A 118,043-nucleotide genomic window follows, 5' to 3' on the forward strand; every position below is an offset into this window, starting at 1 on the left:
GTTTTCTTATTCTAACACAAGAAACAAAATTTTACTTTTAAAATACAGAAGCAATATACAAAAAGGTTCCTACTGATTTTTTTTTGTTTAAGCAACGCAATAGAGACGAGATGGAATATAACTCTCACCTGTTTATTACGTAGATTTAGCACACGGATTACTTTTATCTTCTTTCATAGCGATGTAATAAAATTCAGCTTAAAAAGTACCTAATAGTTACCATGATCCTCGCGTTCAGCTATATTGAAATATTCCTTGAGTTTATCAGGAAATCAAAATTTAACTTTATATTTCTATTTGATAACTTGACTATAAAAAGAATAAATGAAATGAATCGTCATAAACATAAATAATCTCATAAAAAATTTGCAAGTAGAGCGCGGCGGACGAGGCGTCTCATTTTAAATGTATCAAGAATTTACTAAGAGTTGCAGCTCTGGCACCGACGACGAGAGTGTCTGAAAACAATCCCAACTGCGTTAATCACTTATTTACTTCCCGGGTCCACTTCGTCGGAGTATTTCTAATGAACGCTGAGAATTCTAGGGAATCCTAATGAACCGTGGGAATTTCGATTGTAATGAAGCGACTCGACTCCGCGGTGACTTTTCAACGGTTTCGTCAAGTATTATTGCGTAGTTTAATCGGACATTGTTGGCGTGCATCGAGAGCAACGCGGGAAGCAATTCCACCGTGTTCCGCCGGATATATCTCCCAAGCGCAGAGACCTACGACTAATCGGTTTGTCATTTCCGCAATCGACCGCCACGACGGCGTTTTGAATACTTAATATTTATCCTTTGTTTACTGTCATTGTTCTTAGTTTTGATATTATTTTCACTACCATCGTCACTCGAAGAAATGGTTCTTTACAATATTGTGTACTGTATATCTTAAATCTAATTGTATCGTTATAAAAATATAAATTTAAAAGCTTTTCTACCGTTTCGAATTAAGAATAAAGGTATAAAATGTGTTATATAATGTTTTACGTGACAGAATTGAAAATTTTGTAAAATATTCCATAATTTTTTCGTTACAAACCAACAACTACATTTACTAAATATCACTTTTTAAAATCCAACTAGAGAATAGCTTAGATGTCTAGTGTTCTTTTGTTCGAAAACTTCAATCGACACTTTAAAAATTTAAGACAAACGCTTTTAGCGAAGCATGGTAAGGGAGCAGTAAAAATAACTTGGGACTCTTAAAGCTCTCGAGGTGCATCGACTTCGGTCGAAACATCAAACAGAGCCGTTGACTAAGCCAATGGGGTTATTGGATAGATAAACTATAAACTAAAAGTCTCGTACTCACCCCTGGAACTGTTTTGACATCGGTTTCTTGTTAGTTTAGTTTGAATATGAGTTAGAAAATCTTGGAAAATTACTGTTCAATTTTCCCGACTTGTTAAAAGTAGATTATATTAAGCTTTTATATTTCGTGCAATCCTAATGGCAATTCATGCCATTGACAATCTCTAAGTCAAATACTTCTTAACTTTTCTTGTAAAGATTAGAATGCATCAAGAACGCTCGAGTACGTTAACTTAAAACAATATAAAAGTATTTAACTCTTTTCGAAAATTGTCATTATCATATTTAATATAAAAAATGAAATATAAAAAAAGCACCAAAATTTGTATCAATTTCTTTCAAATATAAAGCAAAACGTGTTCTTTTGATATGTCAGAATTACATATCACTACATAGTATAAAACAAAGTCGCTTCTCGCTGTCTGTATGCTTAGATCTTTAAAACTACGCAACGGATTTTGATGCGGTTTTCTTTAGTAAATAGAGTGATTCCAGAGAAAAGTTTATATGTATAATACATGCATAATATAGGAGAGGAACACTGATAGTTTTAGCACCCGTGTGAAGCCGAGGCGGTTCGCTAGTTTCTTATAATTTAAATTTATATATGTTTTTTGTTGTAATACTTCGTCTATTAAATTTCTTACAAATATATTAATGTTTTAAATCCACTGCACATATTAATGTTTTCAAACAATAACACAACTAATTTTTTTTTCAGTTATTAAAATTTAATAAAATGTGCATAAAATTGACATAATAAAATACACCTTATGCTACAGATATCTATTACTCAGATAAATTAAATGCAATAAAAATTTATTTAACATAGTTTAGTAGTTTTATTTACTTTTCTAATGTTGGAATAACTTAACGAATTTAATATCTGTTCACAATTTAGCCTACAAGCATAATTAAATTATGGCAATACTTAGTTAATTTTTTTGACTTAAAAATAGTAAGTATATTAAAAATATGTTATATTTGGATAAATTGTACGTTTCATATGCATATATTTGTTAACGTTTTTATTTGACTGCTAAGAAGCCCTAAAGAGGAATAGGTTTTTGACCTGTATAATTGTGTCGCACCCTCCCTCTTATAACTTTATTTAAGCTATCATCGTATTACACACCTCTTAGTAAAGTAAATAACTTCAATATCACTTTTTAAATACAATTGAGATTTCCACCTCCACTCTTTTCGCTTCAAGAGGCTTAAATATAAGTCTTAAAAAGTATGGGTCGTAAGGGTCATACGATATTAAATGTTACGGTTACTTTTGTGCATTGATATATGTGTAATACCGAAAGTTACTTTGATAATTATAAAATAAACAAAAAATAAATAAATCACCCTAAGGAGGAAATTATGTTGATGGCGATAAAGTACGAAATAACCACCGTCACACCCGACGTTATTGCACCAGGCGTCTCGAGTTTCCAATTATATCTTGCAGTTTAGCTAACTCATATAAAAGTTTCGACCCGTGTCTTTAACTAGATCCCAGCGACGCTTCGTCTTAGGTTATAATCATTAAAAATTAATCCATAACTGTTCAAGTGCACTCTGAGTGTGTTGTTTAATTACACTTGTACTTAATCTTGTTTTAATTTCTTCGAACGCACTCATTCATAAAATTAATATAAGACAGTGATAAAGTGCAAATACGAATGTAAAGTTATACTATTACTATTAAGTACTACCTATTAGTTACTACTGCGTACTATTTAGTTTCTTTGTATTATGTGATTAATGTAAATTTAATTTTCCAGTTTTATATTTCAACATTTAAGTGGTTATTCTTTTCTACTTTTGCTAACGTAATTTCATTACATTGTCAGCAACGTCATGGAGCGAATATCGTGACAGCCGACGCAAACCGGAACCGCATTAGCTACACGGTTATGAATATCAAAAGTGCTAACGTTGTTCGTCGATGCAATCATGTCACTGAAAAATCGTTTCAATTTGGTAGCAGAACTCGGGCGGAAAATGGCGGCACAGGCGCGAGCGCGGCAGCAGCGAGCGGTAATATGCTATTACCGTCGTAACAACGTTACTCCCGACTTAATTCTGCCCCCGGCACTGCACCGGCCAGATTCGCTAATTTCTCTTATGTATATGAGACGACGAACATCAATACCCAATTTGAATACGAGTATATCTTAAAACGAATATTTATTTAAATATTGTTATTGTAGAAAGATTTTTTTTCAGATGTAAAATAATTGGATAGATATTTTTAAATTTAACGTCAAGTATGTACGAACCACAAAAACAAGCATTTTTGACCGGCTTCAAAAAAGGAGGAGGTTACTCAATTCGGCCGTATATATATTTTTTATGTTCGGGGATAACTTCGTCGTTTATGAATCGAATTTGGTAATTCTTTTTTTGTTGGAAAGGAAATATCCTAAGGGTGGTACCACGATAAGGAAACCAGGATCTGATGATGGAATCCCAGTGAAATCAAGAGTAACCCTCGAAAATCGTAGTCACGACTAGTGCTTTTTTTTTTTGTCTACTTACGTTGTATTACTTATCGATGTAATTGAAGGCCATTTTTTTCGTTTGCTAGCAAACACAATTATGTAATCTCAATTACTTATTAATAAAAGTAGGTAACGAAACCTAAGCACTCTTAAAAGTCCCTTTCTTTATCGTATAAATAATATATTTTCTGGGAAAGACTAATTTACAATTTTCATTAAATATAATCGTTTGTGTAGTAATAAAATTTACAAAATGTTTTAATTTATCTTTTGTAAGTATTTCACTAGAATATTATCCGTATTTTCTTTCATGTAACGGTAGCAATATCAAACCTTATTCAGATATCCAACTAAATCCCGAAGGAACATCAATGATTCTCTACAATGCTACAGCGCGGCTAGGTGCTGGCTGTCGGCCACGTCACATTCAAAGGAGCTATTAGCAAAGCACACCAATAATCGTCAATTGAGTTTAAATGCCTATACAACAGAGTTGTATTAAATCGCAAAGGCAAGATGAACCAAGTCAACTAGTAAAAGAATTGTGTACTAGTTCACATAGTATATTATGGTTTGTGCTTTTTAACATGAACAAATATTTTTCTCCTTAAAATACATTTATATGTAACAGAATTCTATGAAAACCGAGCAATAAAATTTTATCTGTAACAAAGTAAATGAACAGACTATTCTAGGTTCCTGTAAAGCATTTGAGCGTGTAATTTCAAAATGAAATCGCTCCATTCAGAATCGGTATTTTCTTATATTCATAGAGTTGCTGAAATCCCTTCTCCTCCAAAGAATCAAGGAAATAGTCTGCTATTGAAGTCCCTGGTGAACATCAATGCCTATTGCCACGTCGCTTATCTGCAAAATACGACGCGCGGCATGAGAAGGGCGTTCAGGAAGATGGGGCCGTCTTAGGGAGAATATTATAAGCACAGAACAATTATATCTTACATTGACAAAAACATCATTAAAATTATTTCGTTTTTAACATATGTAGTAAATAAATGATAAGTTCTTTCATATTAAACCTTAAAAATACATTCATATCTAAATGTTTTAGGTAGAAATAGACTACATTTTTTTATTATTATTAACAAGTAAGATAGCGGCTCCATATGTCGACGGAGTTGACAATCGTTTTGACAAGCGACCGGTGTCGGGGGGCGCCTGGCACGCCACAGGGGACTACATCCCACTGACGTTTTATTATTTTTATGCTAATTTCCCCACTCGAACCGTGAAATAAAATGTAATTTTAAAACTCTTCTTTCTCCGCGTCCAGTCATCGCCATCTAAATATTTTCACACACAATTATTTTTATAACATCTTAAATTGTAGATTAAAGAATAAAATTATATTACGGGATGTAGAGACCAATGTTTTATTTAAGTCGCGACATCTTTTCTAGCGCCGCATAAATGTTACTCGAAGCGGGCGAGAGTGCGGACGAATAATTTTAATGGCTCGCTGACACATTATTTCAGAAAATTAAATTTTAGCTCGTTGGACGCAGGTCATAAAGTTCATGCTTACAAATCTCTTTGTTATGACATCGTAACGAGATTATGTCCATTTCGTCGTGAAGACGTCGCCATGTCGTCATGATATCGCATGTTTTATTGTTTCATGCTATAAATACTGCGTCCGTTTGTATAATAAATATACTGAAATGGTTCATTAATAATTGTTTCATACTGTTAGCGAAGGTTTTAATATTTTTCATTGCTACCATTATACAAAAATTCAAACGTCCAATTAATTGTTTTTGTACCAAATTTGTTGTAGAAAAATGTTAAGAGCGGCACGTCAAGGTTCACACAATCGGTCACGTGTTCACGTGGCATCACTCACGTTTCTCAACCCTTACTAAAACAGGCTTCTGTTTGCCAGTAATGTCAAATAACCCCAACGTGCCCTGAAGTCCTTCAAAGCCACTGGAAACTTATTCGTTAGCTCACGCGTACTTAGAACGAAAGTTATTACCAACTCTGCTTTTCACGTTTCAAATTCATTATGATGTTTATTTGGCTTCAGTGGATGTTGCAATGAAACATTCGTTTAGTTAGGTATAACGTTTTTATTTAATGAAACGGGTAAGAATAACAGAGTGTTTTGTTAAAATATTTTGTTTAGTACAAAATAAATGCTACATCATTCAAATTATTTAATAACAAACTTCACTAACTAAATTTTGGATACTTTCTGATTTAAATTACACGCACAAGTTAGTCTGCATTCAACCACACTCATTATTTCGACGCGACATTACAACATTAACTTTGAAATGTGGTTGCAAATTTCATTCAAAGTTTGCAATTAACTAGTTGATGTATTGCGTGTACGAGTTTTGTTAATATGGGAATTATAAATTTGGGACCTTATTATCCCAATGCCTTTAATAAGATACTTAAAAAACTAAAAAATAATATGCATTTTAGTATTGAAACGAAATAAGCGTTGAAACTAAATTTGTAGCTTGCAAAACATAGTTTATAGTCTCGTCCATATTTCCCTAGTGTCCCCTAATAATGTTATTAAAATAATTATTAACTACAGCGACGGTCAAAAGCCGCGTCGGTTAGTTTTAATTACCCACGAAAGCAATATTTTATACAACAAAACTTTGTCCACAAATATAAATACGTTATTATAAATATGGTATATCGAATCGGCTGGTTTATGAAATACGACATAAAATGAACTCATGTAACAATTTTTTCCATATTGAACTGGGTCTCTAATGAAAACTACGTTCAGGCCTAATGAGATCACTCAGTGAATGTGACAACGCATAAATCCAGCGTAATAAACGCAGCATCCGTTAAATAGGACCGAGGCAGTCAAATTGTCCACAATGCGATTATTCCATTACGTGAAAGCTGCTACAACCACAGACTGAAATACACACTAGAGCGTTGTACTTACGGCCTGCGCGCTCGTCTAAGTAACAGCGTCCAAAGTTTTAATCGTTGGAAACAGCGTTCCTGACAATATTTACTTACGATTAATACATTAATTGTCTTGAAAATACAACAATACTGGACTAATTTAATATATTTCAAATTTAAAAATTATGATTATTAACAATACCAATACTACAATACTTAAAAAAATAAGAATACAAAGGAATTATTATTATTATTAATAATAAAACTGTTTAAAGGTAAGTTTTACTCACCTACGAATTACGCCTCCGTCGTATCTTATCCATACAAATAAATGAAATTGGAGTGTCTGTTTGTAATATTAACATAACAGCTTTTTACTAAATGCATATGGATGTATACACGGTTCCATATACCAAAATAACATTATTTACAATTTTTGTCTGTCTGTCTGTGTGTTCGGGCTAATCTCTGATACAGCTGGACCGATTTTGACGGGACTTCCACTGGTAGATAGCCGATGTAATAAGAAGTAACTTAGACTACTCTTATTTTAGAAATTTATTTAGTTTGTAACTCTGAGCACTGATCAATATTTTTTAAACATTCCACGCGGACGAAGGCGCCGTCACAGCTAGTTTATACTAAAGCTCGACAATGTGAAGCGTTGACCCAAGTTGTAAATAAATTCAAAATACGCAGCCTTAACAATATCTTTAAATACTTTCTGTGATGCATTCCGACTGTAAATGCAAGACCGTACAAAGGATTCGTTTTATTTCACACATTTGTGATACTCTTGTTTAACTGTTTTATGTTCTTAAACCTAGGAAATAAAAGTGCACTATTTCTTTATACTTGGTAAACTCAAATGCTATTTTAATATTAATATTATTATGAATTAACTATAATTATTTAAATGTTTTTTTTTTTTGTTTTTAAAACATTATCAGGTATATGTTTTAAAACAAAAGAAGATATACCTAGATCGTTTCCTTATTATCACGAATCAGAGTAACTACCTAACACCACGTATCTATTGATATGGAGATTGCGTAACATTTTATTTTTCTTATTGCAGTCTATCGCAAGTACGGCGACCATCGCAGCTGGACCCGCACGGTACAAGGAGCGTCCTCGCGCGCGCTCTCGACGTGTGGGAACAAGCATCAAGATTGACATTTACAGAAGTCAACTCGGATGAAGCTGACATTGTCGTTTCATTCGCGAAGTAAGACTTTTATTTTATTTTATATTCGCTGACCCGACAGACGTTGTTGACCTGTTTAAAAAGCTGTCAAAAGCATTAAGCTAAAATAATCATTACTTGTTGTTTTAGGTTCATAGGTTGATCTTAAATACCTACTATTTTTACAGTTTTAAAAATTCTATTGAGGTTTTAACCGCTAATTCACCGAACAAACTCCGCCGTGTCTTCCCCATCTTACGTAACATTGGCGAGACCATCTTTGCCATCTCGGCACTAGTGAAAGCCATTAATTCTAAATTCATTCATTTATTATCATTACATTTTCTGAAATCTTCCAATTGTCTGCTCATTTTTTTTATTTTTCGTTCCATAAGAATCTTCTACAAAGTTTTAAAAAACTACGAAAGTTCGGCTTGAATTGATAAAGCCGTTGTCGAGTTTATCGCTTAACAACAAATTTAGGGATTCATTTTATTTATTTAGAAGATAAGGTCATTTTCATATCCGTCGTTCAATGTTATACTACACAAAGAAAACTATTACATGACTTTTGACTTACTCTAAATAATATAATCAAGCTCACGAAACAAAATATATAGAAAGAACCATTATAATAGGATTAAGAAGTCGATATTTGTAGATTATTTTAGAGATTAATTGTATAGTAGCTCACATAGGGGTGACATGATCACTTCGTGATCAAACTCCTTAATAAAATAAAGATTAAAAAAAAAGCATTATTATATTACTGTGTATTGGAAGTCGACTTCAGTTGCATTTAAAAACCCTACGCAATTTTCTACCAATTCAGTGTGTTCATATCAGGTATAATATCGCTTATAATATTCCTAGAGCTCGAGGAAATTTTCAAAGAAGTCGCTTTTAAAAATAACTCAAATACGTTTCTTGATTCTTTGTGCTGATAATAAATAATAATCAAGTAAGGATTTGAGGGACACGTCCTATCCATTTAAGGGGATTTGCGACATTCTCGTGCAAGGCATCACAATAAGACTCGAACAAAATACGGCCATAGCTTTTAAATTGTAGATCTGCTATCGAACATTATATGCGAAATTTAAAAGTTTTGTTTCGTAAAAGTTTTATTTATAGAAATTAAAGTATAATATTTTTTATAATTAACCTTCAGAAAATTATAAATAATTAGCATATCACCTCTGAAAAGTTTCAGCAGATTTTTTTTATAATACGCAAGAATTTTAAAAATGTGTGTACTGCAATTAGATTAAAAATAAATATATTATTCTTCACGAAATAAAAAATAGATTATCCATTTCTACAAGAATAGTCCAAGCATAAACGATAGGTACATATAGTCTACCGTTTTCGATTCAAGGCGAACCGTTTCTACTATTCAGTACCGAACAAACGTGACTTGCTAAATTCACTTTACTATTAATCTAATAGGTCCTTTTCACGGTAAATTGCGATTCAATGTGAGAATTGAACAAAATATTTTTAAAATCATGAAGAAATTGTAAATAACTCCTAAAATAGCTATATAAAGTTAACTCTATCTATCCAGCCCATTATAACGTTTTCTTGATTTTATTCAAGTCGTAAATCATAACGAAAATAATTTAAGTAGTACAAATTCGGAAGAAAATGATCCCACGCAATGAGCAATACAAAAATACAAATTACGCCAAGTCGAAGACAGGAGTTGCATATCGAATGAGCGTAGGGCGAAGTTTCGCTTATTAGATCACCGTCAACGACGATATGAGAAAGCACCGGCGACAAAAACCTCGACCGAGGACATATTGCGGCCGCCATATTGCTGGGAACGTTGCAAACTTGCAGCATAAAGTTTACTGTGGTCTACATTTTTTTTTCTTTTTTTTTTCTTATAAGTAAGGCGAGCGGCAAGTTGCGATCACGCTTACTGTTTTATTAGTTGCGACGGGATACTTCCAAATGCCCGACACGAGCTCTGATATCGTATGATAACATTTCCGAACTTTTAGTCGAGTTACGGGCTTCTTATTCGAAACAAAGACAAAATGTAACAGTTAGGTAATTTTGCTAATGTTTCTGTTGAAGTAGTAATATTTTCTTGAATTGTATGTTCATAAATTGTATATGAAGTTCAGATCAAGTTGCACATAATAGAATATTATTACAGAAACCTGACTTATAAAGACAAAGATTTAACAATACGGCGTGCAAATGAGGTAGTTAACAAAAAGACTGATTTAACTGAGGTAGGGCACAGCAGGAAATATCCTCCTCAAAAAGTGGAGCAGCCCGATTGGGGAAGTCCTACAGAAGATAACAACTAAATAGTATTACTTTCTGGCAGTGTCTGATCGGAGTAGGGGTGGCAATGTGTTTGCGATGCTTCTGGTGTTGCAGGCGTCTATTATACTCGACAATCGCTTACCATCAGGTGAGCCGTACGTTTGTTTGCCGACCTAGTTGTATAAAAAAGAAGCGTTAAAACTTATTTCTATTATGAAAGACATATAGATTTAGTATCTTCCCTTCTTAGCGATATATATTATACCAGGCTCCCGAAACCTTTACGTTAAAATCTATGTTATATTCACAATTTTATCTCGGCTTTTAAATATACAGCTCATCCTAACTCATTTTTTCTTTGTAAATATGGACATCACTTTTTTAACATGCAAACAATTAAATATATATAAACTAAATCACAAAAAGTAATTTTAAACGAAATTTTTGATAATATTTCAGCTAATGTTCAAAATAATGGCGTGAATACACAACTACAGCGTTTTACTATATGCATCTGCAGGATTTATTACGACCATAAATTGATATGACCCAAGCAATAAAGAATTCATACAATTTGAAAGCTTCTAGATAATTCTCAACAAAATAAGGCTACATAAAATTCTTGGTCATAAAAATATAAAGTTTTCTTACCTATTAAAACATTTTTATACCAATTCGCTGGAAATATACAAACGGAAAATGTAAATGAAGTGAGGGCTGCAACGAACTGTTATAACGGAACTGTCCATCATATTGAACTGATACGATAAACGTATAGCGCGGCCGAAATGATTGATCTAGGGATTATAGCAATATCTCACCGCATATCTCACAAGACTAAATTATCGAGATAAGTTGTATTACTTTTACTTTAAATTGTTGGTCATTTGCGTTAACATATACATATGTATAAGTATACTTATATTGTTTCAAACATGAATCTCGATGTAAATAGCTCATAGAACTAGAGTTCGAGTATGTACGTAGATAAAATATTATGTCTATCTTTATACTACTATAGCTAGTGGTGTACGGTATACACCGTCAACGCAATAAATCATCCTGTAACTCGGAAACTTTCCATTTGAACCCATTATATTGATGGCGTATGTCAGCACTACGGTTTCCAATCTACAGTGGTATGAAAAGAGTTTTGTATAGACGCAGCTAGTTAACTTGTTTTAGGTACATAAAAAAGAAAAGTATAAGCTAATTTTTAACCGACTACGACAAAGTTAAACAATGAGTTTACCTATCATTTCAGAATGTGTACATATGCCTTCAGTTTCAACATATCTTCTAAACATCTCAAACATATCATTATTAGACAAGTACGATAATTTTAGAAGCGTCTAAGGGATTCGTCAAATTTTGATTTAAGACTTTAGACAGACTTATCCCGTTTTATTTACCCGCGACCTGCAAGAGACACTCGTTGCACGCTTGGTAAATTTTAAATTCACTCATCAAAGGTTATTGCACTTAATACATTCACCAAAAATAGAAGTAATCTGTTGCATTTTTGTCAATATTCTATTAATAATCTTATTTTATTTTTTACTTTTCGCATTCAGCCTGTAACATCCCACTGCTAGACATAAGCCTCTTTCTCGGAGAAGTACTCGTCGAAAAGACAAGAGAGAATTTAAAAAAGAATTTAATTAATATAATTATGTTATAATTTTCTTTTTAATGTATGTAACTATGTAATGTTAAATCTCTAAATCTTTGCTATAAAGGAAACTAGCAAGCCATTCCCCAATACCTTTTTATTACTTTTTGTACTTATAATAAACAAAAACTGACACAGTTTTGTGGCAAAAATGCTATTACAATTATTTTGTCCCCATACGTACTAATAGAGGAACTTTTTCATAAAAACTTTTACTAATAATGCGTGAAATATTCATGAATAAAGTCTTTCCGCTATTTTGTTTGTACGAAAAATGATTAGATTGGTAGTGTCCGAGGAGATCCCGGGGGAGGCAAGTTTGATTGCTGAGCAGACTCGGCGTCCACCACAGTTGTCTGTTGAAATGAATACATTAATCCATTTTCATACGCCAAGCTCATCGTGGACTTAACATAAATATATACCTACTATTTTTAAAAACTTTCTTGATTAATGTATAATGTTGATAAAATGATAAGTTTATAAAACTCAAGTTATCCTTAAATAGCTAAATACGAAATTTTCCTTACAGATTAATAGTTAGTCTCTATTTGTATATAAATATGTAACTACACTACACCAGCAATATCTCGTGGTTTTACCGGCAAAACTCTTAATACGTTTAAAAATATACATATAATTTGTCAGCCTTCATACTATGGTTCATTCTAATCATTGTAGAAGAAAACTATTGCGTTAAAGACTAATTATATATCCGCCCTCACAAATTTTTGCACATATAAAATATAATAATGCACTTTGTAACACTTAATGTACCTATTAGTAAATTTAATGTGAACTATTTTAACGATTTTAACAGCAACGTATTAAGAGTGCGATGACTCCCCCAGCGCCAAGCAATAAGCTTATAACAAAATATATGAAGTAACCCGTAGATATTTGTGCGGATCGACATCACTAGACGACTTTATATCGATGTCATCATCTCTGAGCACGTTGACTGTTTAAATAACTTTATTTGGGCTAATTTTAACCAAAAAGGGCTTTTTTGTAAAAGTAAATATTTACATGCAATAATCCTACACATATGTAACAGGTATATTACCTATGATAAAATTAACTGAATAAAACACCGTACTATATTACGTAAAAAAACAAGTTTCATTAAATTCATATAAAAGGTGAAGAGTGAACTGAATATATTCCAGTACCTATAACTAATTCTACTATCCTAGAAATAAATTGTTAATAAAAACATAATTTGGTTTAAAGTTGGAGCAGCTGCGTTTTATACTTTCGATAAATAGATTTTTAAGGGCTCTTGATGAGAACGCCAAAGGCGTTTATATTGCATAAGCATTTTCTAGTAACTTTGCATTGTGTATAGGTGGTACTTTACATGAAAAAGATTCTATATATGCAAAATATCAGAAACGCTTTGATTACATAAACATCTTTCTTTTCCAGACGCTACCATGACGATGCATATCCTTTCGATGGACGCGGATCAGTCCTTGCGCACGCCTTCTTCCCAGGAACGGGCCGCGGTGGTGACGCCCATTTTGATGACGACGAGTTATGGTTGTTACAGCCAAATAATGACGACGAGGAAGGTAAGAACGAAATAATTTTACTTTCAATTTAATTATAAAAATTAATAAAATTTAAATTGTTCGAGAAATTCGAAATAGAATTGAATTTATCATAATATTCTTTTGAATTATCCTAAATAGAAAGGTATATAAAGGATTTAACGTGTTTATTATAAGTATTAATGCTACTCATTTTAGTTTATAAAATTCTTCTTTAATCGACAAAACGACTGTACTGTGCAAGAATCCACTAGATGCTAATTATTATTTTAGCCGCACTATGAATAAATTTTAATTTTTAAATTAATACATTTATAAGCTAATTCACAAAGACATTTGAGTACCTACGAAGCATTGCAAGATGCATAGGCAGTTAATCAACCTGGATATTAAGCTTAGATACACTATGTTAGACATGACATTGTATATTCTCAGCTAAGAACCTGTAATACCTACCTATTAAATCATGTCATCATCAAACAATAGATGTTTCCTTATTAAATTTGTAGCGCTGTTGTAAGTTACATAAGTAATATTTACCTAAGTAAGTTTTTGTATTGGCCTTTAATTGAAAACCAGTAACAGTTTATTTTACAATAAGTTAAAAGCGTCGTTATTGAGCTAGCTAGTTAATTAACCTGTATCGAAGCGGTAGGTTTTCCGCGAAATTTCGCCGGAAATGAGCATGTCGCGGTCAGCTGTTTTGACACGCAAAAAGCTAGGTTGGACTATCAGAAGTACCTATGAGACTCGCGCATTGTATTATGTGTAGTTACATTATAAACAAAATTTAATTGAAGGGTATAAATAGTTAGTAGTGTATAACTACGAAATTGTATGGCTTAAATAAACGGTTTAGGGTTGTTTTTGCTTTTTTTTTACAATCAATAGTTATACCAGAAGATGTTTGGAAATAACAATAAAATTTTCCAAAGCGGGTAATATTGTATTAAGTCTAGACTCTAAGCGATTATTGTAGGTATATCACTACAGCGCCGACGTAATCCCATTCGATGCATGTATTACAAATACGATCGGAACCCAATACGAGGCTCAACCGCAGTGCCGACACACTGAACACAACTACCGTGCTAAGGTCGGCCTGTAACACCACACGCGTGATAATTCACCCGAACAACGGATATGTCCACGCTTCGTGTTGTATTTCCACAAACATGTTCAAACATTTACCAATATTAACGCAATGTTTTATAGGAACGTCGTTGTTCGCTGTTGCCGCTCATGAATTTGGACACTCGCTCGGTCTCAGTCACAGCTCAGTAAAAGGAGCGCTTATGTTCCCATGGTATCAAGGGATACAGCCAAATTTCGTTTTACCCGAAGACGATAGAAATGGCATTCAACAGATGTATGGTAAGAATAATCATTTTGTAAAAAAATTCTATATCGACGAATGGTTCTTAATGATCATGTTACTTATTTTTTTTTTAGGTCCTAAAGTAAAGAGAACGTGGGCAAAGATTCCGTATTATCGACCGGTAGAAACTCCACCTCCGACAACAACAACGACTACGACTACAACTACAACAACAACGAGGAGACCGTATATATACCAGCATCACCCTGAACGGCATCCAAACCACCGTCCTTATACTCCCTATCCACGCGCTCCTAGTAAATACCCGACATATTATCCCGAAAGACCAAGCTACCCTGACAGGCCGCATTACCCTGACAGAAATTATCCAGATCGGAATCCTTACTACCCCGATCGTCGACACTACAACACTACTGAAGAACATCCTCGACGAACTAACCACAACCACTATCCGCGGCCTACCGAAACTACTACACATGGAACTACCTACCGCCCACGATATCCCCATGTTCGTCCCGAATACCCAACTCATCCTAGGCCCAATTATCCAACTGACTCTGGCCAAGATTACCCGAAGAAAAAACCTTATTATCCCGTGAAAACGACTACCGTTAAACCCACTACACCATCAGACAAGGATAAACCTGATACCTGTGACACTACTTACGATGCTGTATCCCTTATTCGCGGCGAACTTTTCATTTTTAAGAACAGGGTAATTATAAATCTTTTCTCCTTTACTTTTATATGCATTGTTAATATTTAATTATGTTGAATAAATTATAATGTATTATTATTTACAGTATCATTGGAGGATAGGAGCAAATGGTCGATACCCTGGATACCCGATTGAAATATCAAGAATGTGGCCAGGACTACCACGAAATCTCACTCATGTTGATGCTGTATATGAAAGACCTGATCATAAAATCGCTATTTTTGTTGGTATGACATACATTTATACATTTCTAAAAAGGCTGATTGTTATGTCGAATTTCTATTTTAAATCACAACTTATTTTTAGGTAAGCAACTGTACTTGTTCGATTCACAATATTTAATTCAAGGATATCCTAAGAGCTTAGCGCAGCTCGGTCTACCCGAAAGTCTGGAAAAATTAGATGCAGCTATGATTTGGGGGCACAACGGGAAAACATATTTCTATAGTGGTTCAATGTATTGGAAGTAAGTATAAATTGATTATTTTTCAAAAAAACCTTTCTCGAAGTGTTGTTGACTTGACTATTATAATAATTTTAATTCTTTTTTTTTTTAAGATTCGATGAAGATATTGGTCGAGTTGAATTAGATTATCCTCGCGATATGGCGATGTGGAAAGGCGTTGGTTACAACATAGACAGTGTGTTCCAATGGAAAGACGGTAAGATTAAATAACTAAACTTCTAATTAGTATACAGAAAAACTATAAATCATATCACAGTAAAAACTGGTTAAAAAATTGAGGATAAGGATAAATTACCACACAAATTTAAAATAGTATTTACATAGCTTACCAACAAACAAACTCACCACATAATTACATACACACTCATGACACTCTCGCACACTCAACACACACTCACACACGCATACCTACATACATAAACAAATATAATAAATATAATTCATGAAACAATTTAGATTAAGTTAATGTATATCTACTTACCATCTTAAAAACTAATAAGTATATTCAATTCATTTATAAGATTATTTTGCTTGGTACCGATTATTGTATAATAAATAAAAACGCGAGATGCTGATAGCCGAAATACAGGCTTTGCCTAGTTCGGCTACAAATGCTAATCTCACTACTTTTGATATTATTGCCACATCATCATATAATATAGACTGAGAACCTAGGAGGGCCAGACTTTCGTCATTTCATTTTCGCAGTGCATGGTCCCAACACCGATAGAAGCAATGGCCAAATATGAAATCTAACTCATGGTTACTTTGGCACTTACTTCACACTCGCAGCCACTGCCAACCTAAATATTTGCCTAGGTCGGGATTAGAGCTATCAAAATTGACCGGCTATTGAAGAAAAATCTTGTAATAGGTACCCAAATGACACGTATAAAGTTCAGTTATATACTATGACGTAAGTTTAGTTACAAAAGTTTGTGACTAGTTAACGTGTAATCTAATATTATTTAGAATAGAATATTAAAAAATTACGCATTAAGAAATGACGTAAGTTAGTTGCCACTTTGTATCTAAGTTGCCACTCTAGTTGCCACTTTGTATCAAAGTAATCGTAAGTTAAACTTCATATTTGGCCATTGCTACAACCTGTGTTGTGAAAATAAAGATATTATTAGATTACAAACAAACAAATTATGAAATATTGTTTTTAGTGAACTAAAAATTAATGTAACTGACTTTATTATTTTTTCTCAGGCAAGACCTACTTCTTTAAAGGAAAAGGTTTTTGGAAGTTTAACGACCTTCAAATGCGCGTAGAACATGAACGACAATATCCTTCGGCACCGTTCTGGATGGCGTGTCCGACCGAGCGCGCCGGCCGCAGAGCGCCTTTCCGCGCCCCCGCCGCGCCCGGCTCCACGCTCCGTTCCCCCAGTGCCGCGTCCACGCACGCCTATAACGTCTTAATATACTTCGCTTCTCTATTTCTAATTGTCATACGTTACTGTCAATTTTGATTGTAAATAAAATTTTAGTAATTTCTAAATTGTGTGCCACTATCAATTTATTAGTTTAAGTTACGAGATGGAGGAAATATCATGCGTGTGAATTAACTAGTACATATCGATATCGTCTGAAATGAGACTGTAATAAATAAAATGCGCAAATAATGCACTGCCCGTCTTAGTAAGTAAATTATTAAATTTTGTATATAAAGTAAAATACATGTAACATTTAGAATAATACTAGAATTGAGGCATTTTGTTATTATTTTAATGTTGTATGTACATTTTGATCTCAACATGATCGCGTACTTTTATTCATGTAAGGTATAAAACACCATTTATTTAGCTTCTGTACAGATTGTATTGTCGGTTAATGTGTTTCAGTATTTATGTAATTTAAAATATATATTTAACTAATACTCGAAAATGTATCACAAGTCTTATATAATCATTATAATTATTTGTAAAACTGCTAAACTTAAAATGCTGTAAGCTACGAGTTATAATCAAAACATAATTGTTGTAAAAAGAATATTAAATCCACACGTATGCCTTAATAGGACTAATATATGATCTGTAAAGTAAAATAGAAACATGAAATCTACATACTTAATATAGGTACAGTGGTTTTATAATAACAACTATGCTGGTTAGAGGTTCACATACTCGGTAATTTGTAAATTTTAATAGTAAAATATGTATCATATAACATATATTGTATAACTATACTAATAAATTATAAATAATTATAAAAAATATTTTTATCACATAATAAAATATATTGTAATATTATCTTTGTAATAATCGTAAAGCATAAATGAAATTTATATTGTTATACATACAAATTATTCTAAGGCAGATGAAAGTCCCTTCTTAAAATTATATTTTGTCTTTATTGAGCTATATACCAAAATGCTATATATCTATAAACAAAAAATAGAAATGTCGTAATTTGAGAAAAATCCTTACTGTCTTTGTGAGTTTGAACATATATACAAAAAAAATCAAAAGAACACATGACCTGAATGATAGCCAATGTATGAGTGAAACAATTATGAACTATTCAGAATGAAAATGGTGCTTTTCATAGTTAGTTATTGTACAGAATAAATTGAAGTTAGGTATTTTTATATGCTTATCTTAGAGTCCTTAAAGTATGGACATTTAATATTCTTAAAAACTTATTTGATAAAGGCAATCTTCCATTATAATCCTATAGCGTTAAAGCATTATAATATTACCTTGTGCAATAAGCTAAGGAGATAGGCATATATTAAATTAAAAACCCAAGTACTGTTGAAGAAGAATGGAGGTTCGTTATACCTCATATCATTCATACTTTATAGACTAGTAATGTGTTTTCAGTAACTTGTCACAAAAATAATTTAATAATAACTGTGATATTTACTTTATTAAAATATGCCATTGGCAATAATAATAAATCAAAATTTGTAATGTTTTAAAAAAAATGCTACTCAATAAATTGTAACTGCTGTATGAGATAGAAGGTTACTCTTAAGCTTATTAATTAAGAACAAATAAAAAAAATATCATATTAATTTTTTTATTGAAATTCCTAGTACCCGTTTTTTAACCAAAAATAAATAAATAACATTATTGACACATTGTCTTTATAATGTGTCAATAATGTTATTTATTTACTTAAAAGTACATGTCACTTTTACAATTTACTTATTTTAACCAAGACTGAGATCTGAAAAGGTATTGATAATTTCTACAGTTAATTATAAACCTGAACACAAAACTAGACAAGACTTGGTTAAAGATCTTAGTACCCAACTTTCCCTGTATTTTGATAATTTCCAGATTGTCAGACTATAGAATGTTAGTCTGGCTCTCAAATAGCTGAAAGTGAACAAGATACCAGCAGAAGATCTAAGCAGAACTATTAAGTTGCAAATAGACTTGAAACTCTTTAAGATATTCCTTCTAAGATTTACGAGGTCATACTGCAAAAAAGTAGTAATTCTATTAGAATGTGCAAAATTTTATTTAAAATTATAGATAGTGGCATTATATCATAAGGCAACTTTGCTTTAGAAATACAAAATAACAACAATATACTAATTAATAACAAAAAAGGCTAAGATGTCATAATTAATTTGACGTTTGATGGTAATATTATTATTTATATGACTTTGAATCGAATAGACTAAAATTAGTAAGTAGTGGGTTAAGTAAAAAAATATACATTTAATATGGATTTTTTATTAAAATCAAAACTAACTAACCTATGTTAAATACGACAGTCACTTGTTACTTCCTTTAACTTGCCCCTCGCCTTCATTAAAACCTAATTTAGACCAATCTTCTTTGGCCATGAGGTTGTGTTCCATACGACATGCTAGGTAATCTTTGGCTTCGGATCGGCACATAGAATTATTGCTATTATTATCAAATATACAGTTCATGTACCTTATCATACTCTTCTTGCAAATACCCTCATGGTCGAGTGGAAAACTACCCTTGTCTGGCGGTGTCGGAATAAATTGTTTTTGTCCAAATGTCATCGCAGTCGACATTTTCAAGTAACTATACTGTATTGTTTTTAAATTAAATAACACATATATGACAATAATGACACGAACTGAAGTCAAATTCTACAATTTTAATGGTCAGCAAAACTATAAAAAATATAACTATCAACAAAGACTTCGCAAATAAATAAGGTGACAAATGACATCCATACAGCATTTGACGGTTTGGCATAATGACGTAAAATAAATTCTGCCAATATTATAAAGAAAAATTATGTGGTGTCATGGGACACCAGGAAAGAAGTTCCTTCGGATAGTATAGAAGCAACACAATTTGAAGGAAAAAAATGTTGAATTTTATATATATTTTTAGTTCTTGATTTTTTTTTAATTTTGTTGATTGGTTTTTAATTAAGTACACACTCGCGTCATTTTTGACATGAACTTGTGGAGACCTATGTCCAGCAGTGGACTGCGGTAGGTTAAAATGATGATGATGATGAAATTTTACAAACGAAAAAAAAACATGTATCAGTAGAATATAATGTATACCTAAGTATAAATATTTTTAAAAAATAACTTTATATTGTACCTAAAGTAAGATAACTTATTTTCTACAGCCATGAGCCGGACAATGCCCATGGTGGAGAAGTCTGGCCTTGTCGCCGAGGCCAGCCTGTCGCTGGAGGGATTGCCTGGAGATTTGGGACCCTCCAATTAAAGTGGCTGGAAGCTCCCCGCAGGGGTTTGGTCGGTGGGTTCCACTGCGATACAAAAAAATAATAATAATAAATCTACAGCCATGATAAAAAACACGTTTTGGATAGTGGATGATCCTGTCTACTTGGTTTTGTCTAAAAATACTTACCGTTTTTTTAATTTTTTCTAAGACTGTTTAGAATCGTTAGGACGGTCCGACACTGACAGCTTTTTGAAGTTACAAATATCTATACAAATAAATAGTATTAGAGTGTCTGTTTGTAATACCAAAATGAAAAATAACATTTTTTACCATTTTTGTCTTTCTGTCTGTTTGTTCCGGTTAATTACTGAAATGGCTGGACCAATTTCGATGGGACTTTCAGTGGTAGATAGCTAATATAATAAAAAGTAACTTAAGCTACTTTTATTTTAGAATTTCATTTATTTTATAACTTTGCGAACTGAATATTAACTTTTTTATTCAATTCCACGTGGACGAAGTCACGGGCACAGTTATTCTTTTAAAAATAACCTAATTGATTAGTTAAAATGTATTAAAATAATTTATTGAAGAGATATTAGTAAAAATATTGTTATTTAGTGACATTAAAAGTAACGTTATCAGTATCTCTCCTTCTCATACTACTTCCTTTTATTCAAACTCCTTTTCTGTTAAAGCTGTACAACTTTGGAACTCTCTTCTTCTCTCTGTAAGAAAAGCTCAATCTCTTGCTTTTTTTATTATTATTATTATTATTTTTATAATTCCATTTCCCGATAAAACAACGTTAAAAACGTTTCTACTAAACGTTCTTAAAATGTTTTACTATTAAAAGATATAGGAAAAAAATTAATGCTATTTAGCTGTATTTTACCACATTTTACAATGTTAATTGGTAACGTTACCAATCCCTGGTTTATATAGCTACGCATTGTATATTTTGTGTGCACTCTGTTTTCCTGTTTTGATTCTGTATATTGGTAGATTGGTAGTTACCTACAAAAAAAATTACTTCTTCTTCTTCTTCTTTTATAATTGGACTCCCATAGGAATTGCCAAAGTCAGAGTGTTTTCCATCAAAAAAAAATTACTTTAATGAAATGTCAAACCATTGCCAAACTCACATGTTGAATATGTCAAATTAATACTGTATACATACGTTTGTCAAAACCTCAAAGTTTTCACGTGCTAATATTTTTATTGTATTAGTAATTGAATTAATAATATTTTTATATAGAATGTTATCATTTTAAATTTTCATTGGTCCTATTTTAATTTAAGAAGTACATTAGTTTATGTTGTGTAACATTTTTATTGAGCCATGTCTCGACTTATCGTAAAAAACTTACCAAATAAGGTAGGATTGTGTATTATTTACTTGCCTATTTTAAATCTTACTTAGTTCATAATTCTAAACTATTTATAATGCTTAATTCAAGGTAACCGTAGAAAAGCTACGGGATATTTTTAGTGAAAAGGGTGAAGTAACTGACGTTCAGTTAAAATACACAAAGGATGGTAAGTTCAGAAACTTCGGTTTTATTGGATACCGGACAGAAGAGCAGGCTTCAGCTGCTAAAGAACATTTCAATGGCACATTTGTAAATAGCATGAAAATTAATGTTGAAGTTTGTGCAAACTTAGGCGATGAGAAAAAACCTAGAGCGTGGAGCAAGTATGCTAGTGATAGTACAGCGTATAAAAAAATACATAAAAATGATGTTCCTGAAAGAGAAAAACCCAAGAAGGGCAAAATATCGAAAGCAGAAAAAAATAAAAATAAAATTATGGATCTTCTAAAAAAGGTATGTTATTTCATCTTTATAATGACTGTATTTCTTAATACACTCCACTTTTAAAATTTTAAAAAATTTACTATGGGATAGACTAAGTGATAAAGATGTGTAGGTTCTGACTACTAAAAGCAGAATTAGCTGACTTTTATAAAGAACATATAATTAGTTACTATTGTAATGATATGACAACAATTATAATCACGTTATTGTCATCAATATGTCACAACCATTCTGGTGGTATAGTGGTACTCACCCCATGGTGTTGTAGTCACCTACACAGTGGCATTGCACGATCCACAACTTCTCGGGTAGATATTTATATTTGTACAAAAAAAATCTGGTCTAAATGTGTTTTCTTTGTGTCTACTAATGCTAATGTACTGTGGGGATAGATATCCCCACAGTTCCTCGCAACACACTCAAAGATGTGACTTGTTTATTATCATAGACACTTAATAGTTATTGTTACTCGCGGGTGAGAAATTATTTTCCAACCAGCTGTAGCATGGTGAAAGTAAGCTCGGTATAAGAAATTCTACATAAAGAAAGAAGCCTTTGCCTAGCAATCGAATGTGAAATGGAACAGGCTGAATAAATTAATAAAAAATAATGATGAATCAATAATCTTTGGAGAAGTAGCTTTTTAGTTTCAACACAATTGACTTAAAGCTGCTCACTAATTATGATACTTGAACAGGGTAAATTATTTTTTTGGTTTTGATTTCTCAATTTTTTAACTATAAATCTTTTTTTATTAGCACAAAGGAGATCCATTATTCACAGAATTTATTGAAGCTCATATAAATGAAAAAACAGCTTGGATCAAAGATGCTCTGGAAGAAAGTTACAAAAGTGATGGTGATAGTGGAGTTGAAAATGAATCTTCGGATAAACTTGAAACAACTGAGAAAGATGAAGCTAAAGCTTCTGATACTGATGATAAAGAAAAAGAGAGAGTTGAAAAAGTACAAAAAGCAGCGGATGCACAGATAAGTGATTTACAGGTATGTGAATAAAATAAAACTGTTTTTCATTATTTTTTTTATTTTGAAAACAAAAATGTAGTATGGGGTTTTCTTTGCAAATGAAAAAACTGACTTCAATTGCATCCACAAGTAATACAACATAAGTTGACGAAAAAATTGTAAAGTAAATACAAATTATAAAAGATTACTCAAAGAGTAGTCAGATCTCAATCAAATGTAAATAAGACCACGACTAGCATCAGCTTCCGAAAAAAAAAAAAAAAAAACATCAAAATTGGTCCACCCGGTAAAAAGTTCTGAGGTACCATACATTAAAAAAAATACAATCGAATTGAAAACCTCCTCCTTTTTTGGAAGTCTATTAAAAATTATTATAAATATTTGAGCTAAATTGCTCCATGGTTTATTTAAAAAACTATTTAATTGCATTCTTGTTGTGTTTTAGTATATGAAAATACTAATGAAGAAAGTGGATGGCTTTACAGAAGAAAAAGAAAAGGAACAACTTGATGAAGATAAACCTAAAAAAATTAGAAATAGGCCTTTATTACATGTTAAGGTAAGATCATTTAGATAATGTTATAATAATTGTTTTTTATTTAGCTCATGTTCCAACACTAATAAATTATATTATTTATTTTACAAAAAACAGAGTTCCAAAGAAGAACTCTTTCTCTCTGTAGATACACGTCATTTGCCAGTGTTCTATACATGATTATATTTTAGCACTTAAATGTAATGCAATAGTTTAATTTTTAGTTTAATTTTAATTTAAACTTTATTATTTTGTTTTTAATAAGACAGTATCTTCTTTTAGGTAACAGGTTTACCGTTTAAATGTAAAAAAAAGGATATAAAGGAATTCTTTAAACCTCTTGTCCCATATTCGATAAGATTTCCTTTAGGAAAAGGCAGAAAGCTGGCTGGATTTTGCTATGTCGGTTTCAGGACTGAAAAGGAATACAAGAAGGCTCTCAACAAAGATAAGCTATTCATAGGTATGGTATATAGGTATCTTTTTGTTTTATATACAGCTAAGGTGGCAAACAAATGCACTGTACTTATGATAGTAAAATGTTACCATAGTCTATAACTAGAAAATTAGATTCGTCACGAGCATATTGCTATTGCCCTGAACCTTCCCAGAAGCTCTTGCCACCTTTTTCTACGCAGGAATACAAAACTACTCGAGAGCAGTATTACTTAAATTTTGTGATACTCTTGAACATTCACAAGGAAAAGATTAATTTGTTTTTCTTTTTTCTTTTAATAATTTGATTCAAATATTACTAGATAGTAATACAAATTAGAATTAACAAGATATATTGTTCATCAAGTGTGTTTTTCATATATAAAAAAAATTATTTTCATTTTCAATATAAAAATAGAGTAAACTATGATGAGAGGTTAGATATAAGATAATGAAATAAGTTGAAATCGTTTGATTTAAGGTAAACATCGCTTGCATGTACAGAAATATGAAGATAAAGCTAAAAAAGCAGCAGAGGAAGAAGAACAAAAAAATATCAAAGAGAAGCAAGAGGTATTTTATTTTTATTCAGTAACTAGCTGTGCCCGCGACATCTTGCGTGTGGAATTTAACAAAATAATTATAGTTCAGTTCACAGTGTTATAAAATAAAATAAAAGTAGCCTAAGTTACTCGTTATTACATTAGCTATCTGCCAGTGAAAGTTTCAGAGATTAGCCGGAACAAACAGACAGACAGACACACAAAAATTATAAAAAATGTTATTTTGGTATATGTACCGTGTATACAAACTGGAATTTAGTTAAAGGCTAGTAATTTTAAGGTTAAGTAATTTTTATATTACAAACAGACACTCCAATTTTATTTATTTGTATAGATAAACATTACTTAAAATTAAATACAAAAACTAATTTATTCAAGTAGGCTGTAAAAACATTTAAGAATGTCATTTTACAAATTAAAATTATTACTATTTATTTATACTTGAAGTAAAGCTAACCACTAGTGCGGAATGTAGATTCTGCAGAGAAGTATTGGCAAGAAACTCGCCAGTTACTTAAGAGCCATTTCACAATTTTACGCTCTGCAAGTTTAGGTAAATTTGGTCGCATCGCGCGAGTCGTACGAGCCGCGCGATCTTTGTGCTAGTACGTATAGTGTGACAACCAAAAGACCATCGTGATCATTTTCTGATGTATAATAAAAATTATAACTATGGTATAAAATGTTTTTTACATAATTAATTTGTTAAAAATTTCAAGTTTGTTATATAACAACAGTCAATAAATTTAAAATAAAATTAAAAAAATCAATTTTATCAAACAATTTTTTTAAATTGATTTAGTTTTTTCAGTTTACGAATGAATCTAATATTTACGATATGAATAAAAAAGCATTTAATGACATCGACACCGACAAACATATTAATTAACAAATAACAAGACAAACAGATTGAAATGCCTATTTGTATTGATAGTGTGAGAAAAGAAAATTAAATTATACATTTGTTTACAGAAATTATCATTATATTATTTTACAGTCATTTTCGTAATATGTTTATTTTATTTATATTTTATTATGAAAGTATCAAATGCGTTTTATCCGCTATAACTACAGGCGCTTGGCGCGTGTGAGCGAAAGAGACGGCTGCGCAGAATTTGGCGTGGACCTTACCTCTAAGAGCGCTAGCGCTCGACTGATTTACCGGGCTTGATGCGTGGCAATATATACTATCTTTTTACTATTTAATATAAAATGTATTAAAAATAATTACATCTTTTAATTATTTTTTTTGTATTCCTTAATGATGTAAGTTTACTTTGATGAAGATAGTTCGTTAAAATTTCTTAGTTTTCTAAGAGAAATATCGCTTTTAAAATTGTACTTATTTGGAAAATATTCGTAACTTTAAATTTTTTTTATCGTTTAATAGAGATACAAATGGAATAAAAATCTATGATAGTGGACAACAAAATTATATTCCACATATTATGATATTTTTTTAAAATGGTTTCAACGTAGAGATTATTGAAAAGTAGGACTTCAAAGTATACATTGCGACCGTTTACCCAGGGAGGAGGCTGATGAAAAGGTTAATAATTTTATACACATAATATAAATCAAAATTCTGATCTGACTATGGACTACGACAAAGGTTGCTCTATTATATTTCAAGAATATAAATTACATTATTGCATCTAACACTGAGATTAACGACGTCAAAATATTACAATTTCGCGGATTGTTACCAATTTTTGTGAAATGGCTCTTAAATATCTTCTATTTGTATCTTTACCTACTTTGATAATTACGATTTTTATTTAGCTTTAAGTAGCAATTTAATGTTTTATAGCTCATCACGGTTCCACATAAATTAATTTTATATATTTAAAAATAAAACTTAGATGAAGTAAAGACAGTTACTGTTTGTAATTATCGCGGTTTATTGTTATTTTTTACATTCCCGACTTTTCGGATACTTTACAACAACCATGATCACGGGAGGACTGAGGTGTTAGTTGTCCTAATTTTACAGTTATTCGAAACTACCCTATATACATCAATATTTTAATTAGTCCTTACTATGCAGATAGCACTGAGTCTTTAATCTGGCATATTGTGTTTTTGCTCTAATTATTTTAGTTATGGGATCCCAAGAAAGTGGTAATGGCCACCCATCTTCTCTATTGTGTTTGTTTTCTTTTAATTTCAAAAGCCTCACGGATCATCCTTTGTTGGAATCGGTATTCTTTTGCGAGGACCTGTGAAAAAAACCTATTGAGGGGAAAGAGGCCTATGCCCAGCAGTGGGCTGAAGTAGGCTGAAGCGTAATGTATTATTGGGATTACGGATGAACTAATACATCTAAGAAAGCTAAAGAATTATTTGCCTCTAATTAATTTGATTGAAAAAAATTACCAAAATTCCACACTTCAACAAATTTAAGTATAGGTACCTCTTTACTATCATATTTTAAGAGTATATTTGTAAAAATATATTTATTTCTCCTTTTAGAAAGAAGGCAATGAAGAGAGTATAGGTGAGAGTGGCAGTATCTTCGTACGGAATTTACCCTACGTTGTTTCCGAACAGGAAGTCACCGATTTGTTTGAAAAATATGGTAAGAACATTAAAATTTCACTAATCATATTTTAAAAATACATGAGAATATTTCTTTTGTACATAATAACATAAATAAAATAAAAAGTATGTCAGCAACACACAACAACACATGTCAACAGTCTACTCCTCATCTACTCCTTAAGAGGAAAGGGTACCGGCTATTTCTCCATACAAACGTAGTCGACTGTTTTCTCCCTGGATAATGACACTGGATCAAATATTTTTGTGACATAGAACTCTTTGCTGCCATGGCCATGCCCCTATGTTTTGATTTTTTTCATATTCTTATTATCATAGGAATTAGGAGACTTCAAAAACTCGAAATATTGCATAATTTTTTGTACATTTTCAGACACTCATTAAAAAAAATATATGCATATTTTCAAAAAACTGAGAACATAGGGGCATAGCCGAAGTCTTTTTTTATTTTCTAAAAAAAAATTTAAAAAAAAATTGCCATGTTTTGAGGAGAAAACAGTCGACTACGAAACACTGTTTTGGTCAAAAATTATCTACCTAAAACGGTCTGAGCTACAGTTGTCCCTTTCTTGCTTTTTGGGGGATAGGTCTGGGGGAGGGAAGGGTCAAAGCAATACGTATATACGCCAGCGAAGTGATGCCTCATAGTCGATAATTATATCGATACACTAGTGATGTAATTTTTAGTCGATATTTTCTAAAATTCGTATTAACAAAATTAAATAATTTCTCTTTTCATAACTACAATAAAACTGTATTTGTTTAAGCGGTTTTTATTGTAACACTGTGCAAACCTGGGCTAACGAAGGGTTTCGCTAACAAATAACAATGATAATTATGGTAAATAACTGTGTTGTTTGTTTTTGGTATATAATTAAAGGGCTCAATACAAGGATTTCAAAAAAGTATATTATGATTATTATTACCGTAATACTAATAAAAAATACAATAAGAAAGTTTAAAAAATTAGAACTCTGCTCTTTCCCATGCCTATGCCAAGCAAGCTGCGAGCAGCGCTTCTTCCTCGCCTCCTAGGCGAAAAACAACTTCGGGGTTTACTCTTTCCAATATATTTCTTTTATCAATTTCGGAATACTCTGTAAAAAGCTATGCATGGTCAAGCATAAATAAATATAGGTACGTGGCGACTTTAGAACCTCCTCTGTTTTTTTTTCATCGGTAAAAAATTGCTTAGTTGTTTTCTTGACATTACTGAGGAGCAGATTATTAAATTTGGTCGAATCTATGTACCTATGCGATTCATATTTGGACTTCGCAAATAGAATCATATTTCTGAATTGCGTAAAAAACTCAAGTGGCACCACTGGCGTAGCATTCCTTGGAACCCCGGGAACCTTGGGGCCCTGTATCAAAATTAGTGGGGGGGGCAGGCAAATGATGGGTAAAGATTTCTCACAAAAAATGCTTGCATTGAATTAAAATAAATATTTATTGATTATAAGTTATTACTTCCTCCTAGAATAGACAATAGTGAGTGTAGTCTACTGTAGCTGTTCCTGTTCCATCGAAATCCTTAGGTAATTTTTTTATCAGTTTTAGTTTTGAAAAACATCAAGTTAATACCTCCGGAAAACTGGATGCAAGGCAATTGAATTTTATCAGTAATAATTCCATGAGTTCTTTAATGGAATGAATGTTTTGAATTTCGGATTTTAAGCTAATTTAAAGAGCTTGTAGTTCCAAGCTGGAGAGTTATTAGCCTTGACCTGCAGATGCCTATGAATCTTCCGCATCTATATGGGGGATTCACAGGCGCATAACCTGAAGAAGAGATTCAACGCTGCCTCCAGGTCTTACAGGTAGTAAATCGCTAGGGCAAAGTTCAAACACAGCAGAATTGGCGAGAGACTATTGGGCTTTCCAAATGGAACCCGTGCCTTTTGTTTCTTACAAAAGCTGTCGAAGGTAACTTTTTTTAGTCTACACTTCCATCATTGCGCGAACCTGAAGGCTCTCTGGCACATTATGCGAAAAAGTAAGCGAAAGTTCTTTGCACTCTTTTTGCGTCGAATTCAACTCTTGACGATGACCTAGTTAAAAGTTCTGAAGTAACATATATACAAAAAAAAAAAAAGAAAAATACAGTCGAATTAAGAACCTCCTCCTTTTTTGGAAGTCGGTTAAAAATCAATCTGATACGTATTATTATTTTCTGTTGGTGTACAATAAAGTGTATTGTTATGTTATGTCATGTTAATCAACCACTCTTTAAAAAAATTCAATCGATTACGTAATTTGCCTAACTAAAAAAACATAAATAAAATAATAATTGAAAAAGTCGCCTTCATGATTTTTGTAAGTGTACAGTACGTAATGTGTGAAATTGGTGTGATTTATTTAGCTATCTTTGTGTAATTATTGAATTTTTATCTTGTTCCAGCCTTTTCAATTGACTTTCTGATAGTTGTTCTTCACGCAGGCGGCTTTTCTTGTTTTTTTTTTTTAATTATAATATTATTTTTAACCATTGTTATATCGCCGCAATTATATGTTAATTAATACATATAACCTATACCTATGTATTAATAACTCCGACAAACATAAGACATTACAAATTATATAGGTACTATGACAAACATTTTATACTATGTATGTACTACATTACATATATATACTATACTTACACTTATACTATGTACTACATGTAAGTATACACTATAATTATGTATGTATTTCATTACCCATTCTTACACACACCTCAACCATGTAATTACATACGTAATTCATAAATGAAGTACCTAAGTATTTCGATAATTACCCACAAAAATATAGACATGTATCAAGTCACAAAGAGTATCCAAGTCAAAATAATAAAACATAATAATAAGTAGTTTACGAAATTCAATAATAGTAAGTCGAGTCACAGCAATACGATGCAGAACAAATTCAATAAAACAAGCCAAATTCAGAAAAATAGCACTATGCGCTATATGTACTCGTAGTCAATCACAAACGAAAGATGCGAATACTAAAATATCGTCAACAATTAATAGCTGAATAGCCGGCGCACGCACACTAACAACGCAACAGGCACACATAGAAAAAACGGAGCGGAGATGGCGCGGGGCGTGGTAGCGGCATGCAGCGCGACAGAAACATTTTATTCAATTACCTATTTTTGAAAAGTCTCTTCGGTACCCTTTCCTCTTAAGAGTGTATGATACCTCAAATTGCTTATTTTCCACTCGGCAGGTTGTCTATATCTTCCAAACTACTGAATATTTAAGTTTGAAATTTATGTATGGTAAAGTTCAGGACATAAACTATCTTTCATATGTTTCGAAAACACGATTCCATAAAATTTTCTCGATACAAAAAAATCGCAAAGTTACCTCTATTTTTGTATTAAAATCTTAATATCTCAGTAAATATAGAAGTTATGGACTTGAGATTAAGCATGGTAATTGAAATAAGTATGAAGAACATGTTAATGTTGCGTTTTTTAAAAAATAACTATTGATAATGTTTGTGGTGAGAAAATACATATAATTCGCGCGATGAACAACCAAGCGCTCTCAATTCTCATGTGTATATAGTACGGGTGAAATCTGAATTCGAGCTGAAGTAGTGTAGCCCCTTAAGAATGATTACCGTGATATTGCCATTACACAGCTCTTTTTTTTCATACCTTACACCGTTTCGTAAGAAGTAAACTCCATAAATTTGTAAAAGTACTCTAGAATTCTTTTTCCCTTCCTTAGGTCCTCTAGCTGAAGTAAACATGCCTATAGATCCAGTATTGCGTCAACCTAAAGGTTTCGCAACGGTTACATTCGTAATACCTGAGCATGCAGTAAAAGCGTATACAGAGCTGGATGGTACGGCTTTTTGTGGGAGAATGCTGCACTTAATGCCGGCCAAAGCAGAAAAAACTGTCGATGAAGACGAGGACGGTAAGTTAAAAACACGCTTATGATAGGGATAGGTATATTACCATTCATAAATTAATTTTTTTTTCAGTATCAGTAACATTCAAGTTAACATACGCTAATTTATAATTTGAAGAGTTTATTTGTTATAAACGCGCCTTTTTCAAAATCTAAATTCTTCTTTTAAAATTATTATTTTGGTAGCAAACTCGTATTAATGTTGGTTATAACTATAACTTATTAGATAAAAATATGTAATAGGTGCGTGTATAACATGGACGTAAATCATTGTGAAGCTAGACGTGGGTAACTCATGAGTGAGTGATACAAATGAAACATATCTTTTCAAGTGAGCTAATCTCTCATCAGCTCACTTACGTTTCAAATATATCTCCAGCTCACTAGTCTTATGATTCATTTTCGAGAGACTGACGTACTGAGCGGGAGTAAACAAGACTGAGCTAGTGAGCCACTCGATCGGACGATGGCGTTTATCATGCGAAAGAGAGAGATAGTTAGCTATGGCTCTGTATCTTTTCGATTCATATTTCACAAGGTCATAGACTCAATCGTCTTGCTTTGAACAAGCGAAAAAGTATTTTTTACGACCAGATAAGGTTGCATTTTGGTTGCATTATAAAATTATTTTACTGAGCTAAATGAGCTGAAGAGCTAAATGAGTGATATATATCCTAAGATCAAAATGAAATATATCTCTCTTTTCTTTTCAGTGATATAAACTTCGCATGGCTAGGCATGGTAGTAATTATATATATATATATATATATATATATATATATATATGGATTTATTTTTTAATTTTCAGAAGGTTTATCATTTAAAGAAAAGAAGGCGAAAAAACTGAAACAGCAAGCAAAGTCATCACACAACTGGAATGTTCTGTTCCTCGGAGTAAATGCCGTGGCAGATGTCATTGCAGCCAACTATAACACAACTAAGGAAGATTTACTGAATGATACAAATAAAAGTAAGTTTGAACAAAATACATCTAACATATTTATTAGTATAATAAAATATGCTATCATATATACCTATTAAAATTTATTATTTATTTATCAAACCGTGTAAAATAGCATAAATCTCTAAAAAGTATAAATAGTTTTTAAAAACACAAACTTATAATTTACATACTCACATTTCTAAAACTTGATCATCAAAGCTTTAAGTGCTACATACAAATGCGTAAAAAGAATAATTTAAAAAATTTATTTACTAATAATTGTTCCATTAAAGAAGAGACTCCTAAATGTGTATGTTTCTATCAATTTTCAAACATAAGTACATCACACGTACATTATTTCCATATTATTTATAAAAATCATGCGTGCAAATTAGTCTAACCGCTTTAAGTAACCACTTCCTCAATCATGATCAATTGTCTATCTGCGTGAACCATTTGAACCATGTATTGCTATAAAAATAGCATATTAGTTATAATTAAGTTCAATATGTAGGTAGGTATTTTTTAAAATTCCTATTCGCAACACCTACTGGATAGAAAAAAGAATCCAAGTGAAAGAAAAAATGTAGAACCATGAACTTATGATATACGTATAAAATTAACCCATTTAAGATAAACGCAGATGACAAAGATCGTTTTATTTTATAGCTACTAATTGTACAAATAATTCTAGACTCAAGTGCTGCTGTCAGACTTGCACTAGGAGAAACCCAGCTCGTCGCCGAAACGAGGGCATTCCTAGAAGCTAATGGAGTATATTTGGACGCCTTTAACAGGGTAAGATTTTTTGTAACAATTAAGCACCTTTAATAAGTTCTTAAAGGATGACACGCAAAATCGTGAAACGTTCCACATTTTTATAACTATCCAACGACAGGCTTTGAAATACACAGGCCGAAGACGGGCAGCAGCGTCTTCGGTGCGACAAAGCCAGCCCTGCGGTCACCAACCCGCCTGCCCAGCGTGGTGACTATGTGCAAAACACATGACTTCACGCCATTTCTGGCGTGAACTTGTCGGAGGCCTATGTCCAGTAGTAAACTGCGAAAGGCTGCTGTGATAATCATGATGGTGATGAATTAGTTCTTCTATAAATCATTTCATTTCATTCAGTTTTTTTTTTTTTCAGCCGGCAAAAAAGAGATCAAAAACGTGTATATTAGTAAAAAATTTACCAGCAGGCACAGATAAAGAAGAAATCAAATCGTTATTTGTAAAACATGGGCAATTAGCGCGATTCTTGATGCCGAACCACGGTATCACGGCACTTATAGATTTCATCGAACCATTCGAAGCTAAAAAGGCGTTTACCAAATTAGCATACTCGCAGTTTAAATCGGCACCGCTTTATTTAGAATGGGCGCCAGAGAATGTATTTGTCAAAACTTTAGACAAACCACAGGAACGTACAGAAAGTATTGCTGAGGAAGTAGTAGAAAAAAAAATAGAAACGCCTCAAGAAAAAGAAATTAGTAATGCCATACCAGAAAGCAATGAAAAAAATAAAGTTAAGGAACCTAATGTTGAAGATGAGCAACCAGAAAATGATACAACGCTATTTGTTAAAAATTTAAATTTCAAAACCACAGAAGAATCTTTGAAAGAGGTAAGTTAAAATTTAAACTTGATTAAATTCTATGCGTGAAAAGTTATTTTGTTTGTTGTGTTGTTTGTCTTTTACCGTAAAATATTGTGATCGCCATAATTAGTAACTGACCCAAATTGTCGTTTCAACCAAAACTCCAGTGTTACTAAAACTCGGTAGGAATTATATATATTATATTCAAATATATTGAAGAGCTTTTAAACTATTGGCACTAAATTGTCCGAGAATAGTCCATCACCTTTATAAAGACATTCGTACTCAATTTATATCATTGCGTTGCCGTACCCTCCATCTTGATGCACAGTAAAACTCAGTACTATAATATTAGCAGTAGCGTAGCGAGGGGGGGAGCAAGAGCCATCACGCCCCGGACGCTACTCAAAAAGTCCGCAACACAAAAAATTACTGGACAAATTATATGGATTTCGAATGGAGGGGTGGCTAAAAAGCTGCTATACAGTACAGTGTGCCATAATGTCTTGACATTATAAGAAAAAAGGCTCTACGCTTTATAGAAAGAAAAGTTATTTATTGGCCATTATATAATAATGCATTATTTTTACAGCATTTCTCCAGATGCGGTAAACTACACAGTGTAACTATCGCTAAGAAGAAAGATCCGAAAAATCCTGGACAGTTCCTGTCAATGGGTTATGGATTTATTCAATACCTCAAAAGGGAACACACTAACGAAGCTTTAAAAGAGCTTCAAAGCTCCGTTCTTGATGGCAAAACGTTGGAATTAAAACGATCGGAAAGAGGGAATACGTAAGTGTTTATAAAAAAGTATGTATAATGTATGTATGTCTGTGTTTTAGTATTAATCGGCTAGGTTAGCTACATATTTTTTTTATTATTAATTATAATTAATAAATAACAATATAAATATACACATTACACCCAGACTCGAGCGGAAATTGACACAACACACACAACACTTGGAGCAGAAAGCAGGTTCACTGCAAAGTGCATTAACGGGCTAGTAAATGTTTGATATCATTGTTTATAGACAAACGAATATTTACAGTTTCATTTCTTTTTGTAATCTAAAACATTTTCCAAAATAGGCCTAGTAAATACCGAAATCAGCGCGTTTAATGAAACTTTGAAATATTACAAGAAATTATCTCTACATTTATACATATAAATAAAATTGAAGAATTAACATATAATTGAAATTGAAGTATAGTTCGCGTCATGTAAAAAAAACGCTGAAAGAAACTGGAGGGGGTGCGTTTGCGCATGGGTATACTCGCGCACAAAAGTACTACTGTTTTATTTTTTAATTAGGCTTTCACTCGCTGCTTCGTATAATGGTTATTGGTAGGTACATTAAAAAATACTAGAAATACCAGTGCGAATAATTTGGACTAAATAAGTATAATAATTATCACTTTACAAAATTACAATTTCTTTTCAAACAAAAGCAATAACAAATTTTTTAGTTATTGAAATGTCGTATTCAAAAATATTAATTATCTGAACTCTCGATATTAGTATCTTAATAGTTTTTATGTGTTTAAAATGATAAATTGATATTTGTTTTTTAGTGAAATAAATAGTAAATGGAGTTTTGCAAGTGTCCGTATGCTAATGTGTTGTGAAAATGAGTGATAAATGCGGAAAAAAAGTGAATTACGATTGACAGTGGTTTATTTACCAAATAAGACTGTTCCAATAAATGGACAGTACGAAAAAGTTTTTTCAAGAGTTGGCAACACTGTAAATCGCCTTTGCGCATTTTGACAACCAGCGTTCTTTTTACATGACGCGAATTATATTGCCTGTTGCAGCTGATGCAAACTTTATTTTTATATTTCATTTATTATGCTGTTAAAACCTTGTATTAGTGAGCGAAAGTGTAAATAAATAAATAAATTAATAAATAAATTATATATTATAAATAATTTTTCTCACTTCTCTATGTAAAACTATTTCGTAATTTAAAACTTTTGTGCGCAATGATATTTTGAGTCGACGTCGAACTGTCCAACCAATAGCACACCGGCAAGCATGCGACACGTGATAAACTCTCCCGTCCCCTACCCCATACCACCAAATAGACCGATAAATCGCTTCTGCGCAGCTTCAAGGCCAGTGTTCTTTTTACGTGACGCGAACTATATCTGTTTGTGATTTCTAAATTACTATCTTTTTGTGTGTCCGGGCTAATCTTCGTAACAGCTGAACCGATTTGTGTGTGTGTGTGTGCACGCACATGCGCGTGCGCGTTTGCGTGTGTGCGTGCGCGTTTGCGCGCGCGTGTGTGTGCGTGCGTGCGTGCGAGCGAGCGTGCGTGCGTGCGTGCGTGCGTGCGTGCGTGCGTGCGTGCGTGCGTCTGTTTGTCTGTCTGTCTGTCTGTGTGGTGTCTATCTGTCCCTGTTAAAGTAATTGACCAATAAATGTTAAGCATCTATTATTAAACTACTACGATTGTTTCTGATATGAATTAAAAATAAATATCGTACTAGAAATAATCATAATAATTACAAAATTTTTATACTAATACGCTTTATTGTTTCAGTACTGAAGTGAAATCGTCAAAGAAAAATACAAGAGACACAGTGCAAAATGGTACAAAAATTCTTGTGAGGAATGTGCCCTTCCAAGCTAATCGAAGTGAATTAGACGAAATATTTAGGTGACTTGTTAATTTGATAATATTTGACTTAATTCTTGTAACACATATCTTGATCTAGATAATGTAAAAAATTATAACCCATTAAGTAAAGAATTTTATCGGAATTCCACTAATTGTTTTATATCTTTCAAATTAAATCTGATTTTAAAATGTATTGTTATTAGTAACCTATGTTTTCATATCTTATAAACAAAAAGGCAACAAAAAAAAGAACATTGCCATCTTCTGCGGTTTTGCCAGTGATTTTTTATAGAATATGTCATTAATAAATTATGTAAGGTTTAGAATGATGAAGACAAAAAGTACACATCATTTTTTAATTATTTTTTTTTAATACAGAGCATTCGGAGACATCAAAACCTTGAGGTTACCAAAGAAACTGACACCTGGCTCTGAACAACATAGAGGATTTGCCTTTGTTGACTTCTATTCTAAAGCAGATGCGAAGGTACTTTTTACAAACTTTTTACTAAACTCTTTTTATAGGCAAGCAACACTTTTTTTACATAAATAAATGATAACATGGGTAAAGTATCACACCCCTATTTTTAAACACTAATAAATAAAAATAACAACTTACCGCAAAACGTTGATGCGTGTAACTGATTGCACCCACTCCAATTAGAGAATAGGTTGAGCGATAAAATTAGACAAAAACAATACCAACTATATATTAACACCTTTATTGAGTAGTCAGGTGAGATGGGTCACTGTTGTTATCTTCCTAAGGTTAAAATTAGTATTGATTTATCGCTTATACTATCTTTATACTTTCTTCCTTGTGTGCATTTGTTTCACTCTAATTTCAGTCTGCTTTTGAAGCACTCTGCCAATCAACTCATCTTTACGGAAGGCGCTTGGTGCTTGAATGGGCAGATCAAAGCGACGAGACAGAGAATGTCAATTTATTGAGAAAGAGAACAGCAGATGCATTTAACACTAAAGTATCTGGTGGCAAAAAGTCAAGAAAAGGAGCAGTTGATGTTGACACATTTGTAGATATTGATAAATAATACCAATTCTTAGTTTATTGTAATAAATATTTTATTGAATTTTTTTTTAATTCTTATTTAATGCGTATCCTATTGCGAAAAGCTTTATTTTAGATTTGATAAATAAGAACAAAAGAATTTTTTTTTAAAGAACTCGATATAGCAGACTTCAACAAATGTTGAGTTAATTATCATAATCAATTAAATTCATTAGCATACCCTTATCATAGAAGTCTACAGCTGCAACTTTCAACTATATAAAAAATGTTTTTTAATAAAAAAAAGTTGTGTTAATGGGAAAGAAATAAATAAATCCCCTAAAACTATTCAGTAACTTGACTGACTTTCAAACATAATACATTAGAAAGGCCTTCAATTACAGGCATAATTTTTTCTGTTGATTAAATTTCTACAAGCAAATTAATCTTTCTTTCTAATCGTCATAGTTTAAAAATGATCAAGATTATAGTAAATAGATTAAGTATTTAAAAATTTAATATCTGTGAACTTTTGATTTATTTGATATTTTATATGTCGTAAAAATGAATTGTTAAAATAAGTATTAATGAAACTAGGTTGAATGAAATTTAATTTCATGTACATAAGTCACCTTTATTTTTGATAATATTTAATAAGATACAGTAAACCTGGATGGCATACACATCTATATATTTTTCATCTTACCACACAAATTAAATAAAAAATAATGCATTATAATTATTTCAGTTGAAACTATTTCTAGTGTATATTTACATAATTTAAATTACTCTATGTATTACTTACAAAGTGATTATGTCTTAAGATTTTTTTCTAAATGTTTCAACAACACTGACTTAGCAATGAACAGTAATAGCATTGTAGGTTGTGATAAATTTTTTTAACTTTATAAGCTTGTAATCTTCATAAAGATGAACATCATAAACATGATACATACTTAGATATACTATATTAGGAATTTGATTAATATTTATATTTACAAACTTACATATTAGGATGTAAGATATAGGTATGTATATGCAAGACAATCAAACAACTTTTTCAATTACACACATGATATTTGTGAAATAGATTATTACTAATATACTTATAAATAGCACATTATAACAATCACATGTTATTTCCTCGCATTCTAAATAATAAAAAAGGTTGATTTCAATCTCCATCATAATGGTCACAACATTCAGAAGTAAACTAGAAGAACATTACCATAAACATAAAAAATTAAATAAAAACAAAACGACCAGTACCACAACATTATTGGGAGCAATTATTATATATATCAATGGTTCACATAACCTTATATTGGTTATCACCACAATACTCTAGTTACACATTCTGACAAAACCAAATGAAAATTAAAATAATACTTTTTTATGATTTTGATATATTCAATCAATTTTAACAGTTGAATATATTTTTCTCACAAATATACTTGTTCCTATATAGCCAACAGTGCCACAAATGATGCCCAAGGTTAAACTAAATAAGGCCATGTATCCAAAATAGAAAGTTGTTTGAAATAGTCCATACATCTTGGTTTTAAATATAAAGTAGTAGAATGAATAGAGATACACATACAGTGCTGTGCTGCCTGCAGAAAGGAAGCTAGTCCACTGCCAGCGATAATCTTCTGCATTCAACAAGAAGTAAGTACATACAATAGTCACACACACCGTCACAATCATGAGAATCAAGAAGACTAGCAACATAAACCCATACACATAGTAAATCTTATATGCCCAAAATGATGTAAAGATAAAGTACATCTCAATAAATATAGACCCAAATGGCAGTATACCTCCCATGATGATAATTATAAAAGGTTCCATAAACCATTTCTTTTCAGGAATAGGTCTAGGTACAGCATTGATGCGGCACGGGTAATCAGGCTGACCGGCCAGGTTACGCCCAAGTACTGTTCCAACTAGAGTAAGTGGTAATATCACAAAAGTGCAGATTGACATTACTGCAATCATGCTGCCAAAAGGTATAGCTCTCGATGCATGATAGTACATAGCTATAAAGTTTATGAAGAAAGCTGTGCCACATACTAGCACAGGTAACAAAAAAGCAGAGAGTAACATCTGCTTGATCCACAACCTCCCACCCATTCTAGCATACAAAGATCCACCAAAATACCCATTGACTGGGGAAGTAGCTGCATAAATAAATATAGCTGTTGATAGCAAAGAACCTCTTTCAGTATAGAGTTCACCAAAAATGGTAAAAATAATAACTGCTAGTGTGACTACAGTTAGTTGATGTCCTGCTCCTACAAGTGCAGAAAATAATGCCAAATGAGGCACCGGCCTAAAAACGTCGCCATGCACCTGCTTCCAACCATACTCATCACCTAAGTCTTTCTCTAAATCATCAAGATCATCGTCTTTAGAGTATCTAGCATAATCTTTACGAAGAGTTCTCATGAGTATCATTGATACAAGACCTACTAGGAATATAACCATCATAAAACTATTGAAGATACTAAACCAATGAATCCTGTGTTGAAAAAAATTAGGGTCAAGATACTTATCAAATCTGTCTTCAAACTTAATGTTGCTTTTCTTCCAATTTACTTCATATGTGAAGGGAATTTTTGCATTCGGCACGAGTCGTTCTTTATTTTCGGCAGTCAAATTAACTTCCACTATCCTATTTCCATTATATCCAATGTCAAACTTCTTATGGGTCCAAATGTAGTAATTGTCACCATCTATTTCTCCGACGATACCCCATATTGGAAGGTCATCCACATACATTTGGTACCAATAATGATTTTTAACAGCATAAACTAATGCCTTATACGATTGTTCATCGAGTTCAATGGCACAAAATTGTTGTGCTGGTACATTATCTTTGAAGGTAATATCTAAGCCACTTAGTTCTAATTCGACGCCTTGAAGAGCTTCAGATAAAGTCTCATGATAATGACCAATAGTTACTTTTGTGCCCGCACAGAATGGAAGAGAGAAATAGGCGTAAGTTTCTTGGCGATTGTGGTACGGGCCTACGGTGTTCATCCATAGCACCACTTGTTCTCCATCTTTATATGTATGTGTATGCTCATCACAGTAAACTATATGCCACAAAATAAATAAAATGAATAGAATTTTCATTTTAAGTTAGTGGAATAGAATGCTTTATAAATAAAACGATAAACATAACACGTAAGTTAAAAGCCGACGTCAGACATATGTATAAATGTTGCTATATTTTTTTTTTATTAGATACATACCGTAAAATGGGGTGAATAGACACAACTTTCAACTTTAACACTGATTTTCTTACATATTTTGTATAGAAGCTTATTAATAAAACATTGTGAAATCGTGAGTCGTGTTGTAATATACCAAATATGAATCCCAAAAATTAGCGAAATCATGTCTATTATTTGTAAATTGAAAAAAAGTAGGTGGTTTCTATTTACCCGGAAACTGGGGTCAAAAGACACGAGGGAAGGGGTGAATAGAGAAAAAACACTAGGGCTGTCAAATTCAACTTTAATTTATTTATTGAAATAATAAGTAAGAACAAAGACAACATAAATATATGTATATATTTTATAAATCAGTATATATATAAGTATTAAGTATTTTCACATATATTTAGAACATTTAATTAAATAATTTAGGAATATAAAAATGAGCAGTATATTTTACAAGCAAACAAGCTTAAAAAAATAACAAAAATATAAGAATGTTTAATTCTAACATAAACTATAAAATTCTAAAAAAAATTATATTTGGTAAATAATCTAAGGTTTTCTATAAAATGAGATCAAAAATCACAATTGAAAATAAAATTGGGAACATTGTGATTATAGTAGCAATATAATTCACTTTTGGGGTTTAGTTTTGGAAATTAAATTGGTAACTTGTTATACTACCTATTTAATCTGAATCCATCAGAGCATTTAATATATCATCATCACACCTATAATAAGTGGGCCGCCTAGAAATGGTTTTCGTTGATGCTGTCTCAACAAATGTATTTGACAATGTTTTCTTTAATTCTGCATCGCTCAGAAGAACAATTCTTTAGAATACCTTTTATACTTCTTGCCACGAGGATCTGGTTTATAAATCCATGGCATGGCGAACGCAATACGATGTAGTGTACCTGTTTGAAATAAATATCAATTATTTAGACTGATATCATTATTATTTACTGAACAGCAAATACAGATAATTATTTAATTTATTTTAATGTTTGAATTTATATTTAAAAAAAAAACAGATAACTACTTAAAATGGTTTTCTAATAATTAATTGATACTTATAATATTTTTAAAGCACGTAGGTAGCTAAGTATAATGAACTAGTCTACGATAGACAACCCTAAAAAACGTGTTTCTATTAACCCCTTTCTCGTTTCTATTAACCTCTCACTCGTATCTATTCACCTCTTTCTTCGTGTCTATTGACCCTAAAGGCGTTTCTGTTTACCCCTTTCTCGTATCTATTCACCTCGAAATTGCAGAAAAATGCCTGCATCCTGATTTCACAAGAAATAAGAAAGAAATAATTGAATATTAACAACTTACCTTTGTATTCCTAAAAGATTAGAAATGTATCTTTCCAAATAAATCAATTCGCTAGGTGAAATCTTCAAAGAACTCAATATTGAGCAAAACTTTTCGCAAGGTCTAAAATCACTCTTCACACACGTTCACTTTAACGGCTTTTTTCTTTAAACCATTAAACTTTACGTAAATTTGTGTGTTGTCAGCATAAAGGAAAAATATTGCTGTGTAATTAATAGAAGAAATGAACCTTCAATAATAAGCTATAGATAATCTAGAGATAAAATAATAAAACTTCCAGTTTTGTTTCTATTCACCCCGCGATTTCTATTCACCCCATTTTACGGTACTAAGGCTTGGTATGTTACCAATTACATATAAAATACCGGTAAATAGCACTAATTTTGAAGTAAAACTTCTTTACCCACGCTTGACTTGGAAGAGTTGGTGAATGCGTGACGAGAGCGTTACGAAAAGTATAATCGGGTAAGGCGAACGGAAGTTGAGATGGAGATATAAGTTAATGAAGATATAAAGACAGAGAGAGTTAAGTTTTGTATATTACTGTAAGAGCTAAAGAAGTTTTACTTCAGTCGTGTGGTCTAAAGTTTATTCGTTTTTCTCCTACACCATTTTTAACGTTAATTAGATAGAGCTTGGAATACTCGGACAGTACTTTTATGAGCTCGCTATTAGGCTATTTAGCTATAGTCCTATAACATTGATGTTTGAATTAAAGATACGTGAGTGGCTTGAGTCAATTGAAGGTAGTACCTACTTTTGTTTGTGTTAATTTGATTGCATAAACTACTTAGCAATCTACTTAGCAATTAAACTAATTTCGCACGAAATTTATTTATGAGTAGAAGTTGTAATAATTACAACAAGTTGTTTCTGGACTGTGATATATTTAATCTTTCATTGACCAAATTTAATTCTCATATTAAAAATATTTTGTCTAAAGGTAACCGTACTTGAAATTATAATTATAATTATTACTATCACTCTTGTAACATTTTTAATTTAAAATTTAAAATTTTAGTTAACATTCTTATTGGTCGATACAATTGTTTTATCTATATCTATCTTAATCTTAATATATATAAAAGCGAAAGATCACTCATCACGAAATCTCCGAAACTATAACACCTACAAACTTGATATTTGGCAAGTAGGCATAGATATCCGCTAAGAACGGATTTTACGAAACTCGACCCCTAAAGGGGTAAAACGGGGCTTGGAAGTTTGTGTGAAAGTCCCACGTTTTTGAAGTAAGAGACTTGAAATTTAAAATGTATGCTCTATAGATGGTGAGATGGTGTCCAAATAATGTATCTTTAGTAATCAACTCCCTTTTAGGGTTAAAACGGGGGATGACAGGTTGACTCACACATCACAAAATCTCCGAAACTATAACAGCTATAAACTTGAAATTTGGCAAGTAGGTTCCTTATAAGGCGAAAACATCTGCTAAGAACGGATTTTACGAAACTCGACCCCTAAGGGAATAAAACGGGGGTTGGAAGATTGTATGAAATTCCAGTGTTTTTGAAGTAAGTGACTTGAAATTCAAAATGTATGCTCTATAGATGGTGAGGAGGTGTCCAAATAATGCATCGTAATCTATATATATAAAAGAGAAAGGTCACTGACTCACTCATCACGGGCACTTAAAAACCGCTAGATGGTCCATCCATCCAGGATGGACAAAGATGAAAATTGGCAGGGAGGTAGATCATAGTTAGTATATGTTCGCTAAGAATGGATTCGGTTGGTTTAAAGGAAAATAACTAAACATTTATATTGATCACTTATAAGTAGTACAAAAAAAATATATTCTTTACAATACCTAACCTGTACATTACCAGAATACTTTTTTATTTACCCCTGTCGTCACGAAGTCTCGGAGTAGCATGCGTTACGCTATTCCGTGGCATATATTTACGTAGAACCATATGAAAAACTAAATTGCATGCAGTATATTTTAAACATATTTGTACTACAATACATTATTACTAAATTATTTCATACCACAATTCTAACCAATTCAACAAACTATTTTGTTCGACGCGACGCGCGCCTCACGCGGACGTCGTCGCGGGCAACAGTTAGTGTAGTATAAAACATAGTACCTAAAAATGTATGTGATCGATTCCCTCAAAATCTACTGAACGGATTTTCGTGCGTTGTCACCAATGGAGAGAGGGTTTCAAGAGGAAGGTTTACGGAACGGTTAGGGCGATTTTGATGACAGTTTCACTGGAAGTTTGCTGGGAAAACTTTGTGACACACTGATTTCAATGCGGGCGTAGCCGCGGGCACAGAAAGTTTATTATATTTTTAGTGTAATCTGTAAATTAAATAATTTCACACTCTCTCTAATCTCATTACTCATCTACGCCACGTACTTATTATGTATTATTAGTCATTGGAAACTGTTCTGGTGATGATTTTCCAAAGGTGTGCTTTTTTATAAAAATTATTATATACTGTTTGTTCCCATTAAAAATAAATAAATAAGTCTTATCAATGAATACTAAAGAAGTAAGGCGCATTCAGTTATAATCTAAGAACCAAAAAAAAATGGTACTCAATTAGTACTCAATTATAAATTAAATCTGTCTCTTTCATACATTGTACGAGTGTAATAATTTCGTTACCTTTATAGATAACAATAGCAATTAACGGTAACGGTAGAGATATGAATGTTAAACATAACGTTAAACGAGTTAATACCGGTAAAAAATATACCGGTATATTTGGCTTTAAAATAACGTATATTTAAGGTATATCGTTCCATAAATAATGTTATGTCTGCCAAGACAAATTAACGTTGCCGAATTTTGTACGGTATTCTAAGCCCTGGACAAACAGTCGTATTTACAGAGCGATAAATTCCCGGGACTTCATGACAAATTAAGTTTTACACCAACCTATGCAAAATATTTACTCACAACGTGAAAGCGTTTACTTCCTGTCAAGGCCAAAATATCACTAGCACATTCACTTCTTCTACCGCTTTTAGATTATGCAGACTCTTATTATCCTGATCTTTCAGAGGAATTGCTAAACAAACTTGAACGACTTTAAAACCTTTGTATACGTTTCATATATGGATTGCGTAAGTTTGATCATATATCCGAATATCGAGTTAGACTTAAGTGGCTACCTATCAGACTGCGCCGTAATCTCCACATGCTCTCCCTTCTTTACTCCATTCTTTATAATCCCTTATCTCCTTCTTATTTAAAAGAACGTTTTGTATTTCTTGGCTCAAACTCTGACCTTCACCTAAACCTTCGATCACGTAAAGACAATCGGCTGAAGATATTGTTACGCAATCGCAAGTGTACAGCAACTCTTTTACGATTAAGGCTGCGAAACTATGGAATAGCCTTCCTGGAAATATTCGTCATACTGATTCATTATCAATTTTTAAGAATCGCTTAAACAAATATTATCTATCGCTTTAAATGTTTTTTTTAAATATTATTTTGCGATATCCATTTGTGTACTTATGTTGTATATGTATGTATGTATATATGCATGTATGTATGTATTTTGTATATGTTGTAAGTATTTAATATGTGTACCTATATTCTTACGTATGGTTTACGTAAATTTATTTATACCCATGATTTTGTATGTCTATCTTATTCTTCTATATGTGTATGTATATATGTTTTTATGTATTGATATAATTCTATTTATATTTATCTACTTTTGTATAATCCCGCACTTTATTACTAATAATCTCTTTTTACCTAGGGTTGTCTAGAAGAGATGGGTAACTTAAAGCAATAAGACCGCCTTTGCATGCTGTTATTGTAATTACTTTCTGTTTAATTTTATTTCTGTACTGCTGTTTTTTTTTTCTCCGTAAAAGTGTTTGATTATATTTATGCAAGTAGTAATAAATAAAAAAATTCACCCCTTAAGTTGGCCCCCTTATCAAATACATCTTAATTTTTGTTGCTTAGATTAATAAGTTTTGATTAATTATCTTTTAGTACCCGGGTGACCGAGCTAAGCTCGGTATTTTTAGTAAATCGTGTTTTTTGGAAATCATAAAGTATAAATACGAATTACATATTGATAAAATATGAATAATATTTTTCGATTTTACCGACATAATAATAAAAAATAAGAACAGTCTATTTAAATAAAAAATAACGAGTGCAATTAGAAAAAGAAAAAGAAAAAATAATTGATCAGGGACATGTGGATTTGAACCATGATCTTCTCGGTTGATCCCGAGCGGCCGATTTCCCACCGAGCTATTTCAACTACATTGACTTCTGCGAAATTTACCTTCGTATTCTAACGATATTTTTTTCAATTCCTAAAAACAGGGATAAAACGACATTTCCTGAAAATGAATCCTAGCTAGATAGATTTATCTCCCCCGAAACCCCCTAAATACTAAATTTTATGAAAATCGTTGGAGCCGTTTCCGAGATTCAGATTCTATATATATATATATACAAGAATTGCTCGTTTAATAGTATAAGATTCGACCATTGTTGATGATTATTATAAATAAATTAAAAACGAACAAACAATATGATAATATTGTTCGTTCGTCAAACAATATAATATGAACAAATAATTAAAAATAAAAATCAAATCTAAAATCGAAAAAAGTAGAGTCAAATTGCAACAGCTGCATCTTTTCCTACTGTATAGGCAAGTTATTTTACTCTTTGATGTTTTCACCATGCCGCCATATTCACACTCTCCAAGCTCCATGCACCTGACAGCGCCCAAACATACATGTTCCACATTTCTTCTACACTCCATAGTTCCACATATATAATTCGCCTGCAACGCCCGCGGCGTTTTTTACGTCAGTGGAATGGCAATTTCAGCGGTCGTGGTCGATGGCGTTGTGGGCCTTCAGTCGAACGCACCATATATATTTTTGACAGTTGTGACCATAGATAATACACTAATATATGATTAAGAGGTTGTGACAAGACTAGCAATGTGATTTTGACTTATAAATTTGGTTATATTTACAACAAAAATAAATTAAAATTAATTATAAAAATGGAAATAGATAATGACTTGCCAAGCAGTGTCCAAGCTAGGTTTAAATCGGACACTGGAGAAGAAACTGGTAGTCCCTTGGATTTACCATTAAATATAAATAAAGACCAACTAACACTGATTTGCAATGCTTTATTAAAAGAGGTATGAAACGTATATATTCTAATGCACTTTATAGAGGTAATAAATATTAAAAAATATTCCAACTGTAATGAAAATTAAATCTTAATATTCTTTTTAGGAAGACAAACATTTTTTGTTTTTTGTCAAAGATACTGAAATAACGTCAACTTTAAAAGAAGCTTTAGACGTTGCTACATTGAATTCTGAAGAAGTTGTAGAAATTATATATCAACAGCAGGCAGTGTTTAAAGTAAGACCAGTTACACGATGCACAAGGTATACATAAATATACTTAAGAAATTGATAATGAGATGCTTAAATTTTTTTTTTTTTTTTACCTATAAACAACTTTATTTTTAGCTCCATTCCTGGTCATGCAGAAGCTGTTATATCGACCAGCTTTAGTCCATCAGGAAAACATTTAGCCAGTGGTTCTGGTGACACAACTGTAAGATTTTGGGATTTAAATACACAAACACCACTACATGTCTGTAAAGGTGATTGTTGGAATTATGTTGGGTACAATCATTTGTGTTCTTGAATCATTAATTAATAATCTTTTCAGTTTTATTTATTTAGTAATACTACAATAGTTTTTTCTTTAAAAAGTATTAATTTTGCTTTCTGTAGCTCACCATATACTTTAATATATTAACTTTACAGTTTTAGTGGATATAAAAAAAAGATAATTTTAATCCAATACTTATAAGTGTCTCTTCTTAAAACAAAGTTAATGATGTAATAAAAAACATTATATTATTAAAATTTAAGGTCACACAAACTGGGTTTTGTGTATAAGTTGGTCACCAGATGGCTCAAAGCTTGCGTCAGCTTGTAAACATGGCAGAATTATACTTTGGGATCCAGTAACAGGGAATCAAGTTGGCAAAACTATGATTGGGCATAAACAATGGGTTACTGCTTTGGCTTGGGAGCCTTATATCAGGTATTAATTTTAAAACAACTGAATTTATAAATAAAATATATTTCTCATCTTTTATTTGTTTTAAAAGATGAACTAATGGTTCCTTTTGCTTAAGGAATTATTTTAAAAATTTAGCCTAAAATTATAACTGTATAATGAAAAAGTAAACATTTAAACACATATTTTCTAATGTTTTAGAAACCCAGAATGTCGTAAGTTAGCTAGTTCATCAAAAGATGGAGATGTCAGAATATGGGACACAGTGACAGGACAAACAATTTTAAGTCTAACAGGACATTCTAAAGCAGTGACTTGTGTGAAGTGGGGGGGAACAGGACTTATTTATACATCATCTCAGGATAGAACTATAAAGGTATTTTGCTGTGGTAATCATTAAATGGTTACTTACTTTATCACAACATTAATAATAATTTAGTTAATTCAGATGACTTTCAAAAGTGGCTGTGGCTTTAACATTTTTTTTTTTTTAACCAATTAAAGATCATTTTTGGTTGTCCTTATTTTAAAATAGACTGTTACACATTAAATTACTTTCAAATATTATATCTTAACAAATTGAGTAAAATTTTAAATGACTGATCGTGAAAATTACCTACTGAATTTAGAGCCTTTTGCTGATTAATATTTTTATTAAAAAAAAATATTTATCAGGTTTGGAGAGCAGAAGATGGAATACTTTGTAGAACTTTAGAAGGCCATGCTCACTGGGTAAACACTTTAGCTCTGAGTACAGACTATGTACTTCGAACGGGTCCTTTTCACCCAATATTAGATAGACTTGATGCTACAAATGATAGTAAGTTTTGACCTGTTACATAATTGGGATTAATTGAAATAAAGGAATTAATAATAAAACACAAATAAATTTTTTTAGAGACCATCTTACAACAGCGTGCACTACAAAGATATGAAGAAACATGCTCTCGGGGTGATGAGAGGCTAGTTTCAGGCTCTGATGATTTTACTCTGTTTCTTTGGCTACCAGAAAAAGAAAAACGACCCTTAGCCAGAATGACTGGCCATCAGCAGCTTATCAATGATGTTAAATTTTCACCCGATGCTAGGTAATTCAAACATTAATAATAATTTTGTTGTGATTGAATAAAATCTATGTTGTGTGATAAATTGAATCAACTAATTTCTGTTCAGGATTATTGCTTCAGCATCATTTGATAAATCTGTAAAATTATGGGAATCTTTAACTGGTAAATTTATAACAACTCTAAGAGGACATGTTCAAGCAGTGTACATGGTTGCTTGGTCTGCAGATTCTAGACTTTTGTTAAGTTCTAGTGCTGATTCAACATTGAAAGGTAATCAATATTTATATTAAATAAAAATTATATCATTCACTGATATACTTAATTTGATTATTTGAACTTTACAGTGTGGAGTTTAAAAACGAAAAAACTTGAGTTAGATTTACCAGGACATGCTGATGAGGTATATGCAGTTGATTGGTCACCTGATGGTACATATGTAGCTTCAGGGGGAAAAGATAAAGTGCTTAAACTGTAAGTTCGTATAAAATAAATATTAATAATAGTTATAAATAAGAATCTAGATGAACGTAATTTATTTAAATCTTATTTTTTTAAATTAATAATTATTTTAATAAATTAATTAAATAATATAGTAATAGTACCTGAGGTGAAGCAATAAGCTAATAACAAATACATAAATATAAGTGGAAACAACAGCTTGTCCAATTAAGTACAAAAATAACTCAAAAGTATACAATGCAAACTATTAAAGTAAGTATATTTAGCTCTAAAGTAGTGATTTTGTTTCAGGTGGCAGCACTGAAGAAAAAAGAATCAATAAGAACAAATTATTTTATTGAGAAGATACATTTGTATTATTTCTTACTAATATAAAACAAAAACTAAATGTTATTTTATTTTAATGCTCTTTTTAACATTAGCTTTAATTCCTGATGGTTCCCCACCATATTTAAATACCTCTGTTCTTGGTTCCCTTACTGCACCCTTCCTCCTTATTTTAGCCTTTCTATATTTAAGCTTATGTTTAACTCTCGGGTTTCGCTGTTCCTTCTTTCTGTGAGGAGTTAAGCCCTTATTTTTAGCAATCTGGTAAGTTATTTCCCTCTTATCGCCAACTTCTGTTATTAGAGCTTCAGGTGAATTTGATGGTTTATTCAGATCAGTTCCTATTTCATTATTATCAGAGTATCCACTTTCTTCTGACTGATCAACAATCTTGTTAACATTTTCACTTTTACTAGTAATTAAGTCATTTGTTTCATATTCATTATCATCATCAGATACTCCAGTATCGTCAGCATCGTCTTTTTCAATAGCTTTAGTTAATTTTAGTTTTTTGGTTGGGTGCTCATGTAATTGCTTGCCAGACTTACGTTTCTTACTTTCTTCCTTATCCTTAATTATTTGCAATTTTAAGTTATTCTTAACTGTATTCAATATTTTATCTATTTGTGGCTTTACTATTTCAAGATAAATAGGTTCCATTTTTTGCAACATTTGTCTATATTGATAAAGCCTTTTTATAACTGGATGATTCTGAATATTGATTTTTTGACTTTTTAGTAAAAGGTAGAAACTAATGTTTGTGCAATAATTTAAAATCAAATCATAATTGGTTTTAACAAATTTAGAAGCTGAACAATTAGGTAACTTTCCACCTTTTACAAGTTGTAAAACAGGTTGCAAGTCATCTTTAGCAACAGTTAACTTTGACTTGAAATCATCAATAAGACCTGCAAATTCCGGACTTTCTTTTTCAAGTAGTTGAAGTTTTTGTCTCTTTGACATTTGACTGATATCACTTTTTATTGTTGTCTCCTTCTCATCACTTTTTGTAACATCTTTATCAAAGAAATTAAGCGAGAAGTCATCTTCCCCAAGTTGTTCAATTAATCTTTTTTGTATGTTTTTTGCTTCTTCCTCTTCCATTAAAGCATCCTCTTCGTCTTCACCAAACCCTCCATAGTCTTGATCCACATAATCTGTAGAATAGTAAGATCTTTTTTTCTTACCCCAAGCTTTCGAGTCTGGCAAGTCATTATCTGATTTTTCCTGACCCTCCACATCACTGTCTGCCATCCCCAGGTCATTTTTATCATCTTCATCGGATTCCGAAAATCCGTATACTTCATCTTCACTGACCGAATCTTGACGTTTTCTTTTCCGTAATTTTTGCATTATCTGCTTTTCTGATGTAGAATAGTCATCTTCAGAGTCTGATGGCTCATAATTCTCTTGAAGATCAAATTTGGAATCAATTCTGCAAACAACGTGTTATTATTTATTTTTGCATTATTTAATAAATAATCACCATGCTACTAAATTACTTGCTTAAGAAAATTTATGAAAAAACGGTACAAGTTTTGAAAAAATAGAATATTTACCTTATTTTGTCTTCCATAATGTTAATTCAAATTTCAACGCAATATGTAAAAGCATGGAAAAGAACTTCCTAATAGGTTATTCAGACAATTCGTCGCATTTACTATAGATATCGTAACTCCGGTTTGAATATTCATAAAATATTTAAATTACTTTTTTCTTTAATTCAAACTGTTTACAAAACTGTATTTGTATTGAAATACTATTTAATTACAAATATTTCCATGATCACATCAATTAATTTAGTGACAAAATGACAATTGACTGATTGATGTTTTATATGTCAAAGTGACTTATCAAATAAAAAAAAATCAGAAAGTATAATTAAAAGTTTAACGATTTCATATTCGATTAAATTTAATTTTAATTTATAAATTTAAACTGTAATAATACTAAAAAAAAGAAACAAAAACTGTACCGTATTGTAGTTCTAATATTATTTAACTTCATTATTTTCCATTTTTGTCTGTTTCAAATGTTCAGTCGTTATGTTTACTTTTTTATTAAGTTTAGATAATATCTGATTTACATAAACGAAGTCGTTCTCGATTACTTTTCGATACATATTAATCACGATTATGTTATGTCAGCATAAGATTTAAATGTAAGGATTTCATATATTGTAACTTGCAACACTAATGACTACAGAGAATTTAGAAGATTCTCTTTTTTGGCGGGAAGAGAAACGCGCCATTTTTTAAAATCGTCTCCACACAACCACAAACATTTCGAGAAGTACTTCAAATCATTAAGCAGACGATTGACGAGGAATACTCTCCCTACATTGAATTAAGGTGATTTATACAGTTGGTGCCTGGGATTAAATCGATTATTAAATGGAAAATTTTCAAATTTTAATAGGAATGACCATGTTAAAAAATAAGCATCCGATTGTTATAATAAAAGACGAAAATAAACAACAGTTTTATAAATTCTATATGGTACTGGTGTTTTATTTTTAAACCCTCGATTTTATGTAAATATTAGGTAAAATAGAATTAATTTGAAATCAAAATTTTAATACGTAACTCAAAAAAATATTACATATTCTTAATGTACATACTTGTTACTTTTTGATGAAAATTAATGATAAATAGATATAAAATACTTTTCACACTATTTCCACCAATTTATCAATACAATCTGTTTATATTAATAAATAAGTGGAAAAAGTGAAAAGTACATACAGTATATTATTTGAATAATAATCATTCTGGTAAAAAAAAAGAAATAAACAGCGCCATCTGTAGTATTATTATAGAAATAAAAGTGTGTGTGCACGCCATCTGTTGGTGGGGGAAATCATGATACATGAATTTTAATTTCTGAGTGGCGTAAGGCGTTTCTATAGTCTATACCAGCAGTGATGCCATATCTACCAACTTTTTGGTAGATCTACCAATTTTCACTTCAGTCTACCTATCTACCGCCTTAGACCTAAAAACTACCAATTTTTGTAAATTAGTTTGTCATATCACCACTGAATTATTTTTAGGACTATGCCCAGAAAACATAACCGAATTGGACAGAGAGTGGGAGACATTTCATTTCACAGAAAAAAATGTGCATCCTACACCTGGAGAATTCTGGGATCATGTTTCATCCATTAAAAAAGGAGACAGGTCTCCAATGTTTCCCCTGCTATGCGAATTCGTGAGAAAATTACTCGCACTTCCATATAGTAGCGCTAACGTTGAGAGATTGTTTTCTGCAATTAATAATATGAACCGTACCGTAAACAGTAGGCAAATTCTCGAGCACAGCCTCAAAATGGCGATCCATAATAGGGATGCGAATGTTATTGACGATGTGCTCGCGAAACTGGCGGCGGGCGCTGTTTAAGAAAAATGAGAGTGGCCGTCGACAATGCGGTAAATTAACAATGTAGAGTAACACAATGTGAAGTATAAAGCTTGTAGTGTGTTATAAAATAGTAATGGAGCATGTAGCAAAAAAAAAAAAGAAAAAACCCATAGCTGTAAATAATTATCTTAATTATTAATCTACATAAATATATATGTATATATAGGTATATATATCTCTCACGGTCAGTTTTGGATTCACCATCGAATTAGAGAAAATAAGCTTTAGTTCGTAATTTGAAGCATGCAATGTTGAAAATAATACGCCTCAACGCTTGAAAATTAAAAAAGGCATGGGCACTCAAGAGTCTATAGATGTTAACATTAAAAAAAAAAAAAAAAAAAAAAATATATATATATATATATATATATATATATATATATATATATGAAAACCTTCCAGAGAAATATAATTTGCACGGATACTCTAGAGGGATCGTTGCGTACTAAAAGATTCATAGCAAACATCGGGCAGCCTAGCGCAGAACATTTAAATTTTTCAATAAAAATATGTATAATTTCCAAAAATAAACATTTTTAGAACAGTTCATGCATTTTTAATCTTAAAAAATCTTCTACATTGAGGTGGTAGATCTACCAATTTTGCATTTTACATTCTACCAACTTCTACCAACATTTGGCACATAATCTACTAATTTTCTAAAATTCGGGTTGGCAACACTGTATACCAGTATATAAGTGTCTACAAAAGTGTCTATTTGTCTAATCTATATTATCTATGGGCTGAACTGTAAATTAACTAATTTGCATTTTGCAGTAATGTACTAATTTTATTACAAATAAAAATTAACCTATATAATATTTTCGCCGAATTAAATAGGTTATTTTTCCGTTTTTATTACTATTGTTATTTAAGAAGTATCGATGAACTTTATGTAAAATCATAGTAACTATATCATTTATTTATATAATGGTGTTTTTTACAAAAATAATTGTATTTTACATATTTATTACTGGTTCTAGTATTTTATCAGACAAAAACTTAGTAAATAAAGACCAATTACATTCAAATAAAATTGACGAATGTCAGCGATGTAAAGTACTGACGGATTCTTTTAAAAAATGGCTAGATGAAACATCTCGAGGTAAACACGAAGGTGGTGACGCTGCCTGGGAGGAAGCGAAACTAAAATCCTACGCTCGAAGCGAAATGAGATTAGTTGAAATACAGGAACAATTGTGTTCCGAATTAAAAAGCCATCAAGATGAGTGTTATGCTCTGTCAGAAGAAGCGGAAACACTCCTAGAACAGTGGTGGTTCCACGAACATCAATCCTCTTTAGACTTATTCACTTGGTTGTGTATAGAAAGCTTACAGTACTGTTGTCCTACAAACCACTATGGTGAATTGTGTAGTCCTTGTCCTCATAAAATTAATAACAAAATATGTAATGGAAACGGAAAATGTAATGGTGATGGTACACGTAAGGGTGATGGTAAATGTATCTGTAAAAAAGGATTTACAGGAGCTGGTTGTGATGAATGTGCTGCAAATTTTTACAATATAAGTGAAGAATGTAAGCCTTGCCATCGAGCATGTGATGGATGTTATGGTGATCGAGAAGATTCTTGTATGAAATGTGCTACAGGATGGAGCATGGATTCGGGTGTATGTGTTGATGATAATGAATGTTCAGATTCATCTATTTGCAATAGTAATGAGTATTGTATAAATAAAGTTGGGTCATATGATTGTAAATACTGTGATAAAACATGCCAAACTTGTGAGGGTCCCAGTGCCTCAAGTTGTACATCTTGCTTTCCCAATCATGTTTTATGGGTTGGTGAATGTATAAGTAATGAATTTTACAGACAGGTTTTAATAAATACTGTTATACGAATAGCTTCATATATAAGCTTAGTGATATTAGCAATATTCATTTTTAGAAAAACTAAATTTTTATCTGTTATTATTTTAATAGCATCAATGGCAATTGTTTACCTTGAAGATACTTCTAAGATTAATTTATTTAAAATTATCAATACTTTTATGCAAAAACAAATTTAATAAAACAAGTTCAAAAGGTGTATTAAAAATACATTTTATTGTGAAAGGTACATAACTACATTTTAGTATCAATTATATACAAAAATTAAATAAAAATAACCAAAGTTTAATTACATTACAGCATATACCTGCCAAAAATTCATAAGTGTAATACAATACCAATATAGAATAAGAAAAGTGACAGAAAATTAATACAATTATATTGTGTACACAACCATTCCTATCTAATGTCTTATGTAATTAAATATTTGTAAATAAACAATTTCAGTTCAATTATTTATTCGGCGTTTTTTTTCACTAAAAAAAATTGTAAATCTCATTATTGGGAAAACTAAATTAATCATGAAATGAAAATCTAAACCATTTTAATTTTACCATTAAGTTTACAATAATATAATATTTTTTTTTTTTTTGATTTACATACTTATACGACCATCCATTTTAAAGTTTAAATTACCAATAAAAAATATTACACCCCAAAATACCTATTTTTTACCTTGACAAAACCAATATATTCAATACCTAATATATATTTTTTTGTTTTGCTTTAAACTTTAAAAAATAAATCTTGTTTGAGCTGCTATGTGGCTTTGAAGTCCATTATAATTTGAATTCATTATCGTGGTTGAAATTCGCGTAAACATTAGAAAATACTGCATACACTTATAAAATATATGAAACATGAAACAAAATTAATTCTAACTTATATAAAATATTTTATCCGATTATACTTTTCAAACATAAAATAATTAGGTTTTTATTTGTTGAAAAAGGAATAATCAAATGGACAAGATGAACTTGGTACTTGCCTGCAGGGAATCTTTGGTGAGAAAAATCTCAGTACATAGATAAAAAGAAATGTCTTCTAAACTAAGGGACAAATAATTATATTACTCAACGAAATAAAAATACATATTTTTAACGTTAATGATTATCAACAAAATCTCTACAAATTCTAAACGGAACAAACTCTAAAATTTTCGTATTTGGTAGATTGTCATAATTACATTAAGTACTAATTTAACACCGTAAAAACTACTCGTGAATAATATTCAAGAATGTTATGCTACCAGTTTTAACCTTTTAACATGCAGGCAGTTTCTTGTATATTACTATTTTATTTATTCAAGTGAACATAATACTATCATATGCACGACTAGTCATTTAATGCTGTTATATGGAATTGAGATGACAAATACAGCTCAAATTCTATTATTTACGGAGTTTACGTTTCATTAACCGACTTCAAAACAAGGAAGAGGTTACTAAATTCGACCTTATATTTATATTTTTTTATGTATGTTCGGGGATAACTCCGTCGTTTATGAACCGATTTTGATAATTCTTTTTTTGTTAGAAAGGAGATATCCCTAGTTTGGTACTATGATAAGGAAACCAAGATCTGATGATGGGATCCCAGAGAAATCGAGAGAAACTCTCGAAAATCCGCATACATTTTTACTGGGTACCGATTTTAATGATTTTTAATTTAATCGAAAGCCGATGTTTATCATGTGGTCACATTTAAATTTCGTCGAGATCTGATTACAACTTTTGGAGTAATCTTTGATAATGCGAATTTACTTGACTATTTTTTCATCTACCTACGTTGTATTACTTGATATAATTGAAGTCAGTTTTTCTTCGTTTGCCTGCAAACACAATTATTATTACATTATAAAAAAAAATAGCCTACGAAGTTATTAATATCAGTCCGTTGTATTAAGCTAACGTTTTAAATTTTCGGTCCCTTTAAAATACTTACTGAGCGCAAATAAAGTGTTTACACATCATAGGTATATTTCCTACAAACATTAGCGTTCAAATTTACTTGTTCAGTTTTTGTATGTAGTGTTCATATGTTAAGTAGGTAACTTTAAAATATCAAATAATGTACTTAAATATAACGGAAAATCGTATTCATAAATGTAGTGTCTAATTTTTTTCTAAGTTATATTATTTAATAAGCGGCAAATAGGTTGTAGATAAATCATTGGTTCAATAAAACATAGTTACCTACTTTCCACAGAATCATAATTTTGTGCAAAATATATCCTAGAAGATACTACATTACTACGTTCAGTCTGTTAAATTTTTATGGAATGTAAAAAACGATTGCAATATAAAAGGCATGCAAATATATATAATAGAAATACAAATATACTTACATAGTTGTATACATAAGATTTTTTAACCTTGTCACTTAGCATAATTATGTAAAAAAAATTATATAAATTTAATAATTTACTATAGCTGACCTTTACTTAAAAAAAATACTATCAATTATTATTAATTGTGGTTCCTTATGTGATTATTAGAATTGCAACTGTAATGTGACAGAATTGACATTCATTTATAGTTTTTCAAGTCATGTCAAGGATTTAGAACTTTTAATTATTTCGTAATAAATTATAATAGTTTTAATAATACTTGTAATTATATATACTTTTAATGACTTAGGATTTACATAAGTAAGACCTTTAAGATTATCTAAAATTTAAAAGACTAATTACAGTGAAACGGTCAAAATTGGTATTAAATGGTCGAACTAAATTCTTAAAATCTATTTTCTTTGCAAATGCTTTTACCGTAACTCTAGTAACAGAAAATGCAAAAACATTTGAAAGTGTTCCTTACTTCCGTTGTTTTAGTTTGTTATAGAAAAAAACCATAACTTAATGTGATACATATTGTAAGTACTGTGAAAAATGTTGGGGATTCGAAACACACTATATATCAAGTAATTTTATGCATAAAGATGAACACTTGGATAAATTTCGTTCATGGTTTCATATATATGGTTAAATGACACAAAAAAAAAAACAATTAAAAAAATAACTGGTCTGGGCTGTTTGATAATGAATGATGACTTGGAGCGTTTACAGCATACCTAACAGATGTAAAATCTCTGTTTGCTGCTGTTCATTTCGTCAAGAACAATTAGTGCGTGGATGCGTACACACACAATCAAAAAATATAGTAGTCACACGCTTTTGGTACGTTGTTTGTTTATAAAGTTAGTCATCAAACGACACACAACTTTGTCGCGAAGTGGTGAGTTAGTAAATAAAAAATTTGCGGGGAGCAGTCGCTGCAGCAGCTCATAGGATTAATAGATTATCCGTCGCAAATAACTCAAGCAGTTTATTATTTCTGATGCATGTGACATCGTAGTTGTCATTTTTTTATTCGTTGTTACATATTCTGTTGTTGATTCTTATGGTTTCAACAAACGAATGCGGAGTTAACTATTCGTTACTTCTCGTTAGTTATATTGAGGAAGGAGTGGATAGGTTAGGTAGGTACCACGACGGTGCGGTTCAGTCGAGCGGCGGCGGCGGGTTGGCGTGCGGGCGGTGCGCGGACAGGTGCTGCGCCAGGTGGCGCTGCTGCAGCAGCGTGTAGAGGATGCCGGCCTGCGCCATGGCGTCCACGACGGTGCGGTTCAGTCGAGCGGCGGCGGCGGGTTGGCGTGCGGGCGGTGCGCGGACAGGTGCTGCGCCAGGTGGCGCTGCTGCAGCAGCGTGTAGAGGATGCCGGCCTGCGCCATGGCGTCCACGACGGTGCGGTTCAGTCGAGCGGCGGCGGCGGGTTGGCGTGCGGGCGGTGCGCGGACAGGTGCTGCGCCAGGTGGCGCTGCTGCAGCAGCGTGTAGAGGATGCCGGCCTGCGCCATGGCGTCCACGACGGTGCGGTTCAGTCGAGCGGCGGCGGCGGGTTGGCGTGCGGGCGGTGCGCGGACAGGTGCTGCGCCAGGTGGCGCTGCTGCAGCAGCGTGTAGAGGATGCCGGCCTGCGCCATGGCGTCCACGGTGCCGGCCGCCAGCTGGTCGGCACGCAGCTTGCCACCCGCCAAGCTAGGCCGCAGCAGCGTGGGCCCGAACACCGTCGCCAGGTTATGCAGCGACATCTTGTTCTCGCTCTCGTGCTGGTTCACCCTGTCGTCGGAATCACCACCGTAATTACATAAATGCTTTAAAGAGATACGTGAGAATATATTCAATGAGATTCTCAACTAATACATTATATTCTTATATATTCACTTCAGCCTGTAATATCCCACTGCTGGGCATAGGCCTCTTTCCCCATGTAGGAGAAGGATCAGAGCTTAATCCACCACGCTACTCCAATATGGGTTGGCGGATATATTCTCTTTTACTATGAGTAACGATCGCTATCAGGTGTACATGATACGAACCGAGACCGACGGCTTAACGTGCTCTCCAAGGAACGGTGGGGAGTCCCACAAGGACTGCACAAACACTCAGACCGCGGCCAAAATCCGTATGGCCTATACAAATGTTTGTCATGTGCGGAGACCCGGCAACTATCAGCGCAACAGCTACAAACCAGTGCTGTGACTGTTGCGTCAACGCGTAGTCAACAAAATAACAGTACAGTACGCCTTAATTATATTAACAAGACTAATATTAGCTACTTACTTGACAAAATGGTTCAAGAGGAAATCGATACAATTCTTATTTAGATCTGGTAGCTGAGCGTAACATTTAAGGAGTGCATGACGGCGTGTGTGAGCTGGCCCTGAATCCGAGGAAGCTCCGGCCCCCTAAGTGTAAAAAATATATCTAAAAACTTTATATTTATTGTCAAAAATATAATAAATTTACTTTTATATCGAATGTAGTTCAGTAATCAAAACTGTAACTTTTATAAAAACACCTATAAGTAATACTTGTTACAGCACAGTGCTTCTACAAGATATATTATAATATATATATCTACAAGACATATTTTTGATAAATTTTGTAATAACCAAATATCCAGCAAATTGAAAAGAAGAGAGATAACATGACATCTGGGTAAAGTATCTTCATTTTAGACTATTACAAGATAGTACAGAAGAGTAATTAAAGAATGTATCAACTTCATGTGAAATTAGTATCAAATAAAACTAATTCTTTGAGTTGTAAAACTAACCTGCGTGGATCCCCAAGCCCGTAGCAGTTCAGGATACAAGGCGTCAGTGAACAATGCCTCTGGCAGTTCACGTAAGTACAGTTTCAGAATACCCGTCACGGAGTGTACATCAACTTCTTTTAATAGCTGCTCTGCTTCGTATGCATCTAAAAATATATTAATTATTATACAATTCTTTTCTAGTTTCAGGGTAGGATACCTAAGGTAGGTAGTATGTATGTAACTGGTAGGTACTGACTGGTCTCGAAGCTCTTTTTAAGTCGGTTGAGGTCGGAGGCGCTGCCGGACACGCGGTAGATGCCCACCTCGCTGATGCCGCGCCGTTCCACCTCGCGCACGCACGCACTTATTATGAACGGGATGTTGCGCTTCTCACGCCTGTGGAGGGTTTTATAATTATACTAGCTACCCGGACAGACTTCGTTCTGTTAAAAGTTAGTAGTAAAAATATTTTTACGAAGTGACTTATGACTTTTATGAGGATTAATAATTATGCCTTTTTTTCACTGGGAAATGCTTTTACGCACCCCGCCGACGAAGCCGGCGGGAGTATGGGGCTCCCGGAACGGAGTAAACTAAAACCCAGCGTTGCCCTCATCGTCATAGCGGGGCCCCATGCATCGCCCCAAAGCTGCATCGCTTTCGCATGCTACCGTGACGCCTCGATGAGGATTATGTATGCCTAGTAATAATATGCTTAGTAATAATATGAACGATTGCAACTATGACATCATTACAATTGACGATAACAATAATCAGAGAAGGGAAGAAGGGAGGAATCAGGAAACAGCCAAACAACCTTACAGAAGATCACTGCTTAATAATACTACTAGTGTGTAAGGTGGCCAGAGCTCCCGGTGGATCGGGGGTAGGGACGCGCTTACGATGCTTCTGGTGTTGCAGACGTCCTTAGGCTACGGTAATAGCGTACCATGAGGTGAGTCGAACGTTGGTTTGCCGACCTAGTCGTATAAAGGACGGGCCAGTCGCGGAGCGGCACTCACTTGGCGACGTGCGTGATCTTGGCGCCGAAGAGCGCGCCGGGCTTGGCGCTGGGCACGTGGCGCGCCGAGCGCTCCGGCGGCAGCAGGCGCACGCGCAGCGGCAGCGAGCCGCCGCCCACGCACACCGCGCGCGACACGCTCTCGCCCACCCACTCGCGCGACAGCTGCCACAGAGGGACAACGCACCGGTGTAGGCAGGGTTCGAGAGCAGTGTCAAACAGTTCAGTCGGAAAACAACTCAGTGGTCAACTCAAGTATAATGATTACTGAGCTAGGGTACGGCAGGAATTTTCTGATACAAATATGAAGCAGCCCGACTGGGGTAGTACCTCGATCCTACAGAAGACCACAGCTAAATAATACTGTTTTCAAGCAGTTCTGTGTTCTTGTTGGTTAGTAAGGTGACCAGAGCTCCTAGGGGGGAGGAGGGACCGGAGATTGGGTCGGCAACGCGCTTGCGATGCTTCTGGTGTTGCAGGCATCTATAAGCTACAGTAATCGCTTGCCGTCAGGTGAGTCGTACGCTTGTTTGCTGACCTAGTTATATAAAAGAAAAGGAAAAACCCTTGGTAATCTTTTAAAAATTTAAAGTCACATACAAGATAAAACGCAATAGTAGACCATGAAATGATCAGGACAAACACGAGACAGCCAATCGTGCATGCCAAAACCACCACATGCAACCGGCTCACAATATTTGTAGCTGTATCTATTTACAGGACGGGCGGGTCAAGACATAGTCGAGCTTTATTCAATCCCATGCCTTTTCATCATTAAGGTATTCATTGGTGTTATTGTGGCTTTACTGCATAAAGCTCCCTGAGTAATTATTTTGAAATTCATTAAAGGCAGAGATTGAAGCGCAGCCAGAATCTTATTATATATTAAGATAGACATTCCTATAAAGCAGGGGTATAAATAAGAAAATAAATAATAAACTAAGAGATAAATTATTTTATAGTGCCCCCTTTGAGCAATCTTTTAATGAATATAAGTTGATGTTCACAAGTTGTAGTCGAGAGTCCTTATAGATTAAATGACAAATAACCCCCCCAAGCCTCTACACAACGTTACCATTTTTTTTTTAGGTCTCTTACCGGTATTTAGTATTGTAGCGCCCACAAAAGGGGGCGTTATCGCCCACTTTGGGAAACACTGCTATAAAGGAACTACTTTTTTCCTGAGCCGGCATTTAGAAAATATTAATTTGATGTCGTTCCTGAGTATTACATCATTTGAGGCATGTCGATCACTACGACTAACAAATAAATGCTTTTTCCGTATGTACATTATATTTTCAAAACAAAACTGCGATGCAAAGGTCAAGATGTTGATCTCTTTAAACTTCTCCTTTCAGTGATTTTTTACATCCCATTTTGTATATGTATATAATATATAATATTTTTAATATAATTAATATAAGATTTGATCACATCTCTGGATACCGTAATAAGCTAGGGTGGCAAGGTAGCTAAGATCGGAAGTTCTATTTTGCCCTTTTACCCCTCCTGTCTTCTAAAACCCTTCGTGTTTTAAGGTGATAGCCACAATCTTCCTAAGATTATCAGATTTTTTTTTTGCTTAAAATGCTCTTCCATTGAACATCAGAAGTGCAAAACATATATATATATATATATATATATACACACGTCAGTAGTAGGTAGTACCTTGAGTGTGCACTTCCCGCGCAGCACGGGGCGCGCAGCGTCCTCGTAAAGCAGCAGGCGCAGGTTCTGCGAGCCCTCCAGCTCCAGCGTAAAGCTCTCGTTCCAGCGCGGCTGCGCGCTGCGGCACACCAGCTTTGACTTCGCCTTGCGGAAGTAGTGCCCGTATGAGTCCACCTCCACCACGATATAGTAGTCTAAAAGTGGAATTTAAGTATTAGTTTTAGATTAACGCGATCAAACTGCACGCGTAACATTATTTTATTGTATGCTACGTTTTTCGTTTCGCTGTTTACGTTTGGTGACGTTGATGGTAATATATTTTCTTGGAATGTAACAAGCATCTTTTCCAACAATAGTTTAAGCTGATAAAGTAATATAATAGAGATAAGAGCCGACATAGTTACATACATACATACATACATAGAATCACGCCTCTTTCCCGTAAGGGTAGGCAGAGACCACTTCTTTCCACTTGCTACGATCCTTACATACTTCTTTCGCTTCGTCCACTTTCATTATTCCCTTCATACATGCTCTTCGGTTTAGGGTACTCTTGAACTGACCTTTTTTCAAGACCTCCCTTATTTGGTCTCGGAACGTCCGCCTAGGTCTACCCCTTCCAACCCTTCCATCCACACTTGCCTTATACACTTTTTTCGCCAATCGTTCTTCACTCATTCTCTCGACATGACCAAACCATCTGAGCATACCTTTCTCAATTTTTGTCACTACATCTTCTTTCAAACCACAACGTTTCCTTATCTCATTATTTCTTATCCTGTCACTCAGTTTAACTCCTATCATACTTCTTAACGCTCTCATCTCAACTGCATTTATTCTGCTTTCATGTTTCTTCTGCCATACCCAACTTTCACTTCCGTACATGAGTGTCGGAACCAACACCCCCCGTGCACAGCCAAACGAGCCTTGTTAGCACCTTCCGACTGCTCATAAATGAGTGCAAAGCGCCATTCACCCTGTTTCCTGCATTCACGCTTCTTTCAATATCACTCTCACACTTTCCATCTCTTGTAAACTTTGATTTGTTCATCTCCCATCACGATATTGCAGTCTGTCACTGCCTCATCTCTTTCAAACACCATCACTTTCGTCTTCTTTACATTCATCTTCATTCCCTTTCTTACAAAGGCTCCACTCATATCAGTTACCATCTCCTGCAACTCCTCGGGCGAAGACGCAAGTAATACTTGATCATCAGAATAGAGAAGACATTTGACGAGTAACTCATTCAATCTCAACCCATTTTCATTCTCTTTTAAATATGTCAAACAATTGTCCATGAATAGATTAAACAGCCACGGTGACGCTACACATCCCTGTATAACACCTTTTTCGATATTAAACCATTCAGTGTATGCTCCATTTATCCTCACACAAGCACTAGAATCCCTATAGATTGCAATGCTCGTATGAGGACACTGCTCACGCCATTCACAAACAATGCTGACCACAATTCATTCCTAATCACTCTATCATAGGACTTTTCTAAATCCATCCACGAACGCGCAATAGACTTTTTTGTTTTTTGCCAAACACTTTTCGGCTATGCACCGCAAAGAAAAGACCTGATCCGTACATCCCATTCCCTTTCTAAATCCCGCTTGTTGCCGACATAGTTGAAGAAAAACATACTGTTCTGTCACTACAAGCACTGAAATATCTCACCGGCAGCGGTGTCGAGAGGCGCCGTCATGCCTCCGATGTGCAGCTGTAAGTCACCCAGCAACAGTGAGTCGTCTCTTCCACTGCGCAGCAAGTAAGAACCCATGTCGGTCTGAAGGTAGCTGCGGCACGCCGTCACCCAGCTCTGGAGCTCCAGCATTGATACTGTACCACTCCCAGCGGGGGGCGCTGACGACGCCTGAGACATAATTATGAGAACGACTTAAAAATAGTTTAAAATGCGTTTTAAATGTTAATTAATGTTACAATTATAAAATTATAATAATTTGTGTGGATAATATGGCAATGAATATCCCCATTCAAAAAAACATGAATTTTATTTAGGTTACTGTAGTGCAGAGGTTCCCAAACTTATTTTGTCTACTGCCCACTTTGAGAATAATTATTTTATAGTGCCCCCATTTTTTTACCAACTTATAAACTACTATAAATTCAAATTAAATTAATTATTGCAGGCTATATTAGTGGAAATTAAACATTAATTCTAAACGAGACTTACTATAACCCGCAAGAGTTAACTTGAGACCTGAGCGCAGTAAGTAGTACACAGCTTCAACAGGTAGTTCATGTTAACTCTTACGGGCTACGCCTGCCAATGAGAATGATTATTGAAACGCCACTTTATAGTATTTAGACAGAGTATATTTTATTCAAAATAAAACAAACATAATTGATTCAAATATGAAAACTAATATGAAGGATGATTTAAATAAAGCCTCTACACAACGTCACCATTTTATGCCTGGCCTTTTATGGCCTGCAGCGCCCACAAGGGGGCGTTATCGCCCACTTTGGGAAAGGCGGCTGAAGTGCTTTATAAAAAAAAAAAAAGAACGTATCATGTATCCGCCGGCTCGTTTCGGAATCAAATTGTATAGATGAATGTTTATCAACAACTCTGTCCTATTACAATTATATATTATCAAACACACGTTTACTTAACATAAATTTAATTTAAATAATTGTGTTTGCTGGCAAACGAAATAAACCGACTTCAATTACATCGACAAGTAATACAACGTAGGTAGACGAAAAACTAGTCAAGTAAAAAGGCATTATCAAAGATTACTCCAAAAGTTGTAATCATATCTCGATGAAATAAAAATATGACCACATGATAAACATCGGAAAAACTATATATATATATATATATATATATATACGGTCGAATTGAGTAACTTCCTCCTTTTTTGAATTCGATTAAAAAATGTGTTCAAATATACATGCCAGCTCACCCATATCTGTACTACTATTACAAATCTGAGAGAGTTTGTTTGTTTGAGCACGCTAAACTCGTGAACTACTTGCTCGAATCGTTTTTTTTTTTTTTTGTATAGTACATTTACCGAGGAGGGAGGAAGGGAAGCCTGTAGGCTACATATTTTAGTAAGTCTTTTCCTCAAATTAACGCAATTGAAATCGCAAGGCATGGCTAGTGTAAAGTACTAAGGCGTATTTCCATTCCGGGCTATTATTGAGCACGTGTGGAGTGCGGAGGTAGGCTTCTGACCTGCAGCGCGTGTATGGAGTCGACCCACTGCGTGCGCTCGTACTCGGAGCTGAGGAAGAACACGTGCTGGCGCGACAGCGCGGCGGCGCCGGGCGCGCGCGCGCCCACGCGGAACACGAGGTTGGGCGACGCCAGCACCAGCTGCCCCTCCAGCTCCGCCAGCTTCTTCCTCTGCTTCTCCGCCGCGCCACGACCGCCTAGTCTGATCTTCTGCAGATTCGATAGCAAATTGTGTACATCTTTTTTTCATACGACTAGATCGACAAACAAGCGTACTTGATGATAAGAGGTTATCGTGGACAACGGAAACGAGCGCGTTGTCGACCCTACCAGGTGGTACCAGGAAGTTCAGGTGAACTTCCCGCGGAGCTCTGGCCATCTTACGCACCACAGGAACACAACACTACTTGAGAGCAGTATTACTTAGATGCGATCTTCTGTAAGGTCGAGGTGCTTCTCCAGTCGGGTTGCTACAGATTTCGAGCAGGACATGAATAGACCAGTACAGAACGACATACATTGTTTTTAATATACATAAACGACCTATGTAACTTTCAAATAGATAAAGGACAGAATTATTCCTATGCAGATGGCACAGCATAAGTCTTTTATGGCAAAACTTTGAAAGAGGTTCACTGTTCTGCCGAAACTAGCTTAGGAAAAATACTTAGTTAGCTTAGGTCTAACTTTCTGACCCTTAACACAAATAATCCAAGCTAAAAAACTCAACCTATATCATCAAAACTACAAATTCATCACTGTCCCGTGTATAGCTTAATATTTACGTGTCCTACCATTGATAAAATAGATTCAACCAAATATTTAGGTATAGTCATTGACCAAGGATTATCTTGGTATGAGAATATCAAGATAATATGAGAATATAGAACTATTATTATCTGGCAGAATTAGAAAACTTATTTATATCTTTAAAACTCTAAGACATGTAGCAACAAAAAACGTTCTAAACCAAATTTATACAGCCCTTGTCAAATCATCATCATCATCACCATCATTTCAGCCTATTGCAGTCCACTGCTGGACATAGGTCTCCACAAGTTCGCGCCAAAAATGGCGTGAACTCATGTGTGTTGCCTATAGTTACCACGCTGGGCAGGCGGGTTGATGACCGCAGGGCTGGCTTGGACGCACGGACGGACGGACAGACGGACGGACGCACTCACTCACGCACGCACGCACGCGCGCACCCACGCACGCACGCACGCAGGCACACACGTACGCACGCACGTCGTGTCAGGATTTTATATATACATTATTTTATTAGTATTAGGTATTAGGTTGGCGTATTGTACAAACCTTATCGTCCTGTGAAGCGCGTTCCTCTGCGAGTATCTGATCGCGTACTGTACAAGCTTGTGACTTAAGCGCTACTATATTGGCCGGAGAGGTCTCTCTTTCAGTCACGCCTCCTGAACCCTCATCTTCCACCACTACAATGTCCGGTAATGGTATGAACCACTTAAGCTCGAAGGTGAATTTATCTCTACCGGAAGCCTAAAATTTTTTTGTTTATATAGAAATGTTCACTTAAATTAATAATAATAATATATTCTTTATTGTACACCAAAATATAAACAAACAGTAGTAATTACAAAATAAAAGATGTACAAAGGCGATCTTATCGCTGAAGAGCGATTTCTTCCAGATAACCTTTGGGTACAGGACATGATATAGTAGTGACGGATAGGAAGTGTACAATATTCTTAAGGATGAATAAAAATAGTGTATGATAGATTCATTAATTCATACAAATACACATATAAGTACAAATATCCATACATAAATAATCAAAATAGTATTAATATACGTGTATAAATGTAAAATATATATTGATAATATAAAAAAATATATATAAATATATAAATATATATATAAATTATTGTAATCAAAGTGAACCATCTTAATACCTTATATTTAGCACAGGCAATAACGTCATTAAATAGAAATAGATGCCTCAACTTTCGATGTCCATCAGACAATTCAACGATAAATGAATTCTTTACAAGTCTTCGTTGTGCTCGGTCGGCATTCTGTGAAAAAAAATACAATATATTATTGAAAAAATCCTAACATGCAAATATTTCAAAAAAAAAAAAAAAATATATATATATATATATTTACCGGAAACATAGATTTCGTTTGTATAATATTGAACTCGTCCAAGAAATGCTGTGTCATATTTAACGCCTCTGTTAACATCGCATGATCGGGATGACTTGCTGGAGTATATTTTATGAGATCCTGAAAAAAAATACTGCAAATGAAATCTAAGGGTTATCATTACACAATTCGTCAAAGGTTATATAACAATTTTATAATAAACAATTCCACCAGTTAATTTTTTTTTTTTTTACTAACTCGCCACGGGCTTGTGCAGCAGGTCGTCCAGCGACATGGGCTGCCCGCGGCACGCGATCTGGCGCGTGAGGTCCGCTCATTACGGAACATTAGTGTATACGTACGTGTAGCACGAGCGCGTTCTTCTGCACGCGCGCCACGGGCTTGTGCAGCAGGTCGTCCAGCGACATGGGCTGCCCGCGGCACGCGATCTGGCGCGTGCGGTCCGCTCAGCACGGAACATTAGTATATACGTACGTGTAGCACGAGCGCGTTCTTCTGCACGCGCGCCACGGGCTTGTGCAGCAGGTCGTCCAGCGACATGGGCTGCCCGCGGCACGCGATCTGGCGCGTGAGGTCCGCTCAGTACGGAACATTAGTATATACGTACGTGTAGCACGAGTGCGTTCTTCTGCACGCGCGCCACGGGCTTGTGCAGCAGGTCGTCCAGCGACATGGGCTGCCCGCGGCACGCGATCTGGCGCGTGCGGTCCGCTCAGTACGGAACATTAGTATATACGTACGTGTAGCACGAGCGCGTTCTTCTGCACGCGCGCCACGGGCTTGTGCAGCAGGTCGTCCAGCGACATGGGCTGCCCGCGGCACGCGATCTGGCGCGTGAGGTCCGCTCAGTACGGAACATTAGTATATACGTACGTGTAGCACGAGCGCGTTCTTCTGCACGCGCGCCACGGGCTTGTGCAGCAGGTCGTCCAGCGACATGGGCTGCCCGCGGCACGCGATCTGGCGCGTGAGGTCCGCTCAGTACGGAACATTAGTATATACGTACGTGTAGCACGAGTGCGTTCTTCTGCACGCGCGCCACGGGCTTGTGCAGCAGGTCGTCCAGCGACATGGGCTGCCCGCGGCACGCGATCTGGCGCGTGCGGTCCGCTCAGTACGGAACATTAGTATATACGTACGTGTAGCACGAGCGCGTTCTTCTGCACGCGCGCCACGGGCTTGTGCAGCAGGTCGTCCAGCGACATGGGCTGCCCGCGGCACGCGATCTGGCGCGTGAGGTCCGCTCAGTACGGAACATTAGTATATACGTACGTGTAGCACGAGCGCGTTCTTCTGCACGCGCGCCACGGGCTTGTGCAGCAGGTCGTCCAGCGACATGGGCTGCCCGCGGCACGCGATCTGGCGCGTGCGGTCCGCTCATTACGGAACATTAGTATATACGTACGTGTAGCACGAGCGCGTTCTTCTGCACGCGCGCCACGGGCTTGTGCAGCAGGTCGTCCAGCGACATGGGCTGCCCGCGGCACGCGATCTGGCGCGTGAGGTCCGCGAAGCGCTGCGAGCTGGCACAGCGCCTTCGCACTGCGTCCGTGGCGCGCCCGTAGTTGTGCAGGAATGCCCCGTATACGTTTATGTTCTCAGCCTAAAAATATTATTCAGAGTATTTTTTACAAAAAAAAAGTAAAAATAATATGGATTAGGTAATTATTTTACACAGTAGACAATAAAATCAAGAAGGAAAACAATGTAACAAACAATATTATTGATTTGCATCTCACCCAGCACACAGAAGCGAAAAGAAAATTGCCGCCAAAAATATTGCATGCGATGTAATACTACAGCCATAAATACTCACATATATCATAAATAGTTTATTAAGTTTAATCTCACCATCTTTTTAAAATGGATGCCAACAGACAAGGGTTCTTCATAACTGGCGACTGCATTTTTTAGGCCTTCAAGGAAATTCTTATGCAAATCATGCAACTCGGATATTTTGTAGAATATTGTACCGAATTCTTCCTCTGTTATCACAGGTTGGGATGTAGACAGTGTAGCTTTTATAGCATTCATGTACTGCAAAAAACCAACAACATGTGGTTTAATTTTATGCCCTTTGATTGATACAAGAAAAAGATCAATCCTGTATCCTAATATCTTGTATTAAATAAACACTCACCTTTTCCATGACGTAGAGACATTCGACATAGACATTCTCGCTTTCTATGATACTTGTGACGATACAGCGATGCATCGTGAGACGTTCGGCTTCTGCATTGCTGCTGATACTGGATTCCTGCACATTATAATTAGCACTATTTATAGTTTTATTTGACGCCGCGTTGGCGCAACGGTTACAGCCATCGATTGTACCTGTTGCGCTGGCGGTTGCGGGTTCGATCCCCGCACATGACAAACATTTTTATTGGCCATACAGGTGTTTGCCGTGGTCTGGGTTTGTACTGTCCTTGTGGGTCTCCCCACCGTGCCTCGGAGAGCACGTTAAGCCGTCGGTCCCGGTTGTTATCATGTACACCTGATAGCGACCGTTACTCATAGTAGGAAATATATCTGCCAACCGGCATTGGAGCAGCGTGGTGGATTAAGATTATCCTTCTCCCATGCCCAGTAGTGGGATATTACAGGCTGAAGCGATAGTTTTATTTAAACAAATTTTCTACATGACGATGAGTTGGGGCAACGATCACAGCACTGATTTTTTGCTGTTGCTGGTTCGATATTCGCACATGGTAAACCCTTGTATTGACCATACAGATGTTTGTCGTGGTCGTTTGTGCTTGTGTAATAGCAATAATAAAAAATGACTTTATTGCCCACAGTAACATACAACAATTATATTAAAGGAAAGCTTAAAAATTAATTACAAAGCGTGCAACGATTTTTAAGCTATCGATGATAGTATTTCATAAATTTATATTAATAATCTAATGATTTTAATAATTTACAGGTTGTCTTGGAACAACGCGTACAATGTTCTGTACATAAAGGTAGATTACACGAGCATACGTTATTATTACAATAAGAAATAGACAACTCTATAGTAGTCTAGTTTTACTGTTCTACGTTCTACCTGTATGTATTATTTTTAAGCTATCGATGATAGTATTTCATAAATTTATATTAATAATCTAATGATTTTAATAATTTACAGGTTGTCTTGGAACAACGCGTACAATGTTCTGTACATAAAGGTAGATTACACGAGCATACGTTATTATTACAATAAGAAATAGACAACTCTATAGTAGTCTAGTTTTACTGTTCTACGTTCTACCTGTATGTATTATTTTTAAGCTATCGATGATAGTATTTCATAAATTTATATTAATAATCTAATGATTTTAATAATTTACAGGTTGTCTTGGAACAACGCGTACAATGTTCTGTACATAAAGGTAGATTACACGAGCATACGTTATTATTACAATAAGAAATAGACAACTCTATAGTAGTCTAGTTTTACTGTTCTACGTTCTACCTGTATGTATTATTTTTAAGCTATCGATGATAGTATTTCATAAATTTATATTAATAATCTAATGATTTTAATAATTTACAGGTTGTCTTGGAACAACGCGTACAATGTTCTGTACATAAAGGTAGATTACACGAGCATACGTTATTATTACAATAAGAAATAGACAACTCTATAGTAGTCTAGTTTTACTGTTCTACGTTCTACCTGTATGTATTATTTTTTACGAAATCATCGTCAATTGTGAATTGATCTTGCTAGATCTTATTTTTTCTTTATGTTCATTTTTTTGTAAATCTTTGTTGCACTATCTTTATAATAATTATCGTAACTCAAAATCATAATAATATTTGAGTATGTATATTTTTAAATAATATAATTATGCAATGTTTTGCTTCAACATACCTACCAACGATTGTATAACAAACTACGATTAAATAGCTCACAATAGCACTAATAAAATCTTTGTTTGTGAAAACATTTGAAGAACGTTTGCCCGTGAACTATATGATCGTTGCTCATTTGACTGGAATAATTCCATCAAACATGAAGTTAATGTTTCTATTAGCTCTCACATTTTACATAAGCTTTATACAATGCACGGATTTGGATAGTAAGTATTCAAATGAACTATTTCCTTAGTATTAATGAAAAAAAAGTTAATATCAAGTCCAGTAAAAATGCATTCTAAAATGAAAGACAATTTTTTTTTTGAGTGACATAAATTTGCATACGAATGATCTCTTACCATAATGTTACCTAAACATCTACCAAAAGAATCCTTATTATTAATTTCTTTTACAGGTTATGAGTTTAACCAGATAGAATTTACTCCAATTCATGATGCAATTATACTTAATGACATCGTCGATGTTTTGAATGAATTTGAGAATAGTATGGTAAGATATATACATAGTATTAGTATTATAAAATATCTTTAAATATTACCTCAATCTCATTTATATTTTTAGAAACCCCAAGTAAATGACCACACATTCAGTGAAAGTGACGAAGATATAGAAAACTTGCTATCAGAGTACCAACATTATTTAGACAGGGCACACGAGCAAAGGGTAAATTACATACGAAAAAGTAAAGGCAAAAATAAAGTTCCGCTCGCGCGTCACGAAACTTTTACTAAAGTGAAACCGTTTGCGCGAAAGAACTACGATGAAAATGATCACTACTATTTCGAAGATATGAAACCACAAACAGGTCTGAACACACTTATACCACATGACTCGAATGTTAAGCTTGTAAAAAATACTGGCGACTTATTTGATACTTTTAAAAGTTCCTATTACGGTCCAAAAATATCAAATTTCCCTAAGCTGTCATCAGAAAATCCATCGGAATCAATACTCTTATCTTGTATTTGCAAAGAAAACATAATTCCATGCAAATGTCCATGCAAGCAGTGTATATTTACTGAATCTGTTTCACCTAGAAAATTTAACGCCATTCATCCGTATACGAACAGCTTTAAGCCTTACAAATACACTGATGATGGCCCAAGTAATAATTTTGACAACAATTTAAACCTACGGATCAAAATTGACGTTCAATTCCCAAATATTTCGATGTTAAGTAATGTACTTAAATATCGCACTCGAAAGGGATTCGATGAATACGAAGATATGGTACCAAAAGAGATTTTCTCGACGATTAATTTACCATTCCCATATTTAAACTTTCCAATTCCAATGGACTTAATTGGTTATAAGCAAAATATATTTAAAGACAAATTATCTCCTTTGCATAAAATAACTATACATAAAAAGAAAAAGTTCCGCTTAAACAATAATAACAAAAAACACAAAAACAAGAAAATATTTACGTTACATAATTTCGAGTCTCCAGTACAACAGAATATTACTATGAGGTATAATAATAATAGTGAAATCAATAAAAATAATTCACTTGCTAACAATGAAGAGAACAATGCATTACCAAAAAATAAGCAATATGAAATGACTCTGAATTATACTAGTAATAATATGTCAGTAACGACCCAAAATAATAATTCAAGTAATCAATCATTAGAAAAGATCTACTTTACGATTAATATAACTAAAGGAAATGACACTTTTTCTCAAAATCTGTACAAATCAGATAATAGCATCGAAACAGACATGGGAAATGTGAAGGGTAACGAGTCGTCCACAACATTATTACGAATGAAAAGAGAAATAAAAGACAGACTTTTAAAGTTTATTACACTAAACGCAAAAAATAACACTACAACATTATCCCCAACTTACAGTCATTCTAATTCGTCTCAAGTTCCCTATAAAAATACAGGCAAAGAGTCTGAATTTAACACAGAACTACTATTCTGGCCGTGTGTAAATAAAAGTCAATCTATGATACCGTCAAAGAATATAACAGCGATGATATTAGACAGAGAAGTTAAGAAAGCAAAACTCAATATGACAGGAGAAAAAATACGCAACAATCACACTACAGCTTTAGAAAAAGCAATATTTGGAGATGTTAATTGGGATGATATCGACGCAGTGGTCCCGATCTTAATATCTTTTGTAGGAAAATATATAACTGGTGTTTTAACGTTTTGTTCTGAAAATGTATGTCACTCTATGAAATGTGCGAAGAAAATATGCATGCATAGAATTTGTATACCAAACAATAGACATAATCATTATGGACATTGCGCAGGGAATAACGAGACCGGTAAGAGCATATTTAAAAATTCATAATTAAGTTACATTAGCACGTTTTTACATTACTTATAAAAATATTTATGTTCTATAATGTGTATATTTATGTTATGTAACAAATACTTTATTATTTTAACTATATAATTACAGATAGCTTAGCAACTATGGAGTCTATAATGGATTTGCCATCAAACATTGCTTTTGAAGTCGTCGACATCTTGGAAGAGAAAATGATAGGAAAATTATTTGGAAAAGGAACTTTATGTATTAACTCAAAATGTAGTTCTTTTGCAGTTTTTAAGAAAACATTCCAAAAATCGAAATGCACATATAAAGAACTAAATTCGGCCGGTCACTGTCCGAATTTAAAATATGTCAAAGTTTTATAAAAAGTTTCGTAACATATTATCAAACACCGCGGCGTAAACGTAAACGTTTAGTGTTTATAAACATTAAGTACTTTACAAATTAAGCTCTGATAAAAAGCTAGTGTTTTATGCTATTTACCTTTAGTGGTTGCGGTTAAAAAGGATTTATGGAAATGTTTGAAAAAATATTACTTTTAAATACCGCAATAACTTTATTTCTATTTTTGTTACCCGAAACATTAGAGGTAAAGACCTAATAAATTCATAAAAATTTAACCATACTAATATATTTTTAAATCAATTCATAAAATAATACATAAAAGTATATTTAATAATACATATAAATATGGAATTACATAAAGTGTTTTTATAATGATTTAACAAAATTAGTATATTATTGTAGGCTGAAGATGGAATTTTTATAAGTCCTTGGAAATCGATAAATAAAGCAAATCCTAGGTTAATAGATTTTAATTCTAACGGTGAAGTGACAACAAAATATGTTAACAAGAATCGTATATTAAATTTAAAGAATATCATACATAATTATAAGAAAAATAATAACGTAAACAATATTATAAGATTCGATCAATCGCTATGGAATTCGACAAATGTAAAGGAAGGAATACAAAGTTTTATAATAAACATGACAATGGCTTTACGTCCTAAAACAAAATTAAAAATATTGACAAATTGTAATATGACAACGGAGTTATGTAGGTTTCTAGCGTGTCCTGATATATCAAAAAATTGTTTTTTATGCGAAGTTCAATTGAAAAATAGCAACAAAAATTCCACTATTTGTGAAAAGTTTTCTACAGAATTCTTAATTTTTCATCGACAAATTTAATAGAGCCTTTGACACTTCTAAATATTATTAAAATATATTAACGTTAAGATTGGCTTATAATAAAAAATAAATATATTTGCTTCATTCAAAATTTTTCTTTTATTTTAATTCTTCTCCCGAACGAACACACATACATTTTTAGCTCCAATACTTAAAAATACAAATATTCAAATGATAAAGCTAAGGGGATAATTAAAAGGTTTTGTTACATTTCGTCATAACTCATTAAGTAAACATTCCCGAAAGTCCCTTATCTTACAACTGATAGGTGCATAGCGCAGATAACTACGTATATAAGGTAGGCGTGGGACTATTCAAACATTTACTATTGTGGTACCTTCTTCTGAGCCAGTCGTAATTATGTTTAGTTCGAAAATTCTTATACCTCTACTTGTATTGTGTATAGCGCACGGATCTTTAAGTAAGCCCTTCCCAAGTAAGTTCAATTAACTTTTATAGATTTTTGTAAGTTATAACATACATTAAAGCATAAATAAACATATATTTTACAAACGACCTCTTACAGATGATGTTAACGAGGGACGCGGTATCGGTTCCACAATATGGAGTTGGATAACGTATCCATTTACTTGGTGGATGTCCGATGTGACAGAACAACTACCCGAAAAAGAGCAGCTCGTGAATCCAGATCCAACAAATACTTACACCCTAGGCTCGCAAAATGTTATCGTGCGATGCAACGACCAGACTTGCACTACAACGAAATGCGACAAGCTCTCTTGTGTTAACATTACTTGTAACATATACGATACTGATCTAACTGGACAGTGTCGCAATTACAACACCGAACTGAAGCCAGAAGAACCAACAACGGCTAATTTCACAGACAGTGTATCAAAGTCGCCACAAGATAAGAAACCTGAAGCGACAAACGCTCCCGCCGCTACCACGACGGAAATATTGCAGACGTTAAGCAATAACTCTGCTGCTACTGAAGAGCGTCCACTAGAACTGGAAGCTGTACTATCGTCTACTGTCACTGAGAAAGTAGGGAAATAACGAGCTCTTCCACCGATACACAGGTAAAGCCCAACTCCATATTGATAGTTAAAATGTTAAATTTATCATTTAGTAGCCGATGCCGTGTTAACTTTGTTTAAAAAATCCTTTAAAATAACAATAGCTTAATTATGTATTTTTATTCAAGAAGTAATTTTCAAAACCAGTTACGTCCATTTTCCAATTTTTGAAAGTAAATCCGTTTGTAGGCTATTTCTAACTAAACTAAGTTTCATGAATTTACATAATGACTTGATTTGTAAAGAAATTAATTGTTCCAATACCCAGTTTAGGAATAAACTTGAAGATGACCACATATGAACTTCAACTTTGAACACTTAACAAAGTAATGAATAATTCAAATGTCAAATATTGTTTCAGATACAAATGCACTGAACGAATTTGGATACGATTTCATTTCGTTTAATTTAAATCCAATAATTTCGAATTATATAGAAACACTTTTTACACAATACGCGACAAAGTTGACAAATAATTTAATCGCAAAAATGAACATCGATTCATTTTGTTCAAATGGAGTATGTTATTATTCAAGATGTAAAAATTACAAATGTGAATTACAATTATGCAAGTATTTCTTGGTAACTGGAAAGAAGGAATGTATGTTTGACAATAAAAGTAAAAACTTTAGAGCAATCAAGAATGTACTAAAAGGAGATAACATGGAAAATAATGAAGTTAACATATACAAATAAATATATTTTAAATAAAGTTCTTTGTTTTCAATTTGGTATAAATGGCGTTAAAATAAATAGAAGTACACATCTTAAGTTTGATTTTTTTTTTATAATTCCATTAGATCACCATTGTTTAGAATCAAAAAAAATAATTCATTCGATACATAACACATTTTTTATGTAAATACAGTATGATAAACTATTATACTTAACGATTCAATACAATAACATGTTTAAAAAACGGTGGTCGAAAATTCGATTCAAGCAAGCACGTCCCTTTCCCCGAGCCACTCCCTGAGCTCTGGCCACCTTACTCACCACGGGAACAAAACACTACTTGAGTGTAGTGTTATTAAGTTGTGATCTTCTGTAAGGTTCCGGTGAGCTTCCAATGAGCCTCTACCTTAATGATTTTTTTTATAAATCTCCTAAAGGATATAATAATTTATTAATTACGTAAGGGTCCCGAGGGGGAGGAGGGTTGAAAAAATCTCATTAGGAAAAGCTGTTTATTACTTGTTTTACAAAGAATTAATGGTGTAAAATAAATAAAATAAATAAATAAAAGGACCGCACTATATATGGCATGTTTTATTTTTAATAGGTAAGTATCGCATCATTATACAAAAAATGTCGAATAAACATTCAATCTAGATCCAACCTTTTAGTAAATTTTTCTTTATCTTGCACAAAAAGGTTTTAAATAATAATTTAATAAATATTTCAGTGATGTAAGATTCGTATACATTAGACAAAGAACTGTATTTAGATGTTTGTTTATGCTTACACGTAACAGTAGGTATTTTAAGTACTTCGTATCTTCGAATCTTACGTAATAATACCCTTATTAGGGGGGGGGGGAGAGGTTTAAAAAATCTTACGTGCCTTTAGATGGTGGTAGTGGGGGTTAAAATTGCCAAAATCATGCTTACGTAATTAATTAATGGCCCCTAACTCTATGTAACTGGTTAAACACATAGGTACTTCCAGAGCTTATTATCAGACTGACCTGGTGTTGAAGTTTCCTCAAGACTGGAGGTGTGGCGCTGGCCTCAGTGTCTGAGGATATCGTCCGCAACAACAGCGGTGTGTCGCTGGAGTCGGCCAGCTCCGAGCTCGTCTCGCTCGCCTCCGTACCTTCACCAGCTTGTCTGTGTAACAACACCGATACATACATGCATATTTATTTATTTATTTGGAGGGATGATTTTACAAGGGATGGTACACAGCACAGAAAAAATTATAAAACAAACTAGAATGAAATATAATCAAAAAGGCCAATTACGACCATCCATCCGTTTAAAATTTAAAATAACAAACGTGAAAAAATAAAATAAAAGAAAAAACACAAGAAAAAAAAACATTACCTACTACTTTTAAAAAGACCAAAAATTTTCTTCTTATAAAGATATTTGATTTTATTTCTCTTTGAAATCGTTATTCTCAAGTACCTAAATCGATTATAATTAAATGTTTTTTACTTAGAAAGCTAGAATATTGTCAAGTACCTTACACTAGGCTATTAGTGATCAACTCATCACGACGTATACGCTAAAGTAGTTGCCGCTAATGTCAAACAATGTTGAGAATTCAATAATTATGTTTGCTCGCACAGCACAAGATTAGCCCGTTGGCGCGAATTGTAGTAACCCTTCTTTCTACTGGGTCTTTGGTTCAAATCCCGCCTAAGTTGGGTTAATATTTATAGTTATTTATATGTATTATTTATAATTTTATATGTATATTTATATGCTATGATTGTCAAATTATAATCTTTGTTCCGATTTTTTTTTCGCAATTTGGTTTTATTTAATTTCAAAATGCAAAGAAGCACTGTGGCTGCTCTGTAAAAATTACTAAAAAGGTTCAAACTATCCACCGATTAGTTTTATGAGAAATTCAGTGATGAAACCGAAAAAAAATGTTATATGTTGTATACTGCAAAGATTTGGGTAACAAATCATAGCTTTTATCGGCGAGTGGTGAAACAGTATGTATGTATTCAAATAAATTTATTTTAATTAGTGAAATATGTATGTATTTATTTTAATTATCAATAATAAAATAATCAGTGAACAATAACTATTTATTATCGTCTAACCGTCATGTATTTTCAAATTTCTACTGTACAGTCAAATGTAAATACGCATATGATCGTTTATCTACCTGATAAGTAGATAATAATAACATTTTTAAGTGAATTAATAACAGTGCATTATAGGTACGGAGATATTAGAATACATTTTATGCGATGCTTCCGTTGTTTAACCTAAAATAACTTGTTTGTCGCGACTATTAATTAGGTGACGCATTGACAAAAAGTGGGTGACTTCATTTTGTAACTAAATATTACTCACATTTTTTGGAGTTATCTTGTAAATTATCAGACGTCTATTTAGGAAAAAAAATAGCGTTAAAATAATTTATTCCTTTGTTCTTTTTGACCTTGAACATATATTAAAAAACTACATTTCAATATAATTAACATTTCAGCTAAACTATTAAATTTTTAACTACGTAACTATTTAGACAAGTACAATTTTATATATATATATATATTTCGACACCAGCAATTTATAATAAGCTAACTCTTAAAAATGAACTTTACAATAGAGACTTATAAAAGGGAAAAACGTGATACCTTTTATATTAATTAAGAAACTTATTTGAAATTTGGTATCTTTAATAGTTAATTTATTCATTGCAATTTCACATTTTTTTTTATTACATATAAAAACACATTTTATCAAGTTCGCATTAAAAAACAAACTTATCGAAAAATCGAATTGGCGTAGTATAAATTGTTGGTGTCGATTTGTGTGTGTGTGTATATATATTTGTTATATGAGTTCATGTTGAGATCTGGTAATCCAATATCTAAATTATTTATTGCATAAAAAGTAAAAAAAAAAGCTAAGAGAAGACGAAACATTATATAATGTTACTTTTTTCCACTCAGAATGTTACTTTTAAATTAATTGCGCAAAAGCGAGGTGAAGGGTGAGTGAGACTCACTAGGCTATAACTAAACACCCCAAAGAAAGTTGGCCCTAGTCCGTTGGCTCCGTGGTAAAACTTCAAATCACCAAAATGTTTAAAACTACTGGTATATAGGCATGAGAGTCACAAGCGCGGTACTCACTGTATGAAGTAGTGTATGTTGACGTAGTTGGGCGCGCCGGCGGCGAGCGGCGAGTCGGGCGCGGGCGGCGCGGTCGCGGCCAGCGGCAGCGTGCTCGCGCTCGAGCCGATATAGGCATGAGAGTCACAAGCGCGGTACTCACTGTATGAAGTAGTGTATGTTGACGTAGTTGGGCGCGCCGGCGGCGAGCGGCGAGTCGGGCGCGGGCGGCGCGGTCGCGGCCAGCGGCAGCGTGCTCGCGCTCGAGCCGATATAGGCATGAGAGTCACAAGCGCGGTACTCACTGTATGAAGTAGTGTATGTTGACGTAGTTGGGCGCGCCGGCGGCGAGCGGCGAGTCGGGCGCGGGCGGCGCGGTCGCGGCCAGCGGCAGCGTGCTCGCGCTCGAGCCGATATAGGCATGAGAGTCACAAGCGCGGTACTCACTGTATGAAGTAGTGTATGTTGACGTAGTTGGGCGCGCCGGCGGCGAGCGGCGAGTCGGGCGCGGGCGGCGCGGTCGCGGCCAGCGGCAGCGTGCTCGCGCTCGAGCCGATATAGGCATGAGAGTCACAAGCGCGGTACTCACTGTATGAAGTAGTGTATGTTGACGTAGTTGGGCGCGCCGGCGGCGAGCGGCGAGTCGGGCGCGGGCGGCGCGGTCGCGGCCAGCGGCAGCGTGCTCGCGCTCGAGCCGATATAGGCATGAGAGTCACAAGCGCGGTACTCACTGTATGAAGTAGTGTATGTTGACGTAGTTGGGCGCGCCGGCGGCGAGCGGCGAGTCGGGCGCGGGCGGCGCGGTCGCGGCCAGCGGCAGCGTGCTCGCGCTCGAGCCGATATAGGCATGAGAGTCACAAGCGCGGTACTCACTGTATGAAGTAGTGTATGTTGACGTAGTTGGGCGCGCCGGCGGCGAGCGGCGAGTCGGGCGCGGGCGGCGCGGTCGCGGCCAGCGGCAGCGTGCTCGCGCTCGAGCCGCCCTCGCCGCCCTCGCCGGAGCTCTGTCTAGCCTCTGCTGCAGATATAACCGCACATTTACTCATACATTGGACTACTTTTCTACACTTTATAATAGACGCAGTGAAGTTTTGTTTCACTATTGGCATTTTTAACAATTTTATTTATTTATCGTAGTTCTCGAACGGGTGGATCGATTTCGATGCGGTGATTCTTAGCTTTGTCGGATAAAAGTCGATCCAACCGGTTGAAGAGCATCAGCTGTTTCAAAATTGTGTTCGGCATTTACAGTATAAAATGCGATTACTGCATAGGAGGATTGTTAAATTTTTAATTTAATAATTATATTACCATAAACACGAATTAAACTTTGAGTGGCATAGGTATATTTTTAACCGACTTCAAAAAACTATGAGATTTTCAATTCAACTGTATTATTTTTTGTGTTACTTCATAACTTACTTTTTGGTGGACCGATTTTGATGCTTCTTTTTTTAATCGAAGGCGAGTGCTTGTCATATTACCATTTAAATTCGATTGAGATTTGATGAATTATTTTTTATAATGTGTATTTACTTGACTATTTTTTCATTTAAATTAAGTTGTATTATTTCGATTAGTCGATGTAATTGAAGTCATTTTTTTTTTCGTTTGCGAATAAACACAAGTAATAATATGAGAACAGTGTCATACCAGCTTGTATGTAGACGTACTCTCCATCGTTGATGTCCACGGGCACCTGGTCGTAGTAGTGCTCGTCGGGCGCGGGCAGGCTCTCGAGCGAGGCGGGCGCGTCGGGCGTGCCCTCCTCGTCGATGGAGCGGGGCGTGGCCGCGCCGCCGGACCGCTTGCGCTCCGACGACAGGGAGTTTATCGACTCGTAGCTCTTCACCTGTGGTAACACAAGCAAGATAAAACTATAAAAACAATTGACATCGTTCTCTTTTTTTATCTGTTTAAGGATTATTTTATCCATTTTAAGGATTTATTGTGATAGGTCAAAGTAGGGTATTATCTGCTCAAAATTTCGAGCGGCTCGACTGATGATGTAACTCAACCTTACAGCAGATCATGGCTAAATAATACTGCTTTCAGGTAGTATTGTGTTCCTGTGACGAGTAAGGCGGCAAGAGCTCCTGGGGAAGATCGGGGGTACGATCGGCACCGCTGTTTCTGGTGTTGCAGGCATCATATGTGACATATATAAAAATAATATTTTCGAACAATTTATTTTATCAAGGTAACTTACTCTCTCACTAATAGATGGAGTAGATGCTCTACTCGCAATAGATTCTCGGGACTCTGCATTTCTCAGTCTTCGTCCCAATGACGATGGTGGGCTATCGTCTACTAAACCTGTTTCTGGCAGTGATACTCCACGCTTGTTGAACACTTTTGGTGGTGGCCTTAAAGTTATAACACAGATATACTACTTAATTACTAATTCTATTTATCTAGATACACATATTATTATTGAAACTACTCATTTAATATAATAAGTACTAGCTATGATACCCGGCTTCGCTCGGGAGTTGATATGAGATTACGTGGTAGTTGAAATATAAAAATAAACTATGACGTAAAAAGTAAAAAATATATATATATATTCTCATATTTACACTACTTGTTTATAAACAACATTTTTCATTTTATTATCCGGGGTATATATATATAAATTTATCGAATCTCCTACTCTTGAGCAAGCTACATATAGCTGACCATGAGAGAAGCAGGATTCTTTGAGGGTGATGCCACAATATTTTAAAGTTTGCCCTTGCATTTTGTTAATTGTAAAACTAAAGGCTAATTTAATTGGAAACTGCAATCTTTTAAATTGAAATCGCAATTCAGAAGAGATCAGTGGTATTCTAGGTATAAATACTATATGTCCTTTGTTCTTTCCAGAAATAAGTTCAGCTTCAATGATATTATTCGATAGCTGTTTTACGATCATTCTTGCTCCATTACATACTTTTGGGGAGTTGAGATTTCTGAGTAATATGATTGGAGATCCAATTTTCAGACGAAGGCAGTGTAATGGCATTCCTGGTACTTGTAAAGAGTTTAAAAATTCAGTTGGGAAGTTGACACTTTCTTCAATAGATACCATCGTGTCGATCGATTTATATATTTTGTCTTCACCAGGTATTTTCTTTAGAATATTAAAATTGATATCGTCAACAATAATAATTAAACACACTATTAAAAATACTCACACGTGATACTTCAAAATAAAGGCTCACAGATAACTTCTTTCCCTTTCGTTTCGAAATCGCTTGTTTCGCTGTTCAAATCGAACTAACTCTGGCGGACAACACCGGGCTCTTAGGCTCTTAGGCGCGAAATTTAAAAACTTAAATTTTAAAATGTTTTCAGAACTAATTTGAATAACTAAAATTATGTCGCTTTAACTTCAAAATATAAGTTAGCTACTGCTGTATAAATACATAAACTTTAATAACTTTATTATAGTAACAAATGTAATTTAAGACTTTATTGAAATTGGAATTTTAAATTTCGCGCCATTACTGCACATGCTGCAATTGCTCGCAGCGCCTTTCGAAATGCAACCCAAACAATCGTTGTTCTGAATGAAGTTCAAATACTCGACAACAGATGGCGCCACTACACTTAATTTCCAAGTTAAAGGGTTGGAAAAGCCCTTATATCTTTATAAACACGCCCTTTAGGTTAAAACGGGAACTTTCTTGTTCGAGGAGGGATAAAGGGCTATCACACTATATAAGACCCTTTATCGTGCCCGGACTCCTTTTTTATAATAATAATGATAATTATGAACCAAATAGATATACAATTCTTTTTAATATGTATCGCCATATAGTTATAGATAACGAAAGGTTGTTTTAGTAACTATACTATTAACTTACTTTGGTGGCACTTTTTTCTTCCCTGTAGCTGTAGCATCTGTAGAACTACTTTCCGAGGATGGCGGTGATTCGTCTAATTTCTTTGCAGCATTCTCAGCTACTTTCAAACCATTGACTTCAATGACTGTTACAAAATCACCTGCTTGTGATGCTGGACGGGTTTTGTCTTGTGTTTTATCATTTATTTCTAAATCTAGTACAAATATTATATTAAAAAATTATATGATATAATATTAATAAACTCTATTCTTTAAACCAACTTTTTTTTTCTAATAAATGTATAAACTAGAAAAAACAATCCCTAACTGAAAAATGTTATATAGCCAGAATTTCTTGAGATTTGATTGAAAAATTTGAAGATTGAAACGCTTCAGCTTTATGATACTTGATGATAATTAATTTCATATCTTTATATATCTTTTTCACTATTAAAATACATCATTAGTATATGGAAGAAAGCTGTTTACACAAAATGAATTTCTGAACGCACACATAAATATTTCAGAACCAATATATATGTCAATCCTTTTTCATTATTAACAGTATTCTACATTTTTAAAATCTAAATTCATCATTCGAATATATGGATAAATCTTGTCGATTTAAGACTACTTTGAGGGGAGAGCTTACTGTGAGTCGTCGATACTGATGGGATGAACATTAAATATTTGATAGTTACGAAAGCAATGAACATTTTATATTGCAGATTTGTTTTCTTTTATTTAACTTAAACTGAAGAGCATGTATGAAAGGAATAATGAAAGTGGACGAAGCGAAAGAAGTATGTAAGGATCGTAGCAAGTGGAAAGAAGTGGTCTCTGCCTACCCCTACGGGAAAGAGGCGTGATTATATGTATGTATGTATGTATGTATGTATGTGTATGTATGTATTTTACTTATACATTATTTTTCCAGTGTCTTTAATCTTATTATGCTATTACAGACTAAGAGAATTTCAAATAATTTAATATCATAAAAATTGGTCCAACCGTTCTTGAGTTATAAATAGTGTAACTAAAACAACTTTGTTTTATATTTATAGATATGTATTATAGTAACATAATGTAAGCTGTCAGATGGGGACAGGTGCTTAAAGATATTTTCACTAAAACAAATTTATGCTATTATATTACACCTGAGTAAAATTTAACTTTTTAAAAAAAATTAATAAAATAATAATTAATTAAACATATTCTAATTTTATTTAATTTATAGCATCAATTAATATATTCATGATTAGTATGTTTTATATATTATTCATAAAAAACAGTTGATTAAAATGAAAAAACAAATGTATTGAAAATATATTATAATTCTTGACAATTTAATGTATGTTTGTAATAGAGCTTTGTGCTTATAATTGATGTTTCAAAGGTAAGATAGTAACTTTAATATGTTGAAGAAAATTGTATTCTAGTTTCTTGATTAAAGGACTATCTATCTATTTTAATTACCCAAAATTTATGTAAAATAATACAAAACATCACTTACCCACAATATCAGGTTCAAGTCGTTTCACAATTTCACTGTTGCACCGTCTCCGAGCCTCAGCAGCAAGGTTTGAAGAGAGTTCATTTATGCATTGATTAACTGAACTTCTTTCAGCAAAGTTAACCGGCTTGTTCCTCAAGAGGACCTCCTCACATTCTGGTGCTTCAACTGAGTCATCACTTTTGAGACTTATTTCACTTTTTGTTAGATCAGTATTCGAATCCTATAGGAACAAAATATGTAAATAAAATTTATAGTTCTTAAGTACATAATTAATTTTGTCATTATAAAATTATCTTACTAGATTGAATAAATAACGTACAATAATTATGAGCAAAAATACTAAGACTTGAATCCTTTATAAGAGACACAAAAAGACATAAATATGTTAAAGCACATTATTATCATATTGTTATGTAATGATTGTACAAAATATAATTTTATTTATTTACAGATTAAACAAGTGTACAAAACATAAGATATGGCTAAAGTTTAATAGAATTTTGGTGTTGTAATTGGACATGATAAATTCATTATTTGTAGCAGTTAGGTGACACAAACTGTTTATTGAGTGTGACGCTCTTTAATAGTACGCATAAAACATTTAGAAGCTAGAGGTCCACAAGTCTGTGAGGAGAATACATAATTAATTTCATACATAGTCTGACAATACTCATATGAGAAAGTGTTTTGATTAAAATAGAAAACTCCTTCTCACTTCTACAACAAAGACTATACTATCTTATTTATATATTATCAAAAAAAAACTAGAATATATATATATATATATATATATATATATATATATATATATATATATATATATATATATATATATATATATATATATATATATATATATATATATATATATATATATATATATAGATAGATACTCTTTATTGTACACAACAACAATCAACACAATAACATATCACAAATAAAAATAAAATAAAAATAAAACAGTGTACAAAGGCGGTCTTATCGCTAGAGTAGCGATCATATATATATATATATATATATATATATATATATGTATCTATATATATACATATATATATATGTATATATATATATATATACATATATATATATGTAAATATATATAATTAAATCAATCAAACATTTTTATATATAATATTTTATATTTAAATGACACATTACTATGTAATATATATTAAGTAAATTAAGGAATATAAGGTTTTCAGCGATAATAATTGTAAGCAAGGTAGACATGATTTCTAAATTACGTTATCACTTCATAATGCACTTCTTCTTGACATACAAGTTATAACTAAATAATTTATACACTTGACTTGACTTGTAAAATATTAGAATTCAATATATTTAAACTAAAGAAATCTTATTGCAATTTTTGAATATGATCATTAATAATGATCATTAATTAATATTTTTTGTCCTTATCAAACCCGCATAAGGTATGAATATATGTGAGTACACAAACAGTCTCTTATAGGACTGTTCTTTAATAGACCACGGTGGAATCGCCTGTAAGATAAGCAAACTTACTTGTTTGCTATCAGACGTTTTATCGTCATTCGTGTCAGTCCCTGAGGGCGGCGCCGCTCTACTTCCTTGGGAAGTTTTATGTTTCTCGACATCAGACAGTAGTGTCTCCAAATACTCTACGTAAAATTCCTCCTTCTCTAATTCTTCCCTAAGGATAGCCACTTTCTGTTTATGTTTAGCCAAATTAGCCCTGACATCTTCCTCCCAAGCGGCTGGCAAGGCGCTCTCCGGAAAACGTTGCACCCACACACGCTGAAAATCCCCGAAGACACTCATCTCTCACAAAACGATTTCATGACAATTATATGTTACAGTAATATTCAAATTCAATCACAGTAACTCTAGTCGTAAAAATGTATCACAAAATCTGTCATTGCAAAAGCCACAGATTAGTTTAAATCAAAAGCAATTTTTATGTTTTTTTTTTGTTATTTTGACATAATTATAGAATCAATAGAATGTCAAAGGAATAAATATATAAGGCTTGTAATCATGTAATGTTTTCATTCTAATAAACAAATAATATGTACCAATACAAATTGAACAAACAACAGAACACTTTGATCAAAATTATTCTTTTATTAATCGACTTCAAAAAAGGAGGAGGTTGCTCAATTCGACCGTATATATTCTAATATATAAAATTCTCGTGTCGCGGTATTTGTAGTTAAACTCCTCCAAAACGGCTTGACCGATTCTCATAAAATTTTGTGTGCATGTTGAGTAGATCTGAGAATCGAACAACGTCTATTTTCCATCCCCCTAAATGCTAAGGGTAGTCCACCCCTATTTTTTTTAATTTTTAGATATTTTAGTTATTTTTTATTTTATTAGGCGTTGAAAAATACATACAACCCTAAATTTTCACTCTTCTACCACCAACCCCTATTTTTAAATAGTTTTTAGCGGCAAGACAAAGTTTGCCAAGTCAGCTAGTATATATATACATATATATATATTATGTATGTTCGGAGATAACTTCGTCGTTTATCAACTAATTTTGATAATTCTTTTTACGTTAGAAAAGAGATATACCTGGCGTGGTACCATGATAAGAAAACCAGGATCTCATGATGGGATCCTAGAGAAATCGAGGGAAACCCTCGAAAATCCGCATACCTTTTTAATGGGTTTACCGATTTTGATGATTTTTAATTTAATCGAAAGCCGCTGTTTATGATATGGTCATATTTAAATTTCATCGAGATCTGATTACAACTTTTGGAGTAATCTTTGATAATACAATCATTTGCCGATATAAGTTACGTGTGCGAAATGGGAACTAGTACTGGTATATCCTCATACGGCGGAAGCGTAAATCAAGCTAGGATGGCGTATAGCGTTCTATAAACTGCGTAAGAAACTATGCATCGTGTATTTACCGTTAATGTATCCTTATCATTTTTACTTTTTTATAGATTTGTGTCTGTTTTATGACACGTGTTACGGTAAGCTGTACCCGCTATATTTATGTAAATTAAATAAAATTACTAAAAATACACTTAAATGATCGTAAGATAAACACGTAAATACAAATTAAATTTAAGAGCACTACATAGTCTTTCAAACTAGCTTATTGAATTTTAAACTAAGAATCATTTTTTTTTTCTTCGAAAGTAGGTTATTTTTACTCTAAAGAACGAAATCTAAATGATATATAATATAATGGAGATTGCAAGTACTTCTTAAAATACATTTCAATCGTATAGCTCACGGAAGTTTAATGTGCAAAACTGTAGGAAATTCAAAACTTAATATGTGTTGTGCTTATTCCTACATGATATTGTGGTGTATATGGACACCGTCACTTTGATACTTTAAAAAATCATGTTGTAATATTGTATTTTAGTTTTTATTATCTTTGTTATCTTTATGTTTTGTTTGTAATATATTTGTATTGCACAATAAAGTATATATATTTTTTTTATGATAAACTGCAACTTACAATAATAGCAAAATAGTACGGATGATTTCACCAAATGTTAAACTTTAATCGTAGGTTGTTAAAGACATGTAATGTAGCTGTAGAAAAAGTTTAAATGTTACACAAATAAATTAATTCGTTACACAAATTATTAAACGCTCAAAAACTAAATTTTTTGTTTAATATTTAATCTGTATATTAATATGTGAAGCAGAAACTTTATACCCATTTTTACGAAAATTGCATAGACGAAGGAGTATGAAATTTCGTACACGTATAGTTTATATAGAGAAGGAGTGCAGAATGCTAATATATTTTTTTTTAATTATGCATAAAAATATTAAACAGAACAGGATAGGAAGAAACAAAATAATATATTTTATGATGAAAAGGAAAAAAAAAAAAAAAAACATACTTATATAATCTATTAAATGTCTATATTATTAAGAAATATATAATCCAATACAATTTTATATATATCATATTTTCTAGGAGACAATAAACAATTTATAGATGTAGGAAAAGGAATATTATACTCAATCAGGGACTCCAGGAAACGGGAGCGGTTGAAAAGTGGACAGGAGAATAAAAGATGATTAATATGCGCCATTTCATAACCACAAAAACAGGACAGACTGGAAATAATTTTAAATCTAGCCAGATGGTGTGGAGAACAAGTGTGACCAAGCCTTAGTCTCGATATTATGCTACAGCCTTTTCTATTAAAATCCATATTATAAAGCCATGGTTTTATCAAAATTTCAGATTGTAGACTATAATAATGCGTTCCTTTTTGCCTATCACTATGATCATAGGACACTTGCCACGACTTATCCATACAAAGTTTGGGCAAAGTTAGAAAAAAATCGAGGTAGGAAATTTTTTTATGGAAAAAGGTCACCACTTATTGTAGCTTCTCTAGCTAGAGTATCTGCTCTGACATTCCCCTCTATTCCACAATGGCTAGGGATCCAGCAAGCGTTATTAAGAGACCTTTCCACGAATATTATAATCTTTTGTTGATTGTCAAAGTCTGAAGTCAAATCGATTTTTTTTAAAAAGGTACTTTAATTTCATAATTTTTTGTTTTTTGTTTAATTTCAATTTTTAGTTAATAATGGTCGAATTTCAACCACTGGACGACTAGTTAGTATAATTACATTTACTTCAATGAATTACATGATATTTTTCAAAGTTCTTATAATAAATTAATTAGCTCTGGTTGAGCTATTATGGATCGTTGTTTAGTTAAACTGAATATAATTATAAATTCATCATCATCATCATCATTTCAGCCTATTGCAGTCCACTGCTGGACATAGGCCTCCACAAGTTTGCGCCAAAAATGCGTGAACTCATGTGTGTTGCCCATAGTCACCACGCTGGGCAGGCGGGTTGGTGACCGCAGGGCTGGCTTTTTCGCACCGAAGACGCTGCTGCCCGTCTTCGGCTGTGTCTTTCAAAGCCAGCGGTTAGATAGTTATCCCGCCATCGGTCGGCTTCTTAAGTTCTAAGGTGCTAGTGGAACCTTATTATCCCTTAGTCGTCTCTTACGACACCCACGGGAAGAGAGGGGGTGGCAATATTCTTTGGTGCCGTAGCCACACGGCACGTACGTAGTGAAATTTTAATCAAATAAGTAAAAAAAAATAAGAAAAAAAAGTCATTGATTTATTCATTTAAATACAAATGTAGTGCAATAACTTCACACAGATTTTAAAATTTTGAAGTGAAACTTCTTTAGGCGCATTAAGGGTAATTTTTTTACGGATCAAACGCGTCACGGCGTCACGAATTTTTAAGCGTACATACCACGTTGAATACACCTGTTCCGATCCGATCATCAAAGTTAAGCAACGTCGGTCAGTACTTGGATGGGTGGTGATCGCTAGGGAACACCGCGCGACGTTTGTTTTTTGTTTTTTTTTTCAATTCTTTATTTTTTATTTGTTTTTTTTATTTTTTTGTCAAAGAAGTTTCACTTCTGACATGTATACTTTGTGCGCACGCATTTTTTTTTTGTGAATTTACAATTATAATTTTAAAGATCAAAATTTACCTGTAAAATATTTTATTTAGAAAGTTTTTAAGATTTTTTTAATCTTAAAAAAAATAATTATAAGTATCAAAATCGTCATAGTGTCGTATGTCGTTACTCGTTACACTTTGATAAAATATTTTTTGGGAAAATAAATATTTGCAGCAGGTAACAATTTTTGACATTGACATTATTTAGTTATCGAGTATTGACTATTGAGTGGGTCTTGAATAAATTACAAAAAAATTAAGTCTTTGTACAGGACTACAGGCTACAGGTTGTATCCAGTAGTTTCTGACTGTAAGTCTAGACTTGTATAATAGGTCCAAATGAAGTATTGATTTTTAAAATGGATAAAAATTACATTAAAAACGTACTAGAAGGATTAAATTCCTCGTCATCTAGACGTATTCAAGATAGTCTTTTAAACATTAAATCTAAAATAATAATAAATGATAAAGGAATTAAATTATTTCGTGATTGTGGAGGCTTAAACTACCTATTGCCCCATTTGCGTAAGCCCAATGAAAGTATACTAGATATAACACTAAGTATATTAGGAAACTTGTGTTTGGAAGAAAAAAGTAATGTTTTGGTGAGTACTAATTACTATTTATTCTTTATAAATTGATTTATGATATTAAGTCTATTTTTTATAAATTGATTTATGATATGTTTATTCTTTATAAATTGATTATTGATTTATGAATTGTATTTTAACTTTGAATATGATTTAGTTAATGATTTAGAAACTTACCATAAAAAAATACTATTATAGTTACAATATTACGGTTTTTAGTATTAGAATACATATTTGGATATTAAATTGTTTTTTTTTTTTTAATTTATTGATTTAATAATTATGCTATCTATATAGTTACATACTGTTTTAATACTATGTAGAGTAGATAAAAATAAATTAATTTGTTTGTATTATAAAAATGAACTAGTCCGTGGTAATAAGTTATTGTACTTAATATTTTTTATAAATTATAATCTATGCTAATTTTAGTCTTATAGACTTTTAATGTATAATTCTAAGTTTATTCTAGTAGATATACTTTTTACAAAATAGAAATATTGAAATTCAATTACAGTGAATTTCCAATTAACTATTTATTTATCTTTTTGTTATAATTTGATCAATACAATGTCTTTCGAAACAAGTGTCCTTCTGTTTAGGGACATATGGAATACTATACATGTAGGAATACCATAGCTGTAGTTACTTATAAATAAAAAAATGGAAAAGTGGGAAATTACAGGTTATTACTAAGACTTAAATGTAAAAGTTCTTTTTAATTTTTTGTAATAACATAGGTAGTTTGAGTATAAGCTTAGTTGCTGAGTCACTTGAGTTTCATAGTGAAGTCCGTTATTTATATCATCTGTACCTATGCCTTTATCACATTTTTTTAAAAATATGCCATTTTAAAATTACTTATTAATGAGCTTTAATTTCTTACTTTTTCTTTTTTTTTCATTTATAATTTTGGCTATGGTATGGCTACATGTATCTGTATGAAAGTAAAATCTAACAAATTATGAAAAGTCGTAGAACAAATGTTGTTTCTTATGATATTAGCTATCTTGTCCTGCAAGGATGCTGGTGTTTTACTAGTAACCCTGTATAAACAGAAAGATACCTGTTTCGAAACATGTCATCTATTAATGATTAAAATTATGTTTAGAAAATGTTACATATTTTGATAAATTATTTGTGATTCTGCATTGCGAATTTCTTTGCTTTTTCACTTTATAAAAAGTAGATATAATATCTGATGTGGTATATTCATATGCATAGCCAGTTACGTACAACATAATTAAGTTCCAATGAACATGGTACAACCACTCAAAACAAAATCCCGAAAGATAATGACATTAATTATAATTAATTATTAATGTGATATTTAGGTAACATTCATAGTATAGTGTAGAAGTAAAAGAAATTTTTTAATTTATTAGCTTTGTCGATGTAAAACATCATGACATGATTCATTATATCACTAACCATAATAATATGTCAAACAAACGTGACTGACTCAGAGTCAGAATAGAACCGCATATTAACACAAATTAAACCTAACAGCATATATAAAAAAAAATCTTAATTAGTTTATATTTTATAAGTTGATGTTTTATTTATTTTTTTTACTCGTTTTTATTAAACATTATAATCCTAGTTATTCATTATCAAATTTCGAAAAAGAACGATGAAACACGAGAGCTATGTATAACATAAAAAAAAGGATAAACAAAAATATACGTATAGATACATCTCGTTGTTACATTGTTCTCGACGATCGTCTGTACATAATAAAGAGCTATACATAAACACGAATGCGCCGCTGCATTGCTTACTGCGCTACCGATCGATCTTGCAACGCGCCTGTATTGATTGGATGCAAATTTGTTTTAGATTGGAAAATTAAATAGTTACGGGCCGCTGGTAACGATATTGAACACGGTATGTCGAGATAGTATCCTCGGAAGGACATCTCGCGTTATTGGTAATTTAGCACATAACCAAAACAATGCAGAAAATTTACATTGCCATGGAGCTGTCAAGGCATTAGTTACCCTTATCGAGAATAGAGATAAGAACACGTCATATGCTACACTTTCGATGGCTGTGAGAGCCATTCGGTAAATACCACGCCATTACATCGTAACATCTTAATTAAATACGTTTTATTTATTTAAGCATATATGAGGCTGTTAATGAGGAATTTTAAAGTATTATAAAATAGTGTAATAGGCTTTATTTGAAAGCTAGCTCATCCCGTATCGTCAGCTTTAATAGCATGCAATACCTAAATTATTATCATTAACACTAATTTTTATTATTTATTGTTTCCAGTCATAAAAGCATTTTTCTTATAAGTAATTCACTTTACAAATACGATGACAATAGCTCTTTTAACCAATATTAACAGCCTCAATCAAGAATTCCCGTGTTACAATTGTTTGTAACGATGACTTCTTGCATCTAAAAACTATTTGCTTAATATAATTTAATGCCCTTAAAAATTGTAAATCGTCTTACAATTTCGTAAATACCGCTTGATTATTTCTTTCTTCTATTGCAACCCGTCAAATTGTTAACAAGTACCCATCAAAGTTGAAAAATTATGAAATTTTAAATACCTAACTAAGATCGATCGATCGTTGCTAGGATACGTCCTCTTCCCACGCCCGGCTCCTAGGTCATGAAAAGTCTAATAATAACACAATAGAGTTTAATATTTTCTTTCTCTGGAGTCAGTCCATAATTTTACGGTTTGCAATGAAATGATAAAATAAATATTTATACTAAAAAGGTAAAAATACGTTAAACAATAATTTCAAAGCAAATATTTAGATTGCCTTATCTGTATGTACTACATTAGTCCAGGTACTTTACATCAACAATATTATCGTAATATATAAATATGATAATTTGTTTAAAAAAAAACTATCGTTTCACATTTTTTAGACAATTATGGATGATAAAAGAAAAAAGAAATGAAATGTTAAACCTGAATGCAGTACGATGTGTATCAGTTCTACTCACGACAGAGTGCGAAAGCATCGGTATAATAAAATCTACTAATGTAGATAAAGAAATTCAGGAACCTAAAAAAAGTCAAGAGGAACTTATAAACGCTATACTGAAATGCTTAGGATATTTTACTACATATCCCGTATCTAGTTGTGCTGAACAGGTAACGTACCACACGTTATATATACATATTATAATTTTCAAATACCTATATGAATACATTATATTCATATAGGTATTTGAAAATTATAATATGTATAAATAACGAGCGAGCAACTTTTTTCTTTCAGATCCAAGGTTATGGTAGCGGATATCAATGTCTTGTGGCCCTAACAAAGACCCATGAATCAATAGCTCTTAAATGCTTAATGAATCTATGCTACCTCTCTACATGCCGACCTTTGTTAGGTATAGCTGGTCTAGTCGAATGTTTAGTGAGCATACTTCAAAAACACTCAGGTACTATTTTTTTTTTGCCCTGTTCTAATTACCAAATCTTTATAGTATACAATATTTGAATATAAAAATAATATTTTGTTTTAAATTTTCAGACGTGTCGTGTTGGCCCGAAGGTGCGGCGAAGGCTCTCGCACAACTGAGCGGGGAATCCGTAAATCGATCACGTTTACGTCGCTGTGGAGGCTTACCCTTACTTGTTGCAGCCGCAAGAGATCACCCACACGCTATGCACGCACTCCTGCAATATGTTTTTGATGATACATGTAAGATGATATTTTACTCTTAAGGGAAATCGTACATTTTTTAAAGATTTACAAACTAGTATAAAGGTACTGAGCCGTATGTATGACTTAGGAAAAATCCAACTCCACTTAAATCTTTCCAGTTTCTTATATCTTACTAGCGACCCGCTCCGGCTTCGCACGGGTATAAAATATAATTATAGCCTATGTCATTCGTTGAAAAAATGATTCAAATCGATCCAGTAGTTTTGATTTATTCATTACTGGCCCGTGGCCCGCACGCGTTAACTTTAGAGTAAAAGCCGGCCGGAACCGCCGCAAACGCTACGTACCGCAATTTTTAAATATGTAATATCTTCGAAAATATTCATTTAAATCATATGCTGGTAAGGGGCCATATAGATCTGTATTAAATCAACAATGTATATAAGGTATTTAATTGGATAAGGATTAATGCTGTATTGGTTAAAATCGCTTTAAAAATTAGCCATTATTTGTCGTAAAAAGTAAATGACAAAAAAAAATATGTTATTGTGGGATATCCATAAGAGATAGACATATACCATAGCGGAGTTTTCTGTAGGCCTTTTCAATGTGTACAATACTTAGTACATTATTTTGATCAATCTCGTAGGGTTCAGACTGCGTTTGTAATGTAAGCGGAAAAAAATGTAATTATTTACGACATCACATTAGAAACCTCAAAAATAACAGTATTTCTTCAGTATTTAATGGATGTTATTATACATATAAACCTTCTTCTTCAATCACTCTATCTATTTAAAAAAACCGCATCAAAATCCATTGCGTAGTTTTTTAAGATTTAAGCATACATACGGACAGAGAAAGCGACTTTGTTTTATAATATGTAGTGATTTCTACGCGGATTTTTGCCAGCTCAAAATTGCGTATCAAAGTATTACACGCCTTAAGAAGCACAGGCGTTTGCTGTTTAACTAAGATAAAGAATCTGCGCCTTTCTCCATTATGCAGTAAAATAACTAACTTCTAATCGAGGTGGTAATAATTTGGTCACAAACTACATAATTTGCCCTGACCTAAATTAATTTTTCCTAAGATGTACTACTTAGTGAGCAATAATTCACGTAAGTCATCATCACGTAAATCATCATCAATTTGAGCTAAAATCTTAAGTAAGTAGTAAGATTAACATTCAACAATCTTTTCAGCTTTCCAAATACTGATTCACGAAGGTCTCGTCGGTCTGCTCACTGATAAACTTAAAGAATATATTTTAACAATGGAATATGACCATAATCTTGAAAGTGTGGAACCTGGAAGTTCTACTGAACCATTTAGACGCAAGCAGAGACCAAAAACAGAACCGAGTTCCGTATATGATATGGCTTTACAAAATTTAACTACAAATAATCTAGGTGCAGGTTTATTTACGAGACGAAAAAGTCTTTTACTATCGGAAACTGGAGACGATTTAAAGGTTGTGATTGAAAGAGATAACATGATTGTTGGATTCGTTGACGCCATCGACAGCGATGGTTCCGAGGACAGTGATAGTGAAGAAGAAGAGTCGCCTCCACCGCCCCCGTCGCGTAAAAAAGGACTTAAAAGAGGGCGGTCAAAAAGTCCGAAAATGGTTAAAAAGGTAAGTCAATAACTTTTTTATCGCAAACAATTGATACCATTTTATTTTTATTTTTTATTTAACTCACATTTTATAATTTTTTCCCCAGAAATCCCATTTAATAAAAATGGCTAGCAAGGACTGGTCAGCAGGGGTATACTGGGAACCAAAGAGTCCCGAATGGCCATCTCTTTATCAATCGTTTCCTACAGACATGAGTCCCAATCGAGACAAAGGTCATATGTCTCCAATATCAGATGGAAATTTTTCTGACTTTAGTCCTGAACACAGAGGATCTTCTAATAAACGCAATCGATGGGATTGGAGCCCTGATTCTGGAGCAAGTGGTGGGGAAGGAAGTTCAACATCTCCGAACCATTCCAACTATCAGTGGAGTCCTAGTAGCTCCGGTCCATCCTCTCCGTACAGCACAAATGATGGTTCACATAATTATTTCTAATTATTTATTTGGTGTTATCTTATACTTTTGATGTGAGTCCACTAATGCGTCATAATTTGCGTCTTTAGAAAGTTCGGATTCGGAGATATCTGGACGTTATTCGCCGGTCTGCAGTGATTCAGAAAGTGATTCAGAGAATGAAGAAAAGAAGACCGTTAGCAATTTAAAATCTTCACAAGTTGCTCAAGATTTAGATGAACTTATGGACGACGAAAGTAATGATGAGGAGCCCCCTTCAGATGGTGAGATTCAAAATTTTAGCACGGTATAAGAGGAAATTATCACACGATTTTATTAAATCTTTTCAGAAACTTGTGAAATAAAAACATTTATTTTTAGATGTATGCAAAATAGATATAAACTCAAAGACATCAGAAATTGCCTGCGTGATGGTGCTGCTATTTCGTGTGTCCCACGGAACATGCACAACTTGCGGTAGCATTCGCGATGACCCTGTTCCTAACCAACCCATGGATTTGCTCACTGGCAGGGAATGCCTAAACGGGTTGCTTGATTATGTGGAGAGGTGTAAGCGACCAATGGGCCGAGCTGCACGAATACTTGCTAGAGTTCTAAGGTGATGTAGTTATGTATTATTGCAATAACACTTTTAGTTAATATAACATAACCATTATTTACATTTTTATGGATTACTTATCATATTGCTTGTTTTTTTCTAACATTTTTCAAAATACTAAATAATAAATTTCTAAATTGAATAATCTACAATAAATATGTAATTTTATTTCATTTAACAGCAATGACCTATGCCTAATGAGTATACTGAGGCAAAGGCTAGCCCTAAGGTTACACTATATGTCTGTAAACTCAAAGCACCCACCCACTCAATGCACGCAATGCAAACAAGTAAGTGTAAAATTGCAAAATTTTGTGATCTCGTTATGCTATGTAACTGGAAATTTTATTATTTTTCAGATTATGAGGTTGAGCTCAAAATTGTTGTCTCAATTGACATTGATAGCCGAATCGAGTTTTGGTATTGGTAAAATCAGTTACCATTTGTTGAAAGGGAGCTCATCCATGAAGCAAACACTTTCTTTGACGCTACCTTACGTTGTCAGGTATGAATTCAAATGTATGTTGTAGTAAAAATGAATTGTATTTTACTAACAGTCATGTATTTTTAATTTCTAGGACTGAAAAATCTCTGAAAAAATATTTGATAGATTGCAATGGTTTGAATTTATTGTTTAACATCATTGCGGAATCCAAAGAAGATATTCAAGACTGTGTAACAGCTTTAGTAAAGCTTGCAAACAATGTTCACATTAAGGATCCTAAACTTTTGGAAAACAGATACAAAGGTAAGGTTCAGGTGAATTATGATCCAATTCTTGATAATTTATCACCAGAAGATATAGTTATCTTTCAGTTAGATGACTCAACAACCGTAAGGGCCAATAAACTATTTTTGTGTCAGCATTCTGATGTCTTTAGTGCTATGTTAATGGGAAGATTCAAAGAATCTGGTGAGAAGTTGGTACGTCTTAAGAACGTATCAAAACTTGCGTTAGAATATTTAATAACTCTTCTTCAATGTGGATTAAACAATCCCAAATGTGAAATTGAAATTTTCCCATTGGCTGAAAGTTTAGAAACAAATTTGGAGGTGTTGCTATTGGCTGACAGGTTTTTGTTTGAAAAGTTGAAGGAATTGTTAAGTAGCGCTATATTACAATTTAAATTGGCACCTAACACTGCAGATAGAATCTATATTTGGTCATTGAGTGAAGGTATGGGATTTTTATGTGTCGAAGCTGTAGCATATTTATTAACAGGGCGAATGTCAGAACAAGAAAGACTTAAATCATTTCAAAACATTCTTAATCTACAATTCAAAGATCAGTGGTTGGAGGACATTAAGTCAATGATTGTAAGGCAATTGGTAAAGTAAATGACAAGACAAATGTGTTGCAATTATTTACAGTTACATGACAAAACTAATTTACGTATTAAATAGGATTGAAGAAGACAAACTAAATACTTAAATTATTGGTGTACATATATCCTATATTACATTTTAAACATAATATATGAAATATATTCTCGGATTCTTGCCTTTATCAACAAAGTAGATTATTCTGGATTTCTTTTATCAGACTAAGAATTAAGTAGTTATTTGAATACTGTGTAAAAAAAATATTAAAATCATAACCATGAATGTATTGTCTCAATGTCAAGAGTGTCTCAATGTTATTAATTAAAAACATGTCTACATAGTAGTAGTGTTACAGAGTATACGTCTACAATATAACTATTAAAGGGTGTCTTAACAAAACTACAGTAAAAGCCAAACAAAATTGATGTAAAAATTTCGAAAAAGTATTTAAAACTTTTTTAACAAGTGTTTTGATTCATTGAATTTGATATTTGGTAAGTTTAGGCACCCTTAAAAACATTCCATAATCTTGATGTATTCAAATCATATTTGTCTATATTATATATTTGAAATTATGTGTATTAATGTGAAATCAATGGGGTAAACAATAATAATAAATGTGTTACTGTATTATCTCTGTATTCAATAAATCATAATGAAATAAAGATGAAATACAACATACAAATCTTTTATATTAATCTTTTTTCCTTTATTTGTTTTTATTTTAGTTTTGATCAACCTTCATAGTAAAAAACAGTTCTATAGGTTTATCTGGTACTAACACTTGTGAAGTGATACAATTTATCTTATTCTTATTCACACATTCAAAATTAAAGTTTTTCACAATCTGGAAATCAAACAAATATATGTTAATACAATCTTTTGACTTTAATTATATATTCAAAAGAAAAGACAAAATTAAGAGTAGCAGCATCAGGAGCAAGATTAAGGTCCAGGACATAACTTTGAAAATAAGAAGACAAAAGTGGAAATGGGCAGGCCACATGATCAGGGGAAAAGATAAATAGACTAAAATAATCATGCAATGGTACCCAAGAGATGGAAAGAGGAAGAGGGGTATACCATAAAGGAGGTGGGACAATGATATTAGACAGGTTGCAGGAATAACATGGGGCGGGGTGGCCTTGGAAAGGCTAGAATGGAGAAGATTGGAGGAGGCCTTTGGGAAACGGACACACAATAACTTTTTTGTTAAATTCAGCTAGTATATTATATATTTTCAGCAAGTATATTTTAAGTTTGCATAGGAATAATCTTATGTATGTATAGGAAAAACATATGTATTTACCTGATTAACTATTTCTGTTAATTGTATCATAGCCATCTTTTTTCCTATACAAGAGCGTGCTCCCATAGCAAAAGGTAGAGATGCTGAAGGGTTATGATTGATTAAACTTGCCGCCCGTTGGTCATTTTTATCCCAACGATATGGTAAAAATAAATTTGGTTCAGAAAAATTATCGTCATTCCGCCCCGAAGTATAAATTGAAGCTATGATAGGTGTCTGTAATATGAACAAAAATCCATTTGTTATTAAATAACTTTAATTATAAAGATTTCTTTGGAATTAATTTTGTTATTGTTCTATTTATTTCTTGCTTTATATGGCTATAAGGTTGCTCAAGTTCACTAGGAGCCTCAGGAATTTTCAGTTTTCTTCTTAAAGATGGTGACAAAAGAATTAAATTTTGAGCAAAACCAAATAGACTTGAAGTAGTCCAATATAGACACAAGCATGATGGAACACATGCTGCTACTGGTATCATAGCCAAGGAAAACACTCTAAAAACATTTGTGAATATGTTATACATTTTAGACGGTTCTCTCAATTTAGACATTCTCTGTACTTCAATAATAGCAATATTGGATAACCCAAATGTCAGTGGCAATATAAGGGAATGATCACATTCAGTCAAGTTCGGAATCCAACCAAAGCCACCAGTTTGTAATTCCATAAATGTTATCATTGCAGATGGGATGGGAGGGTGCATATTTACAATGTTTCTAAGAGCAAAAGACATGCACACCCATATCGGTATTTGGAACCAAATAACCATAGTAGCTTTTAATGGGTGACAATTATCTCTTTCTATTAACTTCTTCCACTGTTTTTTCAGTGATTTTCTATATAATGTCATTGCCTGTTTGTCACTTAAATTATACATTTTTTTGGCAATAGCTGTCTCCTTTTTAAGTTCATTACTCAAATCCTTTAGTTCCAAGCCAATGTTTTCTACTTTAGCAAGAATGTAATTTTGATAAACTGAAAGTGGTAATGTCATGAGGGATCGAACAAGTATGGTAGTGGTGATAATTGTTGCCGACCAAGTGAAACCTGTCGCATCGTGAAAGTGAAGTAATCCATCTTGTAAAAAGTTTACCAAACTGCTATTTGATATACTGGTGTAGGTTTGTTCTTGCCACTTAATAATACCTTCTACTGAAAAACTTCTTTTAATAGTATAACACGGTAAAGTTTTATTCAGAAATGAATGATTTTGATGTGAACAGTCGTATTTCCTGTCTAAACTTAAACTGTAAGCACTATAAGCACGATAGTTCTGTAAAGTAGTAATAAAACTTTGGCGTGTAGTAAAACTTTGTATGATTTTGTAAAAACTCATGTTTCTATAAGGCTTAACACTAATAATTAATAAATTACATTACAATTGACAACGAGTAATGACTGTCACTATTAGAGACAGAAAATGTCATGTTGAATATTGATGTTGCCAACTGAAACATAAGAATCTCGCTTTTGATACTTACGAAATAATAATGTTACTTTTTTTAAATAACAAATTAATGACTTGTCTACCGCGGAGTTGAATTCAACCCCAGATTATTTATCTATGCATATGTCACAATCTCAGAAATTTTATACTCTGTAGTCTCCCACGGGGTTGAATTCACATCACAAATTTTGCCTCCGCAGTTCACCGCGGGTTTGAATTCAACCCCAGATGACTAACTCGTTTTGAAACCATATATGACAAAAATCGAGCTTAATATAGTTTACAGTCGTATTTTGATACAGTTAGTACGAAATTATTATATACTTTATTGCCCTCAAAAAAATAGATATAAAACATAAAATAATAGAAAGGTTTATGGCAAAGGTGGACTTATCTCTGAAAGAGATTTCTTCCAGTCAACCCATGGTCATGAGTAAGTGTTTCATATAGCGAGGCAAACAGTGCAAGAAGTATTCATTAAGAAAAAATAAAAGAAAATAAATATAAAAAAAAACGAATATAATATAATAAGAATTTAACTTAAATTTTGTATTACATTTCGGTATGTCTATCTTAGCTGTAATGCCAGGGCGCCTGGAACGAGTAGGAGAGGGCAGTAGGTGAAATCGGGATCGAAGATACGATGGAGCATTTAGATCATGATGATATTAAAGAGAGTGGAAAGGATGTGCATATCACGCCGAAGACGAATGGGAAGCCATTTTAACTGAGCACGAAATTGAGAGATGCGATCAAATTTTCGCAGGCCAAAAATGAATCTTATGGCAAGATTTTGGAGACGCTCTAACTTTGTAAGTAGCTCCTCAGTCACATCCAGATAGCATACATCAGCATAATCAAGGATAGGCAGTAGAGGAGTTTGCGCAAGCATAATTTTGGTTTGGAAAGGAAGAAAATATTGGAGACGCTTGAGAGAGTGAAATGTGTAGTGTATTCTTCTGCTGACCTCGCTGACATGAGCTGACCATGACAAATTGCAATCCATAATGAGCCCTAAATTTCTAAGTTTATCACAGTAAGGAATTGGGACCCCAGAGCACGAGATTTTAGGAACCAATTCCCAGTCAAGTCTGCTTCTCAATCGACTACTTCCAATAATTATAACTTGTGATTTAGCAGGATTGACCACCAGACCAAAAGACCTGGCCCAGTCCTGAACTGCGACAAGGTCACTATTTAAATTTTCAACAGCCTCATGCAACTCAGTCAACTGGAAGTGTCTGTATATTTGTAAGTCATCTGCATACAAATGGAAGGGAGAAGTGATAACACGAGAAACATTGTTAATGAACACAGAAAATAGCAATGGAGATAAGATGCCACCTTGTGGAACACCAGCAGTAAGTTCCATCCAATCTGACGTGTTGCCGTTGAAAGTAACGCACTGCTGACGTCCAGAAAGATAGAAATGAAACCAGTCAATAACTGCAGGTGAAATGTTAACCGCACGCAGAGTACCAAGAAGAATGTCGTAATCAACTGAGTTAAAAGCACTGCTAAAGTCTAGCAGGATCATGGCAGTGAACTTGGTTTGATCCATTGCACACCGCACATCCTCCGCCACATTCAGCAATGCTCCAACAGTGCTGTGGGAGGGACGGAAACCGGATTGATAAGGAGATATAAAATTGTAAGAGGAGAGATGAGTATAAATTTGACTATGAACAACGGATTCTAGGACTTTGGAGAGTATGGGAAGAATGGATATAGGTCGAAATTGAGAAGGGATTTCTTCCATAGCGATGGAAAGACATTGCATGTAAGTGAAAAATTTATTATGTGAGTGATTACAGGTGCAATGTCCTCCAACAGCGGAAGAATCATGTCGAGGCTGAGGCTATCGTTACCAATTGCTTTAGTTGATATAGAACGTACATGCTTCTTAATATCCTCTTGCGATACTGTTTCAAATGAAAAACTAGGTAGGTCAGGTGAGACAAAAGTGGATAAAAAAGAAAGCGTTGCAGCCCTAGTATTAGAATCCACAGTTACAAGTGAAGTAATAAAATGTGTGTTCAGAGAATTTAGATTCACGGAACTTTGACAGGTTACCGTGGATTTGCCCACCCCTAGCGACCTAAAGAATCTCCAAACTTGGGATTGGCAGAGACCCTGAATTGACAAGTGGATGAAACGGCGCTTAGCGTCCCTACACATTCTATCGCAGATGTTACGTAGTTTTTTGTATATGTTTAAGTTTTCTTGGGTTGGATTTTGTTTTAGCTGTGTCGCGCTTTGCCATTGTTCTTTTAATTACAGGTTTTAGACAGGGAGCGGGAGCATGTTTGATTCGCACAGGTTTTACAGGTGCGTGTGTATCATAAAGTTTAATCACTTCAGCAGTAAATGAGACGACCATTTCATCGATGTTGTCCGCCGCGAGGACAGTTGACCAGTCTGTGTTCCTAATATCCTCTCTCAAGCGTTTTACGTCCACATGCTTAAAGTCACGCTGAAAAAGAACTTTACCTCTAACCCTAGGTGGGCGTACTTTGTAGGCAAGAAAAATGAGGTCATGATGTGAAAATGAAGCTGTCATTTGCCCATGAGAGATCGCAAGGTTAGGGTTAGAGACAAAGATAAGGTCAATAAGTGAAGGTCTACAGTTGGGAAAGTAGTGCGTTGGAGAGGGGAAAGGAATGGTATACAGATCGAATGATGACAGGATGGAATTTAAAGTATGAGCCCTCACATCCTGTTTAAGTAGGCATGTGTTTAGATCACCCATGCAAGTCACATGATCGACAGTGGGTACAAGTCTCTCTGGAATATCTTCCAGTTCGTTAAAATAATTTATTTTGCCGTTTGGGCAGTAAAGAACACCAAGTAATAATTTTTTTGTGACGGATTACCAGTTCTAAGAACAGATATTCAAGAGTACCAGTTACCTGAGGGCTAGAGTGGCAAACAACACTGGCGGGAATGTGGCTGCGTAGGTAAATGCCGACACCTCCACCTCCCCGATCAGCGCGATCATTTCGATATAACTGAAAACCAGGCAGAGAACAGCAAGTGGATGGGATTGAGGGTTTAAGCCAGGTTTCCGATACAAGGATACCGTCGATTGTGCCGGTGCTAAAGGATGTGAGAAGATCCGAGTAGTGAGCCAAAATGCTCTGCGCGTTGATATGCACAAAGGAGAGAGAGTTGAGGTTAACAGGAAGTACTTTTGACAATTTATTTTCGAGTAAGTCCGAATCAGATGAAGAAGAGTCAAAACTATTTTCGGCGAATTAGATAGAAATTTAGCAAGATTCATACTAATTTAGCAGATTATGCTCTATGTTTGGATCGAATTCTCTTATTATTTTTTACAAAAAAAATGTACACATATCATACACCGATGCAAAGTGTATTTTGTGTGCTTTATGAATATTTATAATTCTATTTGTCGAGGATACGTAAAATATGTATAGTTTGCTTTCAAAAAAAATATCCTACTTTCTCGCCCTCTTCGGATATGATTGCCCAAAAATATTGTTTTTAGTTTTATCGTTGCGTTGTGCATCTTCAATACTAATTTAAATTAGTTATTCTAAATGAACTATGAAGTACAAACCCTGTACCTACGGTAATTGCTTTACAAGGTAGAATCGAAATGTCGTGATTCGAGCGCTTGGTATCTAGGCCACCTATTTTCAATTATAAAAAAGAAACTTTATTGTATCACAATATATTTCTTTTGCTGTTAGACCTAGATAGATACTATTGGGAAACAGAATAAGTAGAATCAACGATAATTATATCATAATAATATTTTTTCGACATGTTTTTGCACCAAGACCACTCTTTCTCCCTTTCTCTGAAACAAGCGCGATTTTATAATTGATATAAGCACATGTACAATACTTTTTATACAGTATATTAAAACTTAGTTCATACTCTACGAAATAACGTAGAAACTTGTGAGTTATGAGCAAAAATTCTCAAGTACCGCGCGCTTATCGAATCATATTACGCGGGAGATGCGAGGTTAGTGCCGTGCGGACGGTGCGGTAGACTGAGTGCTGGGGTTGAATTCAACCCCGTGGGAGACTACGGGAGCTCACGCTCGGGGGAGTCCAGTTTACCAAAGGTTAATACATCAATAACACATTTATGTAGATTTCAATTACTGCTATTTAGAAGCTAATCAATTTTATATTTTAGAAATCGTTTATACCGGTCATTTTAATTTTCAAAACTGGTACGATTTCTGAGATTCTTCATAATTATGTTCTTTTTTCTCGAATAAATTTACATGTAACAGTTACGAACATAGCAACGCATTACCGTTTTTTTGTCAAATTATAAATATAACCGTAATTTTAATACATACCCCTTTATTGAGTTCATATTTTCCTAAAACTGTGTCTTGTGTTAAAATTCTTGTTAAAAATGGAGCAACAGGGTACATCCTCATCGCCTCTTTAACAACACACTTAACATATGTATCATCCTTTGAACGAATATTCTGTACAACTTCATCGTTTTTAGATAACAGCCAAAGAATCCATAAAGTTGTATATGCTGTCTGCAAATGAAATAAACATTAAAGTGTATATATCTGTAGTTGTAATTTTATTAAATATCTAAAAAATAATGAAAAATGCCTTTCAAATTTTATAACTATTCAAATAAATATTGAAATTATATCAAAGAATTTTTATTTGATATATATTGGATCAGAATTATTTATATTATCTATAGTACATAACAAATAACAACGTTGTACCTAATTCGTAATTTCAGGGATGCGCAATGTATGATTCAGTAATATTAGAGATAATATTTTAACTTTACGATGGACTAAAATCCATGTTAAACCCAATTTCAACTTTTAATTATAAGATATTAGAGATTATATTTGCTGTGTGGTTACAGCAGTAAGAATATAGTTACCCCTCTCTTCCCGTGGGTGTTGTAAGAGGGGACTAAGGGATAACACGGTTCCACTACCACCTTGAAACTTATAAAGCCAACCGATGGCGGGATAACCATCCTACAGCTGACTTTCAAATACACAGGCCGAAGACTGGCAGCGGCGTCTTCGGTGCGACAAAACCAGCCCTGCGGTCACCAACCCGCCTGCCCAGCGTGGCGACTATGGGCAAAACACATGAGTTCACTCCATTTTTGACGCGAACTTATGGAGGCTTATGTCCAGCAGTGGACTGTATTAGGCTGAAATGATGATGATGAGAGATTATATATTTCAAAAATATTATGGTTGCGACCCACACGGTATCACCAGCTGCTATAATAAAGTCAGCAATTATTCTAGTTATAATTTCCTCTTTCATGCCATCTTGAATCAATCGATTAACTAGTCCATTACTTTGGTTGCTATGTCTTATCATTTCATTGGCCATTTTCTTTGCTAAAAAAATAACGTAAATTAAATAACATACCTATATTTAAATATAGTGTAACTTTGAATAAAAGGAAAATCCTGTATATATGCAACATCTAAACAAATTTCTCTTCGGGAGAAAAGGATTGTCCCTATATAGATATGATAAGAATTGAAACTTAATTTGCTTCGCTGCATCACTATAGATTTGCAACGAATTTCCAATATTACGTTTTAATAACTACAATTATAACTGCAGATGATATCTACATTATGAATTCCATATATGAGATTTATGAGAGTTTTCCATAGGGTGCGTGTTTTTTAAGATCTCAATGCAAATGGTCACAACCACGGTCTTAAACACAGATTGTGCAACTATAATAGTGGGATACGTCGGCTTAATGGTTGCGCTTTTTATTTTCAATTTACGGCCGCCAGTGGCATGAAGATCGATGGGTGTGCTGTGCAACGAAGACAGATAACTAATCACAATGAACGTTACTCATCACATCAGCCTATTGCAGTCCACTGCTGGACATAGGCCTCCACAAGTTTGCGCCAAAAATGGCGAGAACTCCACTGTGTTGCTCATAGTCACCACGCTTGGCAGGGGGGTTGGTGACCGCAAGACTGGCTTTGTCGCGCCGAAGACGCTGCTGCCCGTCTTCATCAGCCTGTGTATTTCAAAGCCAGCAGTTGGATGGTTATCCCGCGGTCGGTCGGCTTTTTAAGTTCCAAGGTGGTAGTAGAACTGTGTTATCACATAAGTCGCCTCTTACGACACCCACGGGAAGAGAGGGGTGGCTATATTTCTTACTATCGTAACCACACAGTGGGAAATGTCACTCAATGTAACCAATTAGAATGAAGATTGAAGCGTCACTCAACCGGTGCACTGCGCACCCTACCACGTGACCGCACACATCGATAGCAGTGACGTACAGAGGCGTTGACACAAACGAAAAGTTGTGACACTATCGTACCAATCTTTCACCATTGAAATTGGGCTTATAGTTGCATGACCTGTATGTAAGACCGTGGTCACTACACTCCAACATGATAAACACGCATAGACCGGAAATCAAAGTGTGTTCAACCCTGCCACCACTGTCGTTACTTACTACTTATTACAAACGTAAAAAGCAAATCTATAAATTTACTTAGGGGATAGAGAATATCGTTGTATGTTTGTCGCAAAATTAACTTAATGTATTTTTAATAAATTTCTAGCGAAAATTTTACCTAGATCGAACAATGATATTCTAGAATCGTACTAAAGTCTATTAATAACAGTTCAAATATGTTATGAAACTCGGATTTACCTAAGTGACTTCATATTGTAACCAAAAGTAGATAGGTATTAGCTTGTTTTGTAATTGCGAAAATAAACAATTAAAATAAAATAATATATAATAAAGGTTACCTAAATACAGAGATAACTCAACAGATTCCTTAAAATCTCTCCAAGCTTTTAAATTAAAACGATGACACCACTCAACTGGCCATGCATACAGTCTTGTTGTCGTTTCAAAAATTTTTTTTACGGAAGTCGCAAATAATGATAATAGTTCTTCGTATTGTCGACTACGTGAAAGACTGTTAGTACCCAATAATACACTAATAATAACTGAAAATAAAATAAGTTTATTTATTTATTTTTAAATTTTAACTCAATTACAGAAAATTAAAATAGACGAACCATTTGTAGAAAGATGATATAATTCAGTTTCCATATCCTTAAAGAGATAACCGTTGCTTAATATCCTGTTTCTAATTGTTTTTACAAACCCTTCTACAGTGTTTCGAATTGGAGGTCTAATCCAGTCGTCAGTATTCTCTCTTAATAAATGTTTATTCACAATTCGCCGACTTAATAACCATTCTTCGCCATTCATAAAGAATAGACCCCTGTGCGATCCATGAATTTTCTCATAAACTGTCCACGGTTCAGGTAATAAATGAATCGGATATTTACCTTCGAGGTTCATAAAAAGCGATTTTATCAACACGGGATCACTTATAAAAACGAGTTCTGCGCTACCGACAAGGCGTTCTGCATATATGGGGCCTAATTGTTTGTGGCGATTATCAATGAACTCGTGCAATCTAAATGCAATATATTTATGATTTATCACTTATTTTATGAACACACAATAATTGGTTAAAAGATTAAAACTCTTACTTTTTTCCACTGCCTCCAAGTATAAGATCTAACTTTGTGCCGATAATTGGCAATGGCTTTGGATGCGACATATCGGCAATGGTTAAAGGTAATTTCGATCGTTGAATTGTTGTTGTAATATATCTTTTAGTATGAAATTTTAAGCGATACATTATTGAAAATAACACTGAAATAACATTATCAAAGAATAAAAAGCATTAATTGTAGGTAGAAAAAAATCAGTTTTTTTAATGGTAACAATTTTGAAGTTTAAATGAATTGCACATATTTTATACAATTTATTACTATAAAATTTCCAATTAATTGTACGTACGGGTATATAATAATCACTTCTCTTATAGTTTTATATTTACGAACCTATGTATTTTTTCCTTATCTGCCCGAGTTTCACGTTACAAAACGTTATCAACTCTCAAGTTATTACTGTAAACTGAGGCTCAAAGTTAAATTTTCATCGTGTTGATGTAGCTAACCAAGAGAGTGATACAAAAAATACAGTTATATGAATTAAACATAAATTTTACTACCAACTGCATAAAATATGCTAATACAAGTTCGCTTTGTTGTTCGATCAATGTAAGTTGCATAAATCGAACTAAGACATTAAAATAGAAACAAGAGTTGGCAACGAAGCGTTTTACAAACTCACAGACATAATAGGTAGTTAATATAGTCCCCTAAAACATGACACACACTTATTTTTACTTATTATCAACCATTAACCAATACCGTATTCCTTTGGGTCTATAGGATCACTAGGGTATATATAGTAGTATTAAGTACAATTCAAACAAAATACACTCATAAATAGCTAAAAGCACTGTGAAGCGTAACACTCAGCGTTATTTCTCAGCGTTTTCTCACCATTTAACTTCCCACCACGAGTCTAACAGGATTTCTTAAGGAAAAGTACAAAAACTTACTTAATCATGAAGACCATTATACAAATATAATTTGCTTTAATTAGTATGTTATGTAACCGCGTAGATATTTTAAATTGTGTAATGAATTATAATAAAAAATTTAAAAAACAAGATTAATGATTGTATTTTATCGCCGTTGCTTTATTATCTGTTTTTTGGTTTTCAGACTGAACAATCATCAGCCGAAGATAACTTTTAAGAAATAAAGAAGTGATGTCACGAGAAAGGAAGTATAAGTCGAAAGTGTATCGAGCTGTTGAAAATAAAACATATAATTATTATTAACAGTCAACCAAGTACGGGAGAAATCGTGCGTGTCTTCTAAAATAATATTGAGACAATACACATAGCCCGTAAAACTGATGGCCGTTGGACGAAATAGTTCTCGAGTGAGCGGAAGCATGACCAGATTAAGTAGATTTCTACTTTTTTGGTAGATTTCGAGGTACCGGTAACAGTATCTAGTAGGTAAAAAAATTTGGTATATTTTGGTAGAATTCACGCTTTTCAACTATTTTTGTACTTTTTTCCTACCATATGGTAAACCTCTCAAAAAAATGCTGGGTATTCCCCTTTTCATCGAATGGATTGTAACTATCTCTTTCTAATATTAATTATCCGAGGGGAAAACTTGTGGAGGAATACCGCATGTATTGAAAAAATTTTCGTAATCATTCGTGCCGTGAGCCAGTGATATAAAAGTTACCGATTTATCTGTGGAACTTGCGATTTTGGTGAACAAATACCGATAAAACGATTTTAGGGTATGTAGTGTTTGTATATACATATCGACAGATACAATAGATACAATACACTGTCTCACGTACCACACGGGAGGGGGCAGCTGTCAACGACAGGTAGTCAAGTGACAAACGCGGTACGGAGCAGACGTGCGCCTTCGCTTCAGTGTAGTAGTAGCCAGTGGTTGCCCTAAATCTAAAGTCCGGGCCGAAGGGTATATTCTCCCGATTTATTCTAAGCCCATGAAACTTAAATTATACGAGTTTTGAGGTTTGTAACACTGTTTTTGCCTAAATTTAACTTTACATAAATGGTACTTCCCAGAGGCATTTTATACGAGCCTCTTATTAAACAAGCCAATTTAAGCTGTATTTCATTGGCGTATTTTCGTGACTTTGACAAAGTAGCGGTATCCTTATATTAATAACTATTTTATTGAAAACTAGCTGTGCCCCTAGGGATTCATTAAGCCCTCAAAAAAGATTGTGGTCGTAGCAATCCGAAAATCGGTTTAGTACTAACCGGAGTACGAACTCACTCATGAAGTTTATAGTATAAAATAAAGTCGCGTTCCGTTGTCAGTATGCTATCTTTAAAACTACGCAACGGATTTTGATGCAGATTTCTTTAGTAAATAGAGTGATTCCAAAGGAAGGTTTTGTATTGTTGTGCACGTCCTATGCCACCGCATAGCTACGAACAAGTCAAGAAAGAGTTTCAAAACATGACGGAGCAAGGTTTATGTCGCCCCATCAAGATTCCATGAGCGTCACTTCTTCACTTCATACCAAAGAAGAACGGAGACATACGTGTCTGTGGTGATTATCGCCGTCTAAACGCTATCACCAAGGCCGATCGATACCCGGTACCACGTGTCAAAGACTTTACATATCAACACGCTAGGAAGACAATATTTTCAACAATAGACCTTAACAGAGCATACCAACAACGCTGCGTTCGCGAAGAGGATATTGAAAAGACTGCTATAATAACGCCAATTGGACTATTCGAATTTCCGAGAATGTGTCTAGGTCTAAAAAACACAGGGCAGACATTCCAGCGATTCATACAAGAGTCCTTATTCAGCATCCACCGACTAGCCAGCGCTCGTGGTGAAAATGTTCACCGGGGACGGTGCACAGTCAGGACAGGCCGTATCAGCATAATCTCGATTATTTTAATACGTTTCGTGACGTCATGCAAATGTTAATAAAAATAGTTCCCTACCCGCTAATATTTTTTGTGACGTCATGCAACAACGTTAATAACAGTCCCTCCTCCAGTCAATCCTAGAAAGACGAAACAGGTTATGTTCACCATAAAACGACTACTGGGGAACGACAACCCCCCTAGACTGTTCGGTGCGGAGCTACAGTTCAGCTCGGAGGTAAAGTATCTAGGAATCATTCTGGATAGCAAACTGAACTTGAGCAACCATCTCAACAGCAAGATCGATAAGGCTACATTAACCTTCTCGCAGTGCCACAGAATGATAGGTAAGAGATGGGGTCTATCCCCAGAAATCACTCTGTGGCTGTACCAGTCTGTCATCAGGCCAATCATCAGCTATGGTGCAGTGGTTTGGTGGCCGAGAACCAGACTAATCACCGGCGAAGCAAAGTTACAACGGCTTCAAAGGCTAGCTTGCATGGCGACTACGGGCTGCATGAGGACCACTCCGACCGTGGCCCTGGAAGCCCTACTGAACCTGCCGCCGCTGCATCTGTTTATCCAACAGGAGGCGGGAGCGGCTGCGGTAAGACTCAGGAAGCTAAACTTATGGAGGAACGTAAAAGTAGCACAGTAATACTTGGCGAACTGGTAAACAGGGAACCGCTCATCGAAGCGGTTACCGACAGGATACCCAAACAGTACGTATTCGATAAAAAATACAGAATACAATTACACGAAGACCCAGGGGAAGGCCTCAACCCTAGAGAGTTAAGAATCTTGATAGACGGGTCGAAAACATCAACAGGTACAGGTATTGACTCAGTATCTTTAGATACGCGGATGACAGCACTGTTACGGAGAGATACGCGTCCGGTCCCCGAGCTGGTGGGGCTGAAACTCTTGAGCATAAAAAGGCTCTAGTTGAGCGCATAAATTTGGCTTTGAAAGAGGTATCCGATTGGGGTGACGCCAACCTAGTCAAATTTAATGCTTCCAAAACGCAAGCGTGTCTTTTCACCGCCAAACGGAGTCCATTCCCATTAGCTCCGACTTTCCGAGGTGTATCTGTACCGATCACCGATAGTGTTGATTTTCTAGGCATAAATGTTTCCTCTAATATGAACTTCGGTCAATGCATAGAATCCAAGGCAAAAATTGCTGGTAAGAAACTTGATATATTCAATAAAGTCAGGCTACTCTTTACATCGGAACAGCTTCTTACTCTGTACCAAGCACAAGTTCGACCGCGTATGGAGTACTGCAGCCACTTATGGGATGGCTCTGCCAAGTACCAGCTCGTTGCTTTGGATTCTGTGGATCGACGCGCCAGAAGACTCATCGGTAACAAATCGCTGGTTCGCTCTAGACTTCAAAATCTCGAATATCGGCGCAAAGTTGCCTGTTTGTCAGTATTTTACAGGTTGTATTTCGGAGAGTGTGCTCTCGAACTATACAATTTGGTTTCACCATCACCTTTCTACCACCGAACCGCAAGGCATCGCATGAATCTGCATCGCTATGTAGTTGAAATCCCACGATCTCGCACTAAACGGTTTGCTTCCTCGTTCCTAATACGCACCGCAAAAATTTGGAATGCCCTTCTGGCTTCCGTTTTTCCAACAAACTATAACTTGGGTATTTTTAAATCAAGAGTGAATAGGCATCTTCTAGGCAAGCGCGCACCACCTTAGGCTGCATCTTCACTTGCATCAGGTGAGATCGCAGCCAAGCGCTAGTCATATAGACTAACTATTAAAAAAAATACTCAGAAGACCTGATTATCCACATCTCATCGCCATTGAGAATCAACAATACCGTCTTCCAGGCGAAATGCATGGGAATTATAGTGGCAACAACAGTGATCAACTCTAGAGAGGTACAGGGTTTTCCAATAAGTATACTTTCCGATAGCCGATCGATCCTGCAAGCCCTACAGAGCGACATTATGACATCAGGGCTAATATACGAGTGCCATCGAGCTCTGACGAAGGTAAGTGAAACAAACATTATTACCCTTCAATGGATAAAGGCCACAGTGGATCGCGAGGCAACGACGCGGCCGAACGACTGGCGAGGAATGGATCAGAGATGAGGATCCACGGACCTGAACCCATTCTGCCTCTGCCTTTTGGATCCCTGCGCAGCCAGCTGCAACACAAAACCAAGGTAATGCACCAAGAAAATTGGACAAACCTAACTAGCAGGCAGACAAAGGAAGCTCTTCCGAGGATCAACCCAGGATTGTCAGGTTGAAGGGGCTGCTAGGCTTCCTCAAGGAACTAGGCTGGCACGAATAGTGTTCAAAGCCAAACACGCAAAATAGGCGCATTAAGACGTCGAGTTGCGGAAAATAGCCCGTGTTTTTCAACATCAACCTCGACATAAAAACAGTCCCTACCCGTTCAGAGCTTTTTGGATTCTCGGCTTTCATAACGATAGGTCGTTGTTTCATGACGAGCGCGTCGATAATTTTTATATTTAAATTAACGGTTGTTTGGTTGGTTAATTTAAATTGTAATTGTTGGTGATTATTTTCGATTAAATCAGTGGTTAAGGTTAATTTCGTGGTAATTGTTATATTTGTAAAAATTTGTAATAAATAGAATTTGTGTTCGGTTTTGTGTCTTTTATTAATAAATAAGTTATTTTCTCCTAAATATATAGGTAAATTAATGCCACGCGCTCGTGCCGCACTTAGCAATCCCCCGCTTGGCGTAACATAGTGCAGGGATTCCTGTCGAGTTAAAAAACATTTGTACGGTGCGGCAGCGTCGAAGGGCTATTAGTAATTAGCAATTTCAATATCGTTACTTAGTTATATTCACAGGTAACGCAATAGGGTACTTTCAGTAGTGAAAAATAAATTATAAAATTTGTAAAAAATTAAAATTTATGTAGAAATACACTTAAATATTCTGATTTGGAATCATAAAAGCAGATTATTGTTGTATTATATTGAAATTAAAAGTCGTATATTTTAATCTGTATATCACGTGACCTAAAACACGACCCGCCATGTATTTGTTATTGTGTACTTTGTTATTGTCCGTATGACGTCATACGGACAATAACAAAGTTCTGTCAGAGTTGTAAACAGCTAGGTACATGTCTATTAACTTTAACTTCATGGACTAATACTTGTGCTCTTTTGTTAGTGCATTTCATTTGTACCTATTTATTTATTACAACGCAAAAAAGTTTTGTGAAAGCAGATAGTACGAATCTGCCAAAAATTGATTCAATGATGGTGTTCTGCCGAATTGTGGAATGTTAAAACATCTTTGTAAGTATTACTTGTTATATTATACTGTTTTTTTTAATGTAGGTATATCTAATTTGAAAAATAATATTAGAAAGTGTTAGGTTATGTTTTATTCCTTACTTTAGTACCAAATTAAGACAATAGTTTTTTATAATGCTAGTATTTGTGTAGCTAGATACTACAACCAACGATAGCTATTGTAATTCATTATTTTACACAAAAACACCAAATACTTGTAGCTGTTAACGTTGATCGACAAAGAGTATATCGCACCTTCGGTGGAACAAGGGCGTATCTTACAAAAAATCGTAAAATGAGTTAAATATGCAGAAATGCCCAAAAAACACTCTAGTATCTAGTGGGACAAAGACTCCCATTAGATTCACTTTAAAAGTCGCTACACGGTAATAGTGTCTTTGTCATTTTGGTTCGATTTGGTGGGCGTTTTGGCGCGACATCGTCTCATTGGTCAGTTGCGCCGTTGCCCCCGCGCGCAATATTTTTATCTTGGAGCGCCAAAGCCGCGAAGGTAAATATGCCTTTTGATATTTGATATTCCTGGAGAGACAAAGTCATATTTAGCACACTTATGCCTTTTTCGTGAGCAAATGCTGGGAAAGACAAAGCCATTGCAACATTTGTGACTTTGTACTTCCAACATTTTTATTATTTTATAGTGTTATGAACAAATGTGGTGTTGTTGTGTGTGTCGGTGCGTAAACCTGTATGACCTTTAGCGAATACCGCTTGGATATTCTGAGTATAAGGTACGCCACCCTGCTCGACACTCTCCTGACAACGTCGATGTTGTTGACGAGAGCCTTGCGAACGAGGAACCTGACACCACCCTGGGACTGTTGGTCGCCCTCCCGATAGTACAGCAGGTTGCCAGACTTGAGACATCGAGTCCTCTCCTTCTCTTCGGACTTCAGATAAGCCTATAATATCCCAGCTCAACCTGCTGAGAGCTTCTTTCAACTCAATGAGCTTCGCGTCGGTCCGCAGCGTCCTAGCGTTATATGTTGCCAGGGCCAAGTGTCGTCGTTGGGTGTGGTGGCCTGGCTTCTGCCGGAGATTATAGCCTCCTGCCCCGCCGTTATCGTGGCCTCCACCGTAGCCAGGACTAGCGAGGCCGCCGGGGACTGGGGGACAATTTTTGTCGTGTCTGCCATTTAGGGGGATTTGGCGTAATCGCCATGCTTGCTAGGCTGTGCTTAGAAGGCGCTGCTGCCCACCCTCTAGTCGTTTTTCCTCTATCGCCTCTTACGATACCCACGGGATGAGATGGGGTGAAATTACAGATACTTCTTTAAGGGATAGATCTCGTGCTACGTGATTCATTTGTTTTCTATGAAAGCATCGTTGCTATTATTATTTTAGTTTCTTAGATACGTTTCTTTTTATCGTTTTTTTTTTTTTTTTGTTAAATATTTACTGTAAAATGCCAACGTGGTCTGTACAACAATAACTATGAAGATTGTTTGTAGTTTTATGTTTGTTAGTTTTGATTTGTTCAAGTGGAGTTAGTAAGTGAGTTTGATTTGTAAGAGTAAAGTAAAAACGGACTGATTACTATGGACAAAGATTTTATAACGTTAATATTGACGCTAATTTTAAAGGCAAATTCCAAAGAGTTTCGCTAGAGTTTTTTAAGATTTTTCAACAGAAGTTCTTAAAAAAGATGTTTAATTATAAAATAAAACATTTTTTGCAACAAATAAACTAGTTTCTATTTTTCAAAATCTTTAAAACACGAACGATAAATATGGTCATAATTACAAAACGATTTAAATGTTGGTGGAACAAAGGCATAAATGTACACCTTATTTTGAAAAAAATATTAATAGCAATTAACAAAAAATATTTGGCACTTGCAAACTACATGGCCATATTCACAAATAAATAGGTCGTATTTTATGCAAAGAACAAACACTTTGAAGCAGTACAAAGACGAATAATACGAC

General features: G+C 33.9%; 10 protein-coding genes across 10 annotated transcripts; 5 read left to right on the plus strand and 5 right to left on the minus strand.

Annotated features, from left to right (window-relative positions):
* The first annotated feature begins 4,287 nt into the window (after positions 1 to 4,287).
* LOC123656593 (matrix metalloproteinase-2-like) lies at positions 4,288 to 18,947 on the plus strand. Its single transcript, XM_045592262.1, has 9 exons — positions 4,288 to 4,382; positions 7,788 to 7,937; positions 13,279 to 13,424; positions 14,619 to 14,777; positions 14,856 to 15,457; positions 15,546 to 15,687; positions 15,767 to 15,926; positions 16,019 to 16,122; positions 17,142 to 18,947. The coding sequence occupies exons 1-9, from the start codon at positions 4,288 to 4,290 to the stop codon at positions 17,402 to 17,404; spliced, it is 1,821 nt and encodes a 606-aa protein (XP_045448218.1). The 3' UTR covers positions 17,405 to 18,947.
* A 658-nt stretch (positions 18,948 to 19,605) lies between these two features.
* On the minus strand, positions 19,606 to 20,144 carry LOC123656777 (cytochrome c oxidase assembly protein COX19). The gene has a single exon (XM_045592435.1). It carries the CDS (start codon positions 19,933 to 19,935, stop codon positions 19,663 to 19,665), a length of 273 nt encoding a protein of 90 aa, XP_045448391.1. The 5' UTR covers positions 19,936 to 20,144; the 3' UTR covers positions 19,606 to 19,662.
* A 1,544-nt stretch (positions 20,145 to 21,688) lies between these two features.
* LOC123656291 (probable RNA-binding protein 19) lies at positions 21,689 to 37,642 on the plus strand. Its single transcript, XM_045591999.1, has 15 exons — positions 21,689 to 21,950; positions 22,033 to 22,398; positions 23,148 to 23,393; positions 23,821 to 23,934; positions 24,193 to 24,373; positions 24,827 to 24,918; positions 27,381 to 27,486; positions 31,190 to 31,381; positions 32,184 to 32,345; positions 33,013 to 33,116; positions 33,469 to 33,945; positions 34,511 to 34,713; positions 36,470 to 36,586; positions 36,926 to 37,034; positions 37,396 to 37,642. Exons 1-15 carry the CDS (start codon positions 21,915 to 21,917, stop codon positions 37,597 to 37,599), a joined length of 2,709 nt encoding a protein of 902 aa, XP_045447955.1. The 5' UTR covers positions 21,689 to 21,914; the 3' UTR covers positions 37,600 to 37,642.
* A 527-nt stretch (positions 37,643 to 38,169) lies between these two features.
* LOC123656292 (transmembrane 9 superfamily member 3) lies at positions 38,170 to 40,771 on the minus strand. Its single transcript, XM_045592000.1, has one exon. It carries the CDS (start codon positions 40,692 to 40,694, stop codon positions 38,967 to 38,969), a length of 1,728 nt encoding a protein of 575 aa, XP_045447956.1. The 5' UTR covers positions 40,695 to 40,771; the 3' UTR covers positions 38,170 to 38,966.
* A 6,334-nt stretch (positions 40,772 to 47,105) lies between these two features.
* LOC123656367 (notchless protein homolog 1) lies at positions 47,106 to 50,108 on the plus strand. The gene is made up of 10 exons (XM_045592058.1): positions 47,106 to 47,293; positions 47,391 to 47,548; positions 47,633 to 47,769; positions 48,044 to 48,218; positions 48,396 to 48,570; positions 48,870 to 49,014; positions 49,093 to 49,282; positions 49,368 to 49,531; positions 49,606 to 49,732; positions 50,012 to 50,108. The coding sequence occupies exons 1-10, from the start codon at positions 47,150 to 47,152 to the stop codon at positions 50,022 to 50,024; spliced, it is 1,428 nt and encodes a 475-aa protein (XP_045448014.1). The 5' UTR covers positions 47,106 to 47,149; the 3' UTR covers positions 50,025 to 50,108.
* Positions 49,792 to 51,888, minus strand: LOC123656366 (something about silencing protein 10). The gene is made up of 2 exons (XM_045592057.1): positions 51,607 to 51,888; positions 49,792 to 51,482 (listed from the first exon to the last, which is right to left on the minus strand). Exons 1-2 carry the CDS (start codon positions 51,621 to 51,623, stop codon positions 50,111 to 50,113), a joined length of 1,389 nt encoding a protein of 462 aa, XP_045448013.1. The 5' UTR covers positions 51,624 to 51,888; the 3' UTR covers positions 49,792 to 50,110.
* Positions 51,889 to 53,165: 1,277 nt separating this feature from the next.
* Positions 53,166 to 55,775, plus strand: LOC123656594 (cysteine-rich with EGF-like domain protein 2). The gene is made up of 2 exons (XM_045592264.1): positions 53,166 to 53,257; positions 54,451 to 55,775. Exons 1-2 carry the CDS (start codon positions 53,166 to 53,168, stop codon positions 55,493 to 55,495), a joined length of 1,137 nt encoding a protein of 378 aa, XP_045448220.1. The 3' UTR covers positions 55,496 to 55,775.
* A 2,844-nt stretch (positions 55,776 to 58,619) lies between these two features.
* LOC123656680 (active breakpoint cluster region-related protein) lies at positions 58,620 to 87,897 on the minus strand. Its single transcript, XM_045592338.1, has 21 exons — positions 87,520 to 87,897; positions 85,990 to 86,212; positions 84,499 to 84,691; positions 82,860 to 83,016; positions 82,294 to 82,502; positions 81,524 to 81,652; positions 78,539 to 78,680; positions 70,599 to 70,715; positions 70,310 to 70,495; positions 69,864 to 70,061; positions 68,459 to 68,578; positions 68,245 to 68,367; positions 67,634 to 67,831; positions 66,317 to 66,526; positions 64,789 to 64,984; positions 63,103 to 63,296; positions 61,436 to 61,599; positions 60,670 to 60,809; positions 60,432 to 60,577; positions 59,936 to 60,060; positions 58,620 to 59,431 (listed from the first exon to the last, which is right to left on the minus strand). Exons 1-21 carry the CDS (start codon positions 87,793 to 87,795, stop codon positions 59,191 to 59,193), a joined length of 3,687 nt encoding a protein of 1,228 aa, XP_045448294.1. The 5' UTR covers positions 87,796 to 87,897; the 3' UTR covers positions 58,620 to 59,190.
* A 3,756-nt stretch (positions 87,898 to 91,653) lies between these two features.
* LOC123656237 (armadillo repeat-containing protein 5) lies at positions 91,654 to 100,365 on the plus strand. The gene is made up of 12 exons (XM_045591936.1): positions 91,654 to 92,076; positions 93,901 to 94,127; positions 94,957 to 95,185; positions 95,313 to 95,481; positions 95,574 to 95,744; positions 96,914 to 97,347; positions 97,436 to 97,766; positions 97,855 to 98,028; positions 98,126 to 98,363; positions 98,545 to 98,653; positions 98,723 to 98,868; positions 98,942 to 100,365. Exons 1-12 carry the CDS (start codon positions 91,831 to 91,833, stop codon positions 99,699 to 99,701), a joined length of 3,234 nt encoding a protein of 1,077 aa, XP_045447892.1. The 5' UTR covers positions 91,654 to 91,830; the 3' UTR covers positions 99,702 to 100,365.
* Positions 100,309 to 110,072, minus strand: LOC123656238 (cytochrome P450 315a1, mitochondrial). The gene is made up of 7 exons (XM_045591937.1): positions 109,981 to 110,072; positions 109,498 to 109,904; positions 109,222 to 109,425; positions 107,686 to 107,822; positions 106,782 to 106,976; positions 100,996 to 101,211; positions 100,309 to 100,533 (listed from the first exon to the last, which is right to left on the minus strand). The coding sequence occupies exons 1-7, from the start codon at positions 110,049 to 110,051 to the stop codon at positions 100,411 to 100,413; spliced, it is 1,353 nt and encodes a 450-aa protein (XP_045447893.1). The 5' UTR covers positions 110,052 to 110,072; the 3' UTR covers positions 100,309 to 100,410.
* Positions 110,073 to 118,043: the final 7,971 nt, after the last annotated feature.

The sequence above is a fragment of the Melitaea cinxia genome, chromosome 9 (genome assembly GCF_905220565.1).
Source record: "Melitaea cinxia chromosome 9, ilMelCinx1.1, whole genome shotgun sequence".
NCBI lineage: Eukaryota > Metazoa > Arthropoda > Insecta > Lepidoptera > Nymphalidae > Melitaea > Melitaea cinxia.

What these genes read in the sequence shown, in the direction of transcription:
- LOC123656291 (XM_045591999.1), top strand. Translation starts at nt 21,915, where the DNA reads ATGTCTCGACTTATCGTAAAAAACTTACCAAATAAG. An exon ending in CACAGATAAGTGATTTACAG is followed by an intron (nt 23,394 to 23,820) that starts GTATGTGAATAA and finishes GTTGTGTTTTAG; the next exon opens with TATATGAAAATACTAATGAA. An exon ending in ACTGAATGATACAAATAAAA is followed by an intron (nt 32,346 to 33,012) that starts GTAAGTTTGAAC and finishes AAATAATTCTAG; the next exon opens with ACTCAAGTGCTGCTGTCAGA.
- LOC123656593 (XM_045592262.1), top strand. Translation starts at nt 4,288, where the DNA reads ATGCCTATACAACAGAGTTGTATTAAATCGCAAAGGCAAGATGAACCA. An exon ending in ATTGTCGTTTCATTCGCGAA is followed by an intron (nt 7,938 to 13,278) that starts GTAAGACTTTTA and finishes TTTCTTTTCCAG; the next exon opens with ACGCTACCATGACGATGCAT. An exon ending in AGTGGTTCAATGTATTGGAA is followed by an intron (nt 15,927 to 16,018) that starts GTAAGTATAAAT and finishes TTTTTTTTTAAG; the next exon opens with ATTCGATGAAGATATTGGTC.
- LOC123656367 (XM_045592058.1), top strand. Translation starts at nt 47,150, where the DNA reads ATGGAAATAGATAATGACTTGCCAAGCAGTGTCCAAGCTAGGTTTAAA. An exon ending in GCTTGGGAGCCTTATATCAG is followed by an intron (nt 48,219 to 48,395) that starts GTATTAATTTTA and finishes CTAATGTTTTAG; the next exon opens with AAACCCAGAATGTCGTAAGT. An exon ending in TGCTGATTCAACATTGAAAG is followed by an intron (nt 49,532 to 49,605) that starts GTAATCAATATT and finishes TGAACTTTACAG; the next exon opens with TGTGGAGTTTAAAAACGAAA.
- LOC123656594 (XM_045592264.1), top strand. Translation starts at nt 53,166, where the DNA reads ATGTGCATCCTACACCTGGAGAATTCTGGGATCATGTTTCATCCATTA. An exon ending in TTCCCCTGCTATGCGAATTC is followed by an intron (nt 53,258 to 54,450) that starts GTGAGAAAATTA and finishes TACTGGTTCTAG; the next exon opens with TATTTTATCAGACAAAAACT.
- LOC123656292 (XM_045592000.1), bottom strand. Translation starts at nt 40,694, where the DNA reads ATGAAAATTCTATTCATTTTATTTATTTTGTGGCATATAGTTTACTGT.
- LOC123656237 (XM_045591936.1), top strand. Translation starts at nt 91,831, where the DNA reads ATGGATAAAAATTACATTAAAAACGTACTAGAAGGATTAAATTCCTCG. An exon ending in AAGAAAAAAGTAATGTTTTG is followed by an intron (nt 92,077 to 93,900) that starts GTGAGTACTAAT and finishes AATTTGTTTTAG; the next exon opens with ATTGGAAAATTAAATAGTTA. An exon ending in ACGCTACCTTACGTTGTCAG is followed by an intron (nt 98,869 to 98,941) that starts GTATGAATTCAA and finishes TTTAATTTCTAG; the next exon opens with GACTGAAAAATCTCTGAAAA.
- LOC123656238 (XM_045591937.1), bottom strand. Translation starts at nt 110,051, where the DNA reads ATGTCGCATCCAAAGCCATTGCCAATTATCGGCACAAAGTTAGATCTT. An exon ending in CTTGGAGGCAGTGGAAAAAA is followed by an intron (nt 109,905 to 109,980) that starts GTAAGAGTTTTA and finishes TATTGCATTTAG; the next exon opens with ATTGCACGAGTTCATTGATA. An exon ending in TTATAGCAGCTGGTGATACC is followed by an intron (nt 106,977 to 107,685) that starts GTGTGGGTCGCA and finishes TTTCATTTGCAG; the next exon opens with ACAGCATATACAACTTTATG.
- LOC123656777 (XM_045592435.1), bottom strand. Translation starts at nt 19,935, where the DNA reads ATGTCGACTGCGATGACATTTGGACAAAAACAATTTATTCCGACACCG.
- LOC123656680 (XM_045592338.1), bottom strand. Translation starts at nt 87,795, where the DNA reads ATGAGTGTCTTCGGGGATTTTCAGCGTGTGTGGGTGCAACGTTTTCCG. An exon ending in AAACGTCTGATAGCAAACAA is followed by an intron (nt 86,213 to 87,519) that starts GTAAGTTTGCTT and finishes TTGTTCCTATAG; the next exon opens with GATTCGAATACTGATCTAAC. An exon ending in GCCTCTCGACACCGCTGCCG is followed by an intron (nt 63,297 to 64,788) that starts GTGAGATATTTC and finishes TTCCACTTTTAG; the next exon opens with ACTACTATATCGTGGTGGAG.